The 144,179-nt window shown below is 44.3% G+C and overlaps 3 protein-coding genes across 7 annotated transcripts in view; 1 reads left to right on the plus strand and 2 right to left on the minus strand.

Annotated features, from left to right (window-relative positions):
• Positions 1–20,784: 20,784 nt before the first annotated feature.
• Positions 20,785–99,952, minus strand: LOC106570814 (metal transporter CNNM4). 2 transcript variants are annotated; one of them, XM_045695316.1, is made up of 8 exons: positions 98,473–99,952; positions 59,256–59,399; positions 57,050–57,190; positions 54,184–54,353; positions 42,830–42,926; positions 34,770–34,832; positions 24,938–25,122; positions 20,785–24,400 (listed from the first exon to the last, which is right to left on the minus strand). In XM_045695316.1, exons 1-8 carry the CDS (start codon positions 99,866–99,868, stop codon positions 24,098–24,100), a joined length of 2,499 nt encoding a protein of 832 aa, XP_045551272.1. In that variant the 5' UTR covers positions 99,869–99,952; the 3' UTR covers positions 20,785–24,097. The 2 variants fall into 2 exon arrangements, with proteins under 2 accessions (XP_045551272.1, XP_045551273.1); XM_045695317.1 differs by lacking the exon at positions 34,770–34,832 and having other exon boundaries at positions 98,473–99,948.
• Positions 99,953–111,889: 11,937 nt separating this feature from the next.
• Positions 111,890–120,767, minus strand: LOC106570812 (up-regulator of cell proliferation). 3 transcript variants are annotated; one of them, XM_014143356.2, is made up of 4 exons: positions 120,481–120,767; positions 118,875–119,019; positions 118,736–118,771; positions 111,890–117,104 (listed from the first exon to the last, which is right to left on the minus strand). In XM_014143356.2, the coding sequence occupies exons 2-4, from the start codon at positions 118,900–118,902 to the stop codon at positions 112,417–112,419; spliced, it is 4,752 nt and encodes a 1,583-aa protein (XP_013998831.1). In that variant the 5' UTR covers positions 118,903–119,019; positions 120,481–120,767; the 3' UTR covers positions 111,890–112,416. The 3 variants fall into 3 exon arrangements, with proteins under 3 accessions (XP_013998831.1, XP_013998832.1, XP_045551274.1); XM_014143357.2 differs by having other exon boundaries at positions 118,875–118,958; positions 120,481–120,756; XM_045695318.1 differs by lacking the exon at positions 120,481–120,767 and having other exon boundaries at positions 118,871–119,019.
• A 14,028-nt stretch (positions 120,768–134,795) lies between these two features.
• fxn (frataxin) overlaps positions 134,796–144,179 on the plus strand; it is an 18,087-nt gene continuing 8,703 nt past the window's right edge. Inside the window, exons 1-4 of one of the 2 annotated variants that reach the window (XM_045695319.1) lie at positions 134,796–135,154; positions 136,135–136,227; positions 136,715–136,803; positions 137,132–137,282. In XM_045695319.1, the coding sequence (XP_045551275.1) occupies positions 135,038–135,154; positions 136,135–136,227; positions 136,715–136,803; positions 137,132–137,282 (450 nt within the window). In that variant the 5' untranslated portion in view covers positions 134,796–135,037. The remainder of the gene's footprint in view (positions 135,155–136,134; positions 136,228–136,714; positions 136,804–137,131; positions 137,283–144,179) is intronic. The other variant, XM_045695320.1, reaches the window with a different exon arrangement.

A 144,179-nucleotide genomic window follows, 5' to 3' on the forward strand; every position in this document is an offset into this window, starting at 1 on the left:
GATTAGAATGTTTACTACATCCCAGAACCATCCTAATGTATAACTAACTATCTGGGGTGTGTCTGAAAAGCCAATCCTATTCCCTGTATAACACACTACTTTTGACCTGGGCCTATAGGGGAATATGAACCCTGGTCAAATAAAACATTTGTGCACTATATAGGGAATAGGGTGCCATTTCGGACGCAGCCTGGGTCTTCGCTGTTATGGATCTTACAGAACTGGATCAGCAACGGAATTCCCAGTGATGCAACGTGTGGGAACACGTCAAGGATTTCTCAAGATGATATTTGACACACTCTACCCTGCTTTCACTCTTAACAGCTTTGAATTTCACTTTCTGATATCATTCATGATTGACAGTGATGGCCTATTTTGAAATTAGGTATGCCTATTTTGGTGTTTGAGGGTATTCAAAAATATAACATTTCCTTTTGACAATATATGCGGGCATAGGAAGACATTGCAATTGGAGGATGTATTTTATGCAATCGGCCTATTCTACAATATTCAATAGGCTACATCTGTCGGTACAAACTTTGAGAAATTGACACCATAAAAAAACAAAACAAGTTGCACTACACCACTGCATCTACTGAATCATGACCTTTCTTCCTAAAGGCCTCGGAAATTAAACTTCAACCATTTCTGAAGACGTCCGAGGTCATAGAGCTAAATGGAGAGCGAGCATGTTGTTTCCTCAGGTGAAATGATAGAAGTTTTGGTTCTATTCTATAATTTCTTAATATCGTCAATCAAAATATCCTATGATGTCAAGTCTGCTTACATTTCATGGACTTTCAGATGTGAAATAGTTCCTTTATCTCGGCTCGTCATATTGTGAAGTCACAATGAACTTAAATCCATTATTTCCCCACCTCCTTTAAAAGTAGAACACTATATAGGGAATAGGGTGCCATTTTGGATTCAGACTGGGTCTTTGTTGTTATGGATATCCCAGAACCGAACCAGCAACAGAATTCCCAGTGAAGCAACATCTTTGGAAACATGTCAAGTATTTCTCAAGATGATATTTGATCGCCCTTCCGCTCTTAATCTTTGAATTTCACTTCCTGATTTACACACATGGTATTGGTTTACAGGCCATGCCATTTCTGACCACAGAAAAAATAATAATACAAAAAAAGAGACCATTGATTGTCAGACAATGACACCTCATTCATGTTTGAAGAAGTTGTGGCAGTCAGTCATCGATGTGTCTGCATAGTGTGTTCGAAAGTATAATAGCATTTTTAAATCTGAATGGCTTTAGCCCATGTCACATACCAGGTATGATAAAACTCATGACATCATTCCTCATCAATTGGTCAAGCAGGTTCATATTCACAGTGTATAATTCAAACATTAGGGGGTTCATATTCACAGTGTATAATTCAAACATTATGGGGTTCGTATTCACAGTGTATAATTCAAACATTAGGGGGTTCATATTCAGTGTATAATTCAAACATTAGGGGGTTCATATTCAGTGTATAATTCAAACATTAGGGGGTTCATATTCAGTGTATAATTCAAACATTAGGGGGTTCATATTCAGTGTATAATTCAAACATTAGGGGGTTCATATTCACAGTGTATAATTAAAACATGCTAAAATGAGAAGTAAAGGCTTTTGATGAGACAACTGAACAGAAAGCAGGACCGAAAAAGCAAATGTTACAAGTAAATTAAATATCAACCAGAAATTGACGTTGATTTTACGCTACGTAACTTTAAAAGTAAAGAATACACACTTTCGATCGTAGTCATTTGAGAAGAAATCAGGACCAAAGAAAAAGTAAAGAGAGAAAAATCTCAGGTTTATTAAGAACATTCTTCATCTTCAAAAAAACGTTAAGACAGTAATTATAAAACAGTATGTACACATTATTATTCACATTAAAGCATACCAGAGAAAACAGAGGACTTTTGCATGTTTTATAGCCTGGCCCCAGATTTATTTGTGCTAACAGGTCAATTCCTTGTCATATCAAACATTAGCAGGACAAGAAGTTGACATGAAAGCACAAACAGATCGGGGACCAGGCTACATGTTTCAGCCAATTCATAAACAAGTCACCCCATCGGCTCTCTGCTCCCAAAAATAAAGACAATAATGATAACGATTGCTTTACCGCGATTACTGACAGTGTTCTGAGGTGCAAAAATAAGCAACCAGAGACTCAATGTGCATACTGAACCCAAACCATGTACACTTTGGGGTGGGGTCAGGTTGGGGGTGGACTGGACACAAGTCAACAGGGACATTAACAAGAGTCTTGAGGACACGTGTTGTGTCCCCAATGGCACCCCATTCCCATAGGGCACTTGTCAAAAGTAGCTCACTATATAGGGAACAGGGTACCATTTAGGACACATACCATAGCAATCTCTACAAACCCAGATAGATAGAAAAGTAAAACAATCCACGGTTGATCTGCTTTCTGAAGGGAGACGGGAGGATCTGGAAAGACCTGGAATGAAAAGAACAGTGTATTTCCTGATGGAGAGTGTGAAGGTAAAAGTCTTCTTGAGTGTGACTGACTATTACTGTTTGATTTAAAGTCCACGACAGATGAGAGTCCTGGCTGGCTACACTCTAAAAGGGTTCTGTAGGTGGAAGGGTTCTACCCAGAACAATAACTAGTTCTACTACAGAGGACAAACCCTTTTTTCTAAGGGGTGAATGCTAACTTAAAACTAGAATTTTTAGATGCTACATACAGTTTCGGACTTTAAATTCATGTACAGGGCATTCGGAAAGTATTCAGACTCCTTTACTTTTTTCATTACATTACAGCCTTATTCTAAAATGTATCAAATATTTTTTTCCCTTCAATCTACACACAATACCCCATAATGACAAAGCAAAAACAGTTTTTTCAAAATGTTTGCAAATGTAATTAAAATAAAAAAGCAGAAATAAGTATTCAGACACTTTGCTACGAGAATCAAAATTGAGCTCATGTGCATTTTGTTTCCATTGATCATCATTGAGATGTTTCTACGACTTGATTGGAGTCCACCTGTGGTAAATTCAATTGATTGGACATGATTTGGAAAGGCACACACCTGTCTATATAAGGTCCCACAGTTGACAGTGCATGTCAGAACAAAAACCAAGCCATGAGGTCAAAGGAATTGTCCGTAGAGCTCCGAGACAGGATTGTGTCGAGGCACAGATCTGGGAAAGGGTACAAAAAAAATTCTGCAGCATTGAAGGTCCCCAAGAAGACAGTGGCCTCCATCATTCTTAAATGGAAGAAGTTTGGAACCACCAAGACTTCCAGGGGCTGGCCGTCCGACCGAACTGACCAATCAGGGAGAAGGACCTTGGTCAGGGAGATGAACAAGTAGCCAATGGTCACTCTGACAGAGCTCCAGAGTTCCTCTGTGGAGATGGGAAAACCTTCGAGAAGGACAACCATCTCTGCAGCACTCCACCAATCGGGCCTTTATGGTAGAGTGGCCAGTCAGAAACCACTCTTCAGTAAAAGGCATATGACAGCTCACTTGGAGTTTGCCAAAAGGCACCGAAAGACTCTCAGACCATGAGAAAATAAGATTTTCTGGTCTGATGAAACCAAGATTGAACTGAATGCCAAGTTTCACATCTGGATGAAACCTGGTACCATCCCTACGGTGAAGCATGGTGGTGGCAGCATCATGCTGTGGGGATGTTTTTCAGCAGCAGGGACTGGGAGACTAGTCAGGATCAAGGGAAAGCTAAAATGGAGTAAAGTACAGAGAGATCCTTGATGAAAACCTGCTCTATAGTGCTCAGGAACTGTCGTGGAAAATTGTCTTAAGAATAACACTTCTTACAAGAACTTGTAAATTCAATATAGACTTTAATACAGAGTAACAAAGCCGAGCCGGTCCGCGGACAACAACTGCCTTCCTTAGGCCCCGGCTCTGCTTTTATGCATATACAATACATAGGTCCATCCTTTATGTAAATGAAGTAAAACCCCCTATGCGTTCTGCCACCTTTTTCTTTCAACCCAATGGATAACGCCCATATCTGCTTTTAGCTCTAGCATATTGATGGCTAGACTCTCCTCATATGGATATGAAAATAATGCCTGCATTGCATGCTTACGCTTGGCATATATTTAGTCATGGCCATACATACAGCTTGCTTGGCCTTTACGTGGTTCCTGCTTGGGGATGCATATTTCTGTTTTTCTTTCCCTCAGCTAGTCTACCTTTCTCCCACATAAATCCCTCCTCTGGGACTAATTAGTCCCACATCAAATATGCTTAAACTAGAGACAATAAGGATGGAAGCAAAATAATAGATACATAGAATAGTAAATGTGTTGAACGAAATGTGAACAGATAAAACATAATCATATACTGGACCAAACATCTCCAATTCGATAACATAGATAGGAGTAAAAGATCCAGTCAAACTTAACAAATAAAACATAATCATATTGTCACGAATCCCACCGAAGGTGGCTCCCCTGCCTGCTCGGGCGGCGCTCGGCGGTCGTCGTCACCGGCCTACTAGCCGCCGCTGATCCCTTTTTCCTTTTCGTTTGGTATGTCTTATTGTTTGCACCTGTTCCTCATTTGGGTGTTTTGATTTTGGTTATTTAAGCCTGGGTATCGCATTTCCACCTCGGGGGTGGTGATGGTGGATGACCGCGTTAAAGCCGTGCGTAATTGGCCAACTCCGACCACGGTAAAGGAGGTGCAGCGGTTTTTAGGGTTTGCCAATTACTACCGGAGGTTTATCCGGGGCTTTGGTCAAGTTGCTGCTCCCATTACCTCACTGCTGAAGGGGGGTCCGGCGCGCTTGCGCTGGTCAGCAGAGGCGAACAGAGCGTTCAGTCGCCTGAAGGAGCTGTTTACCGTCGCTCCAGTGCTGGCTCATCCGGATCCATCTTTGGCATTCATAGTGGAGGTGGACGCGTCCGAGACTGGGGTGGGGGCCGTGCTATCACAGCGCTCGGGCACGCCACCCAAACTCCGCCCGTGCGCTTTCTTTTCTAGGAAGCTCGGGCCGGCGGAGCAGAACTATGACGTGGGGGACAGGGAGTTGTTAGCTGTGGTCAAGGCTCTGAAGGTGTGGAGACATTGGCTTGAGGGGGCTAAGCACCCTTTCCTCATCTGGACTGACCACCGTAATCTCGAGTACATCCGGGCAGCTAGGAGACTGAATCCGCGTCAGGCCAGGTGGGCCATGTTCTTTACCCGTTTCCGGTTCACGATCTCTTATCGGCCAGGTTCACTGAACACGAAGGCCGATGCACTGTCCCGCCTATATGACACCGAGGAGAGGGCCATCGATCCGGCTCCCATTCTTCCAGTGTCGTGCTTGGTAGCTCCGGTGGTATGGGAGTTGGACGCGGAGATCGAGCGGCGTTACGGTCGGAACCTGCACCATCGCAGTGTCCGGCAGGTGTTCAGTACGTGCCGCTTGGTCTCCGTGATCGATTGATTCGATGGGCCCATAATCTCCCCTCTTCGGGTCACCCTGGGATCGAGAGGACAGTGCGGAACCTGAGGGGGAAGTACTGGTGGCCCACCTTGGGTAAGGACGTGCGGTTTTAATGTTTCCTCCTGCTCGGTGTGCGCTCAGAGCAAGGCTCCTCGACACCTGCCTAGAGGGAAATTACACCCCCTCCCCGTTCCACAGCGGCCGTGGTCACACTTGTCAGTGGACTTCCTCACTGACCTTCCCATATCTCAGGGGAACACCACTATCCTGGTCGTTGTGGATCGGTTCTCGAAGTCCTGTCGTCCCATCCCGTTGCCCGGTCTCCCTACGGCTCTGCAGACTGCGGAGGCCCTGTTTACCCATGTCTTCCGGCACTACGGGGTGCCCGAGGACATCGTTTCTGATCGGGGTCCCCAGTTCACGTCCAGAGTTTGGAGGGCGTTCATGGAACGTTTGGGGGTCTCGGTCAGCCTGACCTCGGGTTTCCACCCCGAGAGTAATGGGCAGGTGGAGAGGGTGAACCAAGAGGTGGGTAGGTTTCTAAGGACGTATTGCCAGGACCGGCCCAGGGAATGGGCGAGATACGTGCCATGGGCAGAAAAGGCCCAAAATTCTCTACGTCACTCATCAACCAACATGTCACCATTCCAGTGCATGTTGGGCTATCAGCCGGTCCTGGCTCCATGGCACCAGAGCCAGACCGAGGCTCCTGCGGTGGAGGATTGGGTGCAGCGCTCGAAGGACACTTGGAGAGCCGTCCAAGACGCACTCACAAAGGCGAGTGGACGGCAGAAGAAGAGCGCTGACCAGCACCGCAGTGAGACCCCTGTGTTTGCACCAGGGGATTGAGTCTGGCTCTCGGCTAGAAACCTGCCCCTCCGCTTGCCCTGCCGGAAGCTGGGCCCGCAGTGTGTAGGGCCGTTTAAAGTCCTGAGGAGGATAAACGAGGTGTGTTACCGGTTACAACTTCCATCTTACTACCGTATTAACCCCTCGTTTCATGTGTCTCTCCTCAGGCCGGTGGTGGCTGGTCCCATGCATTAAGGTGAGGTGCCGGAGGTTCCTCCCCCCCGCTGGACATTGGGGGGTCCCCGGCGTATAAGATACGCGCCATTCTGGACTCCAGACTTCGGGGGGGGGCCTACAGTACCTCGTCGACTGGGAGGGGTACGGCGCGGAGGAGAGGTGCTGGGTACCCAGGAAGGACATTTTGGACCCCCCACTACTGAGGGAGTTCCACCGCCTTCATGGGGATCGCCCTGCGCCTCGTCCTCCGGGTCGCCCTCGAGGTCGGTGGCGGCGCGCTGCGGGAGCCGCGCGTCAGGAGGGGGGTACTGTCACGAATCCCACCGAAGGTGGCTCCCCTGCCTGCTCGGGCGGCGCTCGGCGGTCGTCGTCACCGGCCTACTAGCCGCCGCTGATCCCTTTTTCCTTTTCGTTTGGTATGTCTTATTGTTTGCACCTGTTCCTCATTTGGGTCTTTTGATTGTGGTTATTTAAGCCTGGGTAGCCCGCCCAGGTTTGTGCGGGATTATTTAGCGTCAGGTTGTGTTTTGTATTTGGATGTGCTGGCGATCTACAATTGTTATATTTTATGCATGCTGTGCGCCTGTTCTGGGCACTTTGCATTTTTCCACGCCGGTTGTGTTGGCGTCGTTCGTGTTGTGTTTTATTTAATAAACACACAGTTCCTTACCTCTGCTCTCTGCGCCTGACTCCTACCACCACTCCTAGCAACGATTGACACATATACTGGACCAAACATCTCCAATTCGATAACATAGATAGGAGTAAAAGATCCAGTCAAACTTAACAAATAAATGATGATACATATATAAATCAGTATACTATGAAGAAGCATGAGCATGTAGTACATAGCCTTGCCTGAGGTTATCTCAGTTATGTAGAGTATAGAATATAACAAGAATTTAAAAGAATAATAAACATAATAGACCTAATTAAAGTTAATATTCTTACTATGAATCTGAACAAGGCCTAAGTGAGCAAAAATAAAAGTTACAGCCTATATTCCAAATTGAGACACTCATTACTGCTAGAAGATTAAGGGCATGGTTCGTAGACACTTGTAACCAGAATACCTTCTGTTTCCTAGCGTGCAATAAATGATCCTCATTTTAGGAAGGCAAAACTAGCTTGAATTTAAAAATTGCATACATTTGTATATGTATGAAAACCATAAATCAACCATAATATACAACTTACACTTAAGGTCTGTTCAAAGTCATACCAGAATTTACATCATTGGGGCACATTCCTCATTTCCACATATAGGGCAATCCTCTCTTTGGCACATCGCACAGAATAAGGGCTCAGGATGATGGTAATGCCCATCATTGTCCTCTTTCGAGCACCACTTGCAACGCCTGGGTTGCAGACATTTTTTGTGTACATGGACAAGCACTATCTCATCCGAATCGGGGTCTTTGGCATACACAGGAAACCCATCAGGACGCCAATCATGGCACTCATAACCTCGCCCAAGAATTACCCCATGACGACAGTTAGGATTACCAAAAGGGCAATCAAGGGGTCCTCCAACAGCATTGCAAGGTTTTACATACTTGTCTGTATAATGTCCAGGGTTACCAGGGACAGGATTGATTATGAGAGGTGGATCCAGTATATGTTCCTTAAACTTCTTTCCTGACCCCTTCTTATGTCTAGGGTCTGCTCTATGTACTGACATTTGTTTAACAGTGGTTTTGACCACAAGTGATTTAATCAAGGGCACCACACAGCAAAATACAATGCCCAATGTCACTAGACCTCCACCCATCATAATGGCCAGCCTGGTAAACATAGCACCCCATTTTCCCAAAGCCAGGTCCAACCAATCCCAGGCATGAGAATCAAACCCAGCATTCGCCTTTACTTCTGCTCTTAACCCTTTAAGTTTATTCATAGCTAGGGAAAATGTTCCATTAGGTGCAGTGTTGTTGGGAATAAAAGTACAACAAGCATCTCCATACATTACACAAACTCCCCCTTTCTCTGCCAATAGCCAGTTGAGAGCTTCCCTATTCTGCCATGTCATCTGGCTTGTGGCCTTTACCTGTTCTCCTAAGGCTGTCAAGGCAGAGTCAGTATAATTAATAAATCTTTGTTGGTTATAGTATATATAATTAATCCACTCTAAGTTCTTATTGGGTGTTATCCACAAAAATATAGATTCAAATCCAGATTTAATCTCATCTCTGGCCTTAAACTCGTTGGGCACACCTCTGGGTTGTCCAATTGAATCAAGGTACAATCTAGGATCTGATTCATACTCCCTCCTAGTTCTAGTTTTAGCATGCTCCACCTGGGATGTTTTGATAATGGTAACCTGTTGAACTGCTCTGACTAAAGCACATAATCCAATCCATTCTTCAGGAAGAATATTCAGAAGTTTGTTTTTCCCACACATCCAAAAGCTATCAGCAATACCTCTATCCTGAGTTTTTAACATAGTAAGAGATGGTGCAATCTGAGTGATGTGGCCACACGAACCTCTCCTATTGGTAATTCATCCTTTCTCATCAATTTTGCGAATCCCCGCAATCTCTAACACCCAGATAGTGTCACATTTAACAGTTGTGTTTCCTACGTTAATCCCACCAATACCATAGTTATAGAAACATATTTTCCCTTAACCACAGTACTTTTGTCTATCTGAGGTCTAGTTAAATCAATTTTAATGTTGTATGCTGCACATTCCTTATTAGCCAGTACAGTCTCATTTAACATAGTTTTACCCCTAGTACTACCCAAGGCCATTCTGCATTCAATGTCACACAAGGGAATATGGTATTTTCCCGGTCTACAATTAGCATTTTTCCAATTAGCACAACTGTCAAATGATGCAGGTTCAGGTACTATTAATACTTCAGACAAAGGTGATTTGCTGCACAAGATACAATCGTCCATTCTATGTCTGTCCGCCGTATACCAAGCCCATTTATACCAATCATTCTTTACCGCTTCTTCCAATGTTTTGTCCTTTAACGGTTCTAGTTCTAACATACTTGCTGTTTCATCCGCGTCGTCCTCTTGAGGTGGACTGTTGGATTTTGTCAACAAGTTCCAAATGTTAGTAAAGAACCCTCCTGTTTCTGATGTTTTTGGTTTCGTTGTAGGTATAGTGGATTTCTCACCCAGAGTAGTAGTTGGTACTCTGGTGGTGACCACTGTGGTGCTTACAGCAGCTGCCACAGTCGTCGTGATTCTAGTCGTTGTAAGCACCTCTAGATCGGGTGCCAGTGTGAATTCGATTTTCATGGTGGTTGAACTGCTCCCTTCAGTCAGTCTTGTATGTGCCAGTTCAACTATAAATTCTTCTCCTTCAACGGGTTCAATGTTATTTATGCTGAGCACCCATTCATTTTCTTCTTTGATTATTGTTAAGTCACATCCTTTTGGATCCCAAATCACTTCTCCCTTCGTCTGATGATGAGTCCTTCCACAGTATGCGACTTCAGGTAGGGGTTTTACCCTGTACAATGCGACCGATTTTTGTTCTCCTGCTTCCGTTATGATCTGAGGTGGGACTGGAATGCTAACCCTGTTTATCCCACCCGGTTGTTTGGCAGGTTCCTCTCTTTTTTTCCTATTCAATTGTTCATCAGGGGGACCAGGTAAGTGTCGAGAAGTCAATTGTGGGAAAAATCCCTTGCCCTTCGGCCCTTGGAACGTCTCCCTCTTCTCTCCTTTGGGAAGTTTCTCCTCTGGCAGCTCCTGTTGGGCTTGTCTCTTCTTCAGTGGCTCCTGTAGGGGTAGTTCCTCCTTTAGTTTGTGGATCTCCCTCCTCTGATCCACCTGGCTCCCCATCTGGGTAGGCATCAATTCCAGGGAAGTGTTGTTCCCATTCTCTGGGGTGTACTTCTGGGTCCCATTGTATTGGGCTTTCGCTATAGATATCTGCCACAGCAGGCATATCACCAGGAGTGTCAGACATATTGTTCCCCCCCCCCCCCCCTTGGAGTCTCTGGTCCCACAGGTTTGAATATTGTTGGTTGGCAGGTTTCTTCTCCCGCCCTGTTTCTTCGTTTACTTCTTCTGAGAGCAGTTGGTGGTGTATCAGTTGTCTCTTGGCTTCCACTTGGCCTGTTAGCTTCCTGGCTTCCTTTTGGAGCCACGATTTCTTCTGCTGCTTCTTCTCCTGTCGCGCCCCCGTTTGGTGTATCAGCATCCTCAGCATCCTCTTTTCTATGCGGTTGTTTCCTTCTTTCTGTTGGGACTCTGGTACAGTGGTTGAGATGATACCACGTCTTGCTTCCTTTCACCTGGACGGCTGTTGATGTTGCTTCGGCCACCTCGTAGGGTCCTTCTCTCCGTGGTTGATCCCACTTTCTCCGGAACATCCGAATGTAGACCAGGTCCCCTGGTATCACCTGGCGTGGCCCCTCTGGTCTCTGCTCCGGTTCCTTCTTTTTCTCCTGTGACTATATAACTTCATGTATCTTGGTTAGGTGCTTTACATATGATTTTAGTTCTGTTTCTAGTATGTCTAAAGAGGGACCTTTGTACAGTCCCCCTAGTGATGGCACAGGCATGGGTCGACCCGTAAGCATTTCATGCGGTGACAAGTGCGTGTTTCTGTTAGTTTCCATGCTCATTAGTGCAAGCGGCAAAGCATCTACCCAGTTAAGCCCTGTGGATAGGCAAATCTTTATTATTTTGTTTTTCAGCGAGCCGTTGGGTCTCTCTACGATTCCATGCGATTGGGGACGATACACACATCCTAGTCTTTGTTTCATCCTTAGCTTCTGTATTATGATTTTTACCACTTTTTGTATAAACGCTGCGCCATTGTCTGAGCTGATTTCTGATGGAATACCAAACCTAGGTATTACTTCTTTTGATAAGAATTTTATCACGGTGTTTGCTCCTTGATCAGCGGACGGTACTGCTTCTATCCATCTGCTAAACCTGTCTATGATGACTAACATGTACCTTTTACCTTAAGCAGGTTTTATCATGTCTACATAGTCCATCACAATGTGTCGAAATGGACCTTCTGGGACCGGTATGTGATCTATGGGCGTGGTTATACCTTTACGTATGTTGTTTTTCGCGCATATTTCACATTTTGACAAGATCTCATCTACTGTTGCCTGTAGATATGGAGACCAAAAACCTTGTTTTTTTATTTGTCTTACTACCTCCCCCCTTGCACAATGATCTAGATCATGTGCATCATTAATAAGCAAACCCAGTAAGGTGGTGGTGGCAAGTATGGCACCATCATGTGTTCTCCATACCCCATGTCTGTCAACAGATGCTCCCCTCTGTATCCAGGTATTTTTCTCAGTAATTGTGGCACGTGCCTGAATTTGAATCAACTCAGCTGGAGTTGTGAGTGGCGCAATTCTGATTACATCTAGTAACGGTGCCGTTAGAATAGGGACGATACATCTAGATGCCTTTTTAGCAGCTTCATCAGCTGCATTATTACCCCTAATGACAAAGTCATTACCTTTTTTGTGAGCTTGACATTTTATTATGGCCAGTTTCTTAGGGTACATTAAAGCTGTCATTAGTTTAATGATTTGCGTATGATGTTGGATGGGAGTTCCATCACTCTTTTTAAACCCTCTTTGTTTCCAGACCGCGCCAAACAGATGACATACCCCATGTGCATAAGCTGAATCGGTATAGATGTTAACTGTCTTTCCCTTGCCTAGTACACAAGCGGCCGTTAATACCTGTAGTTCAGCCAATTGGGCTGAACACGGTTGGGGACAATATTCTAATACTACCTCGGTGAAAGTTTTACCTTGTTCCTTAACCACTGCAAACCCTGCATGATTACCAGTGTAGTCCTTAAAACAAGAACCATCTACAAAGTAATTCTCCAAGTTACTTCCCTCACGGTCCATTAGTGGAATGGACTCTAAGTCTGGGCGTAGTTTGGTGAATGTTAGAGCTTCTGCAACACAGTCATGTGCTCACCCTTCAAAGTCAAATGGAATTCTGTCAGCTGGATTGACAGTGTTGCATCTTTTAATGGAAACGTCCGGGTAAGTGAGTAAAGTCATGTAGTCCAAAAGTTCTAGCGTTAGTTAACACAAATCTACCCTGTTCTATTAGCTCCACTATTTTATGATGGGTACTTATAATCACGGGATATCCCATGGTGATAGTTGAGGCTTTGTCATATGCATAGTGCAAGGCTGCCAATCCCTGATAACAAGGTGGGTAGCCTTGGGCTACTGGATCTAATTTAGAACTGTAGTATGCAATAGGTTGTTTCTTCCTACCACTACATGTTTCCTGCATAAGAATAGCAGCCGCATAGTTATCACACCTATTTGCTACGTATAACAAAAATGGTTTAGTGTAGTCGGGAGCCGCTAGGGCCGGTGCTGTCTGCATCTCTTTTTTAAGTGTTTCAAACGCAATTACAGCATCCACGTTCCATTCCAGCGGTGCTCTTAGATTAAGCTGCCCTGCTTCCTTCATTATTTCTCTCAGAGGGGCTGTCTTGACTACATACTCCTCTATCCAGTCAGAGCTAAATCCTGTCATTCCTAAAAAGGTCATCATTTGCGCTACCGTTTGTGGTAGTGGTGCTTTGCTAATACCCTCTAGCTGTCCTGGAGCTATTGCTTTAGTTCCATGGGCTATTGTTCTGCCTAAGTACTCAACCTGGGGTTGACAGTACTGTAATTTTGTTTTAGAGACCTTGTGTCCTCCGTCTGCTAACCGCTGCAGTACTTTTAGTGAGTCTGAGTGGCACTGTTCTACTGTGGAGGCACAGATTAACAGGTCATCTACATATTGGATCAGAGTGCCGTCAAGCATTAATTCTTCTAGATCAGCTCTCAATATTTGATTGAACAAGTGCGGGCTATTTTTAAATCCTTGGGGGAGACGAGAGTAAGACAGAGTTTTTCCTCTGTACCTAAATGCAAACAAGTACCTACATTCCTCCGCCAGGGGGACACTAAAAAATGCTCCGCATAGATCAATCACGGTGAAGTATTTGGCATCTGGGGGAACGTTAGTCAACAGCGTGTGAGGATTGGGAACTTCTGCTGGACAAACTTGTACTATATCATTAATAGCCCTTAACCTCTTACATCTAGACGTTCCGCTAGCGGAACACCTGCTCCAATATCCAATGATAGGCGTGGCGCGAATTACAAATTCCTCAAAAATACAAAAACTTCAATTTTTCAAACATATGACTATTTCACAGCATTTTAAAGACAAGACTCTCCTTTATCTAACCACACTGTCCGATTTCAAAAAGGCTTTACAGCGAAAGCAAAACATTAGATTATGTCAGCAGAGTACCAAGCCAGAAATAATCAGACACCCGTTTTTCAAGCTAGCATATAATGTCACAAAAACCCAGAAGACAGCTAAATGCAGCACTAACCTTTGATGATCTTCATCAGATGACACACCTAGGACATTATGTTATACAATACATGCATGTTTTGTTCAATCAAGTTCATATTTATATAAAAAAACAGCTTTTTACATTAGCATGTGACGTTCAGAACTAGCATACTTCCGGGGAATTTGCTAACAATTTACTAAATTACTCACTATAAACGTTCACAAAAAGCATAACAATTATTTTAAAAATTATAGATACAGAACTCCTCTATTCACTCGATATGTCCGATTTTAAAATAGCTTTTTGGTGAAAGCACATTTTGCAATATTCTAAGTACATAGCCCAGCCATCACGGGCTAGCTATTTAGACACCCGGCAAGTTTAGCACTCACCAATATCAGATTTACTATTATAAAAGTTTGATTACCTTTTGTTGTCTTCGTCAGAATGCACTCCCAGGACTGCTACTTCAATAACAAATGTTGGTTTGGTCCAAAATAATCCATCATTATATCCGAATAGCGGCGTTTTGTTCGTGCGTCCCAGACACTATCCGAATGGTAAAGAAGGGTCGGGCGCATGGCGCAATTCGTGACAAAAAAAATCTAAATATTCCATTACCGTACTTCGAAGCATGTCAACCGCTGTTTAAAATCCATTTTTATGCCATTTTTCTCGTAAAAAAGCGATAATATTCCGACCGGGAATGTCCATTTAGCTAAACAGGAATGAAAACAAAGCTTTCGGTCGACGCGGGCACGAGCCTGAGTCTCACAGTACTGTAACCAGCCACTACCCAAACGCGCTACTTTGTTTCAGCCAGAGCCTGCAAAGCCACGATTCCGCTTTTTGGCGCCTTCTGAGAACCTATGGCAGCCGTAGGAAGTGTCACGGGACAGCTAATATCCTCACTCTTCAATAAACAGAGACAAGAAGAACGACACCTTGTCAGACAGGCCACTTCCTGCATGAAATCTTCTCAGGTTTTTGCCTGCCATATGAGTTCTGTTATACTCACAGACACCATTCAAACAGTTTTAGAAACTTTAGGGTGTTTTCTATCCAAAGCCAATAATTATATGCATATTCTAGTTACTGGGCAGGAGTAGTAACCAGATTAAATCGGGTACGTTTTTTATCCAGCCGTGAAAATACTGCCCCCTATCCATAACAGGTTAACGCACATCCCAAAACAGGTCCTGAAACAGTGGAACTCGGCCAAGTAGAATCAGACGGGACAACCCAACCCAACCAAACCACACATATGGGTTCGTTAGAACGGTCCGATTAACGCAAGCACAAGCCCTCTCCGCTAAACATCCTACTCCAGCAGGTTCAGAATTTACTACGCATGTAATCCCAACAAAATGTACATATATTATATTTAACAATCTCCCAATTTATGCATGCATGCAGTTTTATTGAATTCAAAAGTTATTTTAGTACTACTAGATTCTTAGGAGTTCTTAAATAGAGAGACCTACGTGGCGTCTCCTTCGTTGAGGCTGAATCTCTGAAGCAATCTACACAAACATTTCAACTATTGTAAGAACAAGCTTACCTTATTATAGTTGGGCGGCCGCCCGTTTGCGAGACTTTCCAGAGAAACCGTCACCAACCAAAAAAAACGCCGTTATTCAAGAACCCTTCTGCCTCCTGGCAAGCTCGCCAAAGTATGTCGTGGAAAATTGTCTTAAGAATAACACTTCTTACAAGAACTTGTAAATTCATTATAGACTTTAATACAGAGTAACAAAGCCGAGCCGGTCCGCGGACAACAACTGCCTTCCTTAGGCCCCGGCTCTGCTTTTATGCATATACAATACAGAGGTCCATCCTTTATGTAAATAAAGTAAAACCCCCTATGCGTTCTGCCACCTTTTTCTTTCAACCCAATGGATAACGCCCATATCTGCTTTTAGCTCTAGCATATTGATGGCTAGACTCTCCTCATATGGATATGAAAATAATGCCTGCATTGCATGCTTACGCTTGGCATATATTTAGTCATGGCCATACATACAGCTTGCTTGGCCTTTACGTGGTTCCTGTTTGGGGATGTATAGCCATCTGTTATTTCCACTCAGGGCCTGCTGCCAGTCTCCTCTTTCGCTAGCTAATGTATTTCTGTTTTTCTTTCCCTCAGCTAGTCTACCTTTCTCCCACAGAACTCAGACTAGGGCGAAGGTTCACCTTCCAACAGGACAACGACCCTAAGCTCACAGGCAAGACAATGCAGGAGTTGCTTCGGGACAAGTCTTTGAATGTCTTTGAGTGGCCCAGCTAGAGTCCAGACTTGAACCCGATCAAACATCTCTGGAGAAACCTGAAAATAGCTGTGCAGCGACGCTCCCCATCCAACCTGACAGAGCTTGAGAGGATCTGCAGAGAAGAATGGGAGAAACTCCCCAAATACAGGTGTCCAAGCTCGTAGCGTCATACCCAAGAAGACTCAAGCCTGTAATCGCTGACAAAGGTGCTTCAACAAAGTACTGAGTAAAGGGTCTGATTTCATTATGGGGGGGTATTGTGTGTAGATTGATGAGGAAAAAAATACAATTTAATCAATCAATACTTTACGAATGCATTGTATGTCGGCTCAATTTAAAATGACCTTTACATTTCTATCGTGGAATCTGTAACTCTTCAGCTTTACAGATTGAACAGAGCCCTAAATCTCTGTCTGATAAACCGGCCCATTGATTTTAATGCATAACTGAAATCTTCTTACGTTGTAGTTAGGACTCAACCCTAAGAGTTCTGTTGTATCCTGTTATCTCAGGTGATATTGACAAGTCATTAGAAATGAAGTAAGGGCCACTATAGGGGTGAAATCATTAGTCCAAACAAGAGTTTCTATTGGACAAATTCAGGTAGGTCCCTCACAGTTTTGTTCTATTAGCTTCCATATAAGAAAAGTTTTGCAACAGAATCAGCGTAATGAACACGCCCCAGATTATATTGCATGCAAAGTTACTCAGTAATTTCACAGAGTTCCTAGAAAGTTAGAACCCTGCAGGGGAATAATGTGACCATGACCACAACTCATGACCATTACTCAGATGACAGTATAGCTCTGGGGCAGAGCTCTCCAACCCTGTTCCTGGAGAGCTACTGTCCTGTAGGTTTCCACTCCAACCCTGTTCCTGGAGAGCTACTGTCCTGTAGGTTTCCACTCCAACCATGTTCCTGGAGAGCTACTGTCCTGTAGGTTTCTACTCCAACCCTGTTCCTGGAGAGTTACTGTCCTTTAGGTTTCCACTCCAACCCTGTTCCTGGAGAGCTACGGTCCTGTAGGTTTCCACTCCAACCCTGTAGGTTTCCACTCCAACCCTGTTCCTGGAGAGCTACTGTCCTGTAGGTTTCCACTCCAACCCTGTTCCTGGAGAGCTACTGTCCCGTAGGTTTCCACTCCAACCCTGTTCCTGGAGAGCTACTGTCCCGTAGGTTTCCATTCCAACCCTGTTCCTGGAGAGCTACTGTCCTGTAGGTTTCCACTCCAACCCTGTTCCTGGAGAGCTACTGTCCTGTAGGTTTCCACTCCAACCCTGTTCCTGGAGAGCTACTGTCCTGTAGGTTTCTACTCCAACCCTGTTCCTGGAGAGCTACTGTCCAGTAGGTTTCCACTCCAACCCTGTTCCTGGAGAGCTACTGTCCTGTAGGTTTCCACTCCAACCCTGTTCCTGGAGAGTTACTGTCCTTTAGGTTTCCACTCCAACCCTGTTCCTGGAGAGCTACAGTCCTGTAGGTTTCCACTCCAACCCTGTAGGTTTCCACTCCAACCCTGTTCCTCGAGAGCTACTGTCCTGTAGGTTTCCACTTAAACCCTGTTCCTGGAGAGCTACTGTCCTGTAGGTTTCCACTCCAACCATGTTCCTGGAGAGCTACTGTCCTGTAGGTTTCTACTCCAACCCTGTTCCTGGAGAGTTACTGTCCTTTAGGTTTCCACTCCAACCCTGTTCCTGGAGAGCTACAGTCCTGTAGGTTTCCACTCCAACCCTGTAGGTTTCCACTCCAACCCTGTTCCTGGAGAGCTACTGTCCTGTAGGTTTCCACTCCAAACCTGTTCCTGGAGAGCTACTGTCCTGTAGGTTTCCACTCCAACCCTGTTCCTGGAGAGCTACTGTCCTGTAGGTTTCCACTCCAACCATGTTCCTGGAGAGCTACTGTCCTGTAGGTTTCTACTCCAACCCTGTTCCTGGGGAGTTACTGTCCTTTAGGTTTCCACTCCAACCCTGTTCCTGGAGAGCTACGGTCCTGTAGGTTTCTACTCCAACCCTGTTCCTGGAGAGCTACTGTCCTGTAGGTTTCCACTCCAACCCTGTAGGTTTCCACTCCAACCCTGTTCCTGGAGAGCTACTGTCCTGTAGGTTTCCACTCCAACCCTGTTCCTGGAGAGCTACTGTCCTGTAAGTTTCCACTCCAACCCTGTTGCTGGAGAGCTACTGTCCTGTAGGTTTCCACTCCAACCCTGTTCCTGGAGAGCTACTGTCCTGTAGGTTTCTACTCCAACCCTGTTCCTGGAGAGCTACTGTCCTGTAGGTTTCTACTCCAAACCTGTTCCTGGAGAGCTACTGTCCTGTAGGTTTCCACTCAAACCCTGTTCCTGGAGAGCTACTGTCCTGTAGGTTTCCACTCCAACCCTGTTCCTGGAGAGCTACTGTCCTGTAGGTTTCCACTCCAACCCTGTTCCTGGAGAGCTACTGTCCTGTAGGTTTCAACTCTAACCCTGTTCCTGGAGAGTTACTGTCCTTTAGGTTTCCACTCCAACCCTGTTCCTGGAGAGCTACGGTCCTGTAGGTTTCCACTCCAACCCTGTAGGTTTCCACTCCAACCCTGTTCCTGGAGAGCTACTGTCCTGTAGGTTTCCACTCCAACCCTGTTCCTGGAGAGCTACTGTCCCGTAGGTTTCCATTCCAACCCTGTTCCTGGAGAGCTACTGTCCTGTAGGTTTCCACTCCAACCCTGTTCCTGGAGAGCTACTGTCCTGTAGGTTTCCACTCCAACCCTGTTCCTGGAGAGCTACTGTCCTGTAGGTTTCCACTCCAACCCTGTTCCTGGAGAGCTACTGTCCTGTAGGTTTCCACTCCAACCCTGTTCCTGGAGAGCTACTGTCCCGTAGGTTTCCATTCCAACCCTGTTCCTGGAGAGCTACTGTCCTGTAGGTTTCCACTCCAACCCTGTTCCTGGAGAGCTACTGCCCTGTAGGTTTCCACTCCAACCCTGTTCCTGGAGAGCTACTGTCCTGTATGAGGGGTTCACCTGGTCAGTGGTCACATTGCTACAGTAGACAGGTACTACCACTAAGTCTGAAGGGATTCAGTCTCCCCGACACATATTAAGCCTAGTCCTGGAATAAATAGGCTCAGTGACATATGCTTTTTAATCCAGGACAAGGCTTAATCTGTGTCCAAGAAACCGACCCAAGATTAGCTAAATGTGTTGAAGGCAGTGTGAAGAACATGCACATTGAACTGCACCATGTGAAGAATTTCATTCCATCATACATTCTAGTCCATCATGCCTTCCTCACAATTTGTTGGTTGAAGTGAATCGTTATAAAATGACTAAGCCATCTATTCTTAGGCTTTTCTTCAAGAACATTTCATCGGAAAGCCTACCACTCGATGAGTGGAAGTTATTCACCAGTGACCATTTTGGCTTTTCCAATCAATACACCATATACATTACAATGTAATCTGTAATCATGACTGACAGGCCTGTAGGTTTCTACTCCAAACCTGTTCCTGGAGAGCTACTGTCCTGTAGGTTTCCACTCCAACCCTGTTCCTGGAGAGCTACTGTCCTGTAGGTTTCCACTCCAACCCTGTTCCTGGAGAGCTACTGTCCTGTAGGTTTCCACTCCAACCCTGTTCCTGGAGAGCTACTGTCCTGTAGGTTATCACTCCAACCCTGTTCCTGGAGAGCTACTGTCCTGTAGGTTTCCACTCCAACCCTGTTCCTGGAGAGCTACTGTCCTGTAGGTTTCCACTCCAACCCTGTTCCTGGAGAGCTACTGCCCTGTAGGTTTCCACTCCAACCCTGTTCCTGGAGAGCTACTGTCCTGTAGGTTTCCACTCCAACCCTGTTCCTGGAGAGCTACTGTCCTGTAGGTTTCCACTCCAACCCTGTTCCTGGAGAGCTACTGTCCTGTATGAGGGGTTCACCTGGTCAGTGGTCACATTGCTACAGTAGACAGGTACTACCACTAAGTCTGAAGGGATTCAGTCTCCCCGACACATATTAAGCCTAGTCCTGGAATAAATAGGCTCAGTGAAATATGCTTTTTAATCCAGGACAAGGCTTAATCTGTGTCCAAGAAACCGACCCAAGATTAGCTAAATGTGTTGAAGGCAGTGTGAAGAACATGCACATTGGACTGCACCATGTGAAGAATTTCATTCCATCATACATTCTAGTCCATCATGCCTTCCTCACAATTTGTTGGTTGAAGTGAATCGTTATAAAATGACTAAGCCATCTATTCTTAGGCTTTTCTTCAAGAACATTTCATCGGAAAGCCTACCACTCGATGAGTGGAAGTTATTCACCAGTGACCATTTTGGCTTTTCCAATCAATACACCATATACATTACAATGTAATCTGTAATCATGACTGACAGGCCCCATATTTAAACTCAGTTGAAAACACCAGCTTACAACGGCAGCTTTCAATGTCAATGTAATTTACTGAGCAGAAATATTACTTTTGGAATATAATCAAAATGATCAAATGAGCTGCAGGTCACGTCAGACCAAATCCTATCCTTCTACTTAATTATGTCCAATTGTCACATACGTCATGTCCCAATTCTCCACAAGTGTGGAGTGTGTGGAGTCTCTTGCATGGATTTAGCAATGGTGGAAACTCCCTTTTGCCAATGTTTACATCAATCCTATGCTTTTACATCCACGACGAGTGTGCAAAAGAATTAAGGATAATTGGGACGTAATCTTAAATCATGCATTGATGTCACAGGGAAACATATATTTGAAGTTATTTTTAATATTTCCTGTGTCTGTCTAGACCACTCAGAGTCACATTAGCTCTGAACAAGTCATACAGTTCAACATAAGATATTAACCCTGAATCATTCCAATTTATTATTTTTTTTAAACGTTTTTTTTTTTTTTTACAGAATTCATCCCCATCCTTCATAACAACACCACATCCCAACTATTAAAAATGAAAAATAAAGTTGTAGAAAAAAGTACTTGATCATTCCCCTTCAGGAGAGTTACAGTCCAGTTCTGGTTCCATGATCAATGTGAACACTTGTTTTAAAGGAGGTGAGGGTTGGCCCATACCAGTCCAGCACAAAGATATTGTTTTAGACAGAGAATATATCCCTTTGGTGACTGTGTCCTTGTTGTGCAATCTGCAGTGCTACTGTGCTTTTCTTTGTGTGTAAAACATTTTATATAAAATTGAGAGGAAAGATGAATTGATTATTTGGTAAAACAAATGCTGTTAAGTTGGACAACTACTATAGCCTTGGTAAAATGATAATATCACAGTGTTATTCAATAGATCGATACATGGACAAATGTGCAAGACAGGTCTGGGAAATATAATATATGATTTAGGACTGATGAGATGGGTCTAGGGACTAAAGCATAGAATGGATTCACTGTGCACTGGACTGGCTGTCAACCACCGCGTTCAACTGCTACATTTAAAAGGAATCTCATCGTGATAATGACAATATTCTCAATGAAAACGCTAGATTATAAAACACAGACAACAAAATTTACAACGCAAAAAAAACGAACCCAAAAAAATCTCAAAAATATACAACTTGAATTTTATGCAAAATAAATAGTCAATTATTTTATATATATATATATAGGTATATTTGTCAGGACAGGAGGCCTTTTTCTAATTAGGTTACTGTTCCGAATGTGATTGCCACTTGGTCACACAGACAGAAACAAACCTTTAAGTTTTTCCACCCCAAAATCTTAGACCCAGGGCCTCTGACCCCAGTCCCCAGTCCATCTGAAAGCAGGAAAGGGCTCTCTGTCCCCTTTATAGTAACGTACCCTACACATCAGCCACATTCATCATCATCATATTGATTGTCTTACAACACACACTGGAGGTCCATCACTGATGAATCCATTGGCATCTTTGGGGAAAAGGAGAAGCCTCTAATTAAAAGACTAGCTGTCTTTTATTGATGCCTTCCCCATAGAGGTCTGAGGAAACTCATAAAGACCACTAATCTACTATACACCTTGACATGAATATCCACAAATACAAACCGACAGACACTTATTCCCCTCTCTCAGCATAAATGGAATTAATAAATAGCATTTTCTTTTTCAATATCGTATTACATATTTATAACATATATTAGTTTCCTCTTTGACATGCTTTGTTCTGATTGGTCTTTGTCTTTAGCTGTATTGTTGCTGTTAGTTAATGGTTGGGGGTTACTACACATGCTGTTGTTGTTGGTGCTTCTATCTGTTTATTTCAGTCTCCCTGAGTGGTGTGGCTTTACAGTGGAGACAGAGCAGACCAGGAAACAGCAAGGCGGAGGACACACACACACACACACACACCTCTCCCTGTAGGCATCTGTACCTAGCTACGACCTGTCTATATCTGAAACACTGATGGACTTTTTATAGAAAAGTGAGAAGAAAAACAACTGTTAATCCATATAAAAAAAATCACTTGTTTAGTCAGTCTAGAAAACAAATGGTCATAGGGGACCTCTCTCAGTCCAGTCCTGTTGAGCCCAACACCACTACCAAGTCACATTATCTCTATGCTCCATCTCGCTCCACTTTGCTCTCTCATAGCTCTGCCCCTTCCTCCACATGGCCTCCTTCTCTCCAACAGCACAGCTTCTGACATCTCTGTCCCTAACTCTGTTACAGTATGCACACACGCACACACACACGCACACACGTTGCAGACAGACAGAACACACTTTGCAGAAACACACAGACATTGCAGTCAGACAGACCAATAATGACATTGTGCCATGCTGGAAGAGGGGGTACAGGGGGATAGCTGACCATGCTGGAAGAGGGGGTACAGGGGGATAGCTGACCATGCTGGAAGAGGGGGTACAGGGTGATAGCTGACCATGCTGGAAGAGGGGGTAGAGGGTGATAGCTGACCATGCTGGAAGAAGAGGGGGTACAGGGGGATAGCTGACCATGCTGGAAGAAGAGGGGGTAGAGGGTGATAGCTGACCATGCTGGAAGAGGGGGGAGGGTGATAGCTGACCATGCTGGAAGAGGGGGTACAGGGGGGATAGCTGACCATGCTGGAAGAAGAGGAGGTACAGGGGGGGATAGCTGACCATGCTGGAAGAAGAGGAGGTACAGGGGGGATAGCTGACCATGCTGGAAGAAGAGGAGGTACAGGGGTGATAGCTGACCATGCTGGAAGAAGAGGAGGTACAGGGGGGATAGCTGACCATGCTGGAAGAAGAGGAGGTACAGGGGGGATAGCTGACCATGCTGGAAGAGGAGGAGGTACAGGGGTGATAGCTGACCATGCTGGAAGAGGAGGAGGTACAGGGGTGATAGCTGACCATGCTGGAAGAAGAGGAGGTACAGGGGTGATAGCTGACCATGCTGGAAGAAGAGGAGGTACAGGGGGGATAGCTGACCATGCTGGAAGAGGAGGAGGTACAGGGTGATAGCTGACCATGCTGGAAGAGGAGGTACACGGGTGATAGCTGACCATGCTGGAAGAAGAGGAGGTACAGGGGGATAGCTGACCATGCTGGAAGAGGAGGAGGTACAGGGGGATAGCTGACCATGCTGGAAGAGGAGGAGGTACAGGGGTGATAGCTGACCATGCTGGAAGAGGAGGTACAGGGGTGATAGCTGACCATGCTGGAAGAAGAGGAGGTACAGGGGGATAGCTGACCATGCTGGAAGAAGAGGAGGTACAGGGTGATAGCTGACCATGCTGGAAGAAGAGGAGGTACAGGGGTGATAGCTGACCATGCTGGAAGAGGAGGAGGTACAGGGGGGATAGCTGACCATGCTGGAAGAAGAGGAGGTACAGGGGGGATAGCTGACCATGCTGGAAGAGGAGGAGGTACAGGGGGGATAGCTGACTATGCTGGAAGAAGAGGAGGTACAGGGGGGATAGCTGACCATGCTGGAAGAGGAGGTACAGGGGGGATAGCTGACCATGCTGGAAGAAGAGGAGGTACAGGGGGGATAGCTGACACTGTACACACTACCAGCCACAGGGTTGACTTTTAAAATGGGGGGGAGAGTCGTTCCTCCAGACAGTTTGGCATAATGTCAGTGTGTTTTTGTGTGTGTCATATGCTGCTCTCTGATTGGTTGTGGTGGTGGTTGTGAGGCAGAGAGTTCTGCTCGTTGAGGAGAGAGGTGGTCTCGTCAGCCAGGAGGGGGCCGTACTGCTCGTTGAGGAGAGAGGTGGTCTCGTCAGCCAGGAGGGGGCTTTTCTCCGGAGTGGGGGTGTCGTCAGCTAGGAAGCCGAGTGTGGCGGTGCCCACGGGGGGCGGGGTACCCTCCAGACGGGGGTGGCCGCAATCAGGTGACTGGGGGGAGGAATCCAGACGAGACGCCATCAGACCGTTCTGGTACTGGGCACGTGTGATCTGTGAGAGAGGAAAGAGGGAGAAGAGAAAGAGGGGAGAGAGAGAAATAGAGAGAGAGAGAAATAGAGGGAGAGAGAGAGAGAAAGAGAGAGAGAAAGAGAGCGAGAAAGAGAGAGAGAAAGAGAGAGTAAGAGAGAAAGAGAGAGTGAGAGAGAAAGAGAGAGTGAGAGAGAGAAAGAGAGAGTGAGAGAGAGAGAGAGAGAGAGAGTGAGAGAGAGAGGGGAGAGAGAGAGGGGGAGAGAGAGGGAGAGAGAGAGGGAGAGAGAGCGAGGGGAGAGAGGAGAGAGAGCGAGGGGAGAGAGGAGAGAGAGCGAGGGGAGAGAGGAGAGAGAGCGAGGGGAGAGAGAGCGAGGGGAGAGAGGAGAGAGAGAGAGAGCGAGGGGAGAGAGGAGAGAGAGCGAGGGGAGAGACGAGAGAGAGAGAATCAAGGTGTTGTAGTGTAGTGATAGGACAAAAGCCTACACACACGGTCTCTCTCCTCAACAAATCATTAAAGCTCAGTGCAGGAGGTATCAATGTATGGCCGGGTATCCTCACCTTGACGAACTGCAGGTCTGAGAGAGCTCGTACGTAGAAGTCAGGTGTGTATGACGGTGAGGGGACAGTGAACTGAGTGTTGAGCTGGCTGTTACTGCCGCTGACAGACGCCGACTCTGTCCGATCTGCAGCGCTCAGAGACGCCGTCCTGTTCAAACCACTGATGTGTGACGGGGAGCGGAACTCTGAAACACACAGGGTCGTAGCGTTAGAGTGAGCAACAAGGGAAAAGAATCACACTCACACATGCAGATGCACACAAACAAAAAGGTATGGCAATGGTACACAAAACATGTAAACACACGAACACAGGTAAAAGTGTTAGTGAAATGGAAGGCTAACTCTGAACAATGGGCGAACCAGGCAGAGCTGCCTTCTAGAGGCCAATACACAGTTAACTCAGTACCGGACATGTCAATGGGACGGACAGAGAGAGACAAGAGACATGGTCTGGAGAAGGAACTAGTCTGAGCAAACACACAACCAAACTCACACATATCCATCCATGTTAGAGAGATACCTGTTAGAGACAGACCTGTTAGACAGAGACCTGTTAGACAGAGACCTGTTAGACAGAGACCTGTTAGACAGAGACCTGTTAGACAGAGACCTGTTAGAGAGAGACCTGTTAGAGAGAGACCTGTTAGAGAGAGACCTGTTAGAGAGAGACCTGTTAGAGAGAGACCTGTTAGAGAGAGACCTGTTAGAGAGAGACCTGTTAGACAGAGACCTGTTAGAGAGAGACCTGTTAGACAGAGACCTGTTAGAGACAGACCTGTTAGAGAGAGACCTGTTAGACAGAGACCTGTTAGAGACAGACCTGTTAGAGAGAGACCTGTTAGAGAGAGACCTGTTAGAGAGAGACCTGTTAGACAGAGACCTGTTAGAGAGAGACCTGTTAGAGAGAGACCTGTTAGAGAGAGACCTGTTAGAGACAGACCTGTTAGAGACAGACCTGTTAGAGAGAGACCTGTTAGACAGAGACCTGTTAGAGAGAGACAGACAGACCTGTTAGAGAGAGACCTGGTAGACAGAGACAGACAGACCTGTTAGAGAGAGACCTGTTAGAGAGAGACCTGTTAGACAGAGACCTGTTAGAGAGAGACCTGTTAGAGAGAGACCTGTTAGAGAGAGACCTGTTAGACAGAGACCTGTTAGAGAGACTGTAGACAGACCTGTTAGAGACAGACCTGTTAGAGAGAGACCTGTTAGAGAGAGACCTGTTAGAGAGAGACCTGTTAGAGAGAGACCTGTTAGAGAGAGACCTGTTAGAGAGAGACCTGTTAGACAGAGACCTGTTAGAGAGAGACCTGTTAGAGAGAGACCTGTTAGAGACAGACCTGTTAGACAGAGACCTGTTAGAGAGAGACCTGTTAGAGAGAGACCTGTTAGACAGAGACCTGTTAGAGACAGACCTGTTAGAGACAGACCTGTTAGAGAGAGACCTGTTAGAGAGAGACCTGTTAGAGACAGACCTGTTAGAGAGAGACCTGTTAGAGAGAGACCTGTTAGAGACAGACCTGTTAGAGACAGACCTGTTAGAGACAGACCTGTTAGAGACAGACCTGTTAGAGAGAGACCTGTTAGACAGAGACCTGTTAGACAGAGACCTGTTAGAGAGAGACCTGTTAGACAGAGACCTGTTAGAGAGAGACCTGTTAGAGAGAGACCTGTTAGACAGAGACCTAGAGACAGACCTGTTAGAGAGAGACCTGTTAGAGAGAGACCTGTTAGAGAGAGACCTGTTAGAGAGAGACCTGTTAGAGAGAGACCTGTTAGAGAGAGACCTGTTAGAGACAGACAGACCTGTTAGAGACAGACCTGTTAGAGACAGACCTGTTAGAGACAGACCTGTTAGAGAGAGACCTGTTAGAGAGAGACCTGTTAGAGAGAGACCTGTTAGACAGAGACCTGTTAGAGACAGACCTGTTAGAGAGAGACCTGTTAGAGAGAGACCTGTTAGAGAGAGACCTGTTAGAGAGAGACAGAGAGACCTGTTAGAGACAGACCTGTTAGAGACAGACCTGTTAGAGACAGACCTGTTAGAGACAGACCTGTTAGAGAGAGACCTGTTAGAGAGAGACCTGTTAGACAGAGACCTGTTAGAGAGAGACCTGTTAGACAGAGACCTGTTAGAGACAGACCTGTTAGAGAGAGACCTGTTAGAGAGAGACCTGTTAGAGAGAGACCTGTTAGAGACAGACCTGTTAGACAGAGACCTGTTAGAGAGAGACCTGTTAGAGAGAGACCTGTTAGAGAGAGACCTGTTAGAGAGAGACCTGTTAGACAGAGACCTGTTAGACAGAGACCTGTTAGAGACAGACCTGTTAGAGACAGACCTGTTAGAGACAGACCTGTTAGACAGACAGACCTGTTAGAGAGACAGACCTGTTAGAGAGAGACTGAGAGACAGACCTGTTAGAGAGAGACCTGTTAGACAGAGACCTGTTAGAGAGAGACCTGTTAGAGAGAGACCTGTTAGAGAGAGACCTGTTAGAGACAGACCTGTTAGAGACAGACCTGTTAGAGAGAGACCTGTTAGAGAGAGACCTGTTAGAGAGAGACCTGTTAGAGACAGACCTGTTAGAGACAGACCTGTTAGAGAGAGACCTGTTAGACAGAGACCTGTTAGACAGAGACCTGTTAGAGAGAGACCTGTTAGAGAGAGACCTGTTAGAGACAGACCTGTTAGAGACAGACCTGTTAGAGACAGACCTGTTAGACAGAGACCTGTTAGACAGAGACCTGTTAGAGAGAGACCTGTTAGAGAGAGACCTGTTAGAGAGAGACCTGTTAGACAGAGACCTGTTAGAGACAGAGACCTGTTAGAGACCTGTTAGACAGAGACCTGTTAGAGACAGACCTGTTAGAGAGAGACCTGTTAGAGAGAGACCTGTTAGAGACAGACCTGTTAGAGACAGACCTGTTAGACAGAGACCTGTTAGAGACAGACCTGTTAGAGAGAGACCTGTTAGAGAGAGACAGACAGACCTGTTAGAGAGAGACAGACAGACCTGTTAGAGACAGACCTGTTAGAGACAGACCTGTTAGAGAGAGACCTGTTAGAGAGAGACCTGTTAGAGAGAGACCTGTTAGAGAGAGACCTGTTAGAGAGAGACCTAGAGAGACCTGTTAGACAGAGACCTGTTAGAGACAGACCTGTTAGAGAGAGACCTGTTAGAGACAGACCTGTTAGAGAGAGACCTGTTAGAGAGAGACCTGTTAGAGACAGACCTGTTAGAGACAGACCTGTTAGAGAGAGACCTGTTAGAGAGAGACCTGTTAGAGACAGACCTGTTAGAGAGAGACCTGTTAGAGACAGACCTGTTAGAGACAGACCTGTTAGAGACAGACCTGTTAGAGACAGACCTGTTAGACAGAGACCTGTTAGACAGAGACCTGTTAGAGAGAGACCTGTTAGACAGAGACCTGTTAGACAGAGACCTGTTAGAGAGAGACCTGTTAGACAGAGACCTGTTAGAGAGAGACCTGTTAGACAGAGACCTGTTAGAGACAGACCTGTTAGAGAGAGACCTGTTAGAGAGAGACCTGTTAGAGAGAGACCTGTTAGAGAGAGACCTGTTAGAGAGAGACCTGTTAGAGAGAGACCTGTTAGAGACAGACCTGTTAGAGAGAGACCTGTTAGAGAGAGACCTGTTAGAGAGAGACCTGTTAGAGACAGACCTGTTAGAGAGAGACCTGTTAGACAGAGACCTGTTAGAGAGAGACCTGTTAGAGAGAGACAGACAGACCTGTTAGAGAGAGACCTGTTAGAGAGAGACAGACAGACCTGTTAGAGACAGACCTGTTAGAGAGAGACCTGTTAGAGACAGACAGACAGACCTGTTAGAGAGACCTGTTAGAGAGAGACCTGTTAGACAGAGACCTGTTAGACAGAGACCTGTTAGAGAGAGACCTGTTAGAGACAGACCTGTTAGAGACAGACCTGTTAGAGACAGACCTGTTAGAGAGAGACCTGTTAGAGACAGACAGACCTGTTAGACAGAGACCTGTTAGAGAGAGACCTGTTAGAGAGAGACCTGTTAGAGAGAGACAGACAGACCTGTTAGAGAGAGAGAGACAGACCTGTTAGAGAGAGACCTGTTAGAGAGAGACCTGTTAGAGAGAGACCTGTTAGAGAGAGACCTGTTAGAGACAGACCTGTTAGAGACAGACCTGTTAGAGACAGACCTGTTAGAGAGAGACCTGTTAGAGAGAGACCTGTTAGAGAGAGACCTGTTAGAGACAGACCTGTTAGAGACAGACCTGTTAGAGACAGACCTGTTAGACAGAGACCTGTTAGAGACAGACCTGTTAGAGAGAGACCTGTTAGAGAGAGACAGACCTGTTAGAGAGACCTGTTAGAGACAGACCTGTTAGAGACAGACCTGTTAGACAGAGACCTGTTAGAGACAGACCTGTTAGAGACAGACCTGTTAGAGACAGACCTGTTAGAGACAGACAGACCTGTTAGAGAGAGACCTGTTAGAGACAGACCTGTTAGAGAGAGACCTGTTAGACAGAGACCTGTTAGAGACAGACAGACCTGTTAGAGACAGACAGACCTGTTAGAGAGAGACAGACCTGTTAGAGAGAGACAGACCTGTTAGAGAGAGACAGACCTGTTAGAGAGAGACCTGTTAGAGACAGACCTGTTAGAGACAGACCTGTTAGACAGAGACCTGTTAGAGACAGACCTGTTAGAGACAGACCTGTTAGAGACAGACCTGTTAGAGAGAGACCTGTTAGACAGAGACCTGTTAGACAGAGACCTGTTAGACAGAGACCTGTTAGAGACAGACCTGTTAGACAGACAGACCTGTTAGTGAGAGACCTGTTAGAGAGAGACCTGTTAGAGAGAGACCTGTTAGAGACAGATCTGTTAGAGACAGACCTGTTAGAGAGAGACCTGTTAGAGAGAGACCTGTTAGAGAGAGACCTGTTAGACAGAGACCTGTTAGAGAGAGACCTGTTAGAGACAGACCTGTTAGAGAGAGACCTGTTAGAGAGAGACCTGTTAGAGACAGAGACCTGTTAGAGACAGACCTGTTAGAGAGAGACCTGTTAGAGAGAGACCTGTTAGAGAGAGACCTGTTAGAGAGAGACCTGTTAGAGAGAGACCTGTTAGACAGAGACCTGTTAGAGAGAGACCTGTTGAGAGAGACCTGTTAGGAGACCTGTTAGAGACAGACCTGTTAGAGACAGACCTGTTAGAGAGAGACCTGTTAGAGAGAGACCTGTTAGAGAGAGACCTGTTAGAGACAGACCTGTTAGAGACAGACCTGTTAGAGAGAGACCTGTTAGACAGAGACCTGTTAGAGAGAGACCTGTTAGAGACAGACCTGTTAGAGAGAGACCTGTTAGAGACAGACCTGTTAGAGAGAGACCTGTTAGAGAGAGACCTGTTAGAGAGAGACCTGTTAGACAGAGACCTGTTAGAGACAGACCTGTTAGAGAGAGACCTGTTAGAGACAGACCTGTTAGAGAGAGACCTGTTAGAGAGAGACCTGTTAGAGACAGACCTGTTAGAGACAGACCTGTTAGAGACAGACCTGTTAGACAGAGACCTGTTAGACAGAGACCTGTTAGACAGAGACCTGTTAGAGAGAGACCTGTTAGACAGAGACCTGTTAGAGAGAGACCTGTTAGACAGAGACCTGTTAGAGACAGACCTGTTAGAGAGAGACCTGTTAGACAGAGACCTGTTAGAGACAGACCTGTTAGAGAGAGACCTGTTAGAGAGAGACAGACAGACCTGTTAGAGAGAGACCTGTTAGAGACAGACCTGTTAGAGACAGACCTGTTAGAGAGAGACCTGTTAGAGAGAGACCTGTTAGAGAGAGACCTGTTAGAGACAGACCTGTTAGAGAGAGACCTGTTAGAGAGAGACCTGTTAGAGAGAGACCTGTTAGAGAGAGACCTGTTAGACAGAGACCTGTTAGAGAGACAGACAGACCTGTTAGAGAGAGACCTGTTAGAGAGAGACAGACAGACCTGTTAGAGACAGACCTGTTAGAGAGAGACCTGTTAGAGACAGACAGACAGACCTGTTAGAGAGAGACCTGTTAGAGAGACAGACAGACAGACAGACCTGTTAGAGAGAGACCTGTTAGAGAGAGACCTGTTAGAGAGAGACCTGTTAGAGAGAGACCTGTTAGAGAGAGACCTGTTAGAGACAGACCTGTTAGAGACAGACCTGTTAGAGAGAGACCTGTTAGAGACAGACAGACCTGTTAGACAGAGACCTGTTAGAGAGAGACCTGTAGAGCAGACCTGTTAGAAGAGAAGACAGACCTGTTAGAGAGAGACAGACAGACCTGTTAGAGAGAGACCTGTTAGAGACAGACCTGTTAGAGACAGACCTGTTAGAGACAGACCTGTTGAGACAGAGACCTGTTAGAGACAGACCTGTTAGAGAGAGACCTGTTAGAGAGAGACCTGTTAGAGAGAGACCTGTAGAAGACCTGTTAGAGAGAGACCTGTTAGAGACAGACCTGTTAGAGAGAGACAGACCTGTTAGAGAGAGACCTGTTAGAGACAGACCTGTTAGAGACAGACCTGTTAGAGAGAGACCTGTTAGAGACAGACCTGTTAGAGACAGACCTGTTAGAGACAGACCTGTTAGAGAGAGACCTGTTAGACAGAGACCTGTTAGACAGAGACCTGTTAGAGACAGACCTGTTAGAGAGAGACCTGTTAGAGAGAGACCTGTTAGAGAGAGACCTGTTAGAGAGAGACCTGTTAGAGAGAGACCTGTTAGAGACAGACCTGTTAGAGACAGACCTGTTAGACAGACAGACCTGTTAGAGAGAGACCTGTTAGAGAGAGACCTGTTAGAGAGAGACCTGTTAGAGACAGACCTGTTAGAGACAGACCTGTTAGAGAGAGACCTGTTAGACAGAGACCTGTTAGACAGAGACCTGTTAGAGAGAGACCTGTTAGAGAGAGACCTGTTAGACAGAGACCTGTTAGACAGAGACCTGTTAGACAGAGACCTGTTAGAGAGACCTGTTAGAGAGAGACCTGTTAGAGAGAGACCTGTTAGAGAGAGACCTGTTAGAGAGAGACCTGTTAGACAGAGACCTGTTAGACAGAGACCTGTTAGAGAGAGACCTGTTAGAGAGAGACCTGTTAGAGACAGACCTGTTAGAGAGAGACCTGTTAGAGAGAGACCTGTTAGAGACAGACCTGTTAGAGAGAGACCTGTTAGAGACAGACCTGTTAGACAGAGACCTGTTAGAGAGAGACCTGTTAGAGAGAGACCTGTTAGAGAGAGACAGACAGACCTGTTAGAGAGAGACAGACAGACCTGTTAGAGACAGACCTGTTAGAGAGAGACCTGTTAGAGACAGACAGACAGACCTGTTAGAGAGAGACCTGTTAGAGAGAGACCTTAGAGAGAGACGAGACAGACCTGTTAGAGAGAGACCTGTTAGAGAGAGACCTGTTAGAGACAGACCGTTAGAGACAGACCTGTTAGAGAGAGACCTGTTAGAGAGAGACCTGTTAGAGACAGACCTGTTAGAGACAGACCTGTTAGAGAGAGACAGACAGACCTGTTAGAGAGAGACAGACAGACCTGTTAGACAGAGACCTGTTAGAGAGAGACCTGTTAGAGAGAGACAGACAGACCTGTTAGAGAGAGACAGACAGACCTGTTAGAGAGAGACCTGTTAGAGAGAGACCTGTTAGAGACAGACCTGTTAGAGACAGACCTGTTAGAGACAGACCTGTTAGAGAGAGACAGACAGACCTGTTAGAGAGAGACCTGTTAGAGAGAGACCTGTTAGAGAGAGACCTGTTAGAGAGAGACCTGTTAGAGAGAGACCTGTTAGAGAGAGACCTGTTAGAGACAGACCTGTTAGAGACAGACCTGTTAGAGACAGACCTGTTAGAGAGAGACAGACCTGTTAGAGAGAGACAGACCTGTTAGAGAGAGACCTGTTAGAGACAGACCTGTTAGAGACAGACCTGTTAGAGAGAGACCTGTTAGAGAGAGACCTGTTAGAGAGAGACCTGTTAGAGAGAGACCTGTTAGAGAGAGACCTGTTAGAGACAGACCTGTTGAGCAGACAGACCTGTTAGACAGAGACCTGTTAGAGAGAGACCTGTTAGAGACAGACAGACCTGTTAGAGAGAGACAGACCTGTTAGAGAGAGACCTGTTAGAGACAGACCTGTTAGAGACAGACCTGTTAGAGAGAGACCTGTTAGACAGAGACCTGTTAGAGACAGACCTGTTAGAGACAGACCTGTTAGAGACAGACCTGTTAGAGACAGACCTGTTAGAGAGAGACCTGTTAGACAGAGACCTGTTAGACAGAGACCTGTTAGAGACAGACAGACCTGTTAGAGACAGACAGACCTGTTAGAGACAGACCTGTTAGAGACAGACCTGTTAGAGACAGACAGACCTGTTGGAGAGAGACCTGTTAGAGAGAGACAGACAGACCTGTTAGAGAGAGACCTGTTAGAGAGAGACAGACAGACCTGTTAGAGAGAGACAGACAGACCTGTTAGAGAGAGACCTGTTAGAGAGAGACAGACAGACCTGTTAGAGAGAGACCCGTTAGAGACAGAATATTTAATACCAGTTTCTACACACCTCAAAAATGTGAAATCTGTTAATTTCACACTGCTAGCAATATCTGGCACCCATTGAATAACATGATGCCATGCCAGTGCCTCACTAAAATGTATCCACATGGATTTATTAAAAACCTTAGAGACATTCTGCAGCTGGACCTAACCATCAGAGATGGCATTTACAAACCAACCACACTGTATTTCAGTCTGAAGATGTTGCATGAGTGTGTGACATCCAATGTGTGTGTGTGTGTGTGTCTCAATGTGTGTGTGTGTGTGTCTCAATGTGAGTGTGTGTGTGTGTGTGTGTGTGTGTGTGTGTGTGTGTGTGTGTGTGTGTGTGTGTGTCAGAGCAGTGCTGAAGGTGAGGTGCATGATTATCAGACATGTGGTGAACACATAGTAACGCAGTCCAACAGCTGAACATCCACTTGTCGACCACTCAGCCAATAACAAGGTAGAGAAGACACCCAGCTTCCAGTGTCTGCAACATTAACCCTGGCCTGTGATGCCAGGTAGAGAAGACACCCAGCTTCCAGTGTCTGCAACATTAACCCTGGCCTGTGATGCCAGGTAGAGAAGACACCCAGCTTCCAGTGTCTGCAACATTAACCCTGGCCTGTGATGCCAGGTAGAGAAGACACCCAGCTTCCAGTGTCTGCAACATTAACCCTGGCCTGTGATGCCAGGTAGAGAAGACACCCAGCTTCCAGTGTCTGCAACATTAACCCTGGCCTGTGATGCCAGGTAGAGAAGGGGCAGTGCCAGTCTTAGCCCAGTTGCCAACCCCACAGGCCTTAAAGGTAGGTAACCACTAATCACATCAACAAACTGCCAGCCACTGCCCTCTGCAGGCCAGGGAGACACATTACCTGGTTTTATCAAGAGGGTATAGGTTGTCTTTGTACAACACAGTCCTCCACACTCCACCAAAGCTAGTGAGAGTCAGCAGTTAGCTTGAGACTTGTTGGTTTAAATTGCAGATGAAAGCTAGAAACAGAAGTAATTTAGGACAGCAATGTCCCTCGCATCGTTAGTGTTTGTTAGCATTTTTGATTGGTGAAGGGTTGTGTGTGACTGATGCTGATGATCCTGTAGACTACGCACTAGTCACTACCATTTTCTATTAAACGACTACATAAAGTAGGATAAAGTAGTGGGTGTTACGGTTACATTCTTCCCCAGCCCCCCCAGCCTGGGTGATCCAGTTAAATGTTTCCCCAGTGCCCAGACATGCCGGAGGTTACCTGGCAACCTGGAGAACAGAGAGAACCGCTTTAGAGAGAGGTGACGAGGACGAGATGACACCACTGAGAGAGACAGATGAAGGAGAGGAAATACAGAAATGAGAGAAACAGATGGAGGGAGGAGAGGAAAGACAGAAAATAGAGAGACGGATGCAGGAAATGAAAGACAAAGAAGAGAGATGGAGGTAGGAGATGAAAGACAAAAAGGAGAGAAAGGTGGAGGGAGAAGAGGAAAGAGAAGACAGAGGAAGGTAGAGAAGGAGAATAGAGGGAGGAGAGGAGAGTGAGGAAACAGAGGTACAGAAAGAGAGAAAGGCAGAAAGAGAGAGGCAGAAAGAGAGAGAGAGAGACAGAGAGAGACAAAGAGAGAAAGAGAGGGCATGAGTAAGGTTACAAATTCTGGGAAATTTCAATAAAATCCTTGGTTTTCCAGAAATCCTGGTTGGAGGATTCGGTATTTGCTGCTTATTCCCTCCTGAATCCAGGAAACCTCCAAACGGGATTTCGGATCTTCACTATAGTCTGGATAAATATACTGATGTCTCCCAGCGACCAGTTAGTACATACAACGTCCTCCATTCAGGCTGTAAAGGCCTCAATTTCCTCCCGAATTAGGAACGCTAGTCCCAAACGCCTCACATTCAGCCAAACAAGTTACAGCAGTCTGTTTACCTCTAGCCGAACACGGGGTGCAAAAATCAGGAAGTGGCATTCCTAGGCATCAGCCACTCTAGTATTGTGGTGGAAAACTGTGTTTCATAATGAAAGTACGCATATTTTCACCGTTTCTTTCTCGCCTTCACACCATTAAATCTAGTTATGGAGGAAATCGAAGCCTATGCAGCCTGAATGGAGGACGTTTTATGTACGAAGCGGCCGCCGGGACACACAAGTGTATTACCGGCTGGCCACATCAAGCCTAGACGATAGTAGAGATCCATAAAGCCCACGAGCGACAGCACAGGCCAGTGTGGTTGAGTAAACAAGGTGGGAAATATACACGTAAAAGTACAGGTCTGCATGCAATGTTCACATGTGACAGTAAAAGAGAGAATCTCTGATTTGAGCTGTAGGTGCGTGATACATTATTCTCAGATAAAAACAAACAGGTAACAGAGAAGGAAAAAGGAGAGAAGTATAAACAGAGACAGACAAGTGAGTGAGAGACAAAATACTCTGTAAGGACAGAGAGAGAGAGGCAGGGAGAGAAAGAGGTAGAGAGGTAGAGGTAGAGAGGTAGAGAGGTAGAGAGAGAGAGAGAAATGTGTAAGAGGCAGAAAGGCGGAGCCATTGGTGAGTATAATTCCTGAACTCATTGCCCCTGCTGACTTCACTTCAGGTATTCAAAAGCACTGGCTACATAAAACAACCATGCTACTGTCACTCTAAAGCCTTTCCAGAGGCTTGACAGAGCAGTGTTCTTTAATCTTGGTCCTACAGAGAGCGATAGGGTTTTTCCCCTCTTGATGATTCATTGAATCAGGTGTGTTCTTTTGTTACAGAGCCACAAGCCTATACACCCTGTAACTGACGACTAGTGTCCTGGACTACAGGGAATTACCCCCATATAGCTGAGGATGATGACTGGTGTCCTGGACGAGAGAGAGTTACCTGAGGATGATGAGGAGGGGATTGAAACAGACGGAGGGGATTGGAACAGACGGAGGGGATTGGAACAGACGGAGGGGATTGGAACAGACGGAGGGGATTGGAACAGACGGAGGGGATTGGAACAGACGGAGGGGATTGGAACAGACGGAGGGGATTGGAACAGACGGAGGGGATTGGAACAGACGGAGGGGATTGGAACAGATGGAGAAGATTGGAACAGACGGAGGGGATTGGAACAGACGGAGGGGATTGGAACAGATGGAGGGGATTGGAACAGACGGAGGGGATTGGAACAGATGGAGGGGATTGGAACAGACGGAGGGGATTGGCACAAAGCCCTTGCGAGGATGACAAATAAGTAGACAACTATCTGAGAATCAAGTCTTCCTCTCTCTGGGAAACAGTAGAAGATACTTTTCTTCATCCTTTATTTAAACTGGTCAAAATCACAAATCAAAGTCATGCAACCTCATATAGCCTGGGTACCAGTCTGTTTGTACTAATATTCCACTCCTTGACACGGAGTACGAGGACTGGAATGTTAGCACAAAACAGGTCTGGATTTCAGGCTACCGAAGACACAGTTGTAGTATAATTATGCATCACGAATTCATGGCCTCTTACCCTTTTAGGTTTTGTGAGACTGATTCACGCTACTGAAAATAAGAACAACTGACAACTACACTGCTCAACTACTGACAACTACACTGCTCAACTACTGACTACCACACTGCTCAACTACTGACTACCACACTGATCAACTACTGACTACCACACTGATCAACTACTGACTACCACACTGCTCAACTACTGACTACCACACTGATCAACTACTGACTACCACACTGATCAACTACACTGATCAACTACTGACCAACTACACTGATCAACTACTGACTACCACACTGATCAACTACTGACTACCACACTGATCAACTACACTGATCAACTACTGATCAACTACACTGATCAACTACTGACCAACTACACTGATCAACTACTGACTACCACACTGATCAACTACTGACTACCACACTGATCAACTACTGACTACCACACTGATCAACTACTGACTACCACACTGACCAACTACACTGCTCAACTACTGACAACTACACTGCTCAACTACTGACAACTACACTGCTCAACTACTGACAACTACACTGCTCAACTACTGACAACTACACTGCTCAACTACTGACAACTACACTGCTCAACTACTGACAACTACACTGCTCAACTACTGACTACTACACTGCTCAACTACTGACTACCACACTGCTCAACTACTGACAACTACACTGACAACTACACTGACCAACTACTGACAACTACACTGATCAACAACTGACAACTACACTGATCAACAACTGACAACTACACTGATCAACTACTGACAACTACACTGCTCAACTACTGACTACTACACTGCTCAACTACTGACAACTACTGACTACTACACTGACCAACTACTGACAACTACACTGATCAACTACAGACTACTACACTGATCAACTACTGACAACTACACTGCTCAACTACTGACAACTACACTGCTCAACTACTGACTACTACACTGCTCAACTACTGACTACTACACTGCTCAACTACTGACTACTACACTGATCAACTACTGACAACTACACTGATCAACTACTGACAACTACACTGATCAACTACTGACTACTACACTGATCAACTACACTGATCAACTACTGAAAACTACATTGACCAACTACTACACTGATCAACTACTGACAACTACACTGATCAACTACTGACTACTACACTGATCAACTACTGACTACTACACTGATCAACTACTGACAACTACACTGATCAACTACTGACAACTACACTGACCAACTACACTGATCAACTACTGACAACTACACTGATCAACTACTGACTACTAACTACACTGATCAACTACTGACAACTACACTGATCAACTACAGACAACTACACTGATCAACTACAGACAACTACACTGACCAACTACAGACAACTACACTGACCAACAACTGACAACTACACTGATCAACAACTGACAACTACACTGATCAACTACTGACAACTACACTGATCAACTACTGACAACTACACTGATCAACTACTGACTACTACACTGACCAACTACTGACAACTACACTGACCAACTACTGACAACTACACTGCTCAACTACTGACTACTACACTGCTCAACTACTGACTACCACACTGATCAACTACTGACTACCACACTGATCAACTACTGACTGACTACCACACTGATCAACTACTGACTACCACACTGACCAACTACACTGCTCAACTACTGACAACTACACTGCTCAACTACTGACAACTACACTGCTCAACTACTGACAACTACACTGCTCAACTACTGACAACTACACTGATCAACTACTGACAACTACACTGCTCAACTACTGACAACTACACTGCTCAACTACTGACAACTACACTGCTCAACTACTGACTACTACACTGCTCAACTACTGACAACTACACTGACCAACTACAGACAACTACACTGACCAACTACTGACAACTACACTGATCAACAACTGACAACTACACTGATCAACTACTGACAACTACACTGATCAACTACTGACAACTACACTGATCAACTACTGACTACTACACTGATCAACTACTGACTACTACACTGACCAACTACTGACAACTACACTGCTCAACTACTGACAACTACACTGCTCAACTACTGACAACTACACTGCTCAACTACTGACAACTACACTGCTCAACTACTGACTACTACACTGCTCAACTACTGACTACTACACTGCTCAACTACTGACTACTACACTGATCAACTACTGACAACTACACTGATCAACTACTGACAACTACACTGATCAACTACTGACTACTACACTGATCAACTACACTGACCAACTACTGAAAACTACATTGACCAACTACTACACTGATCAACTACTGACAACTACACTGATCAACTACTGACAACTACACTGATCAACTACTGACAACTACACTGATCAACTACTGACAACTACACTGATCAACTACACTGATCAACTACTGACTACTACACTGATCAACTACTGACTACTAACTACACTGATCAACTACTGACAACTACACTGATCAACTACAGACAACTACACTGATCAACTACAGACAACTACACTGACCAACTACAGACAACTACACTGACCAACAACTGACAACTACACTGATCAACAACTGACAACTACACTGATCAACTACTGACAACTACACTGATCAACTACTGACTACTACACTGATCAACTACTGACTACTACACTGATCAACTACTGACAACTACACTGACCAACTACTGACAACTACACTGATCAACTACTGACAACTACACTGATCAACTACTGACAACTACACTGATCAACTACTGACAACTACACTGATCAACTACTGACAACTACACTGATCAACTACTGACTACTACACTGATCAACTACTGACTACTACAGTGATCAACTACTGACTACTACAGTGATCAACTACTACACTTACCAACTACTACACTGATCAACTACTGACAACTACACTGATCAACTACTGACAACTACACTGATCAACTACTGACTACTACAGTGACCAACTACTGACTACTACACTGATCAACTACTGACTACTACACTGATCAACTACTGACAACTACACTGATCAACTACTGACAACTACACTGATCAACTACTGACTACTACACTGATCAACTACTGACAACTACACTGATCAACTACACTGATCAACTACTGACAACTACACTGATCAACTACTGACAACTACACTGATCAACTACTGACAACTACACTGATCAACTACTGACAACTACACTGATCAACTACTGACAACTACACTGATCAACTACTGACAACTACACTGATCAACTACTGACAACTACACTGATCAACAACTGACAACTACACTGATCAACAACTGACTACTACACTGATCAACTACTGACTACTACAGTGATCAACTACTACACTTACCAACTACTACACTGATCAACTACTGGCAACCACACTGATCAACTACTGACAACAACACAGCTCAACTACTGACAACAACACAGCTCAACTACTGACAACAACACAGCTCAACTACTGACAACAACACAGCTCAACTACTGACAACTACACTGACAAACTACACAGGTCAACTACTACAGTTATCAACTTCCAACAACTACACCACTTTTCAACTACCGTCAACTACACTGATCAACCACTGAATACTACAATGATCACTTCAAATCTGTTGTCTTGCCCATTCACCCTCTGAATGGCAGAAACACACAATCCATGTCTCAATTGCCTCAATGCTTAAAAATCCTTATTTAATCTGTCTCCTCCCCTTGAAATCAGAAACAAGGGTTTAGCAGTGCTGTGAACTGACCAATCAGCGAGACAGTTTTTTTATGTCATTATTTAACCTTTATTTAACTAGGCAAGTCAGTTAAGAACAAATTCTTATTTACAATGACGGCCTACAAAAAGGCAAAAGGCCTCCTGCCGGAACTGGGGCTGGGATTAAAAATAAAATATAAATATAGGACAAAATACACATCACGACAAGAGAGACACCACAACACTACATAAAGAGAGACCTAAGATAACAACAGCATGGCAGCAACACATGACAACACAGCATGGTAGCAACACAACATGACAACAACATGGTAGCAACACCACATGACAACACAGCATGGTAGCAACACAACACAGCATGGTAGTAACACAACAACACAACATGGTAGCAACACAACATGACAACACAGCATGGTAGCAACACAACACAGCATGGTAGTAACACAACATGACAACAACATGGAAGCAACACAACATGACAACACAGCATGGTAGCAACACAACATGACAACAACATGGAAGCAACACAACATGACAACACAGCATGGTAGCAACACAACATGACAACAACATGGAAGCAACACAACATGACAACACAGCATGGTAGCAACACAACATGACAACAACATGGAAGCAACACAACAGACTGTTCTGAGGGCAGTTTTCATTTCCACTAATGCGATTCATCTTCAATTACACTGATCGAAGTAGATTTAACAAAGTGACATGAATAAGGGATCATAACTTTCACCTGGATTCACCTGATCAGTCTATGTCATGGAAAAAGCAGGTGTTCCTAATGTTTTGTACACTCAGTGTATATCTCTGGCCACATCTGCATTGTCAATCTATCTCCTGGCCACTAGATGTTAGCAGTGAGACGTCTCAACACTGTCATCACATTACCCACTGAAGTTTGGCAATCCTCAACAGTCATGACAACTGACAACAGAAAGCCACTGAAACCAAGGGAGTAAAATGCTACTGGAGTGAAGGAGAGAGAGAACAGAGTTTGAGATAGAAGAGAGACAGACAGAGTAACGGAGGAGAGAGAGAACAGAGTTTGAGAGAGAAGAGAGACAGACAGAGTAACGGAGGAGAGAGAGAACAGAGTTTGAGATAGAAGAGAGACAGACAGAGTAATGGAGGAGAGAGAGAACAGAGTTTGAGATAGAAGAGAGACAGACAGAGTAACGGAGGAGAGAGAGAACAGAGTTTGAGAGAGAAGAGAGACAGACAGAGTAACGGAGGAGAGAGAGAACAGAGTTTGAGAGAGAAGAGAGACAGACAGAGTAACGGAGGAGAGAGAGAACAGAGTTTGAGAGAGAAGAGAGACAGACAGAGTAACGGAGGAGAGAGAGAACAGAGTTTGAGATAGAAGAGAGACAGACAGACAGAGTAATGGAGGAGAGAGAGAACAGAGTTTGAGATAGAAGAGAGACAGACAGAGTAATGGAGGAGAGAGAGAACAGAGTTTGAGAGAGAAGAGAGACAGACAGAGTAACGGAGGAGAGAGAGAACAGAGTTTGAGAGAGAAGAGAGACAGAGAGTAACGGAGGAGAGAGAGAACAGAGTTTGAGATAGAAGAGAGACAGAGTAACGGAGGAGAGAGAGAACAGAGTTTGAGATAGAAGAGAGACAGAGTAACGGAGGAGAGAGAGAACAGAGTTTGAGAGAGATAGAAGAGAGAGAGAGTAACGGAGGAGAGAGAGAACAGAGTTTGAGAGAGATAGAAGAGAGACAGACAGAGTAACGGAGGAGAGAGAGAACAGAGTTTAGAGATAGAAGAGAGACAGACAGAGTAACGGAGGAGAGAGAGAGAGAACAGAGTTTGAGAGATAGAAGAGAGAGAGAGTAACGGAGGGAGAGAGAGAGAACAGAGTTTGAGAGAGATAGAAGAGAGAGAGAGTAACGGAGGAGAGAGAGAGAGAACAGAGTTTGAGGGAGATAGAAGAGAGAGAGAGTAACGGAGGAGAGAGAGAACAGAGTTTGAGAGAGATAGAAGAGAGACAGACAGAGTAAGAGGAGAGAAAGAGGACTCACCTAACGTGGGAGCACTGAGGGCCATGACTCCGTAGTAGGAGAAGGGTCCTGTCTCAAACTTCATGTTCTCATTCCCAGCTTCCACCTCCACCCGACCCTGAGCGACACACAGGGAAACACAGACAATGGATTAGGGACAAAGAACAACCCCAGTGAGGGTTTAAGGAGACCTCTCTGAATGTGTCGTCACAGAGCCGGCCTGACGGGACAGGGCCAGTGAGGGTTTAAGGAGACCTCTCTGAATGTGTCGTCACAGAGCCCCGACGACAGCCAGTGAGAACACAGAGCCGGCCTGACGGGACAGGGCCAGTGAGGGTTTAAGGAGACCTCTCTGAATGTGTCGTCACAGAGCCGGCCTGACGGGACAGGGCCAGTGAGGGGTAAAGGAGACCTCTCTGAATGTGTCGTCACAGAGCCGGCCTGACGGGACAGGGGAAGTGAGGGGTAAAGGAGACCTCTCTGAATGTGTCGTCACAGAGAGATGACCAGAATAGAGACAGAGAGAGAGAGATGGATGGACAGAGAGACAGACAGGGTGAGGAGGCCTCTATGGTGTTGTTACAGAGAGATGGCCAGAATAGAGACAGAGAGAGATAGATGGATGGACAGAGAGACAGACAGGGTGAGGAGGCCTCTATGGTGTTGTTACAGAGAGATGACCAGAATAGAGACAGAGAGAGAGATGGATGGACAGAGAGACAGACAGGGTGAGGAGGCCTCTATGGTGTTGTTACAGAGAGATGGCCAGAATAGAGACAGAGAGATGGATGGACAGAGAGACAGACAGGGTGAGGAGGCCTCTATGGTGTTGTTACAGAGCTGGCAGAGTCGGGTGCTGTGGGTGGGTGAGTGGGGGGGAAGTGGGTGAGGAATGTGTGAACTGCAGCAACACAACAGCACAGTTAATTCCCCCCCGCTCATATTCCTTACTCACATACAACACTGACACTGGAATCTAAACAGAGGGAGGGAAGGAGAGGAGAAGAAGAGAGAAAAGAAAGAAAGAAAAGAAGAGAAGAGGGAAGAAGAGAGAGAAGAAGAGAGGAGAGAGAGAAGAAGAGAGAAGAGGAGAGAGAAGAAGAGAGAGAAGAAGAGAGGAGAGGGAGAAGAAGAGAGAAGAGGAGAGAGAAGAAGAGAGAAGAAGAGGGAAGGAGAGAGAGAAGAAGAAGAAGAGAGAAGAGAGAGAAAAGGAGAGAAGAAGAGATGGAAGGAGAGAGAAGAAGAGAAGGAAGGAGAGAGAAGAAGAGAAGGAAGGAGAGAAGAAGAGAGAAGAGAAGGAAGGAGAGAGAAGAAGAGAGAAGAAGAGAAGGAAGGAGAGAGGAGAGAAGGAGAGAGAAGGAGAGAGAGAAGAAGAGAGAAGAGAGGGAAGGTGAGAGAAGAAGAGAGAGGAGAGAGGAGAGAGGAGAGAGAGAAGAGGGAAGGAGAGAAGAAGAGAAGGAAGGAGAGAAGAAGAGAGAAGAAGAGAAGGAAGGAGAGAGAAGAAGAGAGGGAAGGTGGAGGAGGGGATGGAAAGAGACAGGAGAAAAGGGATTAAGAATTAGGATTAGAATGACTGATTTAACTTCTGTCATCGATTTATTTCCTTCCCAGTATTAAAAGAGTAGATACATATGTAAAGAGAAAACCACAGTGCTGCAGGCAAGGTCAGTGAGTTAGCTGATTAGCCACGTGCTGTGTGTGCATGAGTGCGTGCGTGTGTATGACGGTAAAGGTGGAGATGACAGTAAAGGTGGATGAGAGAGATGAAGAGAGTGAGGAGTGAGTGAGGGTGAGGTGCAGGGAGAAGGGGAGGACAGAGAGGGTGAAAAACAATGAGAGATATCCTGTACATGTCACCTACATCTCCTTCCTGGTTCTCTGTCAGAACAGAAACCTCCTCAGCCAGTCTGACCCAGCTCAGCTCTCTGTCAGAACAGAAACCTCCTCAGCCAGTCTGACCCAGCTCAGCTCTCTGTCAGAACAGAAACCTCCTCAGCCAGTCTGACCCAGCTCAGCTCTCTGTCAGAACAGAAACCTCCTCAGCCAGTCTGACCCAGCTCAGCTCTCTGTCAGAACAGAAACCTCCTCAGCCAGTCTGACCCAGCTCAGCTCTCTGTCAGAACAGAAACCTCCTCAGCCAGTCTGACCCAGCTCAGCTCTCTGTCAGAACAGAAACCTCCTCAGCCAGTCTGACCCAGCTCAGCTCTCTGTCAGAACAGAAACCTCCTCAGCCAGTCTGACCCAGCTCAGCTCTCTGTCAGAACAGAAACCTCCTCAGCCAGTCTGACCCAGCTCAGCTCTCTGTCAGAACAGAAACCTCCTCAGCCAGTCTGACCCAGCTCAGCTCTCTGTCAGAACAGAAACCTCCTCAGCCAGTCTGACCCAGCTCTGTAAAGGACATACAGCCCTTGAATAGACCATCAGAGTATACAAAGGACACACACACACACACACGTGTTTACACACCTCCATGTTTAAAGTAGGGGAGGTCAGAGAGAGAAAGAATAGATCCAGACCGGAGGGGTGAAAAGCTAGGTGCTATTCTAGTCTGACCTGCTCTACATGTCCATCCATCAGCTTTCACAATACACCATACTGACACACACACACACACACACACACACACACACCAGTCCTGGGTTCAAATATGTTCAAAATCATGTAAATACTTTATCTGTGCTTGATTGAGCTTGCCTGGCTTAATGAATCAAGAGAATGGTCCCACAACTGCAAACTCTGCCCATCCCGGCTCAAAGTATTTAAAAGATTTCAAATAGTATTTGAACCCAAGTGTGGTTTACAGTGCAATACAATACACACAGCACATTACACATTATGAGACATTTAATGATAGCTGGGAACACCATAATACATTTAGCCTCAATTGATATGGTTAGTTGAACATTATTGATCGGGTCACACAGGAACATCAGGCAGAGCGGGTTACACATTGGGTTCAACCAGATCGGGTCACACAGGAACATCAGGCTGAGTGGGTTACACATTGGGTTCAACCAGATCGGGTCACACAGGAACATCAGGCTGAGTGGGTTACACATTGGGTTCAACCAGATCGGGTCACACAGGAACATCAGGCAGAGCAGGATACACATTGGGTTCAACCAGATCGGGTCACACAGGAACATCAGGCAGAGTAGGATACACATTGGGTTCAACCAGATCGGGTCACACAGGAACATCAGGCTGAGTGGGTTACACATTGGGTTCAACCAGATCGGGTCACACAGGAACATCAGGCAGAGCAGGATACACATTGGGTTCAACCAGATCGGGTCACACAGGAACATCAGGCAGAGTAGGATACACATTGGGTTCAACCAGATCGGGTCACACAGGAACATCAGGCTGAGTGGGTTACACATTGGGTTCAACCAGATCGGGTCACACAGGAACATCAGGCAGAGCAGGATACACATTGGGTTCAACCAGATCGGGTCACACAGGAACATCAGGCAGAGTAGGATACACATTGGGTTCAACCAGAATATGACTTGACCATTAGCCGTTGAACAGAAGGCAGTGCTTGTAGTGTGTGTTCATGTAACCACATGGGTCTAGGTAGGTCGGGGTCAAAGTTCAGGTGTTTATGAATGAATCATCAACAGTGAGTGAACCCGAACTGACCCCACCTGAGAAGAGAGTTCTCTGTGTTCCACTGACTGTCTACTAGAACTTGATGAACCTGTAGAGCAGGGACCGGCAACTCCAGTCCAAGAAGCCCTGCAGTGTGGGTGAATCTCGGACCATGATTACTTGATTATTTGTGTTAGTGCTGGGCTGGAACAAAAGGCTGCACGGTCTATTATCTCCAGGAGCAGAGGTTATCTAGATTACAGCTGGTGTATCTGTTGACAGGACAAACTTGCATGACCCCCAGTGTGTGCGTGCGTGCGTGCGTGCGTGTGATAAAATCATAGCCTATTTGAAATAATGGCTGACATATTACTGAACGGGGCGGCCTGTACTTTGCATACAGCCAGCTGGGTGTGTCTCAAAACGTTCTGCCTTCATAACCGATTGAAATTCTCAGTCCCTGTCGGACCGGTCTCACCAGGCACGTGCATGCCTGCATGTGGTGTGATAATAAGGCTTTATGAAATTATGGCTGATATATTACTGAATAGGGCTGCCAGAAGTTTGCATACGGCTGCACATCATGTGATGAGAGTGGCCAGCTACAGTGGAGCAGCAAAACTCCAGTACACACAATCTACTACCACCCACACCCCATCCTCCCACCAAAAATCATTCACCCCTCCCCACCTTCCTCCCTCCTCTCCTCCCTCCCTCCCTTCCACCCTTCCCTCCCTCCCTCACACCAAGGGGCAAATATTTGATCGCTGATGACAATATTCTGGAAACAGAATGGACTGACGTCTGGGAGCAGACACGAACAAACAACCAACCAAAAATAGGCCTACGTAATGGCGTGTAACAGGAAAGACACAGTCACACACACACACACACACACACACACACACACACACACACACACACACACACACACACACACACACACACACACACACACACACGTAGCTGTAATAACGGTGGAATGAAGATTGGGGCGGAGGGAGATTATCTGGAAGAGAACGGTCCCGTTTCTCATGACTCTGCTCCCACGCCTATGCTATTAACAAATGCTGCCCTCCCCCCCACACACACAAACACACACATTTCCAAAAACAGCCAATTCATTCATTCATGACCACAGCGCCTTCGGAAACTATTCAGACCCCTCAACTTTTCCACATTTTGTTACGTTACAGCCTTATTCTAAAACAGATTTTAAAAAACTATTTCCTCAGCAATCGACCCCATTATGACAAAGCGAAAACATATTTTTGCTAATTTTTTGCAAATGTATTAAAAGACAAACACAGAAATACTGTATTTACATAAGTATTCCGACACTTTGATAGGAGACTCTAAATGGAGCTCAGGTGCATTCTGTTTCCATCGATCATCCTTGAGATGTTTCTACGACTTGATTGGAGTCCACCTGTGGTAAATTCAATCGATTGGACATTATTTGGAAAGGTCCCACAGTTGACAGTGTATGTCAGAGCAAAAACCAAGCCATGAGGTCGAAGGAATTTTATGTAGAGCTCCGAGACAGGATTTTGTCAAGGCACAGATCTGGGGAAGGGTACCAAAACATTTCTGCAGCATTGGAGGTCTTCAAAGACACTGTGGCCTCCATCAATCTTAAATGGAAGACATTTGGAAGCACCAAGACTCTTCCTAGAGCTGGCCGCCCAGCCAAACTGAGCAATTGGGAGAGAAGGGCCTTGGTCAGGGAGGTGGCCAAGAATCCGAAGTTCCTCTGTGGAAATGGGAGAACCTTCCAGAAGGACAACCATCTCTGCAGCACTCCACCAATCAGGCCTTTATGGTAGAGTGGCCAGACAGAAGCCACTCCTCAGTAAAAAGGCACATGACAGCCCGCTTGGAGTTTGCCTAAAGGCACCTAAAGGACACTCAGACCATGAGAAACAAGATTCTCTGGTCTGATGAAACCAAGATTGAACTCTTTGGCCTGAATGCCAAGCGTCACATCTGGAGGAAACCTGGCACCATCCCTACGGTGAAGCATGGTGAGGGCAGCATCATGCTGTGGGGATGTTTTTCAGCGGCAAGGACTGGGAGACAATTCAGGATTGATGGAAAGATCAAAGAATCCTTGATGGAGACCTCCTCCAGAGTGCTCAGGACCTCAGCCTGGGGCGAAGGTTCACCTTCCAACAGGACAACAACCCTAAGCACATAGCCAAGACAAATTTTTGGATTTGGGACAAGTTTCTGAATGTCCTTGAGTGGCCCAGCCAGAGCCCGGACTTGAACCTGATCGAACATCTCTGGAGAGACCTGAAAATAGCTGTGCAGCGACGCTCCCCATCCAACCTGACAGAGCTTGAGAGGATCTGCAGAGAAGAATGGGAGAAACTCCCCAAATACTGGTGTGCCAAGTTTGTACCCAAGAAGACGAGGATGTAATTGCTGCCAAAGGTGCTTCAACAAAGTACTGAGTAAAGGGTCTGAATATTTATGTAAATGTTATATTTCCGTTTTGTTATTTTTGTATACATTTAAAATAATTTAATCAATTTTAGAATAAGGCTCTGACCTAACAAAATGAGTGCCCATTTTTTATTTTTGCTCCAGAGACTAAGTCCAGGCGCGCACCTGGTGATTAAACGGGTTTAAATGCTCTAAATGCCTTCAGGGGGGTCTGAATACTTTCTGAAGGCACTGTATGTCATAAAACCAGAAATAACCAAATCTCTCCTCTTTCCAGCTCCTTTAGACCAATCCCTTTGTAGCAGTACAAGAGCAGCCGTCAACAAACAATTCCCATTCCACCTCCTAACATTCTATTGTTGGCAGGCTCCATCCACCTCACATTCTGTTGTTGGCAGGCTCCATCCACCTCACATTCTGTTGTTGGCAGGCTCCATCCACCTCACATTCTGTTGTTGGCAGGCTCCATCCACCTCACATTCTGTTGTTGGCAGGCTCCATCCACCTAACATTCTGTTGTTGGCAGGCTCCATCCACCTCACATTCTGTTGTTGGCAGGCTCCATCCACCTCACATTCTGTTGTTGGCAGGCTCCATCCACCTCACATTCTGTTGTTGGCAGGCTCCATCCACCTCACATTCTGTTGTTGGCAGGCTCCATCCACCTCACATTCTGTTGTTGGCAGGCTCCATCCACCTCACATTCTGTTGTTGGCAGGCTCCATCCACCTAACATTCTGTTGTTGGCAGGGTCCACATGTCAGTGCTCTCCCACCCCCCTAAACATACACTACATGGCCAAAAGTACACGCCTTCAAATTAGTGGTTTCTGCTATTTCAAATCAAATCAAATGTTATTGGTCACATACACAATTTAGCAGATGTTATTGCGGGTGTAGCGAAATGCTTGTGTTTCTATCTCCAACAGTGCAGTAATATTTAAAAACTATTCACAACAATACACACACATCTAAAAGTAAAAGAATGGAATTAATATAACACACACAGTTGAAGTCGGACGTTTACATACACCTAAGCCAAATTCCGTTTTAGGGCAGTTAGGCTCACCACTTTATTTTAAGAATGTGAAATGTCAGAATAATAGTAGAGAGAATTATTTATTTCAGCTTTTATTTCTTTCATCACATTCCCAGTGGGTCAGAAGTTTACATACACTCAATTAGTATTTGGTAGCATTGCCTTTAAATTGTTTAACTTGGGTCAAACGTTTCAGGTAGCCTTCCACAAGCTTCCCACAATAAGTTGGGTGGATTTTGGCCCATTCCTCCTGACAGAGCTGGTGTAACTGAGTCGGGTTTGTAGGTCTCCTTGCTCGCACACGATTTTTCAGTTCTGCCCACAAATGTTCTATGGGATTGAGGTCAGGGCTTTGTGATGGCCACTCCAATACCTTGCCTTTGTTGTCCTTAAACCATTTTGCCACGACTTTGGAAGTATGCTTGGGGTCATTGTCCATTTGGAAGACCCATTTGCGACCAAGCTTTAACTTCCTGACGGATGTCTTGAGATGTTGCTTCAATATATCCACATAAGTTTCCACCCTCATTATGCCATCTATTTGGTGCACCAGTCCCTCCTGCAGCAAGCGCCCCCACAACATGATGCTGCCACCGCCGTGCTTCACGGTTGGGATGGTGTTCTTCGGCTTGCAAGCATCCTCCTTTTTCTTCCAAACATAACGATGGTCATTATGGCCAAACAGTTCTATTTTTGTTTCATCAGACCAGAGGACATTTCTCCAAAAAGTATGATCTTTGTCCCCATGTGCAGTTGAAAACCGTAGTCTGGCTTTTTTTATGGCAGTTTTGGAGCAGTGGCTTCTTCCTTGGTGAGCAGTCTTTCAGGTTATGTCGATATAGGACTGTTTTACTGTGGATATAGATACTTTTGTACCTGTTTCCTCCAGCATCTTCACAAGGTCCTTTGCTGTTGTTCTGGGATTGATTTGCACTTTTTGCACCAAAGTACATGAATCTCTAGGAGACAGAACGCATCTCCTTTCTGAGCGGTATGACGTCTGCGTTGTCCCATGGTGTTTATACTTGCTTACTATTGTTTGTACAGATGAACGTGGTACCTTCAGGCGTTTGGAAATTGCTCCCAAGGATGAACCAGACTTGTGGATGTCAAAAATTTTTGGCCTGATTTCTTTTGATTTTCCCATGATGTCAAGCACAGAGGTACTGAGTTTGAAGGTAGGCCTTGAAATACATCCACAGGTACACCTCCATTTGACTCAATTAGCCTATCAGAAGCTTCTAAAGCCATGAAACCATTTTCTGGAATTTTCCAAGCTGTTTAAAGGCACAGTCAACAAACTTCTGACCCACTGGAATTGTGATACAGTGAATTATAAGTGAAATAATGTGTCTGTAAACAATTGTTGGAAAGATTACTTGTGTCATGCACAAAGTAGATGTCCTAACCGACTTGCCGAAACTATAGTTTGTTAATAAGAAATTTGTGGTGGTTGAAAAACGAGTTTTAATGACTCCAACCTAAGTGTATGTAAACTTCCGACTTCAACTGTTATATTAGATTGAGCAATGTCAGAGTGGCATTGACTAAAATACAGTAGAATAGAATACAGTATGTACATATGAGATGAGTAAAGCAGCATGTAAACATTATTTAAACATTATTAAAGTGACTGGTGTTTCATTATTAAAGTAACCAGTGATTCCAATTTATATATATATATATATATAGGGCATCAGCTTCTAAGGAGCAGGGTTGCGTAACCGGGTGGTAGCCGGCTAGTGATGGCTATTTAACAGTCTGATGGCCTTAAGATTGAAAAATATCTTCTGTCTCTTGGTCCCAGCTTTGATGCACCTGTACTGACCTCTCCTTCTGGATGGTAGCGGGGTGAACAGGCCGTGGCTCAGGTGGTTGATGTCCTTGATCTTTTTTCAGCCACACCCGTTGCTGACAGGTGTATAAAAATTGAGCACACAGCCATGCAATTGCCAAAGACAAACATTGACAGTAGAATGGCCTTCCTGAAGAGCTCAGTGACTTTCAACGTGGCACTGCCATTTATTTATATTGATTTATTGAACCTTTATTGAACCTTTATTTAACTAGGCAAGTCAGTTAAGAACAAATCATTTTTAACAATGACGGCCTACCCCGGCCAAACCCGGACAATTGTGCGCCGTCATAGGAGCCACCTTTCCAACAAGTCAATTCATCAAATTTCTGCCTTGTTAGAGCTGCCCCGGACAACTGTAAGTGTTGATATTGTGAAGTGGAAACGTCTAGGAGCAACCACGGCTCAGCTGTGAAGTGGTAGGCCACACAAGCTCACAGAACGGGACCGCCGATTGCTGAAGCGTGCAGCATCTAAAAATAGTCTGTCCTCTGTTGCAACACTCAATACCGAGTTCCAAACTACCTTTGGAAGCAACGTCAGCACAAGAAGTGTTCGTCAGGAGCTTCATGAAATGGGCTTCCATGGCCGAGCAGCCGCAGACAAGCCTAAGATCACCATGCCCAATGCCAAGCGTCGGCTGGAGTGGTGTAAAGCGCACCGCCATTGGACTTTGGAATGAATCACGTTTCACCATCTGGCAGTCCGACAGACGAATCTGGGTTTGGCGGATGCCAGGAGAACACTACCTGCATATTGCCAAGTGTAAAGTTTGGTGGAGGAGGAATAATGATCTGGGGATGTTTTTCATGGTTCTGGAAATCGTAACGTTATGGCATTCTAGGCGATTCTGCGTTTTCAACTTTGCGGCAACAGTTTGGAGAAGGCCCTTGCCTGTTTCAGCATGACAATGCCCCCATGCACAAAGTGAGGTCCATACAGAAATGGTTTGTTGAGATCGGCGTGTAAGAACTTGATTGGCCTGCACAGAGCCCTGACAACTCTATCAAACACCTGAATTGGAACGCCAACTGCGAGCCAGGCCTAATCGCCCAACATCAGTGCCCGACCTCAATAATGCTCGTGGCTCAATGGAGCAAGTCACAGCAGCAACGTTCCAACATCTAGTGGAAAGCCTTCCCAGAAGAGTGGAGGCTGTTATAGTAGCAAAGGAGGGAACAACTCCATATTAATGGCCATGATTTTACAATGAGATGTTGGACAAGCAGGTGTCCACATACTTTACTCCATGTAGTGTAGCTCAATGGATTATTCCACCTATGGGCCCTCCCACTGAGTAGATAACATCATGATGAGGGTGGGGTGGGTGGCTAACGAGCTGAGCCTAACGATCTCTGGATTACTGCCGCTGGCTAATGACTGTTTGGGGACTAATGCCATAACTGATTTATGGGAAAACAGTGTGTGTGTTTCTGTGTGTCTGTCTGTCTGTGTGTGTGTCTGTATGTCCGTGTGTCTGTCTACACAGTGTGGTGCAGAGGCTAGCTGGGGGTTAGATTAAAGTTGGTTTTAGCCTATTGATACACAGCTGACTGACAGTGTGGCACGCACGGTGTCTCCCAGTCTCCTCCCCCGTTCTCCTCCCCCGTTGGAGAGAGTGTAGGTGTGAAGGCCTTGCTTCCAGAGAACAATATGTTGGAGAGAGTGTAGGTGTGAAGGCCTTGCTTCCGGAGAACAATATGTTGGAGAGAGTGTAGGTGTGAAGGCCTTGCTTCCGGAGAACAATATGTTGGAGAGAGTGTAGGTGTGAAGGCCTTGCTTCCGGAGAACAATATGTTGGAGAGAGTGTAGGTGTGAAGGCCTTGCTTCCGGAGAACAATATGTTGGAGAGCGTGTAGGAGTGAAGGCCTTGCTTCCGGAGAACAATATGTTGGAGAGCGTGTAGGAGTGAAGGCCTTGCTTCCGGAGAACAATATGTTGGAGAGCGTGTAGGAGTGAAGGCCTTGCTTCCAGAGAACAATATGTTGGAGAGCGTGTAGGAGTGAAGGCCTTGCGTGAGGCCAGTGGCAGCTTTCACAACAGTCCTTCAACAGGATGGTTAGTCTGGCTGTGTGGTGGTTGATTAACGTAGAGCTAGAGCTAGCTCCCTCTGGGTTAGTGTTGTGACACAGAAAGCCTCCTTCCATCAACCCTGTGCATGGTTAAATAAGTAAATACTTTGCAACCCCCTGTCGAGGCAGGGCAGGGAGTTGCCATCTGTTACAGGTAACAAGACATGGCTGCGCTCAACACAGATGTTAGAGAGTGTTTCTCAGGTCTATTCCAGGCCAGTATGAAGAGAGGAAGTGAGGACTTAAAAAAAATGTTTAACTAAGAAGGAACTTTTCATGTGGGAATGTAAAACCATGTCACAATGGTGAATCAAATAGTGACTGAGTCACACGAAGACAGCCAGAAAGACAGTGTGTGTGTAGCCTACCTGCAGTATGAGTATGAAGTAGTCGACAGCCTTCCCTCTCTGGTAGACAAAGTGTTGAGGACAGCGTTTGTCACTGTCGTTGAACTTAATCTCCTGGATGACGTCTGGGTGTCTCAGAATCCTCAACAGAACCTTGTCCGATATCTGGGACGGGCTGAATAATGTCACCTCTGGAGAGGGACACAAATTATAATTTGACTGAACTGAAATTATGTTAAAGACAGAGGGGGTAGAGGCAGACAGACACAGAAAGTAGAGGAAGACAGACAGGGGTTAGAGGCAGACAGAGGGTAGAGGCAGACAGAGGGGTTAGAGGCAGACAGAGGGGTTAGAGAGAGGGGGTAGAGTCAGACAGAGAGGGGGTAGAGGCAGACAGACAGATAGAGAGGGTAGAGTCAGACAGACAGAGAGAGAGAGAGGGTAGAGGCAGACAGACAGAGGGGGTAGAGCCAGAGAGACGGGGGGGTAGAGGCAGACAGACAGGGTAGAGGCAGAGAGACGGGGGGTAGAGGCAGACAGACAGACAGAGAGGGTAGAGGCAGACAGACAGAGGTGGTAGAGCCAGAGAGACAGGGGGGTAGAGGCAGATAGACAGGGTAGAGGCAGACAGACAGGGTAGAGGCAGACAGGGGGGTAGAGACAGACAGACAGAGGGGTTGGGGGTAGAGGCAGACAGACGGGGGTAGAGGCAGACAGATTGGGGGGTAGAGGCAGGCAGACGGGGGGGTAGAGGCAGGCAGACGGGGGGTAGAGGCAGACAGACGGGGGGTAGAGGCAGACAGACGGGGGGTAGAGGCAGACAGACGGGGGGGGTAGAGGCAGACAGACGGGGGGTAGAGGCAGACAGACGGGGGGTAGAGGCAGACAGACGGGGGGTAGAGGCAGACAGACGGGGGGTAGAGGCAGACAGACGGGGGGTAGAGGCAGACAGACGGGGGGTAGAGGCAGACAGACGGGGGGGTAGAGGCAGGCAGACGTGGGGGTAGAGGCAGGCAGACAGGGGGGGTAGAGGCAGACAAACGGGGGTAGAGGCAGACAGGGGGGGGGTAGAGGCAGACAGACGGGGGTTAAATGCAGACAGAGCGGGTAGAGGCAGACAGAGCGGGTAGAGGCAGACAGACAGGCATGCTGTAATACTGCAATCTGTGCTGTTTTAGAGAAAGAAGAGGGAACTGCAACGTAATTCTAGCTGAGCACGCTACAACAGACCACAAGACTAGTGGTGCTGGCAACACAAGTCAATCATTTACGTCATAACATTCAACCATGCTTCTATTTTTTACATACATTTCTACTATAAATAAGCAATCAATGAGGGAACTGAACAACATTGGCATTCTTAACGAGTCGCGACACACTTTTACCAGCTCAGCTAAACATAGTACATTAGGAAAGTATTCTGACCCCTTGACTTTTTCAACATTTTGTTACGTTCCAGCCTTATTCTAAAATTAATTAAATATTTTTTCCCTCATAAATCTACACACAATACCCCATAATGACAAAGCAAAAACATGTTTTTAGGAATTTTTACAAACGTTTGAGAAATCAAAAAACAAAACATAAGTATTCAGACTCTTTACTCAGTACTCTGTTGAAGCACCTTTGGCAGCGATTACAGCCTGGAGTCTAATTGGGTATGATGCTACAAGTTTGGCACATCTGTATTTGGGGAGTTTCTCCCATTCTTCTCTGCAGATCCTCTCAACCTCTGTCAGGTTGGATGGGGAGCATCGCTGCACAGCTATTTTCAGGTCTCTCCACATATGTTTGATCGGGTTCAAGTCCAGGCTCTTGCTGGACCACTCAAGGACATTCAGAAACTTGTCCCAAAGCCACTCCTGCGTTGTTTTTGCTGTGTGCTTAGGGTCGTTGTCCTGTTGGAAGGTGAACCTTCGCCCTAGTCTGAGGTCCTGAGTGCTCTGGAGGAGGTTTTCAGCAAGGATCTCTCTGTACTTTGCTCTGTTCATCTTTCCCTTGATCCTGACTAGTCTCATAGTCCCAGCCGCTGAAAAACATCCCCACAGCATGATGCTGCCACCACCATGCTTCACCGTAGGGATGGTACCAGGTTTCATCCAGATGTGAAACTTGGCATTCAGTTCAATCTTGGTTTCATCAGACCAGAAAATCTTGTTTCTCATGGTCTGAGAGTCTTTAGGTGCCTTTTGGCAAACTCCAAGTGAGCTGTCATATGCCTTTTACTGAAGAGTGGTTTCTGTCTGGCCACTCTACCACAAAGGCCTGATTGGTGGAGTGCTGCAGAGATGGTTGTCCTTCTATAATGTTCTCCCATCTCCACAGAGGAACTCTGGAGCTCTGTCAAAGTGACCATCGGGTTCTAGGTCACCTCCCTGACCAAGGCCCTTAGAAAGCACTTCCTTTGACCTTATGGCTTGGTTTTTGCTCTGACATGCGCTGTCTACTGTGGGACCTTATATAGACAGGTGTGTGCCTTTCCAAATAATGTCCAATGAATTGCATTTACCACCGGTTTACTCCAATCAAGTTGTAGAAACATCTCAAGGATGATCAATGGAAACATGATGCACCTGAGCTCAATTTCGAGTCTCATAGCAAAGAGTCAGAATACTTATGTAAATACAGTTCCTCAGTTTTTATTTTTAATAAATGTGCAAACATTTCTAAAAACGTTTTTGCTTTTTCGTTACGGGGTATTGTGTGTAGATTTATGAGGATTTAAAAAAAATCAATTTTAGAATAAGGCTGTAACGTAACAAAATGTGGAAAAAGTCAAGGGGATTGAATATTTTCCAAATGCACTGTATTGTGGCATATTGTGGTTGGGTAGTGTGTGACAGTGTGTGGGGTTGCATTGTGTGGTTTGGAGGTCAAGTGTTCTAACCTGTTGCCAGGAAACGGTGAGCGGCCAATAGCAGCTGAGGGGAGATCTTGACTTTGGATTCGCTCTCGCTCTGTTTGAAGGCGGAGAAATCTCGTTTGTTCTTATTGGGTGCCACCTTCTTCCTGTTTCTGCTGTTGTCAGCTAGGTGAGAGACAACACAAAAGGACAGAACACAAAAGGACAGGTTACAGATTAGGGCAGAATCTAAACTGCATTTCCTTGGTTCTTCGAATCCTCTCTCCTCTCCTCCTTCTCAAAACCCATTGGAGGAGAAGGTCAGAGGGGAGGGACATCTGATAAGCATCTGACCGAGGACCCCAATCTCAAAACAGTTTATCCCGAGTGGATTAATATTGTTAATTTGTGTCACACGGCAGATTTTAGAACCACAGGTCAGCTTTGCATTCTTTTGAAAAATGTGATTTCTATGATTTTATTTGCTCTTTTATAAACAATACAAAACATACACATACTAAAAAAACAACTACGTCATACAAAGACCCACTAGCCCCCACCCTAATCACTTTCTGCCACATGGCCTCAAACTGCACCATTTTGTTTCTCTTCGTCGTCCACGCTCTTTAAAATGTTTAGAATATAAAGCATTTGACCCATTGCGTGGGGAGGATTGGCTGATTTTCAGTTTTTTAGTATAGGTTTTTGTTGTTTTAAGATAATTGATGAGAAGAGTTTTGTCCAACCCATCGGGTATCTCACTGCACCCTCATGTCTTGAAAAATACAGCCAGACGTATTAAAAGCACATTTACATTGCAATACCGCTTCACAGCCATCTTTCCAACTCCGCCCATAGCTTTTGTAACATTCCCAGAAGGCATGAATTATTGAGTCATTAGTAGGTTTACACTTCAGACAGGACACTGACGTTGTGCTGTAGAATTTGTGAATTGTGTCTCTTGTATAGTAAAAATACTGGATTAAGCGTACGTTTTCGTTAACTGTAATCTCATTCGTTATGTTTCAACATTCCCTCCATCTTGTGCCAATATCAGTTCTTTTAAAGTCTTGATTCCAATAGTTTATATTTTTTTCTAAGAGGTTGTCAGTTGGATAGGCTCTCTGAAAGGTTTTCTATATCTTTTCTGACATAGGTTTCCCTCAAGATTGCTCTCATGTCCAAACGATTTCAAATCAAAGTTTTTGTGATATAAACTTTTAAGTTAAATCCATTAAACCCCTACAACTCATCCAGAACGCCGCAGCCCGTCTGGTGTTCAACCTTCCCAAGTTCTCTCACGTCACCCCGCTCCTCCGCTCTCTCCACTGGCTTCCAGTTGAAGCTCGCATCCGCTACAAGACCATGGTGATTGCCTACGGAGCTGTGAAGGGAACGGCACCTCCATACCTTCAGGCTCTGATCAGGCCCTACACCCAAACAAGGGCACTGCGTTCATCCACCACTGGCCTGCTGGCCCCCCTACCTCTGAGGAAGCACAGTTCCCGCTCAGCCCAGTCAAAACTGTTCGCTGCTCTGGCACCCCAATGGTGGAACAAGCTCCCTCACGACGCCAGGACAGCGGAGTCAATCACCACCTTCCGGAGACACCTGAAACCCCACCTCTTTAAGGAATACCTAGGATAGGATAAAGTAATCCTTCTAACCCCCCAAACCCCCCCCCCCCTTTAAAATATTTAGATGCACTATTGTAAAGTGGTTGTTCCACTGGATATCATAAGGTGAATGCACCATTTTGTAAGTCGCTCTGGATAAGAGCGTCTGCTAAATGACTTAAATGTAAATGTATGTAAATGTAAGTTGGATGTACTTGAAAATATCTACATTGGTCAGTCCAAAAATGCTTTTTAATTCTGTCATGGAAATAAATGTATTTCCTATTACCACGTCATTTAGTTTTCCATGTGGGCCAATTTATCGATGAATTCTGAAAAGCAAACCAAGGATTGATCCATAATGTTGTGTTTCTAGGGAGTGATATTGGTTCTTGTAGAACCATTGCATGTTCTTCCATATTCTTATAGTGTTCTTAACTGTGAAGTTGTTCATGTTCTTTGCTTTATCCTTTGAAAACAGACACGTAAAACCATTCTGGGGATGAGCATCCGCACCCTCAGCTTTGCATTCTAAGGGTATGTACTAAATATCTATAAAGGTTAATGAATGAGTTATGGGCTCATGTTCTATGAACACACGTTGTAATAAACATGTTATAACCCAGTAGACTCACTGTAAAGGTCCGACTCGTCCAGGATCTCTGATTTGATGATCTCCTCGATGACGTCTTCCAAGGTAACCAATCCCAGCACCTCGTAGAACGGATCCCCCTCGCCCTCATTATTCACCTTCTGAACGATGGCCAGGTGGGACTTACCTGGTGAGAGAGAGAGACGGCGCGAGAGAGAGACAGAGGAAGAGAGGGAGAGAGACAGAGGAAGAGAGGGAGAGAGACAGAGGGAGAGCGAGAGAGAGCGAGAGAGAGCGAGAGAGAGCGAGAGAGAGCGAGAGAGGGGGAGAGAGACAGAGAGAGAGAGAGAGAGAGAGAGAGAGAGAGAGAGAGAGAGAGAGAGAGAGAGAGAGAGAGAGAGAGAGAGAGGTTAATTTATGGGTTCAAATATTATCACATTACTTTTGCACTTGAACAAGTCTTCTAATACCTCGAAGATTTATCAATATTTAATAACTCATATCTAATATTGCAAATCTGAGTTGAAGTTCTTGCTCAAGGGCCTGCATGACTGCATTAAAACGACTGCCAAACTGTCTGTAGCTGGACTTTAACCACAGTCAATCCGTTATTGTACAACAAACACAGACACACCCTAACGTAGACAACGGCGAACAAACACACAGACACGCACAGACACACACACACAGACACGCACAGACACTCACACACAGACACGCACAGACACTCACGCACAGACACACACAGACACACACAGACACACACACACACAGACACACACGGACAGACACACACGGACAGACACACACGGACAGACACACACGGACAGACACACACGGACAGACACACACGGACAGACACACACGGACAGACACGGAGAGACACACACGGACAGACACGGACAGACACACACGGACAGACACGGACAGACACACACGGACACACACACACACAGACACACAGGTTCGGGCAACGATACTCTTCACCTTGACACATTTACCAATGGAACAGATATTGTTGCTAGCGCCCCATCAGAGCCAGAGGGACTAGACAAAGGCATAGTTGGCTAAAACTAGAAACATACTGTACAGAATTATTAAGTGCCTTGCTCAAGGGCACTGACAGATGTGTCACCAAGCGGGCGCGAGGGTTTGAAACAGCAACCTTTTGATTAGTGCTCTTAACCACTAGGCTGCCCTCTGAAGACACAATATCCACTTCTCATCACTACTCAGTCTGACCAAACAGTGTTGTTGAGGAAGTGGTATAGGTTTACGGGAAAGGACCTCTACTTTTATTCTAACCTGATTGAGAACACCTTGTTCAAGAGAAATAGACTAACAGACAAGCAGAAAAACAACCCTGAAAACGACTCAATGAAATAAGAAATGGAGTCAAAGGTATTATTTGATACAGAGAGGTGAAAAAGGAGAAGAGAACAAGTGAAATCAGGAACTTGTGCAATGAGAAAGAGAACATAGAACGGGAAGTTGAGGAGGACAGTGGCCGTGAAGGCACAGACATTTCTGTCACTCATTCTGCTAAAGGGGAAATGAACCCCTACATAGCTGTGTCATAAGATTTAACTTTAAAAATCAAAACAAAAAGAAAATCTGATTATGCGAGTGTAGCGAAATGCTTGTGCTTCTTGTTCCGATCATGGAGTAATATCTAACAAGTAATCTAACAATTTCACAACAACTACCTTGTACACACAAGTGTAAAGTAATGAATAAGAATATGTACATATAAATATATGGATGAGCGATGGCCGAACGGCATAGGCAAGATGCAGTACCGTAATTTCCGGACTATTGAGCGTACCTGAATATAAGCCGCACCCACTGAATTTTTTTTAAATTATTATTTTGAACATAAATAAGCCGCACATGTCTATAAGCCGCAGGTGCCTACCGGTACATTGAAACAAATGAACTTTACACAGGCTTTAACGAAACACGGCTTGTAACAAAAATAAATAGGCTTTAACGAAACACGGCTTGTAACAAAAATAAATAGGCTTTAACGAAACACGGCTTGTAACAAAATTAAATAGGCTTTAACGAAACACGGCTTGTAACAAAATTAAATAGGCTTTAACGAAACACGGCTTGTAACAAAAATAAATAGGCTTTCACGAAACACGGCTTGTAACAAAAATAAATAGGCTTTCACGAAACACGGCTTGTAACCAAAAAGAAAAATTAGCAGTAAGCTTTAGTTGTCTTTTTGCACTGAGTCAATTCCTCACGCTGCTGTTTCCAACGTCTTATCATCGACTCATTAAGACCAAGCTCCCGTGCAGCAGCTCTATTTCCTTTTCCAACTTGAAAGCTGCATTATATGCATTTCTCCATGTCTTTGCCATGATGAGGGTGACAAAATGACTACCATAATCAGAATAATGGGAAGTTTGAGAGCGCTCGATTTAATCTAAACAGTAAACAAAAAACCCGTTCGGCAATTTCATTGGTCTAATGAAAGCTTCATGCCGCCAAAAAACTGATGATCCTTGCGGCTTATAGTCCGGAAATTACGGTAGATGGTATAGAGTACAGTATATACATATGAGATGAATGTAGGGTATGTAAACATTATATAAAGTGCCATTGTTTAAAGTGGCTAGTGATACATTACATCCAATTTTTTATTATTAAAGTGGCTAGAGATTTGAGTCAGTATGTTGGAAGCAGCCACTCAATGTTAGTGATGGCTGTTTAGCAGTCTGATGGCCTTGAGATAGAAGCTGTTTTTCAGTGTCTCGGTCCCAGTTTTGATGCACCTGTACTGACCTCGCCTTCTGGATGATAGCGCTGTGAACAGGCAGTGGCTCGGGTGGTTGTTGTCCTTGATGATCCTTTTGGCCTTCCTGTGACATCGGGTGGTGTAGGTGTCCTGGAGGGCAGGTAGTTTGCACCCGGTGATGCGTTGTGCAGACCTCACTACCCTCTGGAGAGCCTTGCGGTTGTGGGAGGTGCAGTTGCCGTACCAGGCGGTGATACAGCGCAACAGGATGCTCTCGATTGTGCATCTGTAAAAGTTTGTGAGTGTTTTTGGTGACAAGCCGAATTTCTTCAGCCTCCTGAGGTTGAAGAGGCGCTGTTGCGCCTTCTTCACCACGCTGTCTGTGTGGGTGGATCATTTCAGTTTTTCCGTGATGTGTATGCCGAGGAACTTAACTTTCCACCTTCTCCACTACTGTCCCGTCGATGTGGATAGGGGGGTGCATCCTCTACTGTTTCCTGAAGTCCACGATCATCTCCTTTGTTTTGTTGACGTTGAGTGTGAGGTTATTTTCCTGACACCACACTCCAAGGGCCCTCACCTCCTCCCTGTAGGCCTTCTCGTCGTTGTTGGTAATCAAGCCTACCACTGTAGTGTCGTCTGCAAACTTCATGATTGAGTTGGAGGCGTGCATGGCCACGCAGTCATGGGTGAACAGAGAGTACAGGAGAGGGCTGAGAACGCACCCTTGTGGGGCCCCAGTGTTGAGGATCAGCGTGGGTGGAGATGTTGTTTCCTACCCTAACCACCTGGGGACAGCCCGTCAGAAAGTCCAGGACCCAGTTGAACAGGACGGGGTCGAGACCCAGGGTCTCGAGCTTAATGACGAGTTTGGAGGGTACTATGGTGTTAAATGCTGAGCTGTAGTCGATGAACAGCATTCTTACATAGGTATTCCTCTTGTCCAGGTGGGTTAGGGTAGTGTGCAGTGTGATTGCGTCATCTGTGGACCTATTGGGGCGGTAAGCAAATTGGAGTGGGTCTAGGGTGGCAGGTAAGGTGGAGGTGATATGATCCTTGACTAGTCTCTCAAAGCACTTCATGATGAGGGAAGTGAGTGCTACAGGGCGGTAGTCATTTAGCTCAGTTACCTTAGCTTTCTTGGGAACAGGAACAATGGTGTCCATCTTGAAGCATGTGGGAACAGCAGACTGGGATAGGGATTGATTGAATATGTCCGTAAACACACCAGCCAGATGGTATGCGCATGCTCTGAGGACGTGGCTAGGGATGCCGTCTGGGCCGGCAGCCTTGCGAGGGTTAACACGTTTAAATGTTTTACTCACGTTGGCTGCAGTGAAGGAGAGCCCGCAGGTTTTGGTAGCGGGCCGTGTCGTTGGCACTGTATTGACCTCAAAGCGAGCAAATAAGTTCTTTAGTTTGTCTGGGCGCAAGATGTCGGTGTCCGCGACGGGGCTGGTTTTCTTTTTGTAATCCGTGATTGACTGTAGACCCTGCCACATGCGTCTCGTGTCTGAGCCGTTGAATTGCGACTCTGCTTTGTCTCTATACTGACGCTTAGCTTGTTTGATTGCCTTGCGGAGGGAATAGCTACACTGTTTGTATTCGGTCATGTTACCGGTCGCCATGCCCTGATTAAAAGCAGTGGTTCACACTTTCAGTTTTGCACGAATGCTGCCATCATTCCAGTTTTTGGTTTGGGAAGGTTTTAATAGTTGCTGTGGGTACAACATACATAACTGTCATACCAGTGACACATCAGATAATAATTAATAATGACAACTTATGTCAGTTTATGGACAGTTTTAAAAACAGTCACGACACAAAGTGTTCTCTTGCTGAGCTAACAGGCCAACAGTAGGACAGCTGGCTATCAGTAGGACAGCAGATTAACAGTAGGACAGCTGGCTAACAGTAGGACAGCTGGCTAACAGTAGGACAGCGGGCTAACAGTAGGACAGCGGGCTAACAGTAGGACAGCGGGCTAACAGTAGGACAGCGGGCTAACAGTAGGACAGCGGGCTAACAGTAGGACAGCAGGCTAACAGTAGGACAGCTGGCTAACAGTAGGACAGCTGGCTAACAGTAGGACAGCAGATTAACAGTAGGACAGCTGGCTAACAGTAGGACAGCAGTTATTGGTTGAGCTACAGCAAACAGTTTGTGTGACTGACATCAGCTGACATGACTGTTGATGACATATGATAATACCATAACTATAGACTAGCCTAACGGTGCAATAAACTTATTCCCATATTCCAAAAACATAGATAAAAAAATGTGGGGCACAATAGTCAGCCAGTCAGCCAGCTAGTCAGTGAGCCAAAGTCACAAGTGACTGGTGAGGAGTTGGGAGGATGTTGAGATGTCTCAGGAAGTTGAGAGGGATTATGATACAAGTGGCAAACCAGGAGGGTCTAAAATGAACACCTGCCACCTGCAGGTAAAATGTCTATTTCACCAGCCACGATGGTTGGTGGGTGGTCAGGGCTTCACAGTGTGAGCATTTCACTAGCATTTGTGAATAAAAATAGTATGATCACATTTACTGTAAAAAAAATGGTGCAGTAGCTGATTTCAAAGTATTTCTGCCGTTTTGTTTCACAGTAAATGAACAGCTGGTAAATTAACTATGAATCCTAATCACCTCACGCTGCAACACTGTCAGGCTGGGAGCTGGGCGCGTGTGAAGAGCTGAGTGAAATATACATTTTCAGAAGCGCTGCTTACAGGCATAAAAGTTTGTCTAATTTGCTTGAAACGAAAGTCTACTGAAGTGAGACTTTGTTCTTGCGATTCTATGGCTATTTACATTGTTTTGTTCACACGCTAGGTAGTTTTTCACTGTTTTGAGTTTCAAGTGCTAGGGAAGAGAAGACAACACAGTTACCAGTCAGAGGGCACAAACACGTCTGAGTCGCGTTACCACGGTAACCTCCCGCCCTTAAAGGGACAGATGAACATTTTTGTCTCATCTGTGATATTTTGGTTAAAAGACTCAGGTCACAAAAAATGAAATGAAGTTAAACAATATACCACATTACTTCTTACTGGTAATACATTTGTTTAAGAAACATTACAAAACATGCTCATCATTTTTTGTTGTGTTTTGTTGGTGTAATTTTAGCTGGTAAAAAAATCTGAGTGGCTGGTAGATTTTTAAAATCTACCTGCCACGGTGGCTGGAGGACCAAAAAGTTAATTTTAGGCCCTGCGAAACCAGGGCAGTATTTCCCACACAACATCTAATACACATCATCATCATTACCTCATCAGCCATCTTGAAACTTCTCTCAAATAGATAATGACTGTTTACCAGTGTCATCACTGACAAAGGACCAGGGAGTATGTGACTTAGCATGGACACACACACACACACACACACACACACACACACACACACACAACACAGAATACAAAGACAGACATAGGACTAGACATAGGCTATACCGCACGCACTTACTCCATCTCTCACACACACACACACAAACGCGCGCACACACACACACACACTTCTATAGTCATCTGCCTGGGAGGCTTGGGTCAGTATGAACGTTAGGTTAGGCTAATCCTGTAGTGTTATCTGTAGTGTTATGTTGATAGGAGACTTGCCTACCTACGTCCCATCTAGGTTGGGGGTCAACCTGCTTTTCCTTCTAGGTTGGGGGTTCCAACCTGCTTTTCCAGCCCCAGCAGCCTACCGACAGGTCCTGGTCACAACCTAGTAGTCTGACTGAAATCCTCTCATTACAGTTCTGGAAGAATATCTAGGGTAAGCTACAATGCTATTATGTTCCTTCTGTTCTACTATCCTCCATGTACAACGTAAAACACCAAATAATGCATGCAGAGCAGAATTAGGCTGATACCCGCTAATTATCAAAACGCAGAAAAGAGCCTGTAAATTCTACAACCATCTAAAAGGAAGCAATTCCCAAACCTTCCATAACAAAGCATCACCTACAGAGAAATTAACCTGGAGAAGAGTCTCCTAAGCAAGCTGGTCCTGGGGCTCTGTTCACAAACACAAACATACCACACAGAGACCCTGGAATTAACAAAAAAGAATTAACAAAAAAACAGAGCAAACTAGAATGCTATTTGGCCCTAAACAGAGAATACACAGTGGCAGAATACCTGACCACTGTGACCGACCCAAACTTAAGGAAAGCTTTAACTATGCTGAGACTCAGTGAGCCTTGCTATTGCGAAAGTTCTCCGTAGGCAGATCTGGCTCTCAAGAGAAGACAGACTATGTGCACACTGCCCACAAAATGAGGTGGAAACTGAGCTGCACTTCCTAACCTCCTGCCAAATGTATGACCATATTAGACACACATATTTCCCTCAGATTACACAGACACACAAAGAATAATACCTTTATTGGCCCAATAGTTAAGAGCTTGACATTAACTTTTTTTTGCCACTTGTCCTTTGGACATGGACTGTTTGTTTTACTTTGTAAGATGCAAGGAACCAATTTACAAAATAAAATGCTTGACTATCTTTTTCACCATAGAGATTCAGACTAAAACGCAGGCTACACTCTGCCTATTCAAGCTTGTCTCGAAATACAACACTGCCCCTTTAAGGCTCTCCTGGAGGATGGTTGGCCACCCAACACTACAATTACAACCAAATACTTTTTATGTCTTTGTAAAATAATTCCCTCCAGAGCTCAAAATTAAGGGCATCCCATCATCCCTGGGACGCAAAAAAATGTGTACGTTTCAAAACAGACTCTGGGACGGCAGATCCGAAATTCATACAACCACTACAAACATAAAACAAATAATAAGTAAAGCAATGAGGCTGATGCAACAGATGAGCTTAAAATGTTGATAACGTTTGATTTCTTCATATGATAAGTTCAACAATGCCCACATGCCTGTAGGCTACTGCAAATGTTCCAAAATTAAATTAGCAGGAAAACACTGTTCTGAAAAGCACACCAAACGCAACAACTAGCAATAGTAACTAGGGTTCCAGTAACTAGGGTTCCAGTAACTAGGGTTCCAGTAACTAGGGTTATAGTAACTAGGGTTCTAGTAACTAGGGTTCCAGTAACTAGGGTTCCAGTAACTAGGGTTCCAGTAACTAGGGTTATAGTAACTAGGGTTCTAGTAACTAGGGTTCCAGTAACTAGGGTTCCAGTAACTAGGGTTCCAGTAACTAGGGTTCCAGTAACTAGGGTTCCAGTAATTAGGGTTATTATAATGACCAGAATTATGCCTTTGGGTGCTGGACAATAAAAGAACGTTGATATGAAAACCAATAGAACATGAGAAAAATACTGGTTTCAATGTCATATTAAGTCTTTATAAAATAATTAGCTCAACATTTATATGGCTGTGTTTTGGCTAGGCTACTTTGAAACAAGGGAAGACATGCTTCATAAAATGTCATAAAACATCTAGGGTTTTAAACAATTATGTTTATGGTTAGGCCTAAATAGTTTTAAAAAAATGCTGATCGCCTCCGCTTAGATTGAAGGTGGGTGATGTGCAACAGGCACTGTCCTTCACTCACTGTCCTTCACTCACTGTCCTTCACTCACTGTCCTTCACTCACTGTCCTTCACTCACTGTCCTTCACTCACTGTCCTTCACTCTCCGGTCAGGTGGCAAATTGATCTGAATGAACCAAGCTTCGAGTATGTTGACAGAATCAAGCCTTTAGAAGTTAATGTTAATTATCCTTCATTATATTTCTAAAACATGACTGGCGTTTAGCCTGTATTTATGTAACTAAATGTCTCAGAAAGGTTTGTCTCCATTTTTCTGGTGCCTGTGTTGGACATGAGGCTGTAGCCAACCTGCACATCATCTACACTATGACCAGTAGCTTTTGAATATTATTCCACAGTTGGTCTCTCTGATCCAGTTCTGATCTGAGTAATTGTTTGATATTGTGATGTGATTTTTTTCCCTCGTCCATTCAGACAACTTAAATGTAAAGTTTTCTTGTCCAACATGTATTTTTTTACTTTTCCCGGACATGAGGACAAGTGTTAATGTTGAGCCCTGTAATTACATCATTAAAAGCACAAACTTCACTTAATTTGAACAAACATAGAAAGTTAGAACCAAGCTCCCCTTCTCATCCACTGTACATAGAACCCCCCCATACGCCCCACACCAGTAAAGTCTTCCAGAAGGTTCACCAGCCCCCCCATAAACCCCACACCACTATAGTCTTCCAGAAGGTTCACCAGCCCCACCATACGCCCCACACCAGTAAAGTCTTCCAGAAGGTTCACCAGCCCCACCATACACCCCACACCACTAAAGTCTTCCAGAAGGTTCACCAGCCCCACCATACGCCCCACACCAGTAAAGTCTTCCAGAAGGTTCACCAGCCCCCCATACACCCCACACCATTAAAGTCTTCCAGAAGGTTCACCAGCCCCCCCATACACCCCACACCACTATAGTCTTCCAGAAGGTTCACCAGCCCCACACCACTAAAGTCTTCCAGAAGGTTCACCAGCCCCCCCATACACCCCACACCACTATAGTCTTCCAGAAGGTTCACCAGCCCCACACCACTAAAGTCTTCCAGAAGGTTCACCAGCCCCACCATACGCCCCACACCACTAGTCTTCCAGAAGGTTCACCAGCCCCACACCACTGAAGTCTTCCAGAAGGTTCACCAGCCCCCCCCCCCCACCACTAAAGTCTTCCAGAAGGTTCACCAGCCCCACCATACGTCCCAGTGTGAGACGAGCCCGCAGAAGCCCCAACAACACAGCTCTGGGATCTGTAGACCCCGCCCCCTGAATCGCATGTTACCTGGTCTTCCACACTGTCATTTCTTCCTGCCTCAACTGGTCATTTACTAAACAGTCCCTAAGCCTATTTGCTATACTATACCTAGGCCCTCCAACATACAGGTCCACAGTTAGCCCCAACCCTGTACACCACCCATCCAGGACAGAAAACAAATCTCCTCCTCCCCACAGAACAGACACCCCCTCCCCACTGACGGATCATTGACGGATCAAAGAGAAGGAGAGAGAGACACAGAGAGGGGGACAGAGAGAGCGAGTCAGAGAGAGCGAACGAGTCAGAGAGAGAGAGTCAGAGAGAGAGAGCAAGTCAGAGAGAGAGAGCAAGTCAGAGAGAGAGAGCGAAAGCGAGTCAGAGAGCGAGAGCGAGTCAGAGAGAGAGAGAGCGAGAGTCAGAGAGCGAGAGTCAGAGAGCGAGAGTCAGAGAGCGAGAGTCAGAGAGCGAGAGTCAGAGAGCGAGAGTCAGAGAGCGAGAGTCAGAGAGCGAGAGTCAGAGAGCGAGTCAGAGAGCGAGAGTGCGAGAGTGTCAGAGAGCGAGAGCGAGCGAGTCAGAGAGCGAGCGAGCCAGAGAGCGAGCCAGAGAGCGAGAGCGAGCCAGAGAGCGAGTCAGAGAGAGAGAGATCGAGTCAGAGAGCGTGTGGCTCAGTTCGTAGAGCATGGTGTTTGCAACGCCAAGGTTGTGGGTTCGATTCCCACGGGGGACCAGTATGAAAAAAAAAATGGGGGAAAAAAATGTATGAAATGTATGCATTCACTACTGTAAGTCGCTCTGGATAAGAGCGTCTGCTAAATGACTAAAATGTAAATTAGTCAGAGAGAGAGGGAGACAGAGAGGGAGAGAGAGAGATCGAGCGAGTCAGAGAGAGATCGAGTCAGAGGGAGACGGAGACATGGGGAGGCAGAGAGAGAGGGAGACAGAGAGAGAGACATGGGGAGATGGAGAGAGAGCGAGACGGAGAGAGAGGGAGAGAGAGAGCGAAGAAGTCAGAGAGCGAGAGAGAGTGAGTCAGAGAGAGCGAGCGAGTTAGCGAGAGAGTCAGAGAGCGAGAGCAAGTCAGAGAACGAGAGAGCGAGCGAGTCAGAGAGCGAGAGTCAGAGAGACAGAGTCAGAGAGAGAGTCAGAGAGCGAGCCAGAGAGCGAGCGCGAGCGAGAGCGAGTCAGAGAGCGAGAGCGAGTCAGAGAGCGAGAGCGAGTCAGAGAGCGAGAGCGAGTCAGAGAGCGAGAGCGAGTCAGAGAGCGAGAGCGAGTCAGAGAGCGAGAGATCGAGTCAGAGAGCGAGAGATCGAGTCAGAGAGCGTGTGGCTCAGTTGGTAGAGCATGGTGTTTGCAACGCCAAGGTTGTGGGTTCGATTCCCACGGGGGACCAGTATGAAAGAAAAAAAAAATGGGGGAAAAAAATGTATGCATTCACTACTGTAAGTCGCTCTGGATAAGAGCGTCTGCTAAATGACTAAAATGTAAATGAGTCAGAGAGAGAGGGAGACAGAGAGGGAGAGAGAGAGAGATCGAGCGAGTCAGAGGGAGACATGGGGAGACAGAGGGAGAGAGGGGGAGACATAGGGAGAGACATAGGGAGAGACAGGGGGAGACAGAGAGTGGGGGAGGTTAAATTCCTGCTGTATGTAGACTATCTAGTTCTGTTGTCACACACAAAAGTGGGTCTACAACTTAATCTAAATATCCTACATCAGTTCTGTCAGACATGGTCCTGACAGTAAACTTCAACAAGACAAAAAACATTATTTTCCAAAAACAGATCAAAATCCCAAGCCTCCAAACACAATTTCACAGTTAGGAACAAAAGACATAACACACACGTCTATTTATATCTGGGCTTAAAATAAATTCCACCGGTAATTTATGTGTGGCTGTCAATGAACTAAAAGAGAAAGCAAGAAGGGCTTTTTACGCTATCAATTTTTTTAAATTCAAATTAACATTCCAAATAGAACCTGGCTCAAAATATTCCAATCTATAATTGAACCAATTAATTGCCCTATATGTAAGTGAAGTGTGGGGTCCGCAAACTAATAAAGATATATATTTTTAAATGAAATCCTGCATGCAGAATTCTACAAAAGCATTATTGGAGTACAGAGAAAAGCTCCAAATAACACATGCAGGGCAGAATTAGGCCAACAACCATGACTAATATACAGGCCAACAACCATGACTAATATACAGGCCAACAACCATGACTAATATACAGGCCAACAACCATGACTAATATACAGGCCAACAACCATGACTAATATACAGGCCAACAACCATGACTAATATACAGGCCAACAACCATGACTAATATACAGGCCAACAACCATGACTAATATACAGGCCAACAACCATGACTAATATACAGGCCAACAACCATGACTAATATACAGGCCAACAACCATGACTAATATACAGGCCAACAACCATGACTAATATACAGGCCAACAACCATGACTAATATACAGGCCAACAACCATGACTAATATATAGGCCAACAACCATGACTAATATACAGGCCAACAACCATGACTAATATACAGGCCAACAACCATGACTAATATACAGGCCAACAACCATGACTAATATACAGGCCAACAACCATGACTAATATACAGGCCAACAACCATGACTAATATACAGGCCAACAACCATGACTAATATACAGGCCAACAACCATGACTAATATACAGGCCAACAACCATGACTAATATACAGGCCAACAACCATGACTAATATACAGGCCAACAACCATGACTAATATATAGGCCAACAACCATGACTAATATATAGGCCAACAACCATGACTAATATACAGGCCAACAACCATGACTAATATATAGAAACGAGCCATCAAATTCTAGAACCACCTAAAAACAAGCGCTACCCAGTCCTCCCTGTACAAAGCCCTGTGATGCCAAGAGATGAGCATAGAGAAAAGTCCCCTCGTCCAGCTGGTCCTGATTCTAAGTGCACAAACCACTACCAACCCAACAAAGCCACAGGACAACACTCAGACAGTCTGGCCCAACCAAATTATAAGCCAACAAAAATACAATTCTATAACCTACTGCGAAAACATGACAAAATGTCAAAGTAAACTGAAATACTATTTGGCCCTAAACAGACAATACACGGTGGCAGACTATCTGACCACTGTGACTGATAGAAAACAGAGGAAGATATTGACAAACGTACAGTGAGCATAGCCTTGCTATTGAGAGAGGCTGCCATAGCCCGTCTTCTCTTGAGAGCCGGGTCTGCCTATGTGCACACTGCCCACAAAATGAGGTAGAAACTGAGCTGCACTTCGTAACCTCCTGCAAAATGTATGACCATATAAGAAACACATATTTCCCTCAGATTACAAGGAAGGACACAAAAATAATTTGAAAACAATTCCAATGTTGACAAGCTCCCATCTCTGTTAGGTGAAATACCACCAGTGTGCCATCACAGCAGCAAGATGTGTGACCTGTTGTGATGAGAACAGGGTCCCAGTGGAGAACAAACACCACAGTACTGTTATTTACAAACACCACTGTTATTTATCTGCTGATTTATTTTCCCTTCACATTTATACTTAAGAGGGCCCTAGCGGAGCCAGCCGGCTGAGAGAGAAGGCCCTAGCGGAGCCAGCCGGCTGAGAGAGAGGGCCCTAGCGGAGCCAGCCGGCTGAGAGAGAGGGCCCTAGCGGAGCCAGCCGGCTGAGAGAGAGGGCCCTAGCGGAGCCAGCCGGCTGAGAGAGAGGGCCCTAGCGGAGCCAGCCGGCTGAGAGAGAAGGCCCTAGCGGAGCCAGCCGGCTGAGAGAGAGGGCCCTAGCGGAGCCAGCCGGCTGAGAGAGAAGGCCCTAGCGGAGCCAGCCGGCTGAGAGAGAGGGCCCTAGCGGAGCCAGCCGGCTGAGAGAGAAGGCCCTAAGCGGAGCCAGCCGGCTGAGAGAGAGGGCCCTAGCGGAGCCAGCCGGCTGAGAGAGAAGGCCCTAGCGGAGCCAGCCGGCTGAGAGAGAAGGCCCTAGCGGAGCCAGCCGGCTGAGAGAGAGGGCCCTAGCGGAGCCAGCCGGCTGAGAGAGAAGGCCCTAGCGGAGCCAGCCGGCTGAGAGAGAGGGCCCTAGCGGAGCCAGCCCGGCTGAGAAAGAGGGCCCCTAGCGGAGCCAGCCGGCTGAGAGGGAGGGCCCTAGCGGAGCCAGCCGGCTGAGAGAGAGAGGGCCCTAGCGGAGCCAGCCGGCTGAGAGAGAGGGCCCTAGCGGAGCCAGCCGGCTGAGAGAGAGGGCCCTAGCGGAGCCAGCCGGCTGAGAGAGAGGGCCCTAAGCGGAGCCAGCCGGCTGAGAGAGAGGGCCCTAGCGGAGCCAGCCGGCTGAGAGAGAGGGCCCTAGCGGAGCCAGCCGGCTGAGAGAGAGGGCCCTAGCGGAGCCAGCGAGTTGTTTAAGGTGCGAGCAGTTACACTTGTCTGTGAGATATTTTATCTTCATTTATAGGCTATTTTACATGTGATTTAGAGTGTATAGACCAAAGGCCTGTACAGGTCTGAACCGATACACTCGTTTTTGTGTTTGTCCAAATTAAAACAATATGCATTTTCCCATCAGAGAGATTTTCCATCAAATTGACTTGTTGCGGATAAAAGGCTGTGCGTAATGAGGTAGAGCACATAAAAATACCTTTTGCGGTTAAATTCCCACGTACCCAATAAAAAATAGAAGTTAAATGGGTTTCCATCACATTTACATCTCTACTGATGGTTTTCTCACCAAATAATATTTTGTTGTATAGCGAGTGTTCCCACTGTGGTATTGGCACGTGCGCTCTAGCTAACAGCTCGTAGCTACAGTTCAGGTAGGCCTATAGACTCCATGATGAGATTATTATGGACAAAATAACGAGATCATTTTTATTTGGCAAACTTAACCAAGCATCGATGATCATGTCACCAGAATGAGACCCTGGATATTTATTAGAAAGGAGCATCAAGCTCATCACCGTGCACTTTCACCACCCTGTGAAGTTCATCATCACTTATTTCATCTGTAACCTAATAAACTGCATGGTATCCTGAGTCGTAGTGGGAGGACCACACACCATAGCATCGCCTGACTCCAAGTTTACTTCGATATGATGGTTATTATATCAATATTTGCGCATAAGAGCGTTCAGATATTTCCTGCATAATTAAACGACTAAAAGATCCCACCTTGTCTAGCCGATTTCGTTCCATCAGGCCTGTCAGGACATTTTTTATTGGCCATGCACTTTACTCACATAAAAAGGTTGGATGGAAACCTGGTTAGTGAACGTGTGGAAAATGAACGCTCAGTTAGTTTCTGTCGCGTGTGACATAGCAGTACGTGGTACCGCAAGCAGCATTTTAGCCACAGACAGTTATGTGCTAGTCTGTGTTTGATGAATGTGCAATGAGCCTAAGTATATGCATTTATATAAGGAAATGGCAACTCCATTTCTTGATTTCAATATCTAAAGTGAACAGGCTGTTGTTCAGACAGTTGGAGACGGACAGCAGGGGATGTATTCACAACAGCTCAACTGTTCTACTTTGTTAGCACACAAATAGATCCAAGCGGTCTACACTTGAAATATAAAGATGAGCGGGCTACTCACTACAACGTGGGCTTGTGCTAGAGAGATTGTTTATGAGATCTGTGTTAATTTCCTATAATGCCTGATTCAATAAGTTAGTCATTATTAGTGGATGTGTGCATTGATCTGGTTAAATTTGTAACAAAAATGGCATTTTCATAGACTTGAAAGCCAGATCAGTAATTATTACCCAAAAAAATTAATTAATTAAAATACCAGGTTAAACTATTTTGATGAACTAATTAAATTATTAGTTGGTTGTGGAAAGATTATATTTAGCCTAGGTATAATTTCACATTAGATTATTGCTGACTGTTTTAAATGCAGTGTATTGACCTTTAAATGGTGCAACAAAGCTTAGAGAAAACATTACATTGAGATATATTGTGAACAGCCCATAAGGTAAAAAAAATTGTAATAAAAATCGAGATACCATTTTTTTGGGCCATATCGCCCAGCCCTAGGTGACAGCATACCCAAACCTTACCAAAAAACAATTGCCCAACAATAAATCCAATTCCCTGAAATAGTGAAGGTGTAAACTTAGCAGTAGGAAGCCTGAACAATATATTTGTAATACTGTACCAACTAACCTTTCACATTTTTATTCGGGAAGTAAACCTAAGAAAGCTAACAATGAGAAATGATTTGATGAAGAATGCAAAAGCCTAAGAAAGAAATTGAGAAACCTATTCAACCAAAAACACACGGAACCAGAAAATCTTAGCTTACGCCCTCCCTCACTATGGTGAAACACTAAAATAATACATTAATACAGGGCCTTGAAAGTATTCATACCCCCTTATTCCACAGTTGTGTTACAGACCAATTTCAAAATGGATTAAATAGATGTTTTATCTCACCAATCTACACACAATACCCCATAATGACATCACAATACCCCATAAATGACATCACAATACCCCATAATGACAACACAATGCCCCATAATGACAACACAATACCCCATAAACGACATCACAATACCCCATAAATGACAACACAATGCCCCATAATGACAACACAATGCCCCATAATGACAACACAATGCCCCATAATGACACCACAATGCCCCATAATGACAACACAATGCCCCATAATGACAACACAATGCCCCATAATGACATCACAATACCCCATAATAACATCACAATACCCCATAATAACATCACAATACCCCATAATGACAAAGTGACTAACGTTTTTTTTTCAACTAGGTTTTTTTAGCCCATAGATTTTGTTTTAAATGAGCTTTAAAAGTGTAAAATATTCTCTGCGCCCCATGACGACATTTTCTCAGTTTGTGTCATGAACAGTGCTTGTGCCTACAGAAATAGACGTGGTGCACGACGCATGCGGGGGGGAGGGGGTTCCCGATGCTGGAAGGGGGACCTGAGTGAAACCCTGTTTTAAGTGAGTATACGAGCACAACCGTTCGGCTAGGTACCGGCTGAACCGAAGGACGCGGAAGGCTTTAGGGGAGTTGTGTGTGTTTTCCCCATGTGACTGTTGACCGGTGTCACAGTCAACTACTTTTCTACTCGTCTACCCTCTTTAGCCTGTTGGTGTATTTCTCTTCATGGTTCTTGTTCTAATTAAAAGTGTTTCAATATACAGTGTACAAAACATTAAGAACACCTTCCTAATATTGAGTTGCAACCCCCCTTTGCCCTCAGAAAAGCTTCCCACAGTTGTGTCTAACACACCCAGTTCAAAGGCACTTAAATATTTTGTCTTAATCATTTACCCTCTGAATGGCACACACACACAATCCATGTCTGTTGTCTTGCTGATTCACCCTCTGAATGGCACACATACACAATCCATGTCTGTTGTCTCAAGGCTTAAACATCCTTCTTTAACCTGTCTCCTCCCCTTCATCTACACTGATTGAAGTGGATTTAACAAGTGATCAATAAGGGATCATAGCTTTCACCTGGTCAGTCTGTCATGGAAAAAGTAGGTGTTCTTAATGTTTTGTACACTCAGTGTATATATTATTATTAAGAATTAGAATGACTGATTTAACTTCTGTCAGCGATTTATTTCCTTCCCAGTAATAAAAGAGTAGATACATATGTAAAGAGAAAACCACAGTGCTGCAGGCAAGGTCAGTGAGTTAGCTGATTAGCCACGTGCTGTGTGCGTGAGTGCGTGCGTGTGTCTGTGTGCGTGCGTGTGCGTGTGTACACAAGATATTCAAACAGCAGCAGAATACCTGAGGGTCTGTCTTGTTAAAAATAGAACACATCACCCACAAACACAGGCCCGCCACACAGACAGACACACACACACCCGCATCACAGACAGACAGACACACACACACCCATCACACCCGCATCACAGACAGACACACACACACACACACACACACACACACACACACACACACACATCACACAGACAGACACACCCATCACACAGACAGACAGACAGACACACACATCACACAGACAGAGACACACACGCCCGCTTCACACACACAAACTCGACCGTCACCCATCCGCACTTCATCCACACAGTATTCCATTACCCTTTTTTATTTCACCTTTATTTAACCAGGTAGGCCAGTTGAGAACAAGTTCTCATTTACAACTGCGACCTGGCCAAGATAAAGCAAAGCAGTGTGACACAGACAACAACAGAGTTAGGCGGCCAAATGAGGTGTTGGCTTTGGGGATGATCAGTGAGATATACCTGCTGGAACGTGTGCTACGGGTGGGTGTTGTTATCGTGACCAGTGAACTGAGATAAGGCGGAGCTTTATCTAGCATAGACTTATAGATGACCTGGAGCCAGTGGGTCTGGCGACGAATATGTAGCGAGGGCCAGCCGACTAGAGCATACAGGTCGCAGTGGTGGGTGGTATATGGGGCTTTGGTGACAAAACGGATGGCACTGTGATAGACTGCATCCAGTTTGCTGAGTAGAGTATTGGAAGCTAATTTGTAGATGACATCGCCGAAGTCGAGGACCGGTAGGATAGTCAGTTTTACGAGGGTATGTTTGGCGGCTTGAGTGAAGGAGGCTTTGTTGCGGAATAGAAATCCGATTCTAGATTTAATTTTGGTTTGGAGATGTTTAATATGAGTCTGGAAGTAGAGTTTACAGTCTAGTCAGACACCTAGGTATTTGTAGTTGTCCACATATTCTAAGTCAGAACCGTTCAGAGTAGTGATGCTAGTCGGATATAACCGTGGGGACTGCGGGCTATGAGTCACCCCCCACATCACTAATATGAATGTCATTCTCTTCATGGAGACGGATCCTAAGTAGGTACACAAAAGTAGAAACATACAAAATCCTTCCTTCACATATTAGAGTATTATTCTACACACTAGCTATTATTGTAATGAGCTCTACCCCCCCACCCCCACCACCAAAATAGACCACATTTGGTTGGTCCAGACAAGACCAAATCTGAAACAATCATAGACGTCTATGTTTCACAAGTTTGGACAGTAGTGCACAGCAGAGCAGAGCACAGTACAGTACAGTATAATATAGTACTACAGTACAGTAGAATATAGTACAGTACAGTACAGTTCAGTAGAGTACATGGCTGTGGGCTACAGTAGTTCATTTAGCAGACAAGATTTGCTTAGAATTCCATTGGCATTATTTTATAGTAAGAAGAATACAATTGACCATTGAATATTTTTACATGATGCACGCGAGTATGATTTCAAAAGACGCAAAGAATATGCATTCGTCTATTTATTCCCTTAGACTGCTCACCCTGGGCATCATTCACAAATTATATTCTCACCCATCAGACTATTTTCAATTTAATGTTGTCTTTACATATACTAAATAATATGTGAAATTAGTTTGGATTTAGAATGGGCCTTTATCATGCACCTGTCAGAACAGGGGCAGGGAGGGGGAAAGACATGTCATCCGATTTGTATGCACTTGAATAGCAAATGGAGGACGCTTTTCCCGCGGTTGATTTTCATGCATCTCCGGTTGAAAACAGAATCAATGTGCTTAATATTATGAAAGTTGAGAAATAAATATAGTAGGCCTAGCCTAAAGAAATCCTCCTCTTTTTAATAGAGGTCATCAAAACGCTGTTAGCCTATGAATCAAACAACTATGAGGAGCTGGCTCTCGCTGCACAACAGGTGATCCTACTCCACTCAAACTCAATGCCAGGGCTCTCAGGAAGTGTTTTGATTTTCCATTGCATTTGCATTGATGTCAGAGTGGTTAGAGGGACAATAGAGCCCTGAGTACCAGGTCATTAGGACCTGATGGAGGGACAACAGAGCCCTGAGTACCAGGCCACTAGGACCTGATGGAGGGACAACAGAGCCCTGAGTACCAGGCCACTAGGACCTGATGGAGGGACAACAGAGCCCTGAGTACCAGGCCACTAGGACCTGAATGAGGGACAACAGAGCCCTGAGTACCAGGCCATTAGGACCTGATGGAGGGACAACAGAGCCCTGAGTACCAGGCCACTAGGACCTGATGGAGGGACAACAGAGCCCTGAGTACCAGGCCACTAGGACCTGATGGAGGGACAACAGAGCCCTGAGTACCAGGCCACTAGGACCTGATGGAGGGACAACAGAGCCCTGAGTACCAGGCCACTAGGACCTGATGGAGGGACAACAGAGCCCTGAGTACCAGGCCACTAGGACCTGATGGAGGGACAACAGAGCCCTGAGTACCAGGCCACTAGGACCTGATGGAGGGACAACAGAGCCCTGAGTACCAGGCCACTAGGACCTGATGGAGGGACAACAGAGCCCTGAGTACCAGGCCACTAGGACCTGATGGAGGGACAACAGAGCCCTGAGTACCAGGCCACTAGGACCTGAATGAGGGACAACAGAGCCCTGAGTACCAGGCCACTAGGACCTGAATGAGGGACAATAGAGCCCTGAGTACCAGGCCAATAGGACCTGGCAGTTAGCAAGTTGGGTACACTAGTGACCATCAGAGGCATCACAGCGCAGTTTTGGAGAAGCCTATGCCGACGCATTCACGTGCTAGTCAAAACTCAGAAATTTCCCGACTGGCTAACTGATTGAACGCGGCACATGTATAACTACAACCTATTAGCAAGTCGGAAATTTCACAGTTCAGACTAGCACGTGAACGCGGCACTAGTTACCGGTAATACGGTCACAGTAACAGCCCTACTAGGTGTCAGTAAGAGCCGGGAGAGGTGACATATGAGAGAGAGTGTGTGTGTGTGAGTGTGTGAAAGAAAGAGCGATCCTCCGTGTACAGTCGTGGACAAAAGTTTTGAGAATGACACAAATATTAATTTTCACAAAGTCTGCTGCCTCAGTTTGTATGATGGCAATTTGCATATACTCCAGAATGTTATGAAGAGTGATCAGATGAATTGCAATTAATTACAAAGTCCCTCTTTGCCATGCAAATTAACTGAATCCCCCAAAAATATTTCCACTGCATTTCAGCCCTGCCACAAAAGGACCAGCTGACATCATGTCAGTGATTCTCTCGTTAACACAGGTGTGAGTGTTGACGAGGACAAGGCTGAACAGACTGTTCGAATAACAGACTGGAAGCTTCAAAAGGAGGGTGGTGCTTTGAATCATTGTTCTTCCTCTGTCAATCATGGTTACCTGCAAGGAAACACGTGCCGTCATCATTGCTTTGCACAAAAAGGGCTTCACAGGCAAGGATATTGCTGCCAGTAAGATTGCACCTAAATCAACCATTTATCGGATTATCAAGAACTTCAAGGAGAGCGGTTCAATTGTTGTGAAGAAGGCTTCAGTGCGCCCAAGAAAGTCCAGCAAGCGCAAGGACCGTCTCCTAAAGTTGATTCAGCTGCAGGATTGGGGCACTACCAGTACAGAGCTTGCTCAGGAATGGCAGCAGGCAGGTGTGAGTGCATCTGCACGCACAGTGAGGCGAAGACTTTGAGGATGGCCTGGTGTCAAGGAGGGCAGCAAAGAAGCCACTTCTCTCCAGGAAGAACATTATGGAGAGACTGATATTCTGCAAAAGGTACAGGGATTGGACTGCTGAGGACTGGGGTAAAGTCATTTTCTCTGATGAATCCCTTTCTGATTGTTTGGGGCATCCGGAAAAAAGCTTGCCCGGAGAAGACAAGGTGAGCGCTACCATCAGTCCTGTGTCATGCCAACAGTAAAGCATCCTGAGACCATTCATGTGTGGGGTTGCTTCTCAGGCTCACTCACAATTTTGCCTAAGAACTCACTCACAATTTTGCCTAAGAACACAGCCATGAATAAAGAATGGTACCAACACGTCCTCCGAGAGCAACTTCTCCCAACCATCCAGGAACAGTTTGGTGATGAACAATGCCTTTTCCAACATGATGGAGCACTTTGCCATAAAGCAAAAGTGATAACTAAGTGTCTCGGGGAACAAAACATTGATATTTTGGGTCCATGGCCAGGAAACTCCCCAGACCTTAATCCCATTGAGAACTTGTGGTCAATCCTCAAGAGGCGGGTAGACAAACAAAAACCCACAAATTCTGACAAACTCCAAGTATTCATTATGCAAGAATGGGCTGCCATCAGTCAGGATGTGGCCCAGAAGTTAATTGACAGCATGCCAGGGCGGATTGCAAAGGTCTTGAAAAAGAAGGGTCAACACTGCAAATATTGACTCTTTGCATCAACTTCATGTAATTGTCAATAAAAGCCTTTGACACTTATGAAATGCTTGTAATTATACTTCAGTATTCCATAGTAACATCTGACAAAAATATCTAAAGACACTGAATCAGCAAACTTTGTGAAAATTAATATTTGTCATTCTCAAAACTTTTGGCCACGACTGTACGATGTAAAACACCAAATAATGCATGCAGAGCAGAATTAGGCTGATACCCGCTAATGATCAAAATCCAGAAAAGAACAGTTAAATTCTACAACCACCTAAAAGGAAGCGATTCCCAAACCTTCCATAACAAAGCCATCACCTACAGAGAGATGAATCTGGAGAAGAGTCCCTTAAGCAAGCTGGTCCTGGGGCTCTGTTCACAAACACAAACAGACCCCACAGAGCCCCAGGACAGCAACACAATTAGACCCAACCAAATCATGAGAAAACAAAAAGATAATTACTTGACACATTGGAAAGAATTTACAAAAAAACAGAGCAAACTAGAATGCTATTTGGCCCTAAAAGTACAGAGAGTACAAAGTGGCAGAATACCTGACCACTGTGACCGACCCAAAATTAGGGAAAGCTTTGACTATGTACAGACTCAATGAGCATAGCCTTGCTATTGAGAGAGGCCTCCGTAGGCAGACCTGGCTCTCAAGAGAAGACAGACTATGTGCACACTGCCATAAAATGAGGTGGAAACTGAGCTGCACTTCCTAACCTCCTGCCCAATGTATGACCATATTAGAGAGACATATTTCCCTCAGATTACACAGACCCACAAAGAATTTGAAATTAAATTTTGATAAACTCCCATATCTATTGGGTGAAATACCACAGCGTGCCATGACAGCAGCAAGATTTGTAACCTGTTGCCACAAGTAAAGGACAAACAGTGAAGAACCAAACACCATTGTAAATACAACCCATATTTATGTACATTTATTTTCCCTTTTGTACAACTTTTTGCACATTGTTACAACACTGTACAGTATATAGCTATTTTATATGTTGTTATTCCTTTGGAACTTGTATAATGTTTACTGTTCATTTTTGTAATTGTTTATTATCTATTTTTACTTGCTTAGGCAAGCCCTTTGAATTGAATTAAATTGACAGACAGACAGACAGAGACAGACAGAGACAGACAGAGACAGACAGAGACACAGACAGAGACACAGACAGACAGACAGACACACACACACACACACACACACAGAGAGAGAGAGAGGTTGTCCAAGAACTTGCTTCGACCACCAGATGACAGAAAGAGAAAATACATAGTTATGACCTGAACATAACACTACACTAGTGGAAGGGAGGACAGTAGCCAATTCAATTAAAGCCTTTGCTTATTACACATTTTTAGGATGGAAAATGGTTGTAAAAATGTATATATGCATTCATTCCTCAAAAATATAGACTCTTTGCTTTTATTTGACATGCTCCTATAAACTTCACATGTTGGTGCTCATGGGTCCTTTTACATGGAAATGACCTTAGCTAACAGCCAGCGCTCTTAGCTAACCGCCAGCGCTCTTAGCTAACACCCAGAGCTCTTAGCTAACACCCAGAGCTCTTAGCTAACACCCAGAGCTCTTAGCTAACACCCAGCGCTCTTAGCTAACACCCAGCGCTCTTAGCTAACACCCAGCGCTCTTAGCTAACACCCAGCGCTCTTAGCTAACACCCAGCGCTCTTAGCTAACACCCAGCGCTCTTAGCTAACACCCAGAGCTCTTAGCTAACAGCCAGCGCTCTTAGCTAACACCCAACGCAGAAAGAAGGAATGAATAGAATCACACTGACCTGTGACTAGTCTTATCAGTATGAGAGTTGGGCAACCTCAGACAATCATAAAGGTGTGTGTACGTCAAAGTGTCCAACACTCAGCAGCCAGCTGGCTGTTCACCTGAAGTAGGATGGAAGTTGCTCAGAACCTGATCTAAGGTCAGCTTTTTGTTTCCCCCTATAAAGAACTAAAGATAGGCTATGAGAAAGGTAACTTCCTAGATCTGTGCTAAAAAGCAACTTCCAGTCTTCCACTGGGGTGTCAGCCAGTAGGAGTGCCTGAATCTAACCCTAGTGAGTTGAGAGGGAGGGGTTCCCTGCACAGGTGGGGCATGTTGGGACAAGGGTCAGAGGGCCATGAGTAAACATGAGACAATGGGGAAACCATTTAAGATAAGAGGGGGGATAACTTTTGTTTATCTATTTCACTGTCTTTGGCAATGTAAACATATGTTTCCCATGCCAATAAAGCCCTTAGAATTGAATTGAGAGAGAAGGGGTGGAGGGCAGACTGAAAAAGAGGGAAGGGGGAGGGGCAGACAGTGAAGGAGAGGGAAGGGGAGGTGGGGGACAGACTGAGTGAAGGAGAGGCAAGAGGGCAGACTGAGGGAAGGGGGGGGCAGACAGTGAAGAATTACACCAACAAAAGACAAAAAAAAAAATGGATGAGCATGCTTTGTAATGTTTCTTTAACAATAAGTGTATTACCAGTAAATTTAATTAAATTTTTGTGACATGAGTCTTTTAAACAAATTACCACTGACACAAAAATGTTTACCTGCCCCTTTAAGGGCAGAAGATTCCGTGGTAATGCGACTCCAGTCATGTTTGTGCCTGTGAGATTGAGTCTGACAAGTAGCAGCCTTGTCTTCTCTAACAGTTGAAACTCAAACAGTGAAAAATGAACTAGCTTGTGAACAAAACAAGGTAAATAGCCAAGAAACACAAGGACAAAGTCTCACTTCAGTAGACTTTAGTTTCAAGCAAATTAGACCAGCGCTTCTGAAAATGAATCTTTCACTCAGCTCTTCACACGCGCACAGCTCCCAGCCTGACAGTGTTGCAGCGTGAGGTGATTAGGCTATATAGAATTCATAGTTCTTTGACATTGTGCGATTTAATTTACCAGCTGTTAATTTACTGTGAAACAAAACGGCAGAAATACTTTGAAATCAGCTTCTGCAGCATTTATTTTACTATAACTGTGATCATACTTGACTATTGTTTTAATCACAAATGCTAGTGAAATGCTCAAACTGTGGAGCCCTGACCACCCACCAACCAACGTGGCTGGTGAAATAGACATCTTACCTACCAATGCCAAAATCTACCCGCAGGTGTTCATTTGACAGAGTTTCCCAACTGTAGCCTGCCTAGGCTATACCCCTGTGCTCAAAATTTAAAAAAAAGGTAGGCATAAAGATATTGTTGTCAAATATGTATCATTGGCACTGGAAGCTAAAATAAACACTAAATAGACACTTTGCAAATACACATGTCACAGTTCCAGACATAACGCACAACAGTCTATTTTCTGGGAATGTATCCAAACTTTACCAGCACTGCTTCGCATAGAAGCAAAAAATAAATAAACTTGCTTTCTAATTTGAAGTGCATGATGCCGTTGACGATGTTCACGTGTGCCCAAGAACACTAAGGTAACCTGCCTAAATGACTAACAACCTGTCACACACATCTGTAGCCATGAAGTGCTTTGAAAGGCTGGTCATGGCTCACATCAACACCATTATTCCAGAAACCCTAGACCCACTCCAATTTGCATACCGCCCCAACAGATCCACAGATGACGCAATCTGTGGATCTCAACTCAACACTACCAATTCCCACCTGGACAAAAGGAACACCTACGTGAAAATGCTGTTCATTGACTACAGCTCAGTGTTCAACACCATAGTGCCCTCAAAGCTCATCAGTAAGCCAAGGACCCTGGGACTAAACACCTCCCTCTGCAATTGGATCCTGGACTTCCTGACGGGCCGACCCCAGGTGTTAAGGGTAGGTAACAACACGTCTGCCACGCTGATCCTCAACACTGGAGCCCCTCAGGGGTGCGTGCTCAGTCCCCTCCTGTACTCCCTGTTCACCCATGACTGCGTGGCCAAGCACAACTCCAACACCGATCACCGACAACGATGAGACAGCCTATAGGGAGGAGGTCAGAGACCTGGCAGTGTGGTGCCAGGATAACAACCTCTCCCTCAATGTGATCAAGACAAAGGAGATGATTGTGGACTACAGAAAAAGGAGGATCGAGCATGCCCCCATTCTTATCGACAGGGCTGAAGTGAAGCAGGTTGAGAGCTTCAAGTTCCTTGGCGTCCACATCCCCAACAAACTAAGATGGTCCAAACACACCAAGACATTTTACATTTACATTTTAGTGATTTAGCAGACGCTCTTATCCAGAGCGACTTACAGTAGTGAACACATACATTTCATTAAAAAAATTCAGTACTGGTCCCCCGTGGGAATCGAACCCACAACCCTGGCGTTGCAAACACCATGCTCTACCAACTGAGCCACACAAGACAGTCGTGAAGAGGGCACGATAAAGCCAATTCCCCCTGAATAGACTGAAAAGATTTGTTGTGGGTCCTCAGATCCTCAAGAAGGTCTACCGCTGCAACAGAGAGCATCCTGACCATCACTGTCTGGTATGGCAACTGCTCGGCCTCCGACCGCAAGGCACTTCCGAGAGTAGTGCGTATGGCCCAGTACATCACTGAGGCCAAGCTTCCTGTCATCCAGGACATCTATACCAGGCGGTGTCAGAGGAAGGCCCCAAAAAATAGCCTAATACTACAGCCAGCCCAGTCATAGAGTTCTCTCTGCTACCGCACGGCAAGCGGTACCGGAGCGCCAAGTCTAGGTCCAAAAGGCTTCTCAACAGCTTCTACCCCCAAGCCATAAGACTCCTGAACAGCTAAACAAATGGCTAACCGGACTATTTACATTGTCTGTCCCCCCCCCATTTTTACACTGCTGCTACTCTCTGTTTATTATCTATGCATAGTCACATTACCTCGACCTACATGTACATATTACCTCAATTACCTCGACTAACCTGTGACCCCGCAAATTGACTCTGTACTGGTACCCCCTGTATTTAGCATCGCTACTGTTATTTTAATTTTTCTCCTTAATTATTTGTTATTTTTAATATATATATAAGTTGTGTCTTTTTGAGACGCAGTGCGTGTGAGTCGATGATCTCCACGTGTGTATTTCCCACCATAAAGCATGGAGGAGGAGGTGTGATGGTGCTTTGCTGGTGACACTGTCTGTGATTTATTTAGAATTTAAAGGAACACTTAACCAGCATGGCTTCCACAGCATTCTGCAGTGATACGCCATCCCATCTGGTTTGCGCTTTGTGGGACTATCATTTGTTTTCCAACAGGACAATGACACAAAACACACCTCCTGGCTGTGTAAGGGCTATTTTAACAAGAAGGAGAGTGATGGAGTGCTGCATCAGATGACCTGGCCTCCACAATCACCTGACCTCAACCCAATTGAGAGGGTTTGGGATGAGATGGACCGCAGAGTGAAGGATAAGTAGCCAACAAGTGCTCAACATATGTGGGAACTCCTTCAAGACTGTTGGAAAAGCATTCCAGGTGAAGCTGGTTGAGAGAATGCCAAGAGTGTGCAAAGCTGTCATCAAGGCAAAGGGTGACTATTTGAAAAATCTCAAATATATCTAGATTTGTTTAAAAAAAAAAAAGTGGTTACTACATGATTCCATATGTGTTATTTCATAGTTTTGATGTCTTCACTATTATTCTACAATGTAGAAAATAGTAAAAATAAAGAAAAACCCTTGAAGGAGTAGGTGTTCTAAAACTTCTGACCGGCATGTGTGTGTGTGTGTGTGTGTGTGTATATAAATATATATATTTAGTGGCCTGAAAAAGTATGTGAACCATTTGGAATTACCTGGATTTCTGCATAAATTTGTAATCAAATTTGATCTGATCTTGATCTAAGTCACCACAATAGACAAACATAGTGTGCTTAAACTAGTAACACACAAATTATTGTATTTTTCTTGTCTATATTGAATACAACAGTTAAACATTCACAGTGTAGGTTGGAAAAAGTATGTGAACCCCTAGGCTAAAGACTTTTCCAAAATCTAATTGGAGTCAGGAGTCAGCTAACCTGAGACGAGATTGGAGATGTTGGTTAGAGCTGCCTTGCCCTATAAAAAACTCACAAAATGTGAGTTTGCTATTCACAAGAAACATTGCCTAATGTGAACCATGCCAACAAACAAAAGAGATCTCAGAAGACCTAAGATTAAGAATTGTTGACTTGCATTAAGCTAGAAAGGGTTATACAAGTATCTCTAAAAGCCTTGATGTTCATCAGTCCACGGTAAGATAAATTGTCTGTAAATGGAGAAAGTTCAGCACTGTTGCTACTCTACCTAAGAGTGGCCGTCCTGCAAAGATGCAAGAGCACAGAGCAGAATGCTCAATGAGGTTAAGAAGAATCCTAGAGTGTCAGCTAAAGACTTACAGAACTCTCTGGAACATGCTAACATCTCTGTTGACGAGTCTACGATACGTAAAACATTAAACAAGAATGGTGTTCATGGGAGGACACTACGGAAGAAGCCACTGCTGTCCAAAAAAAACCATTGCTGCAAGTCTGAAGTTTGCAAAAGTGCACCTGGATGTTCCACAGCGCTACTGGCAAAATATTCTGTGGACAGAACATGCAACACTATGTGTGGAGAAAAAAAGGCACAGCACATCCCAACTGTAAAGTATTGTGGATGGAGCACCTCAGGGCCTGGACAGCATGCTATCATCGACGGAAAAATAAATTCCCAAGTTTATCAAGACATTTTGCAGGAGAGCGTTAGGCTATCTGTCCGCCAGTTGAAGCTCAACAGAAGTTGGGTGCAACAGGACAATGACCGAAAAAACAGAAATAAATCAACAAAAGAAAATACGCCCAGTCAGAGTCCTGACCTCAACCTGATTGAGATGCTGTGGCATGACCTCAAGTGAGCAGTTCACACCAGACATCCCAAGAATATTGCTGCACTGAAACAGTTTTGTGAAGAGGAATGGTCCAAACTTCCTCCTGACCGTTGTGCAGGTCTGATCCGCAACCACAGAAAACGTTTGGTTGAGGTTATTGAAGCCAAAGGAGGGTCAACCAGTTATTAAATCCAACGGTTCACATACTTTTTCCACCCTGCACTGTGAATGTTTACACGGTGTGTTCAATAAAGACATGAACACGTATCATTGTTTGTGTGTTAATAGTTTAAGCAGACGGTGTTTGTCTATTGTTGTGACCAAGATGAAGATCAGATCACATTTGATGACTAATTTATGCAGAAATCCAGGTAATTTCAATGGGTTCACATACTTTTTCTTGCCACTGTGTGTATTATTATTTTTTACTTCTACATATTTTAGTAAATACTTTAACACTTTTCTTGAAACTGCATTGTTGGGCTTTTAAGTCAGCATTTCACTGTAAGGTCTACAACTCTTGTATTCAGCGCATGTGATAAATAACATGTGATTCGATTTGGCGCTCGCGGCATGTGTTCTCTCGCATTCACTGCCATGCATTCTAATTCCAGCTTGCACACACACGTGTGTAAAAAAACAACAACCTGCTTTTCATTAGATATGAGCTTAAGGGTCTTACAACAGACACTATGTCTCAGGGTTAGGCTAACCTGGCAGAGGCAGAGCATAACCAGTGTCATAAAATGTCATGGACAATGAAAAACAATGGGCTGGGTCAATGTGAAGGAATGTTGTTGAACTGTCTGTGACGCACACACGTACGAGCACACACACAGCGATGTCCCTAACAACTGACAAAAGCACAGTACATGGTGAGACAGGCCTATCTGCCAGCACAGATACAGGCTACAAGGTCCATGTGCACAATGACAAACTATAGACACCTGAACACTGAAAAACCCACCAGAACATTGAGAGAGGGTTGTCATGAGATTCTCAATCTGAAACAGTGTTTTTAACATCAATACAACCACCTACAGTAGCTGTACAGTACCTTCAGGCTCTATGGCTTCCAAACTTGTCATTAGTTTATTTTTATGCATTCTGTGGTTTTATTTTTTGGGGGGATATTTGAGATGGTTTAATGAAGCACACTGCCCACCCTCCAGGACATCTACAGCACCCGGTGTCAGAGGAAGGACAAGAAGATCAACAAGGACCTCATCCACCCGAGCCACAGCCTGTTCACCCCGCTACCATCTAGAAGGCGAGGTCAGTAGATGCATCAAAGCTGGAACAGAGAGACTGAAAAACAGCTTCTATCTCAAGGCCATCAGACTGTTAAACTGCCATCACTAACAGACTGGCTGCTGCCTACATACTGACTCAAATCTCTGGCCATTAGTAGCCAGACCACTCCCAGTACCCTGCCCTGAAATTAGTCACTGTCACTAGCCAGCTACCACCTGGTTACTCATCCCTGCATCCAAGAGGCTGCTGCCCTACGTACATAGACACAGAATCATTGCTCACTTTAATTATGTTTATATACTGTTTTACCCATTTCATATGTATATACTGTATTCTAGTCAATGCCATCCTATTCAACTATTGATTATATATATATATATATATATATATATATATATATATATATATATATATATATGGTCCAAACATACATACACACACACACACACACACACAAATATATATATATATATATATACACACACATATACATACATACATACATACATACACACACAAACCGCACTTAAAAACCTATGACATATGCTTAAAATAAAAACGAGATAAAAAGCGAATAAAATAAAGACTATATGATACACACACACGCACATATATACACACACACATACATATATATATACACACACACACATATATATATATATACACACACACACACACACACACACACACACACACACACACACACACACACACACACACACACACACACACACACACACACACACATATATATACATACACACATATATACATATATATATATATATATACACACATATATACATATATACACACATATACATATACACACACACAGTGGGGGGGAAAAGTATTTGATCCCCTGCTGATTTTGTACGTTTGCCCACTGATAAAGAAAGGATCACTCTATAATTTTAATGGTAGGTTTATGAACAGTGAGATACAGAATAACAACAAAAATATCCAGAAAAATGCATGTAAAAAATGTTATAAATTGATTTGCATTTTAATGAGGGAAATAAGTATTTGACCCCCTCTCAATCAGAAAGATTTCTGGCTCCCAGGTGTCTTTTATACAGGTAACGAGCTGAGATTAGAAGCACACTCTTAAAGGGAGTGCTCCTAACCGCAGCTTGTTACCTGTAAAAAAGACACCTGTCCACAGAAGCAATCAATCAGATTCCAAACTCTCCACCATGGCCAAGACCAAAGAGCTCTCCAAGGATGTCAGGGACAAGATTGTAGACCTACACAAGGCTGGAATGGGCTACAAGACCATCGCCAAGCAGCTTGGTGAGAAGATGACAACAGTTGGTGCGATTATTCGCAAATGGAAGAAACACAAAAGAACTGTCAATCTCCTTCGGCCTGGTGCTCCACGCAAGATCTCACCTCGTGGAGTTGCAATGATCATGAGAACGGTGAGGAATCAGCCCAGAACTACACGGGAGGATCTTGTCAATGATGTCAAGGCAGCTGGGACCATAGTCACCAAGAAACAATTGGTAACACACTATGCCGTGAAGGACTGAAATCCTGCAGCGCCCGCAAGGTCCCCCTGCTCAAGAACACATATACATGCCCGTCTGAAGTTTGCCAATGAACATCTGAATGATTCAGAGGACAACTGGGTGAAAGTGTTGTGGTCAGATGAGACCAAAATGGAGCTCTTTGGCATCAACTCAACTCGCCGTGTTTGGAGGAGGAGGAATGCTGCCTATGACCCCAAGAACACCATCTCCCCCGTCAAACATGGAGGTGGAAACATTATGCTTTGGGGGTGTTTTTCTGCTAAGGGGACAGGACAACTTCACTGCATCAAAGGGACGATGGATGGGGCCATGTACCGTCAAATCTTGGGTGAGAACATCCTTCCCTCAGCCAGGACATTGAAAATGGGTCGTGGATGGGTATTCCAGCATGACAATGACCCAAAACACACGGCCAAGGCAACAAAGGAGTGGCTCAAGAAGAAGCACATTAAGGTCCTGGAGTGGCCTAGCCAGTCTCTAGACCTTAATCCCATAGAATATCTGTGGAGGGAGCTGAAGGTTCGAGTTGCCAAACGTCAGCCTCGAAACCTTAACGACTTGGAGAAGATCCACACAGAGGAGTGGGACAAAATCCCTCCTGAGATGTGTGCAAACCTGGTGGCCAACTACAAGAAACATTTGACCTCTGTGATTGCCAACAAGGGTTTTGCCACCAAGTACTAAGTCATGTTTGCAGAGGGGTCAAATACTTATTTCCCTCATTAAAATGCAAATCATTTTATAACATTTTTGACATGTGTTTTTCTGGATTTTTTGTTGTTATTCTGTCTCTCACTATTCAAATAAACCTACCATTAAAATTATAGACTGATCCTTTCTTTATCATGTTCTGGTGGGTTTTTCAGTGTTCAGGTGTCTATAGTTTGTCATTGTGCACATGGACATTGTAGCCTGTATCTGTGCTGGCAGATAGGCCTGTCTCACCATGTACTGTGCTTTTGTCAGTTGTTAGGGACATCGCTGTGTGTGTGCTCGTACGTGTGTGCGTCACAGACAATTCAACAACATTCCTTCACGTTGACCGAGCCCAAAGTTTTTCATTGTCCATGACATTTTATGACACTAGTTATGCTCTGCCAGGTTAGCCTAACTAACTAACTAACTAACTAATATATATATATATATACACATACATACACACACACTATCCTACATATTAGTCAGATATACTACATATTCTATCCACATACTGTCCATAAATCCTATCACTCACACACACAAATTATGTGGTCCCCCCCCCCCTCTGCTGCTATAACAGCCTCCACTCTTCTGGGAAGGCTTTCCACTAGATATTGGAACATTGCTGCTGGGACTTGCTCCATTGAGCCACAAGAGCATTCTTGAGGTCGGGCACTGATGTTGAGTGATTAGGCCTGGCTCGCAGTCGGCGTTCCAATTCATTCCAAAGGGTGTTCGATGGGGTTAAGGTCAGGGCTCTGTGCAGGCCAGTCAAGTTTTTCCACACCGATCTCAACTAACCATTTCTGTATGGACCTCGCTTTTTGCATGGGGGTATTGTCATTCTGAAACAGGCAAGGGCCTTCCCCAAACTTTTGCCACAAATTTGGAAGCACAGAATCGTCTAGAATGTCATTTATAACGTAGCGTTAAGATTTCCCTTCACTGGAAGTAAGGGGCCTAGCCGCAACCACCCTGTGTGGCGCAGCGGTCTAAGGCACTGCATCGCAGCGCTAGAGGCGTCACTACAGACCTGGGTTCGATCCCGGGCTGTATCACAGCCGGCTGTGATCGGGAGTCCCATAAGGCGGTGCACAATTGGCCCAGTGTCGTCCGGGTTAGGGGAGGGTTTGGCCGGGGTAGGCCACCATTGTAAAATAAGAATTTGTTCTTAACCGACAACTATAATAAAAAAAACATGAAAAAACAGCCCCGGGCCATTATTCCTCCACCACCAAACTTTACAGTTGGCACTATGCACACACGCAATAACATCAGCTAAATGTATGTATGCGACCAATAACATTTGATTTGATGAGCTCAGGTCATTTCCCAGGTCATTGTTGTAAATGACAATGTGTTCTCTATCAGTCAACCTACTAAAGAGTTAATAAACAATAGGCAATCTGTCTGCCTGCCTGTCTGTCTGTCTGTCTATAACTCCCTCTATCCATCTCCCAGTGATTCAGTAAGGTATGACAGAAGGGCTTCACATGGTGGTATTAAAAGGTCAGCTGGCATTATCCTTCTCTCTGATGAGGAAACAATGAGACACCATGGAGGATCGTCAGGGTGACTCACAGCAGGAACACACACACACACACATACACCATAGACTGTCCTCTCTGATACAGCACAGCAAGCGGTGCCAATAGGAGCCTGAACAGCTCCTACCCCCAAGACATAAATCTGCTGAACAAGGCTGCTAAATAGTTCATCAAATGGCTACCCGGACTACCTGCATGCATCTTCTTTTTACACTAACTCTCTTGCACTGACTCTATATACACAACACACACACACACACACACACACACACACACACACACACACACACATTTGTCTCCACCCACACAAACTTACACCCCAACACACCTCAAGAGCAAAATCCTGTTTTTCCCTTATCATTACAAGAAAGCAGGACTGGAAGCTAGCCACTAGCCTGGACAGTGACCAGAAGTTTTCATTGAGTCTGTTCATGTACAGTATTACCTTTCGCCAAAGGGCCATAGACAATGTACATAGCCTACATGTTCACCTAAAGGTCTGGTTTCACCTCAACTCTGTAATATCACCCTACAATTTTATGGACAGTGACCAGGTGTTTTCATTGATTTATATAATGTCTACAGACAATCTACATCAATGGAGCAGGGTTTCCGTTAGGAAAAATGTTGCGCCGGATATTTGAGAAATTTACATGACCAATATGCAATGGGTGCGCAACCGGATTAGGGCGTCCACCCACGGTACTTAGAATGACAGAAATCACATTTACATTATGGTAATTCATATCAACAACGCATTAGCAACGATGTGCAGTCCTCCTTACCGAATTCTGAAGGGCACTTTGAAAATGTTAGAATAACTGTCCACATTTACTTTTCCTCAGCCAACAAGACGAGTAACGAACATCAAAATCACTAGCCTATGTCGATCTACTATCCCCCATAGTAGAAAAGGTTACCTATTCTATTGGTCAGCTGGTGTAGAAAGAAATAGCCTATTCCAAACAGACTCCGGGACAACCAATAAGCCTAGGCTACATTTAAAAACAAAATGTCAAAAGCAATGAGTCTGATGCAACATATCAGAACGTTTATCTTAAAATGTTGATAAATGATTATTTCTTCAGATTATAAACGCAGCAATGCACACAAGGCAGCAGTAGCCCAGCCTGCGCACGAATGTTCATTCCATAATGCAATTAGTGGGAAAACACGCGCCACACATGCGAGCGGTTTTATGTGACAAATGAAAATGTAAATGAATATATAGACAGTTAGAAAGACAGGGGATCTAATATGCAACAACTAGCATGGGTTGCTAATGTGACTAGGATTGTGCCTTTGGCTACAGGACAATGAAAGAAAGTTGATGTCTGTGAAGGAAATTCTATGGTCTGATTTTGGCTAGGCTACTTTGAAGCAAGGTAAGACATGCCTCATAATATGTAGTAAAACATTCAGGTTTCAAACATTTAAGTATATGTTCTCAAAATGCATACTGCCTCCAGTTCATCGCAATGTGGTGTGTGATGCGCTGATGAAGCCTGCCTTCCGTTACCTATGCTGTGTGATGCGCAGATGAAGCCTGCCTTCCGTTGCCTATGCTGTGTGATGCGCTGATGAAGCCTGCCTTCCGTTACCTATGCTGTGTGATGCGCAGATGAAGCCTGCCTTCCGTTGCCTATGCTGTGTGATGCGCAGATGAAGCCTGCCTTCCGTTGCCTATGCTGTGTGATGCGCAGATGAAGCCTGCCTTCCGTTACCTATGCTGTGTGATGCGCTGATGAAGCCTGCCTTCCGTTGCCTATGCTGTGTGATGCGCTGATGAAGCCTGCCTTCCGTTGCCTATGTATTTGCTGTTTGAGATGTTGTAACAGCAGCTCTCGTGCTGTTTGACAGATGTTCCACTCAAAGGCTCTGTGTCTGTATGAATGTGATAAATAAGCTACATAATGAATATACTATACACACTCGCCAATTTAATTCCACTAAATTATGCAAATTAACCTATAAACTGATAAGCATGACCAGTCAAATGTACTTACATCGACTAGTATTTCTATCAATGAATAGGCTAAAAAGCATTATTTTGCAATGAGATTTTTTCTTCTCCCGGACAATTTACATTTCCATATTTTTTTTATATATTTTTTTAAATCGGCTAAAAGCTGAAGGGGAGGACCATCCTATTCAGTGAATGTTACAAAATTACAAATAGTGAAACATTTAAAAGTAATAACTACACAAAAATATATTCAGGGAACCAAACAACTGATTAAAACACAGTGTTTTGCAATGAAGGTCTACAGTAGCCTCAACAACACTCTGTAGGGTAGCACCATGGTGTAGCCAGAGGACAGCTAGCTTCCGTCCTCCTCTGGGTACATTGACTTCAATACAAAACCTAGGAGGCTCATGGTTCTCACCCCCTTCCATAGACTTACACAGAAATCATGACGATTTCCGGAGGACGTCCTCCAACCTATCAGAGCTCTTGCAGTATGAACTGACATCTTGTCCACCCAATCAAAAGGATCAGAGAATGAATCTAGTACTGAAAGCATAAGCTACAGCTAGCTAGCACTGCCGTGGATAAAGTGTGGTGAGGAGTTGACTCAAGAGAGAGAAAGACAACTGTTTTGAATAAATTAATTTCTTCAAATTAAGGAGCAGCAGCAGAGAGAGTATTTATTTATTCTAAATGCACTTAGCTAATGCTGCTAGTCCATTCAATAATCTGACTCAAACAGAGAGGAACGCTATTTACACTACCGTTCAAAAGTTTGGGGTCACTTAGAAATGTCCTTGTTTTTTAAAGAAAAGCTACATTTTTTGTCCAATTAAAATAACATAAAATTGATCAGAAATACAGTGTAAACATTAGTCATTTACAACATTAACATTGTAGCTGGAAACGGCTGATTTTTAATGGAATATCTACATAGGCGTACAGAGGCCCATTATCAACAACCATCACTCCTGTGTTCCAACGGCATGTTGTGTTAGCTAATCCAAGTTTATCATTTTATAAAGCTAATTGATCATTAGAAAACCCTTTTGCAATTATGTTAGCACAGCTTAAAACTGTTGTGCTGATTTAAAGAGGCAATAAAACTGGCCTTCTTTAGACTAGTTGAGTATCTGGAGCATCAGCATTTATGGGTTCGATTACAGGCTCAAAATGGCCAGAAACAAAGACCTTTCTTCTGAAACTCGTCAGTGTATTCTTGTTCTAAGAAATGAAGGCTATTACATGTGAGAATGTTAGCTAGCTGGCTAAGGCTATCCAACGCTGCAACTCTTCCAAGTCAAGGTAAGCTTCCGGTTTTATTTTTTGCCACCGGGGCCCGCTGGTGTAACTGCTAGCTGTACACTGTACTGCGTGATTGTACACATGGTTTGGATTGTGGGTTTACTAGCGCGTTAGTTTGTTGACTAACGTTAACAGGTTGGCAACAGCGTAGCCTGTGTAGTGGTTAGTGCTTACGGTATGAAGGTTTGGTTTGGAGAGGTTTTTGTGCCTGGTCACAGTAAGCTGTTTTGTTGTGCACTGAAGTCCACAAGCAAAGAAAATAGGTGAGAGATGGAGAGCAGTTAAATGCGAGAAGGAATTTTACAACGAGCAAAGTGATTTCGCTATATGTGGCTGCTATGAAAGTGAACTGTGTGTGCGGGTGAGCAGGTGCTGAAGCAAAACATGTCGTATACAGAAGCAAACAGAAGGAAACAGGGAGAGACCTACCTGAAAACATTTTTTTTTTTTCAACTGTTTGGACTAATGGTTCCACCCCAGAACTTGCAGGCAAGTGTGCATGGCAGTATTGCATGTGTCACTATCTGTCACCTTGATTACTCCAACTTGTCTCTCAACCTGTGTACCTACGTTATAAACTTTCATTCATATGCTACGTTGTAACAACATCATGGTGGGTATAGGGACAATTAGAGTATCATGTAGTAGCCTAAACCTATCGATGTTACATTGAACTGGGTGAATAGAATATGTATGACAGTCATCCAATATGCTGTAATAGAAATAAGGCCATGCTCATTAAAAAAATGGTCCTCCCTAATCTCGAAAGGCATGAACGGCCACTGATCTACCAGCTCACCTATAGCTCTGGTTTCCACCACAACTCTGTGTGGGATATTACCTTACAATGGAATAGCTTGGTCTCTGCTCTCCGTGACAACACATTAAACCCTATTCACCTTTAGACTGGACCAGAGACAAGGCGTGGGGCATCGTACAGACAAAGCACTCAGGACAACAGCAAATGGCAGACAGTGTTGGCTACCATGGCAACCGATGCCAAATGGCAGGGAGTGGAACTCTGGAACTCGACATGCCATGCGGGAGTCGTGTGTTTCGCCAACTCACCATGGATACGAAACGGACTGATGCAGAGCCAGACAACACAGTGGAGGGATCATGTTGTAAATGTGTCAACCCTTGTCATGTGTATCCACTATCCCTCTACGGTGTACTGGGTAAACCAAGAGATTAGGTGGAACAATGTTTCATAGCCAAATCTCACTCGTCGTCCCGTAGCCCTGCCTGCCTGCCTGCCTGCCTGCCAGCCACCACTGAAGACCTTCTAGAGAATGAGCTTATGTGCTGCTATACTGACAATTATAATGACATTAACTACAACTTTACTCCGCCCTATTGTGATAATGCAGCCTAGCCAGCCTACCAGACAGTAGTAGGATGCAGATTGCCTTGTTTATGTCTGTATGGGCCTACATTGTTGGAGATTGAGTGAGAGGTCTGAATGAGAATTACAAGGCTACTGGTGTTCTAATTCTGAAATCAATGAAAACAGAGAACTAGACACACAATGTCATCCCAGCCACATGACTGATAACGAAGAGATCACATAACATCAGTGAATCAGAGATACCCCTCCATTCATATGTAGAGAGAAACACATACAGTGTGACCGTTTGTTTGTCTGTCTGCCTGGCAGCGAATGAGAGCTGAAGAAGCCATCTACAGTCTGTCTGTCTAGTTGTCTGACCTTGAGACAAAACCCTGGGAGAGAGCGATTAATTAAAACACATCCCTGCGAGAGAGAGCGTGTGTGTGTGTGTGTGTGTGTGTGTGTGTGTGTGTGTGTGTAAAGAAGCTAGGTGAATGAGAAGTGTGTACACTACAGTGTGTGAGATATGGAATCCAATGGGGTGAACCAGGAACAGGGTAGAGTCGAGCGGCTCATAGAATGCAGCCTACTCAAGGTCAGATCAATGTCATATAACAATGTAAAACAAGCCCACAAAGAATCCATAACATCTCTCACAAAGTTCACTGAAACTGATGGAGAGAAAACATGCATTTCTGGGCCCAAATATTTGGATGTGTGTGTCTGATAAAAAGTGACAAGTCTCTATTTTTCTCCCTCTCTCTCTCACACACACACACACACACACACACACACACACACACACACACACACACACACACACACAATCCTATTAGACCCCAACACCTGACCTCACTCTTCCATTGGAAGAGCCCCCAACAGCCACTACTGTCCCTGACAAGGTAAACAAACTAGGTAAAAGGTAGTAAACTAGGTAAATAACTTGTTTACTGATCAGGTAAACAAACAAATTAATGTAAACAAAACCACCTTCCCTCCACGTGAGCCCGAGGCAGAAGTAGTGCACTATAAAGGGAATAGGGTGCCATTTGAGATTCAGCCTCCAAACAAACCTTTCTTGAACTCCTCTAACATGGAATCCAGCTTGGTGTCATGGAACACGAAGTGAACCGGGTGGTTGTAGAACTTGGTGATGGTCTTCAGCGTCGTACAGTCATCCGGATCAACGAAAGCCAGGTCCTTGACAAACAAGATATCCACAATGTTGGACCTCTCATCCTCAAACACTGGTATGCGCGTGTAACCGCTCTCCATGATCTCTGACATGGTGTTAAAGTCCAACACGGCATCGCTGTGGATCATGAAGGAATTACTGATCGGCGTCATGACATCTTCAACGGTTTTGGTCCTGAGCTCAAGCGCGCCCTGGATCATGTTGAGTTCCTCTTTGACCAGGTCATTGTACGGTTCCGTTACTCTCAGCATCTCCACCAGCTTCTCCCTGTTGTACACGGTGCCAATCTCCTGGCCCAGGATGCAGTCCAGGAGTTTACTGATGGGCCATGACAGGGGGAAGGTCACTAACATGAAGAACTTGGTCACCATGATGGTGTTGGCTCCTACAGCCAGTCCGTGGCGAGAGCACAGCGCCTGGGGAACGATCTCCCCGAATATGACAATACCTATAGTGGAGGCGACCACTGCTCCCAGACCTGACCCTATCAAGTCCTCCAGGAGGATGGTGAGTGTTGTGTTGACTAGCACATTACCCAGGAGTAACGAACATAAAAGATAGTTCCCTTTTCTCCGAATTGGCTCGATCTTGCTTGCGTACCTCTTCTCCTTTTCGGTACCGCAGTTCTGGACTATCCGGAGCTCCATAGGATCCAAAGCCATGAGTCCCAGGTTGAGCCCGCTGAACATACCTGACAGGACCAACAGAGCGCAGATAAGGATGCACTGGAACCACATGGGAAGCATGGATTTCTTTTCCTCAACCACTCGCAGCCTGCCGTCATCCTCACCCAACAGGTACCACTTGCCATCTTGACTGTCCCGGACGCAGAGCCCATACTCCTTCTTGAGCTCGCGCTTCCGTAGCGGCTTGATTTTCAAACTCACCACCCCAGAGGTTCCGAGGTGGCTCACGTTCATGCCACCCCGAATAACGATATCTTTGGTATATTCGGCGCAAGTCCTGTTAAAATGAGCATTACTGCTGGTAACATCAACATGTTCATGTTCCATGAACTTGATCTGTGACGAGGTGTCAGGAAGAATCTGCAGCCCGTAGAACCTCATGAAGATGTTGCTCTCCTCTGTTACTTGGATCACCCCGTCGTCGGTGGTAGTGGCCGGCTTGTCGCTCCTCTCCAGCCGCATGCCGAAGACCTGTGTGGGGCTACCGGTCTCCTGGAACCCCGTCTCGGCTTCTGTGCCCGCCGTACACCATAGTAAAACGATTAAAGTTAGCGTATACCCCTGCCATCCACTCCAGTCTGTCGCCATGTTTGTTTCACTCTCAGCGAACTCGGAGATGACGTCACCTACGCACTTTGCACAGCCCGCCCCTCATTAACATAATGCTGCGGAGCGTCCAATCTGCATCCGGACACGTCACGTAATAAAATTGAGCGAGCCCCTCTTGTTTTCTTAAGGTGGACTGCTAGTATTGTTTTTAAGGTGTCCGTACACAAGGGTATCAATAACATTTGTGGCATGTATAAATGTTATTTTAGTTATTGAGATGGAACAGTGGTTATTGTTGTTTAAAGCGGCGATCTACATTTGAAACAATAACCAAGCGTTTTCCCTTTCACTGGTTCGGTAAAAAGTTAACGTTTGGGGCCGCAGAAATAAATGTAACCACTCTCAAATTCATATGGATACAAGAACTGATCTTCCATGGTATCAAAATGAATGATTTCCGGCTGTACAGTGTTTGTTTACATTTACTTTGTTTACAAACATTGAAGTTCAGCAATGTTCTATTTTGGGTTCTGGTATGACAGTTGAACTAAGCCCATGAGGCATTTCTAAGTTATATTCTTCAAGAATCAATGGGTACATATAATTAACTTCTAAGTCCAAAAATGGATGTTGCAACTGCAGATTTCCACTTTAAAGTCTGAATTGTGTTGCACCTGCTCCTATTTGCAGTCAACTGCACCTTGTTGGTTGTAAACACCATCATCACATAAATGGCCCACTCTGATTGTAGAGTGATGAGATGATTCCCAAATTCTGATATTGAACCTGATTTATTGATATTTCTAACCGACATCATGATGATCTACTGCTCTACCACTAACCTGCAAGATATTTCTGAACATTTGGACATATCTTTTTGATTGATTTATTCATGTATTTTAGTATGTATTATTTTAATACGTTAAGTACTTCTTGAGTATTTCAATCGTTATTTGTAAAAAATAAATAAAAATAAAATAATAGTCCAGCAAATTGTATTTGAAAGTATTTTCAAACACTTTTTAAAAATACTATTTTGAAATACCAGGATTAAGTGCATGGGATTTTAATTGAGTCAATGTATTTGAATATTTTCAGATAAAGGCTATCTGAATTAAGGTTGCAAAGGGAATGTTTATTACTGGAAATGTTCAAAGTTTACCAGTAAACTCCCAGAATTGTTGGTATCTTTCAAGACATCTAGTGGCCATTTTGGGTATTTCAGATTATCACAAATCAAATTGTGTTTGTCACACACCGAATACAACCTTACCGTTAAATGGTTATTTACAAGCCCTTAACGAACAATGCGGTTTTAAGAAAATAACAGTTAAGAAAATATTTACTAAATAAACTAAAGAATGTTCACAAAAAAGTAACACAATAAAATAAGAATAACGAGGCTATATGCTGCTGGGGTTTGATTTGATGAATTGTTCAACAGTCTTATGGCTTGAGGGTAGAAGCTGTTAAGGAGCATTTTGGACCTAGACTTGGCGCTCCGGGTACCGCTTGCCATGCGGTAGCAGAGAGAACAGTCTATAACTTGGGTGGCTGGAGTCTTTGACAATTTATTGGGCCTTCCTCTGACACCGCCTAGTATAGAGGTCCTGGATGGCAGGAAGCTTGGCCCAGCGTTGTATTGGGCCGTACGCACTACCCTCTGTAGCGCCTTACGGTCTGATGGCGAACAATTGCCATACCAGACGGTGATGGTGCAACTGTAGAACTTTTTGAGGATGTGCCAAATCTTTTCAGTCTCCCGAGGGGGAATAGGTCTCGACCCGCTCCACTTCAGCCCCATCGATGTGAATGTAGTCCAGGCGTCTGTAATTCTCTCTGGCCTTATCACATGTTAAATATATGAAATAATCAAATAAGGTGATTTCGATTTTTTTTAAATGAGAAATCTGTAAAACTATATCCTAAATATAAACCATTAACTGATGTTTAATATTAGGGTTTCAGCATGAAATAGGCTTCAACATTTTTGAAACACTTTTATTTGTTTTATTATGTCAGTATGTATTTGTTATCAATGTTTTGGCGTCAATATTTGTTATCAATGTTTTGGCGTCAAACTGGTGACAGTTGTGAAAAAAAGTCAATAGTTGGATAAGTTGCAGAGGTAATTTTTTTTCTTCTTTCCATTGTTCCAAATCTACTGGAAACTCATGGATAATATGGACAGATATGAAAAATGAATATCATATATGAAAACATTTTTTAAGAGTTATTGAAGTATAAATTACCAAAGTTACAAGAGATTGTCCTAGATTTTCTGTTAATTACCAGTATTACTGAAGATTCCTGTAACTTTGATAAATTACCAGTAGTTTTTTAACCCTAATCTGAATACTTATTTTGAAATGTATTGAAAAACAATTGAAATACCTGAAATAGTATGTGAACCCAGGTCTGCTGCAGTGTCAATGCAGGTACCCAATACCCATCTTGACTGTTATGTGAGTAACTGGCAGCAGGGCACTGTGTACTAGTATGCGTGGTGTGCGTGGCATCTGAGGTATGTATGCCCATTGCCCCTGTTACCCTGCCCATGACCAGCCTTGACACACTTTTTCCTGGAAAAGCACTGTAGCTGAGTCAGCTGTCATATTACAGGAGTCAGGAGAAAATACATGCTAGAATAGATCCTGGTCCTGTGGGTCTCATAATATATCCTGGTCCTGTGGGTCTCATAATAGATCCTGGTCCTGTGGGTCTCATGATAGATCCTGGTCCTGTGGGTCTCATAATAGATCCTGGTCCTGTGGGTCTCATAATAGATCCTGGTCCTGTGGGTCTCATAATAGATCCTGGTCCTGTGGGTCTCATAATAGATCCTGGTCCTGTGGGTCTCATAATAGATCCTGGTCCTGTGGGTCTCATAATAGATCCTGGTCCTGTGGGTCTCATAATATATCCTGGTCCTGTGGGTCTCATAATAGATCCTGGTCCTGTGGGTCTCATAATAGATCCTGGTCCTGTGGGTCTCATGATATATCCTGGTCCTGTGGGTCTCATAATATATCCTGGCCCTGTGGGTCTCATAATAGATCCTGGCCCTGTGGGTCTCATAATAGATCCTGGTCCTGTGGGTCTCATAATATATCCTGGTCCTGTGGGTCTCATAATATATCCTGGTCCTGTGGGTCTCATAATAGATCCTGGTCCTGTGGGTCTCATAATAGATCCTGGTCCTGTGGGTCTCATGATATATCCTGGTCCTGTGGGTCTCATAATAGATCCTGGTCCTGTGGGTCTCATAATAGATCCTGGTCCTGTGGGTCTCATAATAGATCCTGGTCCTGTGGGTCTCATAATAGATCCTGGTCCTGTGGGTCTCATAATAGATCCTGGTCCTGTGGGTCTCATAATAGATCCTGGTCCTGTGGGTCTCATGATATATCCTGGTCCTGTGGGTCTCATAATAGATCCTGGTCCTGTGGGTCTCATAATAGATCCTGGTCCTGTGGGTCTCATAATATATCCTGGTCCTGTGGGTCTCATAATAGATCCTGGTCCTGTGGGTCTCATAATAGATCCTGGTCCTGTGGGTCTCATAATAGATCCTGGTCCTGTGGGTCTCATAATAGATCCTGGTCCTGTGGGTCTCATGATAGATCCTGGTCCTGTGGGTCTCATAATAGATCCTGGTCCTGTGGGTCTCATGATATATCCTGGTCCTGTGGGTCTCATAATAGATCCTGGTCCTGTGGGTCTCATAATAGATCCTGGTCCTGTGGGTCTCATAATATATCCTGGTCCTGTGGGTCTCATAATAGATCCTGGTCCTGTGGGTCTCATAATATATCCTGGTCCTGTGGGTCTCATAATAGATCCTGGTCCTGTGGGTCTCATAATAGATCCTGGTCCTGTGGGTCTCATGATATATCCTGGTCCTGTGGGTCTCATAATAGATCCTGGTCCTGTGGGTCTCATAATAGATCCTGGTCCTGTGGGTCTCATAATAGATCCTGGTCCTGTGGGTCTCATAATATATCCTGGTCCTGTGGGTCTCATAATATATCCTGGTCCTGTGGGTCTCATAATAGATCCTGGTCCTGTGGGTCTCATAATATATCTTGGTCCTGTGGGTCTCATAATAGATCCTGGTCGTGTGGGTCTCATAATAGATTCTGGTCCTGTGGGTCTCATAATATATCCTGGTCCTGTGGGTCTCATAATAGATCCTGGTCCTGTGGGTCTCATAATAGATCCTGGTCCTGTGGGTCTCATAATACATCCTGATCCTGGTCCTACAGGTCTCATAATAGATCCTGGTCCTGGTCCTGTGGGTCTCATAATAGATCCTGATCCTGGTCCTGTGGGTCTCATGATATATCCTGGTCCTGTGGGTCTCATAATAGATCCTGGTCCTGTGGGTCTCATAATAGATCCTGGTCCTGTGGGTCTCATAATATATCCTGGTCCTGTGGGTCTCATAATATACCCTGGTCCTGTGGGTCTCATAATAGATCCTGGTCCTGTGGGTCTCATAATAGATCCTGGTCCTGTGGGTCTCATAATATATCTTGGTCCTGTGGGTCTCATAATAGATCCTGGTCGTGTGGGTCTCATAATAGATTCTGGTCCTGTGGGTCTCATAATATATCCTGGTCCTGTGGGTCTCATAATAGATCCTGGTCCTGTGGGTCTCATAATAGATCCTGGTCCTGTGGGTCTCATAATACATCCTGATCCTGGTCCTACAGGTCTCATAATAGATCCTGGTCCTGGTCCTGCGGGTCTCATAATAGATCCTGATCCTGGTCCTGTGGGTCTCATAATAGATCCTGATCCTGGTCCTACAGGTCTCATAATAGATCCTGGTCCTGGTCCTGGTCCTGCGGGTCTCATAATAGATCCTGGTCCTGGTCCTGTGGGTCTCATAATAGATCCTGATCCTGGTCCTGATCCTGGTCCTGCAGGTCTCATAATAGATCCTGATCCTGGTCCTGTGGGTCTCATAATAGATCCTGATCCTGGTCCTGCAGGTCTCATAATAGATCCTGATCCTGGTCCTGCGGGTCTCATAATAGATCCTGGTCCTGCGGGTCTCATAATAGATCCTGGCCCTGTGGGTCTCATAATAGATCCTGATCCTGGTCCTGTGGGTCTCATAATAGATCCTGATCCTGGTCCTGCAGGTCTCATAATAGATCCTGATCCTGGTCCTGCAGGTCTCATAATAGATCCTGATCCTGGTCCTGCGGGTCTCATAATAGATCCTGATCCTGGTCCTGCGGGTCTCATAATAGATCCTGATCCTGGTCCTGCGGGGGCTCATAATAGATCCTGATCCTGGTCCTGCGGGTCTCATAATAGATCCTGATTCTGGTCCTGTGGGTCTCATAATAGATCCTGATCCTGGTCCTGGTCCTGTGGGTCTCATAATAGATCCTGATCCTGGTCCTGTGGGTCTCATAATAGATCCTGATCCTGGTCCTGCGGGTCTCATAATAGATCCTGATCCTGGTCCTGCGGGTCTCATAATAGATCCTGATCCTGGTCCTGCGGGTCTCATAATAGATCCTGATCCTGGTCCTGATCCTGGTCCTGCAGGTCTCATAATAGATCCTGATCCTGGTCCTACAGGTCTGATAATAGATCCTGGTCCTGGTCCTGTGGGTCTCATAATAGTGTGGTGTGAGATGAAAATAAGTGGAGTGAAATGTAAATAATGAATTGCGTTTAAATTGAGTTCTTAATTTAACATGTTCCAACTCCCCTATTTAAATCATGTGGGCTGATGTGGCTCATGTTTCACTGCTAGTACACCCTCTTGTTTTCAAACCACAGGTCTGTCAGCCAGAGTTGGGGTCAATTCCTGTACTTCAATTTGAATGGAATTTCTCCATAGGAGAGTGAATGGACTAAATCCTGAATGGACTAGTTCAAACTCTTTGGGGTATTCACACCATTACCAAGTGAAAAGACACAGACAGAGTGAAAACTTAAAGTTGTTACAGGAGAGCTGGATGTGAATAATGACCATCTTCACTGTTTCGTCTCACTGTTTCGTCTCCACCAAGGTTGGGGTGGAAATTTGTTCAATGCCATGTGTGCGTTTTCACTCTCTGTGACCAAACATTTGCTCAAGGAATTAATACTCTGTAAATATGTGGATATCTTACCGATAGACAATAGTCTGTCTTGTGAAGGATGAAGTATGTCTTGACATGCCGCTGTGGTTTTGTGTAGAATTTCGTTATGTTCTTTTCAGATTATATGACCCTATTCTCACATATCTTTTGGCTAAATTCCATGTTTTCACTTGCTGTGACCAAACATTTGCTCAAGCCTCTTGTGGTCTTACTTGTAAATATTAGGCCACTCTTGTTACAACCAATATTCAATCTTTGCATTGTAAGGGATAAATACGTACAGTGGTAAGAAAAAGTATGTGAACCCTTTGGAATTACCTGGATTCCTGCATAAATTGGTCATTAAATTTGATCTGATCTTGATCTAAATCACAACAATAGACAAACATAGTGTGCTTAAACTAATAACACACAAATAATTGTATTTTTCTTGTCTATATTGAATATATCATTTAAACATTCACAGTGTAGGTTGGAAAAAGTATGTGAACCCCTAGGCTAAAGACTTTTCCAAAAGCTAATTGGAGTCAGGAGTCAGCTAACCTGAGACGAGATTGGAGATGTTGGTTAGAGCTGCCTTGCCCTATAAAAAACACTCGCAAAATTTGAGTTTGCTATTCAGAACAAGCATTGCCTGATGTGAACCATGCCTCGAACAAAAGAGATCTCAGAAGACCTAAGATTAAGAATTGTTGACTTGCATTAAGCTGGAAAGGGTTACAAAAGTATCTCTAAAAGCCTTGATGTTCATCAGTCCACAGTAAGACAAATTGTCTATAAATGGAAAAAGTTCAGCACTGTTGCTACTCTCCCTACGAATTTTCTTATTTTTTTATTTTTTTATTTCACCTTTATTTAATCAGGTAGGCCAGTTGAGAACAAGTTCTCATTTACAACTGCGACCTGGCCAAGATAAAACAAAGCAGTGTGAGAAAAACAACAACACAAAGTTACACATGGGATAAACAAACGTACAGTCAATAACACAATATAAATATTTATGTCCAGTGTGTGCAAATGTAGAAAGGCAATAAATAGGCCATAGTGGCAAAATAATTACAATTTAGCATTAATACTGGAGTGATAGATGTGCAGATGATGATGTGCAAGTAGAGATACTGGGGTGCAAAAGAGCATAAAAAATAACAATATGGGGATGAGGTAGTTGGGTGGGCTATTTACAGATGGGCTGTGTACAGGTGCAGTGATCGGTAAGCTGCTCTGACAGCTGATGCTTATAGTTAGTGAGGGAGATGTAAGTCTTCAGCTTCAGTGACTTTTGCAATTTGTTCCAGTCATTGGCAGCAGAGAACTGGAAGGAAAGGCGGCCAAAGGAGGTGTTGGCTTTGGGGATGACCAGAGAATTATACCTGCTGGAGCGCGTGCTACGGGTGGGTGCTGCTATGGTGACCAGTGAGTTGAGATAAGGTGGGGCTTTACCTAGCAAAGACTTATAGATGACCTGAAGCCAGTTTCACTAGCATTTAAGAGCAGTTGGAGGCCATGGAAGGAGTGTTGTATGGCAATGAAGCTTTTCTGGAGGTTTGTAACACAGTGTCCAAAGAAGGGCCAGAAGTATACAGAATGGTGTCGTCTGCGTAGAGGTGGATCAGAGAATCACCAGCAGCAAGAGTTTTTTTCTATTGTGTTATTGACTGTACGCTTGTTTATTCCATGTGTAACTCTGTGTTGTTGTTTGTGTCACACTGCTTTGCTTTATCTTGGCCAGGTCGCAGTTGTAAATGAGAACTTGTTCTCAACTAGCTTACCTGGTTAAATAAAGTTTTTTATTTTATTTTTTAAAACCATCATTGATATATACAGAGAAAAGAGTCGGCCCGAGAATTTAACCCTGTGGCACCCCCATAGAGACTGTCAGAGGTCCGGACAACAGGCCCTCCGATTTGACAGACCAAACTCTATCTAAGAAGAAGTTGGTGAACCAGGCGAGGCAGTCATTTGAGAAACCAAGGCTATTGAGTCTGCCGATAAGAATGCGGTGATTGACAGAGTTGAAAGCCTTGGCCAGGTCGATGAAGACGGCTGCACAGCTCCAGAAATCTCTGGAACATGCTAGAATCTCTGTTGACGAGTCTACGATACGTAAAACACTAAACAAGAATGGTGTTCATGGCAGGACACCACGGAAGAAGCCACTGCTGTCCAAAAAAAATATTGCTGTACGTCTGAAGTTTGCAAAAGTGCACCTGGATGTTCCACAGCGCTACTGGCAAAATATTCTGTGGACAGATGAAACTACAGTTGTTTGGAAGGAACACACAACACTATGTGTGGAGAAAAAAAGGCACAGCACACCAACATCAAAACCTCATCCCAACTGTAAAATATGGTTGAGGGAGCATCATGGTTTGGGGCTGCTTTGCTGCCTCAGGGCCTCGACAGCTTGCTATCATCGACGGAAAAATGAACTCCCAAGTTTATCAAGATATTTTGCTGGAGAATGTTAGGTTTTCTGTCCACCAATTGAAGCTCAACAGAAGTTGGGTGATGCAACAGGACAATGACCCAAAACACAGAAGTAAATCAACAACAGAATGGCTTCAACAGAAGAAAATACGCCCAGTTAGAGTCCTGACCTCAACCCGATTGAGATGCTGTGGCATGACCTCAAGCGAGCAGTTCACAGACATTCCAAGAATATTGCTGCACTGAAACAGTTTTGTGAAGAGGAATGGTCCAAAATTCCTCCTGACCGTTATGCAGGTCTGATCCGCAACCACAGAAAACGTTTGGTTGAGGTTATTGAAGCCAAAGGAGGGTCAACCAGTTATTAAATCCAAGGGTTCACATTCTTTTTTCACCCTGCACTGTAAATGTGTACACGGTGTGTTCAATAAAGACGAGAAAAATTATAATTGTTTGTGTGTTAATAGTTTAATCAGACTGTGTTTGTCTATTGTTGTGACTTATATGAAGATCAGATAACATTTTATGACCAATTTATGCAGAAACACCTGTTGTATTCGGCGCATGTGACTAATAAAATTTGATTTAATTTAATGGATTATGTGACTTCTGTTTAGGATTTCAGTTGTTCCTATCAGAAAGACAGTATACAGAAGATGTAGGTCATACATTCATTCAGAAATAAATGGGTATTTAAAGATAAAATGCCATGTAAAAATACCCATAGCCTGTTGGGCCTAGATAATAAACCACGATAAAATACAGAACAAAGGAAACAGGATACACTGGTCAAATGATTGGAATTGTTAAGCTTAGGTTTGTAGGTACAGTGCCTAGTTTAAGTCTGCACACCTCTTGCACAGTCTTCACATTTTGCTGCCTTAAGATTTTTTATCTAAAAAGGGATTACCTACTTTACCTTTTCAAAGTGCTAGAACAAAGTAGAACATGAAAAGAAACAGCAAACATAACAACACAGTGCGAGACCCAGATGCAGACACAGGAGGCAGATGGTTAGAGTCTTAGGTGTCCATTTATATCCAAAAGGAGTAGGCAAGAGAATGGTCGTGGACAGGAAAAAGGTCAAAACCAGATTCTGAGTCCAAGAGGTACAGTGGCAGACAGGCTCGATGTCAGGGCAGGCAGAAGGGTCAGGCAGGCGGGTACAGAGTCCAGAAAAAACAGGCAAGGGTCAAAACCGGGAAGACTAGAAAAAGAGAATAGAAAACAGGAGCACGGGAAAACACGCAGGTTGACTTGAAAACATACAAGACGAACTGGCACAGAGAGACAGGAAACACAGGGATAAATACACTGGGGAAAATAAGCGACACCTGGAGGAGGTGGAGACAATCACAAGATCAGGTGAAACAGATCAGGGCGTGACAGAACATGTCTTCATACCCCAGAGTTTATACTTGGTGGATCAATGTAAATAGTTTGGGTGGCCATTTGATTAATTGTTCAGCAGTTTTATGGCTTCTGGGTAGAAGCTGTTAAGGAGCCTTTAGGTCCTAGACTTGGCGCTGCGGTACCGCTTGCCGTGCGGTAGCAGAGAGAAGTCTATACTTTTTAATTTTTTAATTTTTTTATATTTACCCTTTATTTGACTAGGCAAGTCAGTTAAGAACAAATTCTTATTTACAATGACGGCCTACCTATGACTTGGGTGACTGTAGTCTTTGACATTTTTTTGGGCCTTCCTCTGACACCGCCTAGTGTATATATAGGTCCTGGATGTCAGGAAGCTTGGCCCCAGTGATGTACTGGGCCGTACGCACTACCCTCTGTAGTGCCTTACGGTCAGTTGCCATATTTGGCGGTGATGCAACCAGTCAGGATGCTCTCGATGGTGCAGCTGTAGAACTTTTTGAGGATCTGGGGACCCATGCCAAATCTTTTCAGTCTTCTAAGGGGGAATAGGCGTTGTCGTGCCCTCTTCACGACTGTCTTGGTGTGTTTGGATTCATTTAAAGTTTTGAGCCTATATTAAATAGCCAACAGTAGTTCAATTGGTAACACTTTACAATAAGGTACCATTTATAAAGGGTTTATAAATGGTTTATAATTACGTTATTAAGTTATTTAATCATTTGTAAATGCATTATAAAGCGTTAATAAACTGTTATGTCGCATTGGGCAAAATAGTGCAACAAATGGTCAGTTTTTGCCAAATAGTAAGACAATATTTACCTCCAGTTATTACCCATGAATACGTGCAGGTACACATGCTTATCAGATTAACCCTGTAGATTAACTTGTATCATGATGCAACATTATTTTAAAGTTATTTTCTCACGTTTGTTTGTGATGCATTAATGCTCTGTCCCAGGAACAGAAAAGGTTTTCATGGTGCCTTGACCCACATTTGAAATCCTGATGTCCTGGACAAATGTACACCCAAGACATTTAATCTTATCCTTCCTGACATATTACCCCTCACCACTTCCCCGTGACCACTTACTATTGGTTGGTGAAACGCTACAGGAAGTAACCTCTAACAATGTTATTGTTATGGTCTTCATACCCACCAATCATTGACTGAATATGATTAACAGCAGTGTTGAATCTTCTCTCATTTATGTAGTGATGAGTTCCCAACTACTGCATTTAAGCACTCATTGATTATTGAAGAATATAACTTATAAATGCCTCATATCAACTGTCACACCCATCAGAAGCCAAAATGTAACTATAAACAAAAACTGTATATCCTCAAAACAGGGATTAAAACAGTACTTTTGATATCATGGATAGTCAGTCCTTGCCTCCATAGCTCTGTCTATGAATTTGAGAGTGGTTACATTTTTTACAGACCCTTCCCTCAGATTTTTAACAAAACAGTGGCAGGGTGCCCGCTTTGTTATTGTTTGAACTACAGATTGCTCCTTTAACTCAGCTTAACTAATAGAAGGCTCTGGGTGTTCCTCTCATATCATCAGTACATCTGTTAGGCTTTCCAGGTGTTGTAATGATGACTGATTCTCTGTTGCATCTGTGATTGACTAATCCCTGGCATCCCTGTCAAACCTTGGACTCATTAAGATGTAGTGTGGTGGCTCCACACTTCAGTGAAACCATTACTGTAACCCTTTCTGTTTAGAAACTACTTAGAAACATTATTTAACAGTTTGTTAGAATGATTCATCCATGTATAAGTCCTCCTTTTGTCCCTGCTGAGATCATCATTGTTATTTTATTATGTTAAAGATATCGGGAGAGAGTGGGAGACTGGCCATAACAGCAAGAGACTAAATGAACAAGAAATGAATACAAAAGAATCTCTCATCTTGCCCCCAAAAATTATCTCTAACCTATTCAAAGTAAGTTAAACATGATTCAAATTATGTTACAGTAATGTTGCCTAGAACAGTGAGACAGATTAGACTATTACAGAGCGTAATCATTTTTAATCTGGAGGGTTAATTTACAGTAATGTTGCGTAGGACAGTGAGACAGATAAGACTAGTACAGAGAATATTTAGAGAAGATAAGGCAGAGGACAGTGAGACAGATAAGACTAGTACAGAGTGTAATCATTTTTAATCTGGAAGGTTATTTTACAGTAATGTTGCGTAGGACAGTGAGACAGATAAGACTAGTACAGAGCGTAATCATTTTTAATCTGGAGGGTTATTTTACAGTAATGTTGCGTAGGACAGTGAGACAGATAAGACTAGTACAGAGCGTAATCATTTTTAATCTGGAAGGTTATTTTACAGTAATGTTGCCTAGAACAGTGATATTACCTAGGACAGTGAGACAGATATGCATGTTACAAAGCTAAAAAAAAGGGATTCTTTTACAGTAATTTAGCTTCCTGTCATTGAGTATAAGGCAGGTACATGGGACAGTCATTCTAGCGGGAGGCTAATCTGTCTAAACATGGGCGATACCGTATGTACCTGGAACACGGATTATACATCTACTGAGCGTTCAGGGAATAAATCTTACAACATGATTTTAATTTACACAGCATAACATTCTGAACATTGATTTTGCTAATTTAAGTCGTCGCCCATATTGCACTCAGGTGGCAAATTATGCTACTACCTAGACTTTTATACTAAAAGCTACCTTCAAACCTTCCAACGCTTGCGCTTTTGTGATGCTCTTCCATGCCTCTGGAATCACAGCTGGCTTGGCATTGAGCTTCACAGCCAGCCTGTCGTTGTATGTCGCCAGGACATATTTCCAGTAGTCAGAAGCCTCATCAGTTGAGTCTGGTTGGATGTTCCATTCTGGGTAATAGGTACGATAGTCTTTGTAAGGGTGAGGCTCCAAGTTTGTGTTTCCATTTATGAATGATTTTTCACTGTTTACATCAGTTGTGCAAAGTGTTTCAACAAGTTCTTGAGTCTGATCACTTCTGTAGTTGCCCAGTGCTTGTGGTCGATGTGCATTGGCGTGATGCTGTCTGTGTTCTTTACCTCCAGCATCACACGGCATTTTGCAGAAGGGGCACTGCTTCGCACAACCCGACACACGCATGAAGAGCTCGTCCTGAGGTTTGATGGGAAGGGTGTAAAGGGATTCAATGATGTCAATGGATTTCGAGAATTCATCTTGCATTTGCTGCTTCAAGTCACTTAGTGACTCGTGGAGACTCGTGGTGAAAGGATCGCAGGTAGTACTTATCTGAAAGAGGACCACCTCAACAGCATCCATGGATATGGAGATGTCTTTGTCAAGATGTTTGCACAGGTTTTTCATAAACTCTGTGACACTTTTAGTGTCATTGGGCAGAGGTTGGCTAGCTTTTTCAATGGCCTCCTTTATCTTTTGATAGATCTCCTTCAGCCTCTTGTTTTTCAACATGACAAAAGACATCTCAGCTGAAAAGCATTCTTTAATGTGCTGGCATATCAAATCTTTAACATAGATCTCGTACCTGTGAAAGTATTTGACAAAGGCCTGGAAGTCATCTTTTTCCAGCAGCTCCTTGAGGATAGAGTACTGGAAGGATGACCGCGAGCTGTACTCTGCTGCGTGGCTGCTTTTCACCATTTCATCTACAATGTCAGTCCCAAGGAACCTATTGATGTATTGTAAGATCGCTGGTCGGAGACCGTGCTGAACAAAATCCTGTGCTTTGCGTCGGCAATGGTCTCTCTCTCTGTATAAGTCTATGAAAGCAGACAAGTACTGATTCCTGGACTCCTCCAGACGCTTTTGAGGATCTTTACGAAGAAGGAAATTCCTGTGCATTTGAAGGAATTCCCTTGAGGCAATACCACATATGTGCAGTTTCAGGTCAACCTCAAACTTTGTATTTGTTTTTAGGTCCTTGTAGTTTTCTTTCAGAGATTCGTTTATCTTCTCAAGAACTTCTTTTGTAAGAGAGTCATGGTAATCTGTTTGGGATTTAGTGGAATCTAGGATTAACCTTCTGCAGGTGTCAATAACGCTCTCTGAAAATCTCTGCAAACTTTCTTTCGCTTTTTTTTTTTTTCCAAACATCATTATTTTCAGTTTGAATTTTGTCATAGTACAAATGTGTCTGTCTCTGGCCTTGAAAAGCTCCATGCCGTAGTCTGTCAGAGTCTCTACATTTTGAAACTCCTCATTCACATTGCGATTAGAGAAATCTCCTCTCAACTGCTTGAAAACATAAGAAGGAATGTCCTGCTCTTCCAACCCTGAAATCTTCACTACTTCTTGGCTCCACATCTTCCCAAACTCATCTTCCAGCTGCTCATCTGAGAGTGGGGTTTTGCTGTCATTGGAGTTTTGAAGGAGCTGCAATACCTTCTGTTCAAGCCTGACTTTCTGTTTTCTATGAATATCATCGGCCTCGATTGTGCTGATCTTAAGCTTTAAGGCCATGTCAAGTTTATTATTCTCTGTGTTTAAGATATCTCTGTGAACATCCCGGATATGATGAAAGAAATCTATTTTGTTCTTTTCAATCAGGGATACATTTCTGTCTTTCCTTTTGTAGTATGCATCCAGTTTCTCGGTCATCTCTTCCTCCAGAGTTGCCACCATTTTTAATGCCTCAGATTTGAAAGATTCTGCCAATTTCTGCAAGTCTTGGATTTCTGCCTGGTTTTCAAAGCTGTTTACCTCAAGGTTTGATATTTGTAGGTCTGCCTTTGTCTGCCATGTATATATTTTCTTTCGGCTTTCCCACTCCCATTCAGTCATTTCTTTCCAGAGGTTGTCATACGCTTGAGCAACTAGAGTATTTCTGAAGCTGAAAATGAAGTTCTCATATTTCACAGCTTTCCACAAACTCTTCATCCATTCAATGAATTCTGGGATCTGTGAAGGTTCCTCATATCTGCATGTTTTAAGAACTTCTATAAGGTTCTTCTTGAGGTCCGAAACAGCTTCACTGTAACCTGTATTGACAGGTGCCATTGGTGGTGTGCCGTGCCACAGCCCAGGAATATACCAGTTGTTTTTGTCTGCATCATAATCCAATACATCAGTGAATCTATTTACAGAGGGCCGCTTCTCCATCTCAGCTGCAATCTGTGTCATCTCATTGAGTCGGTCCAGAATATATTTTCTGTCCGTCACATTCTTGTTGTGTGCAGACACTCCTGCCACATTTTGGTGCACAAAATGACAAACTGGCGTTTTCCCAACTTCTTTCATCCTTAAGAAGGCATGAACAGCTATCTGCAGAACGTCATTCATCTCTGTTGAGTTCTCCATGGCAATGTTGATGATTGTGATATCACTAAGACCGATCACCAGAGTTGCCAACTCATTGTCGTGTTCACAGCTTTCATCCAGCTGTGCTAGAGATGGTGACTTGAGGCCCTCTGTGTCGATTAGAAGGATGAAGTCACAACGCAGGTCTTTCCTCATGTCCTCTCCAACCCTGAGGAAAAGCATGAATGCTCCCCTTGTGCATCTGCCACTGCTGACGGGGAATTGCACACCAAACATGGTGTTGAGCAGTGTTGATTTCCCTGTACTCTGTACCCCCAATACAGTTACTACAAGCAGCTTACTTTTCTCTCCTACCTTTCTGTGAAGCTCCATCAGGACATCAGTCACCCACTTCTCTGGGATGTTGGAGGCATCTCCATCTAAAAGCTCAAATGGATGCCCATCCAACAGCAGCTCAGCTGCCAGGGCAGGTAGAGGGCAATGTTCTGCTGATGCTTGAGGATTTCCAAGCCTGGATGCCTCATAGATTTGTCCCATCTCTCTCATGAAATGTTCGATTCCCAGAGACGAGTCCAAAATACATTGATCTAGCTCTTCCAAACATTTATTATCTTGCTTCACCAAAGACTGTTCTTTGAATCTGTTGCGCAGAGATGACAAGTCTTTCCGTGATCGCATATCCAGCTTGAGCTGTAACCATTTCAGAAATAGGGACTTTTCCTCTTTATCTGTTGTCGCCAGGAATCCTAGAAAGCTTGCCATAGCTGTGGTAGTCTTGTACTTGTTCTGCTCTCTTCTAATCTTCAGTTTATCCTCCTGCAGTTTGGCTCTGTACTCTTCCAGTCTGTTTTCCCCTGAGTCTTTCAACCTGCACTCCTCTTTCTCTATCTTAGCTAATTGTTTCCAGTGTTCACCTTGCAATGGCAGTTGGCTCCTCTTGTAATCCACTATGCTCTGTTCTCCAATGCCTTTCAGAATCTCCTCAGCTGCTGATTTTGAGGCCTCAGTCTTACATTCATCAACAAATGGCCCCAGCTCGATAGCTTCGTTTGACATACTTTCTATGCTTATTTTTGAAGTAGATTCCTTCAAAATATCTTTCATGGCTTTGGTGATCTGACGTGAGAATCTTGCACGGTTGACATTTGGTCTCTGCATCAGTAATCTGTTTGACTTTAGTTTGAATGCATCCATTATCTCCTTTACTGATGTCCTGACATTACGGCTCACCTCTCCTTTGGAATTGACCACGAGGAACAGCTTGGATCCCCTGTCCCCAAGAGAGAGCAACAACTTCCGTTCATCTTCATCAACACTGTCTAGGAAGACGAAGATGGCTGTTGACACTTGGGTTAAAAAAATAAATTGTGCTTGTGAAGCACAAATATCTCCTCTTAAATTAGCAACGGTTAGTGGTTCCGGAAAGTTATCCCCATTTCTGTTTCCACATGGAAGATACCAGCAAGCCTCTACCAAGCCACCTGAGATTGTCCTTGGAGCTGCCCCTCCATCCATGTCTTTGTGAGCGAAGATGTTGTGATTCTGTTGGTCATTGCTGAGGACATGATTCAAAAGCCGCGATTTTGACATGCTACAGGCTTGAAGCCTGACAAAGGAGATTAAAGGCATTTGCAAAAGCACAATATTACCTTCCTCAAACCCTTTTGACTCTGATAGAGCATGTGGACGCCACTCTTTAAGGATACCCCTCAAGGCCCACAACATGAGGGTGCTCTGACTGCCAGTGCCCTGGGGTAGCAGGAGTGGCACAGCAAACTGACACATGGACATCTTGAGGGCCATTTCCTGCTGCAGGAAACTGTCAGCACAGAGGAAGAGTGCAGTGATGAGATCTAGAAGATTTACCTCATTATCCTCTGTATTCTGATCACTATCAAGCTCAATGCTACTTTCATTCTCAGGTAAACATGTGCAACTCCTACATTTTGCATTGACAATCAATAGCTTCTTCAGAAAGTACCATGGTACTGCTTTGAGTGAGTCAACAGCGTCATCAGATATACTGTCCTTGTTGATCTCAAGCAAAGATCTAAGAGTCAGTTTATTAGGATATTGTTTTTCCAGACCAAGTTTGTGGAGTAATGTCTTCAGAGGACCTAAAATAAGAACAGTGAAACTCAGTGAAGTTGTCATTGATGTATATAAACACTAGATCACTGACAGAGGGTGCTGTTTTGAAGCCCTGCTCCACCATATTTGTACTCCTCCTCCATTGTTTAAAACATTTTTGGAAGATATAGAAGATACAGAAGATATAGATATTAATGTCTACATTTGTTTTTGCCAAGTACTGTATATTCAGTAGGGATTTACTTTAACTACATATCCATTATGCATTTAATACACATCTATAAGCGTCTCATGAATGTGTTATAACAGGTCCCAAGCGCTTATTTAGGTATCTTAATCGATGCATCATTACAATGACAGCGGTGTCGTCATTATGGCTGTTCTCAAAAGTGTGTATTTCAGAAGCAGAAGGTAAGTCACGGGCCTATACCAGCAGGTGGGGGAAATGGGGTTGGTACAGGATATATATCAGCACAATTTTCAATATGTGGTTTGGCCTTTTGGCATATTCACTAACACTGGTATGGCAGAAGCACACTTTTGAGAACAGCCATAATGATGACACTACGATGTCATTGATGACACTACGATGTCATTGATGACACTACCCTGTCATTGCAATAATGCATTTACAGTGTTAAGATATCTAAATAAGCGCTTGCATAGCATGACATGAATGCGCTATAGATATGCTATGGATGTATTTCATTAACCTGTAATAATGCGGCTGGGACCTGATATAACACGCTCATGTGACGCTTATACTGCCCTACCAAGCAAAAAGGCAGTAACTGCCCATAGCGTGGAACTGATAAATATGGTTTTTATTTACCTTGGTTTCACAGTTACTTTATGCAGTTACTGCTAACATGACCCCCGTTTTCTTCAAAACACAATAGAGGCGGGATACTTGTCCACATGATTAAGCATGTATTTAATGTAGCAAAAATGACATTGCTCATTTGGTCGAAAATGAGTTAGTGACTGCCTTTTTTTGCCTGGTAGGGCAGTATAGATGTGTAATAAATGTGGTAAGGATATGTAGTCCACGTAAATAGCAGCCTGCTTCATGCATTACAGCACAAAAACACAGCTTCATAACATCTCTCTTTCATTACATATTGGCCACCATTCATTTAATATTTGACTGATATTAAATAAGAGTGTACTATTAACTGGCAAGTACGTATGTGTGGATTAGGTTGATTTCCCATCCATTGTAGGCTCTGCTTGTGTAGCAGCATTTGGTGCATTTGCCTAGCTAGCTAGAATCGTTCTAATGTTTTTTAATTTATACTTTTTTTAAAATGTAACCTTTATTTAACTAGGCAAGTCAGTTAAGAACAAATTCTTATTTACAATGACGGCCTACCCTGGCCAAAACCCTAACGACGCTGAGCCAATTGTGCGCCTCCCTATGGGACTCCCAATCCCGGACGGTTGTGATACAGCCTGGAATCGAATCAGGGACTGTAGTGATGCCTCTAACACTGATATGCAGTGCCTTAGACCACTGCGCCACTCGGGAGCATATGTTTATACATCATTGCACCATACAGCATTGCATTAGCCTGACAAAAGACTTGAGAAACTTCTGTACAGGTTCAGAGTTGTCAGGGATGAAGATTACATCAATCAAGTGACGGCTGACATTTACCTGGGTTGAGTTTGGAAGCCTCTGGGCAGTGATTCACTGTCAACAAAAAAATTATAATTTAATGAGCATTACAATGAAAAATCTATGGAACCTGCGTTATTGTTATTATTCACTTCAAGTAGTTGTAGGATGAACTTACTTTTTTCCCCCTCTGGATGGGAAGCCATGGTCAATGGGCATCCGTCTCCTTCTCTCTTCTCTCTACGGTGTCACTGACTTCCCTCTAAGGAAGCAGAAACAAAAATGTTCTCCCTATGATGTAGTCATGCTTCAAGCCACAGAAACTAGAATAAAAGGGTAAAAACACAATCTCCATTCAAACATGTCATACATAATTAGACTGTGGAATAAACATATTTATATTTACTTTACATTTTGCATAATGCTTTAAGTCAAAGCATATTCCCCATCAGCCCTCTGAGGAAACTGGAAGAGACACTACTGAACCAGGAGAACTTTACCTCATAGGAATTTGACTTTTTAGGCCAGAGATGTGAAAACTGTAGGCCTAATGTCATATTTAAGGGGTAAAATGTACAAGCACCCAAATAGGATAGTCAAAGATTTTGACAACATGAAAATACATTTCTCAGACAATGTAAGTCCCCTCTAACTATTCAGAAGGACACTTCTGAATAATAAGCACTACCCTGTGAGGATCTGACATTGTGGGGCAGAGTTACTAGGGGGACGAGTGTAAATGCAGTCAATGTTAACATTTTTTAGGTAATGATAGATTTCGGCCATATTCACTAAATATATGACTAACATCTGAATGTACAGTATACTTAAATACATGTACTTGTAAAATGGCAACGTCAAATCAATTTATTGAAGATTTGTTGTTCATTATTACATACAAATACACAGAATAAACATGTATGATTAAATGTGTATCACCACATCAATGTTTGATTTAGCACGGATGACAGAGCCTGTTACGAGCAATATTTCTTCAAGCACTATATGATATCATAGACATTCAAAACTATTTGCAATCAAAAAGTGCTTAAAGTGCAATATTACAACAACAGAGAAGTTACTGAAAACAATTAACATCCCCCGCCGCGGGCGTCATTGTACGCACGATAGATGAGCACAATACTATGTACTGATAAATACATTTTAAAAAACATTCCTGAGCTCAACAACAAAACAATAGTGACTGTGGTGGGGCAGCCATGGCTCTGTTTACCACTACCGCGGATCTCAGCTTTAAAAGTTGTTTAGAAATGTGTGAATAACTAGCTTACTAACATCTACAAATGTGGGAGTAATGATTAATAAATGATGAATAAACTATTTACTAACCTATTATTAATTATTTTTTACAAGGTGTTATTATATATAAAGGGGTGTCAATTTGCATATATAAAAAAACGTATTTGTATTTGTTTTTCTGAGAAGTATTCAAAATATGTTAAAATCTATATTTTTTTCTGTATTTGAATATCAAAGGGAACATTGCCTTTAGTTTATCCTTCACATGAAACTACCTCAACTATGTAAAAAAAAAAAATTTGAATAAACTGCAAAATACCACTATTTTCCGCCCAGGTCCGATGTGCAATAATATCACATCAAAGCAAACACTGTGATGGGCCTTCTAATTCGGCAGAAAGATTAACAATTCACCCACAGATGTTCACAAAGGTAAAATCTCTATCCTCTATCCTGATAGGGGATAACGTTCAACGTTAAACAGAGTAACACCGAGAAGCATATTAAAATGTTGTATAACTTACACTGAGACTCAGCGATATGATGTTGCCACGAGCAGCATCGCAGATATTCAGATGAGTGTAAAGCAGGACCACGGAGTATCTGCGCGGGACTGTGCGCAGGGTGGTACACGCTGCTACCACGTGGGAGCTATAGGCTGTAGACCTAAACAGCTGAGAAGTTTAGCCTCGGCCTTCAACGCTCTTAACTGTTACAGAAATCGTCCTGATGTTGCTGTTTACATCTTGCATTGCCAACTCTACCTTTAAATTTTTTTTTTTCTTTAACACATCCTGCCCACATTTTGTTTATTGCAAACCATGTGACTTCTTATCCTTAGGGTAGGTTTATACCCCCCAAAATGTCTTAACCACATCCTGCCCATACACTCTTAGAAAAAAAAGGTGCTATCTAGAACCTTAAAGGGTTCTTGGGCTGTCCCCATTGAAAAACCCTTTTTGGTTGCAGGTAGAACCCTTTTGGGTATCATGTAGAAGCCTTTCTACAGAGGGTTCTACATGGTACCAAAAAGGGCTCTCCTATGGGGACAGCTGAAGAACCCTTTTGAAACCTTTTTATTAAGTGTTGGCCTGTTATGCATACACTGACTATACCAAACATTAGGAACACCTTCCTCATATTGAGTTTCATCCCCCTTTTACCCTCAGAACAGCCTCAATTCATCAGGGCATGGACTATACAAGCTGCCGAAAGCGTTCCACAGGGATGCTGGCCCATGTTGACTCCAATGCTTCCCACAGTTGTGTTTAAGCTGGCTGGATGTTCTTTGGGTGGTGGACCATTCTTGATAAACATGGGAAACTGTTGAGCGTGAAAAACACAGCAGCGTTGCAGAGCCTTTCTCTAAAATGTTTTATCAGATTGGAGAACACATTGGGAGGGATCTTAGACCATTCCTCCATACAGAATCTTTCCAGATCTTTGATATCCTTCATCTGCGTTTATGGACTGTCCTCTTCAATTAAAGTCACAGATTTTCAATGGGGTTGAAGTCCAGAGACTGTACAAATTTTGATTTTGTGCTCCAAATATTTATTTTTTTGTGGATTTTGATGTATGCCTCGGGTTATTGTCTTGCTGGAAGATTCAGTTGCGGCCAGTTTCAGCCTCCTGGCAGAGGCAACCAGTTTTTTGGCTTAAACGTCCTGGTAACGTTACTGTGTAAAGTTCATGATGGCGTTGACCACAAAGGCCCCAGGACCAGTGGAAGCAAAATAGCCCCATAACATCGAAGATTCACCACCATATTTTACAGTAGGTAGGGCTATGGGCTTCTTTTCAACCTTATTTCGACGGCAACTCAATATTAGTCAGGTGTTTCTAATATTTGGTATACTCAGTGTATATTTTTTATCATTTATTTCCCTGAGCCTCTTTTTTCCATTGAAATACTCAGTTCTATTGTGTGGGCGTGTTGATACGAATTTAAGTATATTTTCATTCACAGCCATGATTGGCGGATTGGATTGTCTAGGCCAGGGATCAGCCACGGAGCAATTTTTTCTTGAGTGGATGTTCAGGGGGCTGGAACATAATAAAAAAAAATGTTTGACTGCAAATTGACGCAAGAAGCCCAAAAATATATAATACTTGGCTAATAAATAATCATTTCAAACCTTGAGTATATATGGGGACATAGGCCCTGCGTAGGGTGTCGTCTTTCGGATGGGACATTAAAATGGGTGTCCTGACTCTGTGGTCATTCAAAATCCCATGGCACTTATTGTAAGAGTAGGGGTGTTCAAGCCGGTGTCATGGCTAAATTCCCAACCTGGCCACATTCTATCACTCCTCAACTCTCCACCTGATAGTGTCATTGTGGTGTGTGTAGGTGGCAGGGAAGTCAGGCGCAGGAGAAACCAACTTGGTGGAACTGGAGTAGTTTAATTTATATAAAACAAACTCCAAGAAACCAACGTACATAAAAATAAACATGGATAAACATACCCGTCGCACACCTATACAAAATACACTAACACATAACCACAAACAACCTCCGACAAGGACATGAAGGGAAACAGAGGGTTAAATACACAGCATGTAATTAATGGGATTGGAACCAGGTGTGTAGGAAGACAAGACAAAACCAATGGAAAATGAAAAATGGATCAATGATGGCTAGAGGACCGGTGACGTCGATCACCGAGCACCACCCGAACAAGGAGGTGCATCGACTTCGGCAGAAGTCGTGACAGTACCCCCCCCCTTGTTGCGCGGCTCCAGCTGCGAGTCGACACCGGCCTCGGGGACGACCCGGAGGGCGAGGCGCAGGGCGATCTGGACGAAGACGGTGGAACTCCTGCAGCATGGAAGGATCCAACACATCCTCCACCGGAACCCAGCACATTCTCCTCCGGACCGTACCCCTCCCACTCCACGAGATACTGAAGGCCCCTCGCCCGACGTCTCAAATCCAGGATGGAGCGAACGGAGTACGCCCCCCCCCCCCCAGAGGGGCTGCGGAACCTCCCGCACCTCAGACTCCGGGCCAGCCACCACCGGCCTGAGGAGAGACACATGGAACGAGGGGTTAATACGGTAATCGGGTGGAAGCTGTAACCTGTAACAAACCTCGTTCACTCTCCACAGGACTTTAAATGGCCCCACAAACCGCGGACCCAGCTTTCGGCAGGGCAGGCGGAGGGGCAGGTTTCGGGTCGAGAGCCAGACCCGGTCCCCCGGTGCGAACATTGGGGTCTCACTGCGGTGGCGATCTGCGTTCTTCTTTTGGCACGTCACGGCCTGCTGAAGGTGGACACGGACGGCTTCCCATGTCTCCTCCACGCGCCTGAACCAGTCGTCCACCGCAGGAACCTCGGTCTGACTCTGATGCCAAGGTGCCAGAACCGGCTGGTACCCTAGTACGTACTGGAAGGCAGAGAGGTTAGTGGAGGAGTGGCGGAACGAGTTCTGTGCCATCTCAGCCCAGGGCACGAATTCCGGGAATAGGACCGCAGAAACCTACCCACATCCTGGTTCACTCTCTCCACCTGCCCATTACTCTCGGGGTGAAACCCTGAAGTAAGGCTGATCGAGACCCCCAGACGTTCCATGAACGCCTTCCAGACCCTAGACATGAACTGGGGACCCCGATCAGACACTATATCCTCAGGCACCCCGTAGTGCCGGAAGACATGTGTAAACAAGGCCTCCGCAGTCTGTAGGGCCGTAGGGAGACCGGGCAGAGGGAGGAGACGACAGATCTTAGAGAACCGATCCACAACGACCAGGATTGCGGTGTTACCCTGTGAGAGTGGAAGATCAGTCAGAAAATCCACCTACAGGTGCGACCAAGGCCGCTGTGGAACGGGTAAGGGGTGTAGCTTACCTCTGGGCAGGTGCCTAGGAGCCTGGGTTACACCGAGCAGGAGGAAACGTAAACCCTCACGTCCTTAGCCAAGGTAGGCCACCAGTACCTCCCGCTCAAACAGCGCACTGTCCGACCGATCCCAGGATGACCAGAGGAGGGTGACGTGAGGGCCCAGTAGATCAACCGGTCACGAACAGCAGACAGGACGTACAGACTCCCAGCGGAACACTGGACGGGAGCGGGCTCTGCACTTAACGCCTGCTCTATGTCCGTGTCCAGCTCCCACACTACCGGCGCCACCAGGCAGGAAGCGGGGAGTATGGGAGTGGGATCCATGGGCCGCTCCTCTGTGTCATACAGCTGGGACAATGCGTCTGCCTTTACGTTCTGGGAACCTGGTCTGTAGGAAAGGGTAAACACAAAACGGGTGAAAAACATGGCCCACCTTGCCTGGCGAGGGTTCAGTCTCCTCGCTTCCCGGATGTACTCCAGATTGCGGTGGTCAGTCCAGATGAGAAAAGGGTGTCAAGCCCCCTCAAGCCAATATCTCCATGCCTTCAAGGCCTTGACGACAGCCAACAGCTCCCGGTCCCCCAAGTCATAGTTTCGCTCCGCCGGGCTGAGCTTCTTTGAGAAGAAGGCACAGGGGCGGAGCTTCGGTGGCGTACCCGAGCGCTGAGAGAGCACCGCTCCTATCCCAGCCTCGGACGCGTCCACCTCCACTATGAACGCCAAAGAGGGATCCGGATGGGCCAGCACGGGAGCCGAGGTAAACAGAGCCGTCAGGTGACTAAAAGCCCTGTCCGCCTCAGCCGACCACTGCAAACGCACCGGGCCCCCCTTCAGCAGTGAGGTAATGGGAGCCGCTACCTGACCAAAACCTCGGATAAACCTCCGGTAGTAGTTGGCAAACCCTAAGATCCGCTGCACCTCCTTTACCGTGGTGGGAGTCGGCCAATTACACACAGCTGAAATGCGGTCACTCTCCATCTCCACCCCTGAGGTGGAAATGTGATACCCTAGGAAGGAGACGGATTGCTGGAAAAACAAGCATTTCTCAGCCTTGACGTACAGGTCATGCTCCAACAGGTGACCAAGCACCCTGCGCACCAGGGACACATGCTCGGCGCGTGTAGCGGAGTATATCAGAATGTCATCAATATATACCACTACACCCTGCCCGTGCAGGTCCCTGAAAATCTCATCTACAACGGCTTGGAAGACTGATGGCGCATTCATCAACCCGTACGGCATGACGAGGTACTCATAGTGCCCTGAGATGGTACTGAAAGCCGTCTTCCACTCGTCTCCCTCTCGGATATGCACCAGGTTGTAAGCGCTCCTGAGATCTAGTTTGGTGAAGAAGCGCGTCCCGTGCATTGACTCAATAATTGTGGCTATGAGTGGTAGCGGGTAACTATACCTCACAGTGAGCTGGTTCAGACCCCGATAGTCAATACATGGGCGCAGACCTCCCTCCTTCTTCTTCACAAAAAAGAAACTCGAGGAGATGGGTGAAGTGTACCCTTGACGCAGGGATTCGGAGACATATGTTTCCATAGCCTCCTTCTCCGCCTGTGAGAGGGGATACATGTGACTCCTGGGAAGTGCAGCGTCTACCAGGAGATTTATAATTGAGTCGCCTTCTTTTTAGAGAAGGCGAGAGCCAAATCGGCATATTCAGGGGGAATGCGCACGGTGGAGACTTGGTCTGGACTTTCCACCGTAGTAGCACCAACGGAAACCCCTAACCACCTCCCAGAGCACTCCCATGACCACCCCGTGAGAGCCCTCTGTGGCCAAGAAACAGTGGGGTCATGACAAACTAACCAGGGTAGGCCCAGCATCACGGGAAATGCAGGAGAGTTAATAAGGAAGAGACTAATTCTCTCTTTGTGCCCCACCTGCATCACCATGCCCAGAGGAGCGGTGGCCTCCCTGATCAAACCTGACCCTAATGGTCGACTATCTAAGGCGTGAACGGGGAAGGGCACAGCCACGGGAACAATGGGGATCCCTAAACTATGGGCGAACGATCTATTTATAAAGTTCCCAGCCGCGCCTGAATCGACGAGTGCCTTATGCTGGGAATGCGGGCAAACTCATAAAAAGTGACATAGACAAACATATGAGCAACAGAGGGCTCTGGGTGAGAATGTTGCCGGCTCACCTGGGGTGACGCCAGAGCGCCCTGCCTGCTGCCTCGATACCCAGAGGAACCAACCCAGCACCGACTGGCAGTGTCACCTCTGCAGCCACAGATGGTGCACGAGCTGGAACCCCCTCCGGTCTCCCTGCGCACCGCCCCTCCCAGCTCCATAGGTATCGGAGAGGGGGTGCGGGGGGATGGAACCCCCAGACCTCGATCTGAACGTCCGCGGGTAGCCAGCAGGTTGTCCAGCCGGATGGACAGGTCCACCAGCTGGTCAAACGTGAGGGCGGTGTCTCTGCAGGCCAACTCCTGACGGACGTCCTTGCGCAGACTGCAGCGGTAATGGTCGATCAGGGCCCTGTCGTTCCATCCCGCGCTGGCAGCCAGGGTCCTAAACTCCAGGAAGAACTCCTGGGCGCTCCTCGTCTCCTGCCTCAGATGGAAGAGGCACTCACCCGCCGCTCTACCCTCGGGCGGGTGGTCGAAGACTGCACCAAAAGCTCTGTGGCCGCGGGACTATTCTTTCAACAAAATGCATTTTTTTCTTATTTAGGTTCGTTCAAACATGTAAAATGTTGTATAACATAAATCTTTAGGGCCTTTTTCAACCAGAGCTCCAATAAGATTCAAGGGGGACGATTGCATTGTCTTTATAAACGTTTCGAAAGGGGAGGGTAGCCAGGGGCGCCGGCATCATAATGGTGATGGCCCTCTCCGTGTGACCACGTTCCACAGCGTGTCATTCTGTCAGTTTTCACAGTAGGAGACTCAAATCACTTTGTAAAGACTGGGGACATATAGTGGAAGCAATAGGAAGTGCTCAATGAACCATACCTCACGGTGTGATGAAGTTGAGTCCGCAATTCAGAATTCCACTTCCTGTTTCGATCTGTCTCGGGGTTTTGACTGCCATATGAGTTCTGTTATAGTAACAGACACCATTCAAACAGTTTTAGAAACTTTGGGGTGTTTTCTATCCACAAGTATTAATTATATGCATATCCTAGCTTCTGAGTTTGAGTAGTAGGCCGTTTAAAATGGGCACAATTCTTTTTCAAAATGCGCTATGGCGCCCCCTATCCTAGGCGACCGTCAAGAGGTTTTAACCCAACCCCTCTGAATCAGAACATTACATTAAAGTAGAGTAGAGTAGAGTAGAGTAGAGTAGAGTAGAGTAGAGTAGAGTAGAGTAGAGTAGTGGTTCACAATATTTTATGAACCGTGGCACACCTTAATGGGATAAAAAAAAATCCTCTAAAATGTCCCTATTCATTTATTTTGTGATAATGGCCTCCATCTCATTTTTTTTATAGATTAAATAGTTTTTTTTTAAAACTTTGAGTAGATTAGATTAGAGCAGAGGAGTACGCAAACATTGTTTGTGCAAACATAGTTCCTTACTCATTATGATGAATTTGCGCGTACACCTTTAAGAGCGTCACGCAAATCCACTCAGAGAGAAAGTGTAACTCTGGTAAAATAGGTCATTTGGTTTGAAAGGTTTGAGACTAGGGGTTTTCTGCATTGTAAAATGTGCAACCGCAGACACAAAGCAATGCTCTGTTTTGTTTATCGGGCAGAGCGTGTGGTACAGCTAAACCTAATCAGACTTGTCTGTGCAAACGGTTCTCACAGGTGAAGTAAAATTATACAAATGACTTTGTTCGTGATGCCCACCCCTCAAATTGAAACAACGATATGTAACCATGTGACATTCAATGTATTATCTGAGCGGCACAGCTGCTCCCGGTCAAAATGCAACGTGCATTCCACAGGGCATGTTTATACGTTAGTGTTCCAAAATAGTATCAAGATTAGGAAAGGTTTCACGGCACACCTGAGAGTTCCTCAAGGCACACCAGTTGAAAACCACTGGAGTAGAGTATAGTTCGGTAGAGTACAGTATAATGTACTGTGTTGTTCTGTACTCTACTGTACTGAACTATACTTTACTATATGCCATGATGTAATTCAGTTACCACAATTCTGTTACCGGGTGTAAATCCACTTCACTTGCTGTAGTTCAATTCGTGTTTTTGGAAAACGTGGTCGTATAAAAAAAACGTTGTATCTGCAGTTCTTCCAGTAAATGTGTTTTAGTGAAATGTTTTGTCTACATTTTTCAAAGTAATTTCAGTAGTCAAAGAGTTGCACGGTTTGTTTACACTTTGATATCAATGTGTTTTGTTTGGCATACATTTAAAGTGAAAAAATTCAGAGTCTCAGTGTAATTCCGTTACCGTGATATTGTCATTATGACCGGCCATACATAAAAGTTTTAATATCATATGTAAGGAACCACATGTAGACACAGTTAACATAAACATTTTGATCATTTTCACTGAATATATCCTCAAAGTGATATTTATTTCAGATTTATATTTTATAATGTTCCTCGTGGTAGTATTGCTACCTCTTAAAAGAAAACAATGAGATAATTATTTGGTTTATAGCGAATTCCTAATTCATTGAGTACAGTAGCTAGATCGATTATGTAACTTAGGGATATATAGTCTGTACTGTTGCTCATAAACACTAAAAGCTTGATGTCATTTATTCCACAGTATCCGATGACTTTGGTCATGTTCATGATCATACCTTGATGTATTTTGGATAGAATCCTCCACGAAACCGCTGTTCAGATCTTAGCACAGGCATTTGATTTTGTAAGTATTACAATACTGACAATTTTATAAAATTGTTGATATTAAAGGGCCAATCTGCAGTTGAAACAATAACACAAATAGTGACCCCCGACACTGTGTCTATAAAAAGTTAAGGGATAGGGCTGGAGAAATGTAATCACTCTTAAATTTATTGACAGTGGTATGGATGCGAGGACTGACCATCCATGATATAAAAATTATAGTGTTAACCATGTTTTCAGGCTATAGTTTGGTTGAATACATTTACTTTGTTTACAAACATTGGAGTAATTCAAGCTTATATTTTGGGTTCTGATGGGTTACGAAAGTTAAACTAAGCTCATAAACTAAGCGCATTTATAAGTTATATTCTTCAAGAATCAATGGGTTCATATCATATATTTCATAGAAATCCAACAATGGATGTAGCAACTGATTGCCCCTTTAAGACATGCAAATATACAGAAATGATGAAAATGCTGATGTTTTCAACTACAGTTGTGTTATGTAGTGCCACTAAGGACCATTCTCAGAAGACATAGACCTTGTGGGAAAACTGAGAGACCCCACTGAACCAAGATTCTCAGAACAATTTGACTTTCTGGGCCAGAGATATTAAAACTGTAATTTTTAAGGGGTAAAATGCAGGGGCGCCACTTTAGTTTTAGTTTTAGAAGTGGGGGGGGAATAACCTGGCGGGGGGTCTGGGGCTCCTCCCCAATAATTTTTTAGGCCATCTGAACATAATTTCCTGCATTTTTACACAATCCAATATGCGACAACCCACAGGACGGTAGAACCCCAGAGCCAGGACTGAGCAGCCCAGCAGCTAGGGATTGCCTAAATAGGTATCTCCCCTGACGTAGGCATGTTTTCAATACAGACTCCTTTAGCCGTACTGTATTCCATATAAGGCATCCAGACCTTATGAAAGTTGCCCAGTATACCCTTAAATCTGGTAATGAATCAAATCTAGTGATAGATAATGGCATTGTGGGGGGATAACCATCCTTCCAATTAATGGCAATGGATTTCTTAGTCGCTATAAATGCTTGGATACACAGTTTCTTCAGATAAGTCTCCAGTATCAACATTTCCAAGCAAACAGAGAGAAGGGAGAACATGCTGAGGTAAAATAATATACTCTTTACCAGAATTCAGCCCCTTTTGTGTTTTACACCTCCAGCAGAGGAATGACGTCTCTGAGTGCATGTAATTCAGTTTCACTGGCATATAGGATGTTCTATGGACGGCCTTCAACTGCAGTAATTTATGTCTGAGATGATATGAACATGACTGGGCATTTAAACATATCTGTATCCATTCATCATCAATAGCATCTACCAGGTCTTCCTCACATTTTTGTTTGACATGTTTTGTGTCATTGGAAAAAGCCTATATCAACCCTTGATACAGTTTGGAAATCAACTGTGGAGGTTTGTCAGACTGCCTTAAAATAGCATCTGGCTTGTCCAGTGTTTGCTGCACAGAGAGAATAAAGTGTTGTATCTTCAAAAATTCACCTCACCTCTGTCACAGACTGGTCTTTCCCTGGCTGCCTGTCCCTGCTGAGACTCCTGTCACCATCTGATCCTCCTAAAATGAGGCATGACAAAGAACTACCTTGGTGTATATTTATACATTATCTTTACAAGGAAATGTACTTCCTAAATAGGTCTATGATTAGGCTATACTTTACTACATTGCCTAGAAATAGGCCTATATTTTGAGCGCCCATATTTCTTTTGAAAATCTTTCCACTCCTAAAAGGTAGGCTATAAAAATTGCTCAAGAGAAAGTGCAAGTCTCTTCAAACGATATCTAGCATATATATTAGCTAACATTATATTACATTACATTATACTATTATTAATAGCTAACATTAGGCAACTTTTGACCAGCTCTCTCTCTAACTGTCACCACTTTCTTCGTCTGAGGACGATATAGCGAAATCGTCATCTGAAAAGGTGGACCAATATGCAGCAGAGTTGGTGTTCATTTTCTTAATTTATTAACGAACATTGAACACGAAAAAACAAGAAAACAATAAGCACAACAAATGACAGTTTTGCAGGCTATACATACGCAGTGCAAAAACAATCTCCCACAAATACACAGACAAACACACCCAACTAATATAGGACTTCCAATCAAAGGCAACACCAAACAGCTGCCTTCAATTGGAAGTCCACCCCAATTAACTCAACATAGAAACACACTCACTAGACTACACATAGAAATACATAAACATAGACCATAACTCAAAACCCGGAAATAATAAATCAAACGCCCTCCTAACTAACACACCACCCTGAACCACATAAAACAAATACCCTCTGCCACGTCCTGACCAAACTACAATAACAATTAACCCTTATACTGGCCAGGACGTGACACTAACGGTACATCAACTGGCGAAAGCTAGCCCTGGTAAAATGTATCATGGATGGTCATTCCTTGCATCCATAGCTCTGTCTATGAATTTGAGAGTGGTTACATTTCTCCAGCGTTTATCCTTCAGCTTTTTACTGAAACAGGGGCGAGAGTACACTTTGTTATTGTTTTGACTTCGGATTTCCCCTTTTAAAGCATAATAACTGTATGAAACGTCACTATTAATGCATCCATTCCTCAGTCTTAGTGTTTATGTTTTGATAATCCAGATCATTTAACATTTCAGGATATTTCTAATTGGACTTTTGCCCATTTTCTCCAGAATTCACCTTTGACCCCTTGAAAATGGCCTTAAATGTTTTTTTTTTTATTACCCTTTTATTATTTGATTACAGCCTGTAACGAGCAATGTGTTTTCAAGCACTTTTTCCAGGTTGGCTGGCCTACTTAAAAATAAGACGTCACATGGGTTTACAAGAAACAAAATGCGCCTACGGGCAGGATGTGGTTAAAGTGGTGTTACAGCATACTGTTTTTTGTGAAAGTCTAGACATCACATGCTATTTGTCTATGCCATATAAACAGTTCTCACGAAACTGGCACTTCACAACAACAGCAAAAATATTCTTAGATCACTAAGATTAGGATCTGAATTAATCTATTTCATTATTATTGTTATGTTATAATGATCAGATATTATGCATTTACCACAATTATACCATATACCACAATTTTACCATATACCACAATTTCCACAACTAACAAAGCAAAAATGATTGGTACAGCAAAAGTCCGAAAAAGCAATAAACAAATGATGAGAAATTTGTTTTCGATAATGAGAGGCCCTTAGCTCAATCTGCAGGTACAAGGAGACAGCCTTGTACTGACAAGGAAAACATTTGTCGTTCTGCCCCTGATACAAAATCGCTGATGCAGTAAATTATCTTGGATTTGTCTGGCAAATTCAACGCAGTGACAGAGTCCTGTGATATGAAGAAGTTGTAATTGTGTTTAGTAACCCACTGTTCCTAGGCTGTCATTCAAAATAAGAATATGTCTAGTTAAATAAAGGTAAAATAAAAACATAAAGAATAATATGAAATGCTCTGAGACCAGGTTGCAGCATTGACACCATAGACAAGTGCCTAGTGAAGTTTACACAAATCTGAGACAGTCCATTTAGTATCATATGTTACGTTTCGTATGGTATGTATTAATTTGTCGTTGTCCATCACCCATTTTGTATGATATGTTACAAAATATAATTTGTATTTTTTGTTACAAATTTTCAAAATGTAAAATATGTTACGAATTTCAAAATGTTACATATTTGCAAAATGTATGATATGTTATGAATTTTAAAAACGTATGATGTGTTACGAATTATAGCTAGGTGAATACGTGGCTAACGTTAGCTAGCTGGCTAACGTTAGCTCGGCTAGGGGTTAGGGATAACTTTAGGACTTAGGTTAAAGGGTAAAGGTTAGGATTAGGTTTAGCTAAAAGGGTTAAGGTTAGGGGAAGGGTTAGCTAACATGCTATGACGTTCGTCGTCGAAAGGAGTAGACCAAGGTGCAGCGTGGTAAGTGCTCATTATTATCTTTATTTAACTCAGAACACTAAAACAAAACAAACAACAGAAAACGAACATCACGTTCTGCAGGCTAACTGAGCTGTACAAAAACAAGATCCCACAACTGAAGGAGGGAACAACTGAAGGAGGGGAAAAAAGGGCTGCCTAAGTAGGATTCCCAATCAGAGACAATGATAGACAGCTGCATCTGATTGGAAACCATACTAGGCCAATCAAAGAAAAAGACAACATAGAAATATACCACATAGACTGCCCACCCCGCACCCTGCCCTAACCAAATAGAGAAATAAAACGTCTCTCTCAGGTCAGGGTGTGACACATGCTAAGTACTTGCAAAGTATCTAAAAAAGTAGTGTCCGTCATGAGATTGGACCTCGGAACCTTCGGGTTGCCACCCACCTAAACCATCTGTTTTATGTAAACATACCAAACCTAACATATCATACTCATTTTCGTTTACTATGTTATGTCTAGTTTATGAGACCATGCTGCGATACTGATAGGTTTGAGAGAAAGGTTGTGCTACTCTCGGATCAGTTCCCCATTCAAATCTTACCTTAACATTAGAATTATTCCACAATACTAACAAAGGATCAGCTCCTAGAGAGATATCGAGCCCCTTACCTGTATGGCTGCATATATTAAGGTGGCTTATTCTAAGGTTTTACTCGAAATAATGCACAAAATCACACATTTGGCAAATAATTGCGTTATACATCATGAAATTAGATGTGTAACGCAATTATTACAATTAGCAGTGATTAAAATATAACTTAATTGATCGAACATGAAATTGATTTCAATATGATTGAAGTATATACTGTAGGCCTATGCAGCGTATACTGTAATTATCGTTTAATGTGGTGCAACTTTAGGTTCTTTTAAAGAGGACTATATGTGGAAAACACCCTTAGAACCTTCGTTGGAGCATCGTTAAATCTATATGTCCCAAAACCACGGTTACAATCACAGTCCTCTTTAAAAAAAAAAGAACTCAGTTATCTTTGTATTCACACTGCCCTAGCCTTTGAATGAGGACTCAACTCTTCAACCAGTTCACTTCACCTATTTTGTGGACCGAGTCCTCTTTGTATTGATATTGCTATGTTTAGAAAGGAACCAAGATCTTTTTCCAACATTCATTCTGGGTTTTTACAAATTGCAGGACAAGCCATTCAATCAGAATGTGTTATCAGACAGCTAGATATACCTATTTATAGTTTGGAAGCTAATAGATTGTATTTAGTTCAAATATTAGACATAATAATTGTAATGAAAATATACTTTTAACATGTACATTTGATTGGTAACAGAATAAATAGCAATAAAATAACTGCAGAATAAATATTTAATTTAGTTCAAATATGAGACATAATAATTGTAATCAGAAGACACTATTAACATGTACATTTGGTTGAAAACAGAATAAACAGCAATAGAATAACTGCAGAATAAATAATGCTGTAATTGAAAATTGAACACACAAAGTAGGTACTGCCCTTTTAAGAGCTAGAATAGATTTCGTACCCTATGTTATGATTCTCATCACACACTATACAAACCACACAATCATTACACAGCTGATGAAGATCTCTCAGCCTATAGATCACATATTGCAAACAAATAATCTGAACTAAAAACTCCAAACATTTTGGAATTTCTATGTGACTTTGACAATCGCTAATCAATATCCAAAAACAGCACACATTTTATTTTCTGTGAACCTGCACATCATCTCTCTTATGTGGCACCAATGTGATGGTTTATAGCAGGGGGAACGGTGTTGCAGTGTGTGGTGCGGTAATAATGACAAATGAACCTGGGGAGTTTTTCCTTTACATTGTCCTAAAAAGGTGAATCGGACCACGGAATTGAAACGAACCGAACTCAGACCACCCCTCGATATGGTCTCACTTCGGGGGCTCTTTCGAGGGGTTTGAGTTGTTTTGGAGTGTTCACAATGCACCCCCCCCAAAAAAATATGCGAACCGCACTGAGTTCACCAAAATTGTCTGAAAGGAACCAAGTGTGAAAACATCCTTAGATGCTTTTGGGAACCCGGGCCCTGCTATTTCGGTGCCTACGGTAAGAAATGAGAAAGTTGTCTAATGTGCCATCCCACTCCAGCCTGGCAGGTGGCGGTCATGCGTCATAACGGTGTAGCCAAATACGTTTAACACTAGTTACCAGAGCCACAAAGTCAATGTTGGCTATAATCACAAAAATGCAATGAAACAAACATGTGCTTTTTGGTCATAATTTAAGGATAATGTTACGCATAAGGTTAGCAGGTTGTTAAGGTTAGGGTTAAAAATCACATTTTAGGAAGAGAAATTGAAGAAATAGACAGGGTTTATGACTTTTTGGCTGTGGTAAACCGCTAAAACAGGCATGAGTAGAAGGTTCCCGAACAGACATAAACAATCAAGTTGATAACAAGATCAGCAGCACTGAAAGGCGAAAAATGCAGAGGTTATCGATTAAAAAGCGATGTATTTATCAATTCATACGCGACCAGAGCTATAGAATAGAGCAGAGAACGACGACATGTGTACAAGGGAGCAGATATCTGTCTAATGAGGTAATGTTTGCCACGCCGCTAGCTATGTTTTGAAATCATCGTGTAACAGCTAACGTTAGCTAGCAGGATTATAGCCGCTAAATAGATGGCCGAAAATGGGAGATTTACTTTTGGCAGAATGTTGAATCAAATCTAATTGAAACTTAACGTTACTGTTTGTCTAGTTAGTTCGTCCTTATGCTGTTGGACATTTTCAAATTTTAAGACAAAAATATCGACAGGAAAGTAAACTTAGTTACCGACTTTTAAAGGTGCCACAGGATTTGGGGGGGGTGGGGGATTTAGTATTGTAATTTCAGAAAATGTCCATAATATCTTCAGTAATAGTGGAATAATAGTGTTTCACAGTATTAAGTTACTTACAGTGTTGTGATATTCGCCTAGTCATTTCCTAAGATTCTACACTGTTCGCTCAATTTAAGTTTATATGAGAAAACAATCACTGAATAGTGAAGGGAATCATTGTAACATATATAAATAGCTGAGAAATATTTTTTCATTAACAAAAGTATCTAATATTTACAGCAGTTTGAAGTTGGTGGAACAAAACCGAAAGTAAGATTTGTTTTGAATGACTTGTGATTTTACTTTCGGTTTTGTTCCACCTTCTTCAAACAGCTGTAAAGACAATATTTGTTATTATTGGAAAAATATTTAGATGGTATAATGACCCCCCTACACTATTCAGCGCTTATTTTCTCACATAAACTGAAATTGAGTGAACAAAGTGAGGAGACCTTTCCTGTTTTGACATGGATGCTGCACCGGTGGGAGAAATCAATAGGCGAATATCACAACACTGGTGGTTAAGTAATACTGTGAAACACTATTATTTCACTATTGCTGCAGATGTATGGACATTTTCTGAAATTACAATGTCCCCCCCCAAAATATAACACCTTTAAATATACGGGTGTTGTTTATCAGCCGAATCATGCATACACTATGCAATAACAGATATGGCCTTCTCTCATTTTTAGCACCTGGGAAACTCTCGCTGTCTGAGAACTCGGTCTGCACCAAATGACACATTTAAGCCTGTGATATCGTGGAGTGCCCTGTGTTCATCAAAGGTAAATGTACTTACTAATTGGCAGAGTAAGATTCAACATTTGTAACAGACAAGAGACATTCCTTTTTTAAGATTTTTATGTAAATGTGAGTGGCATTGCTTACACTTTGAAGGCCTCGCCACATTTGGTGACTAGGGAGAAGCCAGCCAGGGTATCACCTTGGGTAGTGGTCATCAACTCTGGGCCTTGGGTAGTGGTCATCAACTCTGGTCCTGGAGAGCAACAGGGTGAGTGGGCTTTTTGTTCCCGCCAGCGCTAATAACACGATTAAACGAACTAATCATCAAGCCAGTGGTTGAACAGATGTTGGTAATGCTGGGCAGGAACAAAACCCTGCACACGCTGTGCAAGATCCAGTACCAGGGTTGGTGACTGCCAGCTGTCTGGTGGTCTAGGGAACTATGATAGCATACTGATAAAAAATGATTTGCCACAGAATTTTACTATACAATGCAATGATATCCCTATCTGTGTATTTCTGTCACAGTGGCTTGATAGCAGACCAGGAGGAGAACAGAGGAGAGTCCTACATGTCACTTCATCAGTACATGCAGAGGAAAACGCTGTTCAGATAAGGTAAAGGTACTATGGGAGACTAGAGGAGTGCTAGCAAGTGCTAGCAAAGTGTACTATCACCATCGAGCTCCTCATGGCAACAGGAAGGATTTTGTAACTGCATTATTTATCTCTACTACAATATGTAGGCCTACAGTAGGCTATATTCTATTTCCTTCACTTTGTGGATGGGCTAACTCACTTTGTGGATGGGCTAACTCACTTTGTGGATGGGCTAACTCACTTTGTCAGTGGACATTCGGTTCTCATGTCAAATGCAGTTCATATCAAATTCAGCCTCTGTGGTTGTTGACCCTCATTTTGAACCAGTGTGTTTATCTCTCTCCAGTGAGATCAGCGAGGCAGCCTATGAGAAGCTGGCAGATGAGACTCTGGATTCGTTGGCTGACTACTTTGAGGATCTGATGGATGGACCACTAGCAGGGCCGGAGTTTGATGTTCTCTTCTCTGTCAGTACACATCACGTTGTCTTCTTCTCTGTCAGTACACATCACGTTGTCTTCTTCTCTGTCAGTACACATCACGTTGTCTTCTTCTCTGTCAGTACACATCACGTTGTCTTCTCTCTAAGTAGTAGGCTTCTGATTGTATACTAATTGTAAGATCATCTACTAAATGACAAATGGTCAGAGTATGACGTTGTCTTCTCTGTAAGTCCAGGGAAATACTGTACATACTGTACCAGTTTCTCTGTTTCTGTACTCCTCTCTTTTGTCCACTAGGGGTAGCTGTTGACTCGCATGTCATTGCATTGGAAGTTTGACAATCCTATTTGCAGCATTTATCCAGAGTTCTTCATCAGAAAATAATATTTGTGAATGATGAGTCGTCCTGGGTCTGTGTGTCTAGTGGATGATGAGTCGTCCTGGGTCTGTGTGTCTAGTTGTGGATGATGAGTCGTCCTGGGTCTGTGTGTCTAGTTGTGGATGATGAGTCGTCCTGGGTCTGTGTGTCTAGTTGTGGATGATGAGTCGTCCTGGGTCTGTGTGTCTAGTTGTGGATGATGATGAGTGTATGTCTGTTAGGGATCCATGAGTCATTAGAGCTGTAGGATAGGATGGCGATGGTGCTGTTACGTGCAGGCCAATTACTTCCTGAGGGCAAAGGTCACGGGAGGAAATAATGATTGTAGTGTCCTCAAATCATCAGACATGCCCAGGGCACTAAACACCACGTCAATACACTGATGGGTGTGTGTGTGTGTGTGTGTGTGTGTGTATCCATGGGAGTAAATTGGTCTGACATTATGGGGGAAAAAAGTGTGTCCATGGTGATAATGAGCTGACCTCTTGACCTGGGTCAGTGCTGTACCAGACAGCTAGAGGATGTATTGATGCCCAGAGAACTGTCTGGCTGGCAGACTGCTGATGTGTGTTTGTCGACATCACTGCTTCTAGGGGACATCTTGCCTCTACCAGTACAGTTTATGAATCCAGTGTGTTAGAGGTAAAGAGGTCGATGGAATTCGACCGAAACAATTGTCACCCACGCATCCCCCCGGTGGGGTAATAGATCCCGAATCTCCTCATTGACGGACATCAAAATTAGTCTACATTTAGGCTACTGTATATACGTGTACTTAACACTATGTTGGGATAAAAACCGGAGTATAATGCTGTATAGATGTCAACCTCAATACATGTTCATGTTTTCGTCACCAATCAACTGCATTAGTTAAAAACGACTGACTACATCCATCTATTTCTGTTTGCTAGCTACGCTACCAGCTTATACGAATGGGAGTTAGCATTTAGCAGACATTTTTCTAAACCCCAAAATTACATTTTCTAAATATTATGCTGCAAAAACAGCCACATACTGTATATCAATGTAAAATGCCAAATAATGCATGCAGAGCAGAATAAGGCCGATACCCTCTTAATTATCAAAATCCAAAAAAGAGCCATTCAATTCTACAACCACCTAAAAGGAAGCGATTCCTAAACCTTCCATAACAAAGTCATCACCTACAGAGCAGGTAGCCTAGTGGTTAGAGTGTTGGGCCAGTAACCGACATGTCGAATCCCTGAGCTGACAAGCTAAAAATCTGTCATTCTGCCCCTGAGCAAGGCAGTTAACCCACTGTTCCCTGGGCGCCGAAGACTTGGATGTTGATTATGTCAGCCCCCCACACCTCTCCGATTCAGAGGGGTTGGGTTAAATGCGGGAGACGCATTTCAGTTGAATGCATTCAGTTGTACAACTGACTAGGTATCCACCTTTCCCTTACAGAGAAATTAACCTGGAAAAGAGCCCCCTAAGAAAGCTGGTCCTGGGGCTCTGTTCATGAACACAAACACACCCCACAGAGCCCCAGGACAGCAACACAATTAGACCCAACCAAATAATGAGAGAAAAATATATAATTACTTAACACATTAGAAAGAATTTTCCAAAAACATAGAAAACTGGAATCCTATTTGGCCCTAAACAGTACACAGTGGCAGAATACCTGACCACTGTGACTGACTCAACATTCAGGAAAGCTTTGACTATGTACAGACTCAGTGAGCCTTGCTATTGAGAGAGGCCTCTGTAGGTAGACCCAACTCTCGAGAGAAGACAGGCTATGTGCACACTGCCCACAAAATGAGGTGGAAACTGAGCTGCACTTCCTGCCAAATCGTATGACCATATTCGAGACGCATATTTCTCTCAGATTACACAGACCCACAATTTGAAAACGAATCAAATTTTGATAAACTCCCCTATCTATTGGGTGAAATACCACGGTGTGCCATCACAGCAGATTTGTAACCTGTTGCCACAAGAAAAGGGCAACCAGTAAAGAACAAGCACCATTGTAAATACAACCCATATTTACAGTGCAATCAGAAAGTATTCAGACCCCTTGACTTTTTCCACATTTTGTTACGTTACAGCCTTATTCTAAAATGGATTAAATCGTCCCCCCTCAATCTACACACAATACCCCATAATGACAAAGCAAAAACAGGTTTTTAGACATTTTTGCAAATGTATAAAAAAATATATATAAATGTATATATCATTTACATAAGTATTCAGATCCTTTACCCAGTACTTTGTTGAATCACCTTTACATTACACTTTGACAGCAATTACAGCCTTGAGTCTTCTTGGGTGTGACGCTAAAAGCTTGGCACATCTGTATTTGGGGAGTTTCTCCCATTATTCTCTGCAGATCCTCTCAAGCTCTGTCAGGTTGGATGGGGAGTGTCGCTGCACAGCTATTTTCAGGTTTCTCCAGAGATGTTTGATCGGGTTCTGGATCGGGCTCTGGCTGGGCCACTCAAGGACATTCAGAAACTTGTCCCGAAGCCACTTCTGTGTTGTCTTTGCTGTGTGCTAAGGGTCGTTGTCGTGTTGGAAGGTGAACCTTCGCCCCAGTCTGAGGTCCTGAGCGCTCTCGAGCAGGTTTTCATCAAGGATCTCTCTCTGTACTTTGCTCTGTTCATCTTTCCCTCGATCCTGACTAGTCTCCCAGTCCCTGCCGCTGAAAAACATCCCCACAGCATGATGCTGCCACCAACATGCTTCACTGTAGGGATGGTGCCAGGTTTCCTCCAGACGTGACACTTTGCATTTAGGCCAAAGACTTCAATCTTGGTTTCATCAGACCAGAGAATCTTGTTTCTCACAGTCAGTCCTTTAGGTGCCTTTTGGCAAACTCTAAGCGGGCTGTCGTGCCTTTTACTGAGGAGTGGCTTCCTTCTGGCCTCTATCATAAAGGCCTGATTGGTGGAGTGCTGCAGAGATGGGAGAACCTTCCAGAAGGACAAACATCTCCACTGAGGAACTCTGGAGCTCTGTCAGAGTTACCATCGGGTTGTTGGTAACTTCCCTGACCAAGGCCCTTCTCCACTGACTGCTCAGTTTGGCTGGGCGGCCAGCTCTAGGAGGAGTCTGGTGGTTCCAAACTTCTTCCATTTAAGAATGATGGAGACCACTGTGTTCTTGGGGACCTTCAATGCTGCAGAAATGTTTTGGTACCCTTCCCCAGATCTGTGCCTCGACACAATCCTGTCTCGGAGCTCTACGCACAATTCCTTCGACCTCATGGCTTGGTTTTTGCTCTGACATGCACTGTCAACTGTGGGACCTTATATAGACAGGTGTGTCTTTCCAAATCATATCCAATCAATGGAATTTACCACAGGTGGACACCAATCAAGTTGTAGAAACATCAAGGATGATGAATGGAAACAGGATGCACCTGAGCTCAATTTACAGTCACAAAGTAAATGGTCTGAACTTATGTAAATAAGGTATTTGTTTTTTATTTTTCATGAATTTGCAAAGATAACATATTTTCGCTTTGTCATTATGGGGTATTGTGTTTTTATTTTATACATTTTAGAATAAGGCTGTAACATAACAATGTGGACAAGGGGTCTGAGTACTTTCCGAATGCCCTGTAAGTAGATTGATTTGTCCTTTTGTACATAGCCACTTTTGTGAGTGTAATGTTTACTGTTCAGTTTTGTTGATCTATTTCACTTGGGGAGGGGGTTGTATAAGCTCTGGAGAGGACAAACTCAGCTGTGGGACTGACAGGCATGCAGTCCAGTGTGTGACAATGTAGACATTGAGCTGGTTAGGAGGAGACTGACACACTCACTCCCAGTCTCCTCCTAACACCAGCTCACTGGCTACGTTGTCACACACTGGACTGGCATGCCTGTCAGTCCCACAGCTGTGTTTGTTGGTACTGTTACATTTCCTCTGGGTTAAATTCTCCACAAATATCTATAGTTCTCTCTCTCTCTCTCTGTCTCTCTGTCTCTGTGTTTCTCTCTCTCTCTCTCTCTCATGTGAGGTGATTTAATAGTATGATTTTCAATTACCATTTGAACATTTTTATAAAATCCAACAATTTGTTTGGGTTGGGGGTACCCAGGGTCTGTGGGAGTGCGGGCTACGCCACTGCTTTTAACTAAATATGAGTTAAGTGTAACAATAAGAAATCTAAGATAAATGATATCCAGCTCCAGCTATGCATTGGTTTGAGAAATTTCTAGCTAAGTGGCTAGATGTCAATATCAAGCATCTTGGTTACAGCAGAGCCCTTCTAGCCTGAGTACCAGTCTCTTTAGTTAACATTCCACTGCTTGTCGTCTTGGTTACAGCAGAGCCCTTCTAGCCTGAGTACCAGTCTCTTTAGTTAACATTCCACTGCTTGTCGTCTTGGTTACAGCAGAGCCCTTCTAGCCTGAGTACCAGTCTCTTTAGTTAACATTCCACTGCTTGTCGTCTTGGTTACAGCAGAGCCCTTCTAGCCTGAGTACCAGTCTCTTTAGTTAACATTCCACTGCTTGTCGTCTTGGTTACAGCAGAGCCCTTCTAGCCTGAGTACCAGTCTCTTTAGTTAACATTCCACTGCTTGTCGTCTTGGTTACAGCAGAGCCCTTCTAGCCTGAGTACCAGTCTCTTTAGTTAACATTCCACTGCTTGTCGTGTACCAAAGAGACTAGCCTTTCTGCCATCTTCAAATATGAACATTTTATCATTAATGACCTTGAGAAGTTGATCTTGATTCGATAACCCTCACAGCTATCCTCCGATCACAACGATTATCTAGAGACATGCAATCCCCTCCTGGATCAAGGTCCCTGTTGCCAATAGGTTGGTGCGTAGAAAGAAATAAACTAACCCCTCGTACTGAGTGTACACACGAGCCCCTCGTACTGAGTGTACACACGAGCCCCTCGTACTGAGTGTACACACGAGCCCCTCGTACTGAGTGTACACACGAGCCCCTCGTACTGAGTGTACACACTCAGTACTAGGGGTTTGTGCTTACTGACTGTACACTAACGTTACTGCATGATTGTAGCGGGTTTAGTAACATGTTAGTTCTATTAGCTATGCTGAGTATTATGTTACTTCAGCTAAAAAAGTGACAACAATGTAGGCTGGTCACATATAGCTGATGTATTGTGCATTGAAGTCCACAAGGGAAGAGAAGGAATACAACGTGGCTGTTATGAGAGTGAACTGTTTACTTGTGATCAGGGGTGTATTCATTCCGCCGATTCTGTTGGGGGGGAAAAAAACATTACTTAAACGGAACAAAACGGGGATAAACATACCTGGATTTGTCCAAAAGAAACTCTCGTTTTCAACTGTTGGACAACTGATTACACCCTATATCAGCTAGATGTGTGCAAGGCACTGTTGAATGTCACTGTCTGTCACCTCATGTCTCTCAAACTGTGTTTACCTACGTTGTAAACTTTCATTCATAGGCCAGGTTGTAGCAACCTCATGATGGGTACAGGGAAAATTCTACATTTACATTTAAGTCATTTAGCAGACGCTCTTATCCAGAGCGACTTACAAATTGGTGGATTCACCTTATGATATCCAGTGGAACAACCACTTTACAATAGTGCATCTAAATCTTTAGGGGGGGGGTAGAAGGATTACTTTATCCTATCCTAGGTATTCCTTAAAGAGGTGGGGTTTCAGGTGTCTCCGGAAGGTGGTGATTGACTCCGCTGTCCTGGCGTCGTGAGGGAGCTTGTTCCACCATTGGGGTGCCAGAGCAGCGAACAGTTTTGACTGGGCTGAGCGGGAACTGTGCTTCCTCAGAGGTAGGGAGGCCAGCAGGCCAGAGGTGGATGAACGCAGTGCCCTTGTTTGGGTGTAGGGCCTGATCAGAGCCTGAAGGTACGGAGGTGCCGTTCCCTTCACAGCTCCGTAGGCAAGCACCATGGTCTTGTAGCGGATGCGAGCTTCAACAGGAAGCCAGTGGAGAGAGCGGAGGAGCGGGGTGACGTGAGAGAACTTGGGAAGATTGAACACCAGACGGGCTGCGGCGTTCTGGATGAGTTGTAGGGGTTTAATGGCACAGGCAGGGAGCCCAGCCAACAGCGAGTTGCAGTAATCCAGACGGGAGATGACAAGTGCCTGGATTAGGACCTGCGCCGCTTCCTGTGTGAGGCAGGGTCGTACTCTGCGAATGTTGTAGAGCATGAACCTACAGGATCGGGTCACCGCCTTGATGTTAGTAGAGAACGACAGGGTGTTGTCCAGGGTGACTCCAAGGTTCTTAGCACTCTGGGAGGAGGACACAATGGAGTTGTCAACCGTGATGGCGAGATCATGGAATGGGCAGTCCTTCCCCGGGAGGAAGAGCAGCTCCGTCTTGCCGAGGTTCAGCTTGAGGTGGTGATCCGTCATCCACACTGATATGTCTGCCAGACATGCAGAGATGCGATTCGCCACCTGGTTATCAGAAGGGGGAAAGGAGAAGATTAATTGTGTGTCGTCTGCATAGCAATGGTAGGAGAGACCATGTGAGGATATGACCGAGCCAAGTGACTTGGTGAATAGCGAGAATAGGAGAGGGCCTAGAACAGAGCCCTGGGGGACACCAGTGGTGAGAGCACGTG

This window comes from Salmo salar, chromosome ssa15 (assembly GCF_905237065.1).
Source record: "Salmo salar chromosome ssa15, Ssal_v3.1, whole genome shotgun sequence".
In the NCBI taxonomy this organism is placed as follows: Eukaryota; Metazoa; Chordata; class Actinopteri; order Salmoniformes; family Salmonidae; genus Salmo; species Salmo salar.

What these genes read in the sequence shown, in the direction of transcription:
- LOC106570814 (XM_045695316.1), bottom strand. Translation starts at nt 99,868, where the DNA reads ATGGCGACAGACTGGAGTGGATGGCAGGGGTATACGCTAACTTTAATC. An exon ending in TCTGTTCTCCAGGTTGCCAG is followed by an intron (nt 25,123 to 34,769) that starts GTAACCTCCGGC and finishes TGTGTGTTTCAG; the next exon opens with AGTTCCGCTCCCCGTCACAC. An exon ending in CAGACCTGCAGTTCGTCAAG is followed by an intron (nt 24,401 to 24,937) that starts GTGAGGATACCC and finishes CCTCTCTCACAG; the next exon opens with ATCACACGTGCCCAGTACCA.
- LOC106570812 (XM_014143356.2), bottom strand. Translation starts at nt 118,902, where the DNA reads ATGGCTTCCCATCCAGAGGGGGAAAAAA. An exon ending in CCATCCAGAGGGGGAAAAAA is followed by an intron (nt 118,772 to 118,874) that starts GTAAGTTCATCC and finishes TTTTGTTGACAG; the next exon opens with TGAATCACTGCCCAGAGGCT. An exon ending in GGCTTCCAAACTCAACCCAG is followed by an intron (nt 117,105 to 118,735) that starts GTAAATGTCAGC and finishes TTCTTATTTTAG; the next exon opens with GTCCTCTGAAGACATTACTC.